The following is a 113,214-nucleotide window of genomic DNA, read 5'->3' on the forward strand; positions in this document are numbered from 1 at the left end:
TTACATCCAAAATCTGGGATGAAACCAGATCAAAGTTCCATTATGTCCGCACGCTATACGCTTCCACTCCATTTCATTTTAATCCGACTTTACCTGGGGCATTGAGAGACAGCATTACAAGAGACGGGCACAGCAGAGGCATGAGCACCATTTATATGAGCACAATAATCTGAGATCCTTTGAGCAACTGAGACTTTCTTTCGGGCTCCCCTCTGCACACTTTTTAAAATATCTACAAGTCAGAGATTTTATCAGGGTACAGCAAGGTGGGAAACTTAGCCCCTTGGAGGACTCTGTGATAGATAGTATGATGCGAGACAAGCATAACTCTAAAGGCTTTTTATCCTATGCTTACAACAGACTAAGGAGCCTGGCAGAAAATGAAGCTTCTAAAGCAAAACTTAAGTGGGAAACAGACACTAATTCTACCTTTGAGGACTTCCAATGGAAGGAAATATGTAGTAGCTCTCAATCGTTCTCATATAACAGCCGACACAAACTTTTACAGTTTAATCTTATACATAGGGTTTACATGACTCCACACCGTCTCCATAAGATAAGTAGCAACCATCCTGAATGCTGTCCTAGGTGTAAGACTGAAATAGGATCCCTTCTCCACATGTTTTGGACCTATCCTGGAAATTGTTAGAGGAATTGTGGGGGTGGAAATCCCAGCCAACCCACGGCTGACACTATTAGGGGACTTGTCGGTCTTGCCAATCAATATGAGAGTCAACACTCGCTTCATCAGACGAGCCCTAATTGCAGCTAACAAATGTATAGCCATTAAGTGGAAAAGCGAGGACTCCCCCAGTGTTTCTCTATGGCTTAAAGAGCTCTCGTCATACCGACCTTCAGAAAAGATCATGTTTAATCTTAAGAAAAAGCCATTAGTCTTTGATAAATGTTGGGGCGGATTTGTAACCTTTTTACACAATAGAGCTGCTCCTTTAGGTGACGTCCAGGCTCGGATTTGAAATAGGGCTCCATTCTGGAATTCATGTATGTATGTATAACTGTATGTGACTCCTGCTGTTATTTTATTGACTTATTTGTTTATTTATTCTCCTTTTTTTTTCTTTTTTTTTGTCCATTCTTGTCCATGGGGGAGGTTGGGGGGGGGGGGGTGTTATTAATACCCTATGTTCACTCTCAAATACTGTATTGTATTCTGTCTGAAATTTGAATAAATAAATTGTTCCAAAAAAAAAAAAGACTCCAAGGTTCCTTGCAGTTGTACTCGGGGTCAAGGTGATGCCATCTAGAGTAGAGATCTGATTAGAGAGGTGTCCCTGACGTGTTTAGGTCCAAACACGATGACCTCAGTTTGATCTGAATTTAGCAGTAAGAAGTTAGAAGACATCCAGGATTTAATGTCTTTCAGGCAGTCTTGCAGATTAGTAAACTGGCTTGTGTCGTCTGGCTCCATCGACCAGTAGAGTTGTGTGTCGTCCTCATAACAGTGGAAGTTGATCGAGTGTTTCCGTATTATGTCAGCTAATGGGAGCATGTAAAGAGTGAAGAGCATCGGTCCTAAAACTGAACCCTGTGGTCCACCATATGTAACTCTGCTGTCCTCTGAATAGTCATTATTAACATTAACAAACTGAAACCTATCTGATAAGTAGGACTTGAACCATTTTAGGGCAGTTCCTTTAATCCCAGTTTCATGGTCTAGTCTCTGTAGCAGGATGCTGTGGTCGATGGTGTCAGATGCAGCACTGAGGTCCAAAAGGACAAGGACAGAGATGAGACCTCTGTCTGAAGCTATGAGAAGATCATTAGAGACTCTGACCAGTGCTGTTTCAGTGCTATGGTGTTCCCTGAATCCAGACTGGAAGGCTTCAAAGAGCTCGTTGCTGTGCAGATGTTCATGTAGCTGCTCAAGGACAACCTTCTCAAGGATCTTGGAGATGCAGGGGAGGTTGGATAGTTGGCTAACACATCTGGGTCAAGAGAAGGTTTTTGAAGTGAAGGGTTGATGACAGCCACCTTAAAGGCCTGTGGCACATAACCTGTGACTAAGGAAAGATTAATTTGATTTAATATAGAAGTGTTGACTAGAGGGAAGGCATCCTTAAGGAGGCTTGTTGGGATGGGATCCAGCAGACAAGTGGCTGACTTGGAGGAACCGACTGCAGAAGTTAATTCTGACAGGTCGATGGGGGAGAAGCTGTCCAAGTGAGCACCAAGTCTGGGAGGTGCTTCTATGGGGACTGTAGTCTGTCCTCCATTACTGGCAATCTTTGTTCTAATATTCACAATCTTTTCAGTAAAGAAAGAAAGGAAGTTGTTACTGCTGAGAGTTGGGGGGATGCATGGCTCAACAGCACTATGGTTCTTGGTGAGCCTGCCCACAGTGCTGAAGAGGAACCTGGGGTTGTTCTTATTCTTTTCTATCAGGGACGAGTAGTAAGCGCTTCTAGCATTACGGAGTTCTTTTTTATATATTAATAAACTCTCCTTCCAGGCTTGGCGGACTTCCTCGTGCTGGCTGGAATGTGTCTTCCTTTCCAGTTGTCTGGTCTTCTGTTTTAAGGCACGCAGCTCTGGGCTGTACCAGGGAACTATTCTTTTCTGGTTGATAACCTTCTTCTTCAGGGGAGCTACGGCATCAAGTGTCCCAAGGAGTGCTGCTGCAGTGCTGTCCACAAGATAGTCCACCTGCGAGGGGGTGGAATCAGCATAACTGCCCATTATATCACTACAAGCTGTGGCAGCAAGCTCTGCTGGAATAAGCTCCTAAATCTAGAAACAGCAGTGTCAGATAGACTTCTACTGAAGCGGGACTTTTTCCCAGGTAGGATATAATTTGTTAAAGTAAATTCAAATGTAATTAAGGAGTGATCAGACAAGACGGGGTTCTGCGGAAGAACTGTAATGAGGTCAGCTTCTATTCCATCAATGAGTACTAAATCAAGGATGTGATTAAAAGTGTGAGTGGGTTTGTTTACCCTCTGACAGAAGCCAACAGAATCAAGAAGTGACTTAAACGCAGTGGTCAGACGATCATCATTGATGTCCACATGGATGTTAAAGTCACCCACTAGAATGACTTTGTCTGAGTTCAATGCCAAGTTAGACAGAAAGTCAGGGAGTTCTTCTGAGAACTCAGAATAAGGTGCAGGAGGACGGTACACCACAGCAAGTAAGAGTGGTTTCTCTGCTTTCCAGTCTGGGAGGGAAAAGCTGACAGTCAGGCTCTCAAATGAGTTAATGAACTGTTAGGTCGAGGGTTAAGCACCAAATTTGACTGATAGATTGCAGCTCCTCCTCCTCTGCCAGTGGTGCGAGGTACATGGTAGTTAATGTAGCCAGGAGGGGAAGATTCATTTAAACTAACAAACTCATCTTGCTGCACCCAGGTTTCAGTGAGTGCTAATACACCAATCTGATAATTAGTAATTAAATCGTTCACTAGGAGAGACTTGGATGGGAGAGATCGAATATTTAGCAAACCACATTTAATAGTTCTATTGTGTTGGTTTGCTGGAGCAGTGGTTTTAATTTGAACTAAGTTGCTATAAGTTACTCCTCCAGATTTGGGTGCAGGCTTATACAGCCTCGGGGCAGACACAGTTTCTATAGGCTGGGTGGGTGACAACACCAAGGAACCAGCAGAGGGGCGTGTTAAACTGCAGCTCTGCCTGCTGGTCTGAACTCTGGGTGCTTGTCAGGGATTAGTATGGCTAATAAATTGGCCTCTGTTCCTAGATAAGAGAGATGCACCATCCAAAGTAGGATGGACGCCATCTCTCCGAATCAGACCAGGCTTTCCCCAGAAGGAGCTCCAACTGTCTATGTAAGCCACGTTGTTATCTAAGCACCACCTGGACATCCAGCGATGGAATGAACGCATGCGGCTAAACATGTCGTCACTCGCTAAATTGGGCAGCGGGCCAGAGAAAACTACGGAGTTCGACATTGTTTTTGCGTAGCTGCACACCGAAGCCATGTTAACTTTAGTTAATTCCGACTGGCGAAGCCGGGTGTCATTAGCGCCGACATGTATTACAATCTTACTGTATTTAACCTTACGATTTTCCAGCAGCTTTAGATTTGCCTCAACGTCGCCCGCTCTGGCCCCTGGGATGCACTTTATGCTCGCTGGAGTCTCCACCTTCACGTTGCGGAGAACAGAACTGCCAATGACTGATGTCGGCTTCACAGCGGGGCTGCGAGCTACCGAGCCGACATGTAGAGTTTTACTCGCAGCGGGTGTGTCGCTGAGCGGGGAAAAGCGGTTGGAAACATGAAGGGGTTGGTGGGCAAACACGGGCTCACTGCGTCTAGGTTTCCCTCGTGATGTCACCCAGCGGGACTGGCTAGTTCCCGGCTGCTAGCGGTGGCTAGGCTAGGTGGCTCCGCACCCGCTAAGGTGGACTGAGAAGCTCCTGGAGGTAAAGGACGAGGACGCTAGCTTCCATGGTGCGGAGCCGAGTCTCTAACTTACTAAGCCTCGCCTCCAGGACTACAAACAAACTACACTTATTACACGTACCATTAACACTAAAAGAGGCAGAGGAAGCACTTTATTTTGATGCTATTTTCGCCCTCTAGTGGCTGAGTTTGGTTTAGCACTGCTTTCATTGTCACGAGCGACCTGGTAGTCATGGGAACAGCTAACATTTCTCACAGAGTTCATGTGTTGCCCAACTCCTGTGTTTATTGCTCATTTCTACATTTGTGCCTTGAGAAAGCATCGTCTTTCAGTTCATTTGTGACATTGTTGTAGTGATGAGGTAATGTTTCGAACTGGAACTTCATTTTTTTGTTTGACAATATGAAAATAGCAAAGTGCAGCGCTCATTTTTCTGACGGCTATTTAGCTAGCCAGCCAGGTTGGCTCTCAGTTGCTCGTTAGCTTCTAATGTCAGGTCTAGAAATGATGTCCTTGTGTATCCAGTAGAGGGCGCTCCGACTCTGACATGTCACGCTCCACAGCAACCCCACAGTGTGAGCGTGAAGGAGTGTACGGTGCTGGAAAGACAGCATCGCATACCAGACTGAAATCAAGCAGCTTGCCTCAGTGGTGAGTTTATAATAATTAGTTTCTGGAATACAAAAAAGTTTCCAATGACGTCCCTTGTTGCGTCTGTCACGTTTCACTGAGATTATCAGTCCAGCGTGACGTGATATGTTAGCAAGCTAAAGAAAGTTAGGATAACCTAGCTTAAATGTTAGCTACCTTGCTAAACTATTTCAGCGAGTGAGTCGCGGCGTCATGAAGGATGTAACAGTAACGTTCCAGTACTTCAAAGTAATATTCCGCTCACTCAGGCAGCTGCATGCTACCAGACGAGATAAGACCAGAGCAAATTAGCATGACGCTTCATCAAAAAAACAAAACACAAAACAAAGGTTGTGGCTGCTTTTATTTTCAGCAGCGCGGACTGTGTGTTTTTAACTTCTGAGGAGGAAAAAGCGTTTCTGGCTATTGCGGCTTCCTGCACGATCCTTTTAGCCGCTGAGAATGGGAGGTTGGGTCCTCATCTTAGTGGATTCATGACGCGCTCCCAGAGGCCAAGCTGACAGAAACGCTGAGATCCAAAGGCGTTTTGGTGCATTTATTATAAAACAACCAGCACAGAGCTATCACAGCGCATCAAGGATGGATTCATGAAAAAATGAAACCAGTGATTAATCAGGAAAAGGGTGATGAATGAATGAGTGGGTCGCGATCAACAAAAACTACGGCGACTACCCGACCCTGACTCTCTCTCCTCTGTGTTCCCGGCGAGTGCCCACCTTTACGCACATGCACCTCTGCACGCACACACGCCTACTCCCCCGTGAACCAACCCCTATGCAACACACACACACTCAAGCACACCACGCCCCTCCTTCTTAGCCTGTGTGTCTCCTACACAGACCGAAGTTAGAACTTCATGGAGGAAAGAAAATGAACACCGTTGAGAGGGCATGCGAATCCATACGACGCTGTTCATCCGCCTGCCTCTCACCTACAGAGACACACTGACCGACATCTTAATTAGACACTGAGCAATGTAATGCACAGCAATAACAGCCCTGCCATGAGTTCTGCTTCAATAAATCTGTTACTTTGTAAATGTTGACACTGTCAGAGAGACTTGTAAATGTTTACTGAGATGATAGTGGGTTGCCCTTCAAGGTGAAACTTGGTAACAAGTGTTTGGAATGATATTTAAGACAACAAAAGCAGGTATTTTGTCCTTTTTATATGAAGCATGTAAAAAAATAAACAAATAATCGGTCAATATATTGGTTATAATGTATTGGTTATTGGAATGTTTTATTCTCTGATATAGAAATCGGCCCCAAACATATCCTTATCGGTCAGGCCCTCACGTGATGCTTCAACTGCAAATATCTGTACAAATCTTTGTCAGTTTAACTTTCTTGATCCTTTATTTTTTGGGAGCTTTTGAGTTCTTCATTCCTCCTTCAATGCATCTTCGGTCCAACTTCCAACTTCTTTATCTCTGTATGTTCTATTTGGTTTGATCTCTGTGTCCTACACATCCGTTTTAGGAATCTCCTCTGTGCTACCAAGTTCTACTTTGTGACTGTTGTGAACCAGATCTTGAAAGATACGCCCAGCTCTGGATGAACCTGCTCCTGAAGGGTTTTCTCTATTTATCATCACCAATTATGGCCTGTATAGGAACCCTGTCTGTTATATTCATGCCAGTTTCTTCCACCACGCTGCACAGGAGGGCTCCCACGAGTTTAGCAGTGTTTCTCTCTCTCCCCGTCCCCATTCCAGCCAAGCATCTGGTTTTAGCAACTGTATCAGATTCATGTTTTTACAGATTTTGTCTTGGTGATCCTCGCCCCTGCAGATTTGTTTCAGAATTTCTTCTTTTTGCATTTAAAGAGGTTTGGACATTGACTTTTGTTACACAAAATCTAACAATTACAATGTAATTTGTACAACTCAAGTGGAGTTAAACAAGTCCCTCGGGCCTCTTGGGCTCCTGGCCATTGAACCTTTTTCTAGCATTGAACCAAAGAGCCAAGCTCATTAGAGGAGAGCTGCCGTGGCAGTGACCCAGCTCAGTGGATGTCCTCATTCCCAGCTTAAAAAGACGTCAGAAGTGGGCAACTAGTTCCTAGACATACATCCTTGTTGGAGACAGAGGAGACCTGGGAGAGGACAGATTCCCAGAGCCAGAGAGGACATGGGAGAGGACAGATTCCCAGAGCCAGAGAGGACATGGGAGAGGACAGATCCGCAGAGAGAGGAGACAGACAAGGAAGAGAAACTCCTACAGCTTGAGAAGATGTGGGGACAAAGACCAAAAAGGAGGTCAGAGAGAGAAAAACCTGTGAGACAGAACAACGGGTCCAACTGTGGAGGAACTGAGCAGGTCAGAGTGAACGTCACACTGGTGCGTACTTCAACATGGCGGCACATATCTGAAGATTCTAAAACAAGCCAACTCCTTCACGCCAATTTACACAGTTTGATTCATCAAAAACTCAAACTACGGTCAGAGATTTTCAACTCTCTCACCCACAAACAAGCCTCATCGATAAATCTGGAAGAAGAGACCCTGGAAAGTTTGCAGGGGTACGTCGACGAGTGCTCCCACCAAGTCGTCATGGGGAAGACCGACAACGCGGCGACTCCACTTCCTAAAAGAAGCCGACAGTCCAGCGCACCCTCATCACCCGATAAGGACTTCGGGGACATCCTGGAATCAATGGACAAGAAACTGACAAGTTTCGACGCAAGACTCTCTCTGGTGGAAATCCTCCACAGAGAGTTCCAGGCTCTCCGAGAGTCGCTGGAATTCAGCCCGCAACAGGTGGCTTCACTGGCCGCTGAAAATCAAGCCCTGAAAGCCTCCATGAAAACACTCACCGAGGGGCGACGGAGATGAGAACAAACGGATGAAAGAGGCCATCCTCGACATCCAAGCTAGGAGCATGCGGGACAGCCTGGTATTCTCCGGCATACCTGAGCAGACGGAGGAAGACCCCGAGCTGTCCCTCAAAGACTTCCTCCACAAACAACTGAAACTTCCGATGGAGACCGTGAAGAACATCACCTTCCACCGGGTGCATCGCCTTGGAGGGAAGAGGCCAGAGAACCGGCGGCCCAGACCCATCGTTGCGAAGTTGGAGCACTTCAAGCAGAAGGAGCTGGTGAAGAGCCGGGGCAGGGAGCTGAGAGGAACGGACTTCAGCGTGAACGATCACTTCCCTAAGGAGATGCTGGAGCGCCGCAAACGCCTGTTCCCTGTCAGGAAGACGTTCATCGACGGAGGATCCCGCGCTGTCATCGCGTGGACAAACTGTACGTTAACGGCCAGCTGTTCCGTGATCCGGAGATCACCCCTTGGCTCTGCTAAAGCGCGTCTCCTCTCTCCACCGGAACTCACCGGATTCAGCCGAGGATGGTGTGAGCATGGTGAAGGTCATGGATGAAGGTAACACCAGTTTCTCTCATTCGTAGTTTTTTCTTCTGTCTCTTTCAACACTGTGTTGAACCTAAAAACATAAAAACGCACGTGGTCGACTGCTACATGCCGAGTTCACTCTCGAGTGTGTATTTATGTGAGTGTTCATGTCCCCCTTTTGTCCTTCCTGTCGTTGTTCTGTGTTCCATGTCATTTTGAAATGTGATGTTTACATGGTTTGTAGTGCAGGGATATAATATTGTTACATTTGCCACACACATGCACTCTCATCCTCTCTGGCGCCACCACACACGCGCACAAAGACACAGGTACAGGTTCTCTTGCTCACTCACCTACTGATTACAACTTACACTCAGTAGATCAGTTTAGACACTAACAAACTAGGGTTTGTCACTTGGAATGTACGTGGAATCGGCTCACGTGAAGAACGGCTAAAAATCTTAACACACCGACACAAGCAGACATTGTCCTGTTACAGGAAACCCATCTACCTAAAACAGGTAATCGTGTGTTCAGCTCCCAGTCCCGCACGCAGGAGGAATGGACGATATTCTGTGAGATAAATGACCAGCCTGATGTCTCAGCTTGGGTGCTGGGGCAGGCGGCAAAAGCAGTCATGTGAGGCAAAATAATATCTTCCTCTTCACATCAGAAAAAACAGGAGAAAGCTCTCGAAACAGAATTGGATGAAAAAATTCAAGCCTTGGAGACATCTTATGCTGCCTCCCAAGAGGAACACCTACTGAGAGAATTGAGGGAATTAAAACCAAACGATTTACTCGACATCAAAACACAATTTCAGCTGCAGAGACGACGCTTGGAGAACTTTGAACAGAACAATAAATCCAGCAGATTTTTAGCAAACCAACTAAAACAGAACAAAGAAAGAGCAACAATGTCCTCCATTAAGGACTCCAATGGGGAAACAACCTGTGACCCAGAAGAAATCAATGACATTTTTAGGGAATTGTATAAAAACTTTACTCACCTGAGATGAACCCCTCCAAATCTGGCATTGAAACCTTTCTGAGCACAAGTGACTTGCCAAAATTAAATCAAGACCAAATAACGGCTCTGGAGTCACCGATTTCAATGGAGGAACTTCAAGAAGCCCTTAAACATTCGCCGAACAAGAAAGCCCCAAGACTGCAGAAGATTACAAAGAGTTTACAGTGTACAAGTACAAAGATTTAGTTGTTCATTTCCAGAACATCAGAATCTAGGAATGGAATCAGGAGGGTAGAGTGGAGCCGACCCCCCTCTACCCTCCCCTTGTCTTTGTGGGAGGCCACAGCGTACCAGGTGATGATGATGATGACGAAGGCTGGTGGAGTGCATCGTCATCATCACCATTGTCATCACCATCATCACCATCACCACCATCATCACCACCATCATCAGGTCGAACCCCCTCAGCTGCAGGAACTCCATGAGCCTTATAGGTCGCTTGTGTCCTGCTGTTATTGACTCATGAAATCAGAATCAGGGGAGTTCTCAGATCTGATCTCAGAGCCTCATTGGCTGTCAGGTTCCACTCCGCCCTCTCCTGTCTGTTCTACCCGTTCAAGGATTCATTCTTTTTTCCTCCACCTTTCACTTTTTTCAGCTCTTTGCAGCTTCACTGTCACCTTGCAGTTTCTGGAGGAAATGTTTCTGAGGGCCTGAACACGGAGGACTACATGTTCTCACACTCACTCCCTTCTCGATCCACGTGAAGGAGAACGTGGAGGGAGGGCGCACGCTGGCGTAGGGCCAGAGTTCTGATGTCAGTGGAGATGACAGACGCAGATCACAGCGTCCAGTCAAGATGACAACATCAGAGACACCATCGCTGACAGCAGCCAGTGATCCTAGGATGACAGATTCAAGGACACCGGAGTGTAAAGGAACACGTTTCCTACTCTCTGCAAACACAAACCAGTCTACCAGTCGACCAACAACTCAGAATGGTTCCCTATCAGGAACTGGTGAAGTTGGGACAGGGCGCATTCGGCCAAGTTTTCAGGGCCAAGGAAACGGAAACTGGCAGAGTGAGTAGCTTGAGCTGGGACGGGATTAGACGGACTGTTGTCATTGACTTAGTTTCCATGTGTCAGCATCTGCTCTCATGTGTCCCTCAGATCGTGGCTCTGAAGTTCATCGAAAAAGATGGTCGCTCATATCAGGAGATCCGACTCCTCAAGAGGGAAATGGCCGTTATGAGCAAAATCCGCCATCCCAACATTGTAGCGCTGCTGAGCAGCTTCCAAATGGAAAAATATGTAAGACAGCGATGAGTCTTCCCTCTGAATGCCTCCTGCTCTCAGGTGGATCCTTGATCCGCTGCACCATCGTCTCATTGTGTGACCAAATCTCTCCACTGTGTCAACAGCTTGTTTTTGTGATGGAGTACGCTGGAGGCTCCAACCTGCTCCAGGCCCTTCACAATGGTGGGACCTTCCCAGAGCACCAGGTACTCCTTCATTACACACAGTCACGCCGGACATGACACTCACTGAGACTTCACCCCATCAACATTTGCACTTCTCTCCCTCTTCCAAGGTCCAGAATTTTGCCTGCCAGCTGCTCTCAGCATTCCACTACTTGCACTCACGTCACATTATTCATCGGGACGTGAAGACGGCCAACGCTGTGCTGGGGGACGACGGCGTGGTCAAACTGTGCGACTTTGGGTAAGAAGATTTAGACGTTGAAGGAAAAGGTGGCTGTGAGCGTCATCATCTACAAGTGTGTTTATATTTGATGCCGTTCTGTCTCAGGTTTGCCAGGGCCTTGAGGAAGCCCACGTCCAAGCTGACGTACCAGATGGGAACCGTAGCCTTCATGTCCCCTGAGCGGATAAGGGGGGAGCCCTACAACCACACTGCTGATCTCTGGGCTCTGGGCTGCACCCTGTTTGAGCTCCACACTGGGGAGCTTCCCTTCTACTCAAAGTCCAGACGCCAAATGATGCAGCTCATCCTGGAAAGCTCGGTTGAGTGGCCCAACAACATGAGCCCCAGCTGCAAGGTACAACAGCTCCATCCTTATACTGCATCCTCAGCTGCTAACTAGCTAGCTAGCCACTGTGTTAGCATGCTCAAACACAAGCTAACGTTAACAGCCAAAAGATGCTTACTGCTGCTTATTAAGACAAAGAAAAGTGTAGCGTCCTGCTCACCGTGACCATGTGACGTCTCCTTTACAGAGTTTCCTGAGAGGTCTGTTGACCAGAGACCCTGAGGAGAGGCTGTCATGGCCTCTGATCCTGACTCATCCTTTTGTTGCTGGCGGTGTTCATCACTTGGATGAGGACGGTGACGAGGATGAAGATGAGGAGAGACCTGAGTTAGAGGACAGCAATGAGACGAGTGACAGTGATGAGACCAGTGACGAAGAAAGTGATGAAGATGATGATGAGATCAGTGAAGAAGACGAGGATGAGGACAGTGAAGAAGACGAGGATGAGGACAGTGAAGAAGACGAGGATGAGGACAGTGAAGAAGACGAGGATGAGGACACCGAGGATGAGGACAGCGGGGACACCAGCGATGAAGACAGCGAGGACACCAGCGATGAGGAGAGTGATGAAGACTCTGAGCATCTACAGCTAGAGAACCTGGTTGGAGAGCACGATGAGGGAAACAGAGACAGGAGGATGAAGCTTAAGAACCTCCGATGGATCCGTAAAAAGCTGGGTCTGAGGTCCACCACGGACAGAACCAGAGAGGACAGGCTCCAGGCCCTCTCCTTGAAGACAGACATGCAAATCCTCCATCTCAAGATGAATAAAGAGATCGAGGCAATGCGAGAAGACGCAGCTCAGAGAGAGCGTTCTCTTCGGAGGGAGAGGGAGAACCTGAAGGTGACACTCGAGGCCTGTGTGGGGAAACTGGCCGCTGACCTCCAGGCGGAGAGGCGGAAAAACGCTCTCCTGGAAAAGGAGCTGCAAGAGGTCCGCCTCCGTGAGGAGGTCAGGAAGAGAAGAGAGACTGCTCTTGAGGTGGCAGAGACCCACCAGGTGGAGCGTCACACAGAGGTGGGGCTTCAGCAAGATGAAGTCAGGGAGGAAAACCTGGACCTTGAGAGAATGCAGCAGTCGTTGGACCACGGGAGGACCTCCAGAGAGGGGGCAGAACCGGTTCCAACAGCCCCTGAACCTCTGGAGGACGCTGCTGTGCCAGAAGTGAAGAAAAGGTCCTTCTGGAAAACAGCTGGGATCTGTCTGGGTCTGACCCTGATCCCTGTGGCCGTAGCGGCCCTTATTGTCAGGCGCTGATGACCCAGCCGGGGTGGGGGCTGTACTGGTGGATCAAGAGTTCTGGTTCTCTGATGAGTCCTGTATTATAAAGCAGTGGTTCTGAGGGTCCAGGGTCTGAGGAGGCTCCCCAGCAAGGATGGCATAAATGATGAGGGCTCAATCACCGGCTGATCTTGAAATATAAGGAATTCAGGGGTGTGTAAAAGTAGCTCGACTGCGCCCCCTAGATACTTTCAAATTGTTCCCACTAGCTGCTTGTTTATGAACATGAAATTCAGCAGACGTGTGGAACAAGCTGGTCAGGGGCTGATGCTGCTGGGGCCTGGCAGGGCGGGTCTACTACCTGGATCCAGATCCTTCTCTCCTGGCAGACCTTCAGAGGACTCACTGCTGACTCATCATTTCATGTTGTTTTCATGCTTGATTCATTAAATGTTCTTTTGCTCAAAGTTGTTCTGACACAAGTTGAGTTCACTAAATAAACACTGAGTTGGTGAGTACATTTGTCAAGACCATGTTGGACTCTGTAGTGTCTCTGGACCCCTGCCCACTCCGACCAGCGACGACATGTTTAGCCGGACGTCATCGTTCAAGCGCAGGCCGTCGAGGTGGCGCCCAGCAAACCAAGGGGGCTTCCTCCTGATTTTCTCCTCAGTTTCCTTCAGGAACAGAGATTCCAGCGTCTGCTGGTCCAGCCTCAGTTGCCCCTCTTGGTCGTGGCTCCATGTGAACGCTGCTACTCTGTCCCTGACAGCTGAACTGAAACCTGGAACTCTGGTTTCTTTTGCTTTTAGCCCTACTGTCTTTTAACTCTTAATAAAAACATGGAATTCTAGAACCCCACGTATTCAAACAGCTCAGGATTTGTTTGGAACCCACATAAAAGAAGCATTTCATACAAAGATGCATCAAAAAATATTGAATTTTATGTTTTGTATTTTGTACCCCACAAAAAAATGACTTGAGTGAGGGGTAAACTTATTTGCAGTCTTTTGCGCGTGTGCAGTTACCATTGTTTTCCAGCAGAGGGAGGTAGTGGTGCTGTTTCCGGGAAAAGAAGCGCAGCGCAACGGCGTTTCCGGTTTCGGCGTCAAATTGACAAAGACAAAGGAACCATTTATTATCAACCTCATCGTTCTTTTGGCTCAGTTTCACAGTCACAAGTGTGAGTTCACCCATTAAAAAGACTTCCATCCAGGTGCTGATTCTCTGTGACTATCAGAATGGGTCCAGACCCTCCTGCCCCCAACCAACCCCCGCTGGTCCCTGAGTCTGAGGGAAGCTCTAAAAGCATGGTGGTGGTGCTGGAGAGGTGAAGGTGCGCGTGACCGAAGGAAGTGAGGAGCAACAGCTGATGTCTGAGAAGATGAAGCAGATTCTCTCATGGAGCTCCCCCAACCAGGAGAACCGAGCTGGCTCAATCCAGCCTCAGGGTCCCTGTCCTCGACCTGGTCTCCGGTGTCCAGCAGCAGCACGTCGCCCCTGAAGACCCGGCCCTTCTTGACCGCCGCGGCTCTTCGGACCACACGCTCCCCTCGCCACATGTCCCCGAGTGCTTCCTAGTGTCCTCCTGGTGGAAGAGGACATGAAGCAAGAATTTAAAGGAAAAATGGAACCTTCTGTCATTCATGAACAATTCTTTGCACCGATTGTCATTTATTTGACTCTTTTTGTTTTAGCATCAGTGAGACTTGTTTATTCTACTTTTCATTGTTTAGCCTCTAGTGATTTGGTATCGTGGAGAGTCCTCGTTTTCTAAGTTCTTGCGTGCTGCGGCTGGTGGGGCCTCCACCCGTCCAGTGGTCCGAGTTCAGTCACCTTGGATGTGACTTTGATTTGTGGCTGCACATCCTTGTTATTGAGGTGTTTCATGTTGAACTGCGTCTTTTATGAGAATCAGGCTTTTTGCTCGCTGCGTTTTAACAAGTGATTGAAATTCAGATGTCGGGGTACTTTGTTCCGGCTTTAGAGCAGTACTAAAGTCGGCCAGCAGAGGGCGCGCAGAGCTCGGGAGGAGCTTCATGCCAAATTGAGGTGAAGTGGAGAAGAAATCCTCCAGCCGAGCTACGCCGACGCTAAACGCTGCCCCTCTTGATTTGTCAACCCAGGTGGGCTACAATTCCTATGAAATACATAAATACGTGTTCCCGATTAAGGGATGATAGTATTGCGAATAAGTTGTGACTATCTTTAATGTTTGAAGTTGAAGACTTTGTCGTAATCTTTTAAATAGAGAAGTTTGCTACATGCTAAGCTAGTAGACCTGTTGCTAGGTAACACCGGAACACGGAAATGCTCTGAGGTGTTAATATTTGTTCTGTATCAAAGCCAAAAGACACAAAAGGTTCATGTAGTTGTGTGTGTGTGTAGATGTCATTTAGTTAAGAAATATAATTTAGAGCAACAAGGAAATTCTCTCCTTTTTCGGTGTGGGTTTGCTTGGTGTTCTCTAGTTGAACGTCTGTGTCCCCCTCCCTTATCTTATTATATTGTATTTTATTTCATATTGAGACTTCGATGGGCTTAAATTATTGTTTTGTGTTTCCTGCGTCAAAAAGCTGGAATCAATCCTCCAGTGCAGTCATGGAGAGAGCGGCCTGGAAGTGGGAAGGTGGGAGTCCCTTTCCTTCAGGATTCCTTCAAAATCCTTCTGCTGACTTATAAGGCTCTCAATGATAAAGCTCCATCCTATCTGAAAGAACTCATTAGTCCCTGCTGTCCCACCAGAGCACTCCACTCCCAGAATGCAGGTCTTTTAGTGATTCCCAGTATCTCTAAAACAGACTGGGAGGTAGAGCCTTTAGTTACTGGGTTCCTCTACTGTGGAACCAGCATCTCTCCATGGGTCAGAGAGGCAGACACTTTAACTACGTTTAAGTCCAGGCTTAAGACTTTCCTTTATGACAGAGCCTTCAGTTAGGACTGGTTCAGGTAGCTCTGAACCATTGATAGCTATGCTGCTATAGGCTGAGACTGCTGGGGGACACATCAGGTTACATGGAGCCCTTCCCTCCTCTCCTCTCTTCTCTCCCCCTCTCTCCTCCTCTCCTCCCTGCACATTTTTGGAACTGTCATTACCATTACTTGTTGCACTTTGTAGTTTGTCCTTGGTGTCTCTCAGTCTCTCTGTGTTTCCACAGATCCACCAGAGCTCCAACCGCTGCCTGCATCGCCCCCCCCCCCTTATTCCCCACTGTTACACCGGCCTGCGCTCCCCTCCCATGAACCAGTCTACCATCCAGTCCCCCATCAAGCTGGCTTGCTCTCCCTGCCTCCCCTCCCAGGAACCAGTCTACCATCCAGTCCCCCATCAAGCTGGCTTGCTCTCCCTGCCTCCCCTCCCAGGAACCAGTCTACCATCCAGTCCCCCATCAAGCTGGCTTGCTCTCCCTGCGCTCCCCTCCCATGAACCAGTCTACCATCCAGTCCCCCATCAAGCTGGCTTGCTCTCCCTGCCTCCCCTCCCATGAACCAGTCTGCCATCCAGTCCCCCATCAAGCTGGCTTGCTCTCCCTGCCTCCCCTTCCATGAACCAGTCTACCATACAGTCCCCCATCAAGCTGGCTTGCTCTCCCTGCGCTCCCCTCCCATGAACCAGTCTACCATCCAGTCCCCCATCAAGCTGGCTTGCTCTCCCTGCCTCCCCTTCCAGAAGCTTCCTTCTTCAACTGTTATTAACATTTCCATGTTTCCCACATTCTGCATTGTAAACTGTTTTCTTGTCTGTAACAACATCTCCTGCACGTCTGTCCGTCCTGGTGAGGGATCCTCCTCTGTTGCTCACCCTGAGGTTTCTCAGATTTTTCCCTGTTCAAAGGGTTTTCTATGGAGTTTCTCCTCAGTCGATGTGAGGGTCTGAGGGCAGAGGATGTTGTTATGATGCCATGAAGCCTGGAGACAAACTGGTGGTGAAAACGGCTCTACAAAGAAAATTACCTTGCCTTGCCTTCTCATATCTCGATCATGTAACATCACACACGTTAATAAGTCGCATGAGCAAAGACTCATTCCTAAAATACTGATTTTTAACCACATCAACCTCCCCTCTTACAGCTCCTACGTTCTTAATCTCTCACCCTCCCCACCGTCTCCCCCGACCTCCCATTCATGTAAAGCCAAGTCAATCAGCAAGACACCACAGGGAATCGAACCCCGTCCCAGTAAACCAGGAGTACCGTTACCAGTGTCTTTTACTTTTTGATGGAACATGAAAGGAAAAGCAAAACCTGCATTCCACCAGCATGTGAGTGCCAGGATCTCATCTTCTGGCATCATTATCCTACACTTGGGTCACCAAAGGTGACTGGAGCTCTCCTCACACAGGCCCAGTGGCAGCAGCAGACCTCATGTGCTTTACAAACGCCAGTGTTCATGGCGCATTAACAAGAAAACAACTCCAGTTGACCATCGCAACTGGTTTTCTATGAAAAATTAGAACAATGTTGTAAAAATTGAGAGTTCCTTTTATTTGTCCCAAAATAATTGCAAATAGCTTTCGTCAAAATCGTGCAGCCCCAGTTTAGGGACGTCACTATTTTCCAGATCATACACGACCTCCACAATGATTCCCCAGAGTTAAGGTAATACCACAGGTATTACTGCAAATACCAGCAGTACTGCTGTTGACACTGCCAGTGGTGGTCCTGTGGAGTAGAGCTGGATTCTGCAAAAACTGCAGGTCTGATTATTGGAGCCAATTGATCTTCTACCTCTAAATGCTGTTGGAATGCAGGAAACGAAACCTCTTATAAACCCCCACCCTACTGTGTCCCCACCGTTCCTACTTCCTCCCTCACCCCCTACTGTCTTGTCCCCCATCCCTCTTACTGTCCCTCACCTAGAGCCTGACTGTCTCTCACCCCTCCCACCTCCTGTCTCACTCCTCCACCACTTCACTTACGTGGGAGGACAGTTTTAAAGCGTTTCACTCTAACTGCCTTATTTCTGTTGGAGGCTTGGGCGATGGACTGGAGGCGTTTGTCTTTACGAAACGCCCAATAAATAGTCAGCCTCCATTCCCTCTCCTCCCTTGCAGTGAAAGCCCTGTCTGTCACTTTCAGTCTCTTCTCCCTGCGACCCTCCCAGATATTTTTCTGCCTCCATTCCCTCTCCTCCCTCTGTCTCCTTCTCTCTTCTTCCTGCAGCCTCTCCTTCCTCTTTGTTTCCTCTTGGTTGAGGATCACCTGTCTCAGTCTTGCCTGTTTTATTAAGGCACTTTTCCCCATGTCACCCCTCTGTCTAACCGATTCCTCCCTCATCTTCCTCCCTTTGTCTACGTCTTGGTCTAACCCCTCCCTCTCTAACCAGGCATCCCTCCTTTTTCTGTACCTTTCCTTTTCTCCTAGCCTCTGGTCTTCCTCCTCTGCCTTTCTTACCTTTTCTTCTTGTTCCCTCTCCAGCCTCTCAGTCTCCAACAGCTTAGCTCTGTCCCTTCTGGATCTTTCCAGCTTCCTCTGCCTCTCCTCCTCCTCCACTATTCTCCACCACTCCTTCCCCATCGTCTCTACTTACTATCCTGTCAAATTCAAACAACTTCACATGAATCAAAATACATGATGTGACTCCACCGACACATTCAAACAGACAAACAGCTAATGAATCCACCACCAGGAGTCAATATTAACTGTCACATCAGCAACAATGAATTCACAATCCCTAACAAGTCAGCTGAACTCTCTCCTGTCCGTCTCTCTTCTCTGACCTTACGTTTGCTGCCTCCTTCTGCTGCTCAGTCCTCCTCTACTTGTCAACTCTGGAAAGATGATAATAGAATCCAACATCAAATTGACTCAGCAGTTTATAGTTTTTACCATTGCATTTATATTGAAATTCTCCATTTTATGATCCCTGTCATTTAGAGAAAGCTCTACTCAAACATGTGGTGTGTAAAACTTGGTGTGAATATTAAATGAGGCTCAGTAGAAACTATGCTATTTTCTGGTTTTTGGTGAGTACAAGAAGCTTAAATTCACACTGTACCATCATTTATCAGCTCTGATAATAGACGGAGCCTTTAATACAGTGCCAGACCCAGGAACAGATCCATTAGAGTGACAAATACCAACCTGGAGCTGCACCAGCCTGATAAAACAGTACATGGATGAACTTGACCTCATTCACAAGTGAAATGAGACCAGCAAGTCAGTCCTCTTAATGTTGGACAAAGACATTTTGGACAAAATAATGCCTTTGTCTGCATCACCAAGCAAAAAAAGCCTTTTTCAAACTAAAGTCACAATACTTATGCTAAGCTAATTAGCTTAGCCTAATAATTTACACGGTTTACAGTGACGAACTGTAAAACTAACAGATTCCTGTACATTTCTGTCAATTATCAATCTCACTTCATTGTGGACTGCAGTCCGGGGCAGGAAGGCGAACTGAGCCCAGCCTCGCACGGTGGACCATGAGTGGATAAGAAGCGGGTGAATCGGGTCTTACCGCGCTGAAGCTCCCCGAGGGTCGCTGAAGGCCGCCGAAACTCCAAAAAAGCTGGGAGAAGCTCGTTCAAAGATGTCCCTGCAAGTTTTAGTGGCTCCTCAGAAAGTACGAGACTCTCCGAGCAGCTGGAGGTGAAATAACCGTTGATGATCTGCTTCCGTCTCCATATATCAGCTATATCGTGATGGGCGGGGCTACGTGATGACGTCTGCTGAAGCGCCTGGTTGCTAGGTGTCACTTTTTTAATTCTCCTCATCCTCTCAGGACTGCGCGCGCGCACGGACAAGAGTTTTTCAATATGTGTGTGTGTGTGTGTGTGTGTGTGTGTATCAGTATTACAGGTACATTTGTGATCACAATTTTCTTGATAATACTTAAATATATTTTGTCTTGGTTGTGATTGCGGGCAGCCGCATTTATTCGTGCCAGCAACATTTAGTGAATTCACAGTTTCCATCCTCTTCTGACAACTATCTTATTCATGGTCGTCTACTGAATGACCACTAGGTGGCAGCAGCAACGACGATTCTTTTGTTTTTCTTAACACACAAACTCAGAGAATAAGAGATTACATTTTTTTGGAAAGTATCAATAGATTCAGATGAAGCTGATTCTCTTCCAGCCATGTAGCTTCATGATACTTCTGTTTTCTACAATACCAATTAGCATTTCAAGTCGAGTGATGTTGTCAACATTGATCGTTGAATGTCTGAATCTGATTGTATTTATTTTCTTTATTTGACGACAGGGGCTTGTATCCGACGTCCCTACTGACACCTCCCATATTTTTACTCTCTCATTCCCAGCATCTTGAATTATATTCAGGATTAAAGTAGGGCCCGACCATTTATTGGCCAGCCGATTAAATCGACTGATTATAGCCGGTTTGAGAATAATCGGTAATCGGCCTAAACTGGCTTGTGAATATTTTAATTTGTTCTTATAATTCTTGCCCCACACAAAATACCTCATTCTTTTGCAGTTGTTTTTTCATTGTTTGTTTTCAAAGATGTGAGATGATGAACAAAATAGTTGGATGTTAGAATCACTGTTCTGCACATTATTATTGTTATTATGATGATTATTTTAAAAAGCTAATGGTTCATTGTTGTGGGCCTTATGTTAAGGATGGTTATTGTGTTAATATGCTGCTGGCTTCAGCAATAAAAAGGATTTGAAATTAATTTTCTGCCTCTAATTTACATCTTTGTGGAAGTCTGAAAGGCTCAAAAGCAGCCATATATATATACATATATATGTGTATATATATACATATATATGTATATATATATATATACATATATATGTGTATATATATACATATATATGTATATATATACACATATATGTATATACACATATATGTGTATATATATACATATATATGTGTATATATATACATATATATGTATATATACACATATATATGTATATATGTGTATATATACATATATACATATATACACATATATGTATATATATGTGTATATATACATATATATACATATATGTGTATATATATGTATATATATATGTATATATACACACATATATACATATATATGTATATATATGTGTATATATATGTGTATATATATATATATATATATATATATATATATATGTATATATATAATAACCGAAATCAACACAATTTTAAGATGTCTGTGTAGGTTCTCATTCATCCAGGTCATCGTAGATCGAAGCGAAGTAAAATCTGGTCAACTGGACGTAAGTTTATCTTGAAGACGTTTCACCTCTCATCCGAGAGGCTTCTTCAGTTCTAGTGAAGAGTGTGGAAGGAGTTTTGGAGATTTTACTTCGCTGCAATTTTAAAATCTAATTTCAAAAAAATTGGCAGATTAATCGGTTATCAGATTTTTTCCTCAAATAATCGGCATCGGCTTCAAAAATCGATATCAGTCAGGCCCTGGAGTAAACCAACGTGTGAACCAGTGATGGGCGGCACTGTCGCCTCACTGCCAGAAGGTTGAGGGGCCGAGTCCCAGCTGGGGCAGTGGGTCCTTCTGTGTGAGTCTGCATGTTCTCCCTGTTCCTGCTGGGTTCTCTCTGGTACTCCAGCTTCCTCCACAGTCCAAAGACATCAAGAGGGACCAGGTTAATCCAGACTCTAAACTGACCGTAGGCGTGGCTGTGAGAGCCAATGGTTGTCTGTCTCTATGTGTTGGCCCTGCCATGGACTGGTGACCTGCAGTAGAATATATCCATCCATCGTCATCTTTCGCTTATTCCTTACTATTAAGGGTCGCGGGGGGGCTGGAGCCTATCCCAGCATCTACGGGCGAGAGGCGGGGTTCACCCTGGACAGGTCACCAGTCCATCGCAGGGCCAACACATGGAGACAAACAACCATTCACACTCACATTCACACCTACAGTCAATTTCAATCAAGTCATTGGTCAATCAGCCTCATCAATCAGCCTCATCCCCAGTTGCATGTCTTTAGACAGTGGGAGGAAGCCGGAGTACCAGAGAGAACCCACACAGGAACAGGGAGAAAATGGAGACTCCACACAGAAAGATCCTGTACCCAAGGAGGGACTCAAACCCAGAACCTTCTTGCTGTGAGGCCACAGTGCTGACCACTGCACCACTGTGATGATCCTCACACCCAAGGGATGAAGGGTGGGAGGAGCAGTTTAACAGAGGTAATAATTTGACCTCTTGACATCACCCCACACAAGCATATTCTTTGTCCCACATTGGTTAGTTGGGGTCTGGTGACCCTAAAGGATGGATGAATTTGTTCTCAGCTTCAAGGAAATGTGACCTTTTAATCCATTAACATGAATCAGACTAAAAATTAAATTCTGCTTCTGTTATTTAATCATTTCCCTTAAATCCCCTCGATGGATTGAAGACTGTATCTAAACTTCAACGTGGTAAAATAAACTTATGTCATCTGCTGCAGGCTTGTCGACTAACTTTCCCCTGTGAGTGTTTTTTTCTGTTAATGCATCTTTCTGTGAATGCATTTCCTCACATTGACCACTGGAGGGTGTATTGACATGAGTCGTTCTTCAATGTGATTGTGTGTATTCCCAAGGTTGCTTTTTTGATCTTCATGACAACAACAAAAAAAATCTAAATTTAAAACTCACTACTGAAAAGAAAAGTTGATGAGGTTCTTTCAGTTTCACCTTGTACATAAAAATACAACAGCAATAAATATATTTTATTGAAACTGAAAATAAGAGTATTGAGGACCTGTGGGGTTTGTTATACAACAACGACACCACCATGCAGTCATCAGTGCTACACCATAACAATAATTACTGCTATCCTAGTAAAACTATTAACATCAACTGATATTTAACCAGCAAACATTTACATCAATCCTACTTAGTAAGGAGCAGTGGGCGGCCACACACCTGCCCCTGGGGAACTGACTACTCTGTGACATTGCAGTTACTAGTGCTTGTACAGTTGCTTGTCTCTGTGGCGGAGAAGGAAACATAAGCAATTCTTTGTGACAATGCTCCCCTATGACGTCAGTCACTATTGTCCCATAAAAAATATACACAGACATGGGAAGTACAGTCTCAAGATCCCTTCATCAGCCATTTCAATAAATACGAGTCAAAACAGACAAATCTGGTCGCCTCAAACACAATGATATGACATTTTGAATTTTATCATTGGGAAATTTGGGTTATTTGAGGAAAAGTAATACAAATTCAGGGTAAAAGAACAATACTCACGGTCTGGCTTTGTCAAATATCAAAACAGGTCATTTGACCTGTAAGATGAAGCCACCTTACCTGCTATCACCGACAAATAAGGAGCTGTGACAAAAACTTCATGGTATCATATCCAGTTTGTATATAATCACCCTCCCCGGTTTCCCCCTGTTCTCCTCATCCCTGGGGGGCTCGGTGTGGGCTTTGGGTGTGGGGCTGGGCTGGGGGCTTTGCTCACAGGTGGCATGAGGGTGGGTGTGCCAGGTCCCGTCCCTGTAGGTGCAGTAGCAGACTGTCCGTTGGTCAATGCTGACACGCTCCCCCGCTGGGATCACCCTATTCCCAGCAAAGCAGTTGGGACCTTGAGGGACAGGAGAGAGTCTGAGGGTGGACACTTCAGAACACGTGTTTGTTGGGGTAAACTGGAGTAAAGTGCAGACTACACATTGTAGCATTTATTCACTGACGAACACACATGCAGGACAAATTCATGGACGTGGCCTCAATTATTGATCCTTTGAAGTTGATGATGATGATGATGATGATGATGATGATGCAGCAAATACTTCTGTACTTGAGCTTCAGATTGTGTGGATTTACTGGCACTGCTATTTGATTCAGAGAGGTAGGATACTGCTCTACAACAGAGAAACTATATAACTACATACACACACGTATATATATGAACGCACACGCACCCCCCCACACACACACGCACACACACACACATAAATAGTCTTCTAACAGGCTGTTTTGTGCAGTCCTACAAGTGTAAACAGTGTAAAAAGGCTGCCTTTGACAGATGGAGGTTCCTTTATTTGGCAGCTACGTGCAAAACAATTATCAAGAGCAGTCAGCAGGAGGACAGGAAGTACACTTCACCTACTGCCAGATCTGACCGCGTTCTATAAAACCCAGCTGACATAAGAGAAAGTGGCAGCAATGGGAGAAAAAAACAAAACCTCAGTGACGCAACCAAGCGGTGGGCAGATGGGCTGGATGGATGCACCAGAGCTGTTCACCCGCTCTGTTGCATCACTGAGGTTTTGTTTTGTTTTTTTCTCCCATTGCTGCCACTTTCTCTTATGTCAGCTGGGTTTCTTAGAACGCGGTCAGATCTGGCAGTAGGTGAAGTGTACTTCCTGTCCTCCTGCTGACTGCTCTTGATAATTGTTTCGCACGTAGCTGCCAAATAAAGGAACCTCCATCTGTGACAGGGAACCTGCCTTTGACACATGGAACACCAGTATAATTATCATTATTAGTCGTGGTATTGTTATGTGGTTGCTGTAGTGATGATGACTGTGATTATCATGGTTAAAGTCATGTTTATCCATGATGCAACTTTCAGATGACATAAATATAATCTGTAAATGTCAGAGATCACCAGGTCATATGAACACATATGTTCATATGTATATGTACATACTACATATGTAAAAACATAAAATAAGATGGGATCAAGTCAAAGCAGTTATTCTTAAAAGGGAATAATAACAGTAATTTCTTAGATTAAAAAAAAGCTTGTGTGAAGATTTATATTTTTGATTTGCTTTTAAAAGATACAGAATAGTGCAGGTGCTGCCGCTTCAATCTGGATTTTACATCGTTAGATTGTGGCATATCCTCTTCTCCCTGCTCACAAAAAAGAACTCTGGGTTGCCCTCAGTGACTGGACTGGGATTCCTTTCGAGCAGGGGTGTCCAAACTGGTCCAGTAAGGGCCGTGTGGCTGCAGGTTTTCATTCCAACCGAGCAAAAGCAACACCTGATCCAACAAATGAGCAGTGTGGACACGGCTTAGATGATTTAAGTAGAATCAGGTGTTGCTTTTGCTCAGGTGGAATGAAAACCTGCAGCCACACGACCCTCTACTGGACCAGTTTGGACACCCCTGCATCAAGAGACGTTGCTGTTGAGTTTCAGGTGCATTTTTGGTCTACTTTATGTAGCTGCTCTGTAGTTTATTGCTATCAGACATATTTTTATTTACATTTTCATGGGACTATATATTGTATTGTCTATCTACTAGATCATTTTTTATTTGTATAGGTTGATATGATCGGCTCTATTCATTTCTCTGTCTGTCTGTTAGCAGGTTGACACAAAACATTATGGACAGATTTTTATTAAAATTTTGCCCCGGATGCGTCTGAGCAGAAGGGAAACGAAATTCTATTTTTAGAGTGATCGAGTTTTTATTTTTTTTCCACTGCCATGAAGAATTGCACGATCTTAACAAAACAAGGATATCAGAGGCAATCTTTCAGACATACTGCATCACTGTATCTCCAGGTGTGGTTTTTGCAGTTGTTGGCTTTGAAGAAGTCACTTCTATTTGTTACATAATACACTTGACAGTGTTCCACAGCCTAATCATTTCATGACAGGTGAAAGTACAGGCAGCAGCTACTGAAATCTGCTGAGCTGAGAGTTTCACAACAATAGTTTTCTTGCCGAATCACTGAGAGAGTTCTCAATGTGTTCACATCGCAGATGGAACAGATAGGAAACGGCTGACAACAATGAACACTCCCTCTCCTGCTCAGTGTGTCTTGTGTTTGTAAAGCCTTCAACCAGTGACGATGCATTAGCATCAGAATTTGATTATTTAAGCATGTCCACATTCAAGACGTGGCAAACATGTTGAAGTATTCAGATCGCACTTTTCTCCAAAGTGCTTTAATGTTGCCCGATTCGCCAATTTACACACACACACACACACACACACACACACACACACTAATGGTGGAGGCTGACATGCAAGGTCATCAGAAACTACGAGGGGTCCTGCATCTTACTCAATGAGACTTTGACTCAGTTTGAAACAGGGATCGAACCAGTAACTCTTCGATTACTCCAACTACCGTAAATGACCAATTAGAAGCCCGGGCGTTTATTTTGCAAAATCGATGTGGACCCTGGGTGTTTAAAAGAGACCAGGAGTCTATTGGTAACAGGCTTTTATTTATTTTGGCTCTGGCCATTATTTTTTCTTTTAGCAATAGGTATACAAAGTATAACAATATACTGTAGTACTTTAAAGAGCAGTAGTGCAAATATCAAGATTGTCCAGAGAGCACTTACGCAAGAACAGCACCTTTAATAAGCTGGATAATGAAAGGATTCTGAAATGTCAGGGTCGGGGGGGGGGGGGTGCTGCTGTCCCTCTCAAGCTGAAGACAGCTCCTGCTGAGAGTATAGGACAGTTTGACACCTGGCATTTAGAGCAGGTGCTTTTACATGACAGGCATGATTGCAGAAAAGACCGCCCTTGTTTGCTGTGAAGGAACGTCATGAGATGACAGCTCAGTCATACACAAATTACAGCTCTGTGCCTCACATGGCGCTACACTGACTTGTCTAAAGCACTGATCTGATACCAGCGATGCGCGTCTGCGTGTGTCTGTGTGTGTTTGTTTTTTTTTGTCAGTTCAGACATTTGTTTTTTTATACGTGCGAGATTGACAAAACGATCCTTAACTATCAAAAGAATTAAAGTTTTGAATGCACTGAAACTGAACAAAGGTCCAGTGGACAAGTTGTCAGGATTTTGGCAGGGAAACTGAATTTTGAAATTTTTCTTCCCTAGTTTGCCGACATTTACAGTCTCAGCTTGAAGAGTAAAGCAGAATAGCTTCAGTGGGATACTGAGCTGTTGGCTATGAACCAGAGGTCACTTTGAAGCAGACAAACCTGCTGCTTTGAAACAAGTCTTACACATCCAACAATTAGGACCTGTGGCTGTTCGGAAAGTGAGAACTGACAGAGCTGCAGTTAACGCACCGACTGGTGAGGTCACTGGGCACACAGACCACAGCATTACTGGGAAACTTGTTGTACTTGATGTATGTGAACTGGTGTTGTTTTAAACCACAACAATTAATGAGTACCGTTGTGATCGCATTTTAACTGAGGCACTAAGCTGGCGTAAATTCTGCTTAACACAGACACACAGTCTGTCCATGCAAACTAGTCCTCCACTTCCTGGTGCGCTGCTGTGGATACACACACTCTTTTTCACCTGATTCATAACAACACGCAGAAAGGAGCTCCAACCGTACACTTCATCCTCTGGCGTGCAACTGACATGTGAATACAAGCACGTAACCCTTCAAACACAATCGCAATGACACACATACCTTGCTGCTTCATTCTTCAACTGTTTTTTTGTTTTTTTTTCAATAGTCTACTTTGTGTTTGGGTTTTAATGCTGGACCGCTCACTCTCATGTTTAGAGTCAGTCTAAATCCCACAATGGGCTAATTTCTGTGGAGGACAAAAAAAGTTACATCTAAAAATAAATATATGAATAAATGAAAAAAATAAATAATTGTAAAATACAGGAATAAATGAAAGCTAAATGCAATCCAGTGATGTAAAATGACTCCGACTGTATTTATTTCTGTATTTCTGTGTCCGTATGTTGATGAGGTGGACAGTCCTTACATCAGTCTAAGCAGGATTGGTCAGCTGGGTGAACGAGACAACAACAAATGATTCCAATCAAATCCACAGGACACAAACTACAGGACGCCGCAGCAGGCGAGTGTTTCTTGGGGCTGGTTCATAGTGATTAAACTACAAAAACAAAACGTTTTTCCCTCTGATCTCCTTTTGCTCTCTTGTTGTGCAGGACAGAACACAGCCCCTGAGGCTTGAAGTCCTGGGCCAACAGCAACAGCAGGTCCAATAATACCAAGGTGGGTTACAGAGTTTGCTGATGTCAGATAACGGAGACGTACATTTGGTCTGCCTCTGACCACCAATGGTCCACTCTGGGAGACCTGCAATTTCATTACTGGTTGTGTCTGCTCAGTTCTGCGAGCAGTACCAGCTCGGCCGTCTCCAAGAAACTTTGTCAAACCTGACAGTGTTGACGACAGGGATGGCAGTAGTTTCCTGATGGTTAGATAGCGTTGCTTAATGGGTAACTTTAGCTGACGCAAGACCAGTAACTTATTTAGCTGTGCAGCTAACATTAGCAACCTTACTAGCCTATTCTGGGTGACTGGCGCTGCCGCTTGTCAAAGCCAATTTTGAGAATTGACTCGTACAACATTTTCCATGACTTCAACACCAGTAGCGCAGGGCTAGCATCTACAGACGTGTGCATATGTGTATGTTTGCATATATTTATGGTCAGTGTCAACTACGGGAGAGCTGCTAATGTTAGGACCGCCCACGTGATTAACGTACAGATACCAGAAAAAAGAAATATACAAAAAATACATGTAGAAATACAGTAATAAATAGAATTATTGACAATTTGATACATTTTATTAACAAAACAATCATATAAATATGGCTATGTGTCACAAATGAATGTGAAATTGTCATTATTTCAGCAACTCATTCTTAAAAATAATAAAGGACCATGCTGAAATATCATCAGACAGACAGGTGTACAAGAACCTGCTGGGGTTTGCTGGTACTTCTGCCAAAAAAGGATTTGAACACTTACATTGCATTTGGATAATTTAAGAGGTTAAGACTCCCTAAAATCATCAGAATTCACTTTGCAATCTTCAATTAACAGAAAGCTTTTAAACCATGAAGCATCCAAGCATCCATGTGTCACAACTTGAATCAGTCAAGCAATCAATCAATGAATCAATCAACTGCCTCAACTTACAACTGAGACTGGAAATAAAGAGTAAGTCAAGTAAATATGAAACTCGGGACATCCTGACAACAGTGTCGAGGTGACTGAGTGACTGAGTCTTACCAGCCTTACAGATGGGGCAGCAGTGGTTCGGTTCGTATGTGGGGTTGACACAGTGGGGGGCGGGGCAGTCTGAAATGGTGCAGTACACCTCCCTGTTGGCCTCGCAGCGACATCGCTCACACCTTGAAAGCTAAATCATAGAAACAGTTTGGATATCATTCACTTCAAACTTTTCCATGCAGGTTCAACGATTAAAATTGAGCTGCTGTTCAGAATTCACGCAGAAGGGTGTGGCTACAGCGGCACACCACACACACGTGTTTACATGTAGTGGCTGGCGGCACGTTTAGAAGGCGATGATTGGCCCCAAGGGTTTTCCTGAAATCTCTACTCCTACCACACATCAGCACTCAGCAGCAAAGCACTGGCAGGCTGGCAGTTTGCTGGGACGGCCTGTGAGAAAAAGGTTTGTGCTGTGAGAGGAAAAAGATGCTTCACTGAACTTTGCTTCCATGACAACAATATTTTTCGTCTCCTCCCTCTCAGCTTCTCTTGCCATGCTGTCCCTTGAGTATTACTTTTTGACTTGGCAACATTCACCCGTGATCTGATAAGTGACAATATGTATGTGCAACAGTTTAGCTAGGTAGCTAAGTTACAGCTACATTAACAGAGTTTACAACACAGATTACAACAAGCTCACCGTACAGAAAATTATTTCCCGAATCATCTTTATGAGCTGCAAAACAGAAAGTACCTTTCTCAAAACAATTTGTAACAACCGCAAAGGTAAGTGGTTGAGAACACACAAAAGCACCACTCTGAACATGGAAATAACATAGGACATCCTTCTTTTTTGAGCGATACTGTGCAGAACCCCACTGACTTGTCAAAAGCTTTCTCCTGTGTGTACAGTCGAGCTCTTCGCACTGATCCGAGGCGGATCTGCCCCATGGTTCAGGGATTCTTCATGGAATCGTGTGGTGCAGTGTCTGATGAGTGGGTTAATGACCTCACATGGGTGAGAAGATATAATTTGATTGGAGATCACCTGCAGGTGTGCAGGTACAGTGGAAGGAATTCCAAGCCATGAATGGCAGCTGGACAGACAGGAGAAGGGTGAAACTGAACCCTGGCTCAAAAACTGAGCTAGGCACCAAACCATTATTTGTGTGTACCATTACCTGGTAGTCTTTGGCTGGTGGTTTAATCTAGGTCACATAGAGGTATTGTACTGCCTTGACTTGGTTTCATGCCAGTAAAAGCCACCTGATCTTATGCTGGGCACATAATGGCACATGGCCCAGCACAGGTGTCGTTGCAGACCGACACAGTTGTCATTTCCTCGCCTAGCGCCCACACTGTTTACATCGCAAATGGACGTGTGCCAGTGGGTGTGTTGATCTAAAGCGTTATGGTCAGGCACAAGGTTGGCACAATCCTATGTTGAGGCATCCTAAAATGTGCATTTGCATTACTGACCAATGTGCAACAGTGGAAGCGTGCAAAAAGAGCTCAACAAAAACATGTTGGATTATTTCACCTTGGGGACTTTAGTGGATTCTCGCTGCAGCAGATTAGTGCATCTCCTCAGCAGAGAGATGCTATGAGCATTCAGGCGCAGGAGCAAAACTTCATTGATTTAAACATCTGACAGGATTACTGTGTCAGGAGCCTCAGGGTCTTTTCTCCATTTGTTGTATTGACATATTATTGTTTCTATGCTCATTTGCTTTAAGACTTAGAGCACATGGTTTCAGTGGGTGTAACCTTGACATGTGGGTAGAAATGTCTTTAGGTGCGGCAAACAACATGGGACATTTAACCAGCAAAACTAAAAACTTCATAACACCATGTTATGCAATGGTGTGACAGAGGTTTCAGCAGGAGAGAGGGCCGTGAGGACCACGTAGACAAAGACAAAGATGTTGTAGGATACAGAGTAGAGATTCCTACTTCACACCTGGTCAAGTCTTTGCCTCTGTTGACTGAAGACATCCTCTCCAACCTGGCCTCTGCCTGCAACACTCCAGGTAACCTGATGGCTGGGACAGTCTACATACAGCTGAACAAAGACATTGCAGACATCAGCTAACTGTGCATCAAAGTACTTCTCTGGAGACATGATCCTGGAGGACAACCAGAAAGACTCAGTTCCTCCGGAGTTTCACAACTGAACGGACAGAAAGACTCTGATCTCCTCCTGTTCCGTCATTCTGCTTAGGAGCCTCCAGGATGGCCCCCACTGCAGCCACAGGGGCGAAACCAGACTCAGTGGTGAATATGACGGGGAGGCCCAGACAGTGACACTTGAGCCCCCCCTGTCCCCTTGGGGGAGTGAAAAAAGTGGTCATGCATAGGAAGGGACTCTCCCCTGAGGTCCACTGTTGCATGCAGGTTCTGGGTAACAAGGTGGCACCCACCAACTGGCCCTTCATCTACATCCAGCTGCCTAAGGATGCAACAACCAGCCTACCAGTGGTTTACACCCACCCTCACAGACTTGGTCCAGTGGACGGAGTAATGAATGCTGGCACTTGAGAGGGTGCGGAGCCACCTGTCCACACACCAGACTTCTCTCTCACCCTTTTCTCCTGCAGAAGGACACATTACGATCATCTTGAACACCCATTTGCCTTCTGTTCAGACCACGCTCCTCTGTAGAGGCTCCATTTCACGATGGATACCAACAGCCAGATGGAGGCATGTGGAATGTGCATTGTTTTGGAGAAATGTGTGGGAGTTTTTTCAGGGGAACAGCTCAGATGAGGGGAATTGGTGCAGCTGCCTGTACTTTGCTAATTGTCTGTTCCCTTTTCTACACAGGAGAACAAAGAAATGTCACGAGGAAATGCAACTTTTAGTGGAAGAGGCATTCCAGTTTGCATATGAAGATTATAGAATGATGTCAAAAATGAAATAAAAACCTGTACAATGACTCACTGAATAACATTTGCTCCACAAAAGTCACTCAAATTATGACACCGTAGGTTGCATATGTGTTATGACAACTTTTGGAATTTGTTTGGCTGCTCCAGAAGAGGCTGGCTGTACAACGATGCAAGATGCCCTCAGTTTAGCACAGGGGACATTTCTCTCATCCACCTCCACTCCAAACTGCCATGTGACTTTAATCTGCAGGAATCCGATTGTTTATTGTTAGTCTGTTGTTAGTTTCCCTTGGATAGTAGGGGTGTGGTGCCATTCTGTTTTCTCCTGTTTAGGTAGGTAGGTGGGTAAGTATTTTGCATTTTGGTTTCTTTATGTCTTCAGTCTGAATGGTTGCTTTCAGAACTGCTCTGCTTCTTATGTTGGCCCTAGCCTACCCTGGAAATAAGTCCATGTTTTTCCTTTGATTTTGATGTGAATAAAACTACAAGTTTAGACGGAGATCTTTGTGTTGCTGTGGCTGCTTGGGAGTTGGGGAGGATGGGGGACCTTTTCATCTTATGTCTCTGACACCTCTAGACTGGGCAGAAAAGAAGCAACTTGAGCAAAACTCCGTTTGGCAGGGAGGCTCCATAACAGACAAACAGTAAATTAACTCGAAAAAACACTTCCTGCAGAAAATGCAAAGTAAATGTGCCCCCCCCCCCCAAAAAAATCTTTCCAACATTGATGGTGCAAAGCTGTGAGCTGAGGGGGCCAAAAATACCAAAGCACAAGTTTATTGATGCTCCATTCTCTTAACCTGTAAAAATCTGTTTAAAAAAAACAACAACAACAAATAAATGTTAGAAATCCAGAAAATACCCCACCCCCATTATGTTAACTGGATTTCTGAATGGTTTCTGTAGCTGAAAGTATGAGGGAGTTGAAAGAGAGCAAAATGGCTGCAGAAGAAAAATACTGAAGATCAGGATCTCATAAAATAAGAAAGTATTCTCACCCTGAACTCCTCCAGGAGCCGGTACGTCTTGCCCCCATAGACACAGAACCTGGCCATAGCCTCGCAGACTGGACAGCATCCCTTGAACCGGATCCGCGTACAGCGGGGATGGATTCGGGGACACTTGGGTTGGACGCAAACCGGGCCATCCACGGTGCACATGCATGGGCACGCCGTGGGACTCGGGTAATAAACCTCTCCGATGCTGTACACAAAGCCGTGGTCATCGATGCACCACTTCCCTCTGTAGTCCCCGAAATCGTAGTCCGAGTCGGTTTTGGAAGAGTGATCCTCCACGACTCGCCCGGAACTCTGTAGCAGCAGCGAGGCGAGGGCGAGGAGGAGGCGGCTGAGTGCGCGATGTCCCGGGATCATGGTGAGCAGGTTACCCGCTGTAGAAAGTGAAAAAACAAGCACAGTCTCAAAATAATGTGAAAAAGGGCAAAATTAAACCCTCAAAGTTGAACTTTAAAGCAAATAAAAGCGAGTATTGCCTATGCATGTTTTTGGAGACCAGGTCACACGCCCACACTCATCTGTGTGCGTGTGTGTGTGCGTGAGTGAGTGAGAGTGGTGCGCTCCGGTGAGTTTGTCCTCCAGCAGCGACGAGCGCCTGTTAAATGCCACCCATGACTTCATCCAAGCCCACCTGACGTCAGCCAGTGGTCGCACTTTCTTCAAGCCTGGAGAGGCCCCATAAAAACCACATCTACCCACAACTTCAAAGCTGGAGAAAAGCTTCGAGCCCTGAGGTGGACAGTGAGGACACTGACGTCATTTCGACACGGTCTTTATTTGCACTTGTCACTTCCTTTAATGCACTAAAATCATTTACCTGCTACTTTTTATAGATAAAACTGAGTTTCAAATGTATCCTTTGTAGACGAAGTTTATCCTAGAAATGTAAATGTTAATTGAACGGGAGTAATTATCTCCTACGAAGTTGCAAATGATGCAGCGGAAAATGGCACAAGGCCACAATCCATCACCAAAGCAGCTGAAACAAGATTTTCAAGCTTTTCTCAAGTGACTTGAATTTAAAAAAATAAAGCTTATTAAAAAAAAATATATAAGGTAGAATTCTGAAAGGATTTCAAGTGTGTGCTTCAAGAGCTTTTGATATTTCAGAGGTTTCTGTTTGAAGATACAGCAAACTGACTCCTACAAGCAGTCCAGAAGGACAAAAAAGCAGCAAGACAACAAGCAAGCACTGACAAATCCTCTTTATTTGGATTGATAAGTTCAGACAGTACAAAAGAAAGATTCAAAACCAGGCATATTAATAAAAACAGTCAGGGTAAAAAAAGTCATTCAAATGCATCAAGTGACCGAGGTTACGTTTGGATGAAGATGGACTTCATGACAACAGAAATCTGAAGTTGACAGTAGGAGCTTCACAAATTAGCTTCATCTTGAAGGAGTCAGTCCCACAGATGCATGGATACTGAGTGTGGATCCTCGTACGGCAGAAATAAAGACGTCTTTTTCATCATCTGAAGTTTTTTTTAAAGCACCTTTGAAACACGTCCTCCACCCCCCTTCCATTTCAGTCTTAGCACGATTGCTCGTGTCGTTCTGAAAATGATGCCAAAAAAAAGCGCGTTTTTTTTCCACATTCTTGATTAATTTAAGGTCTTGAACAATTGCTGAATACTCAATTGCAGTGTGAGTTGTCGTAGAGTTTAGTATGGCTTCCTCCCTGAAGCGGTCATTTCGCACAAGATGATCATCTGATTTGATGGGTTCAATAATAAGGGTTGAATGGGATTTTACTCACCTAAACACGTCTCTAAAAACACAAAGCAGAGTCAACGATGGGAGCTTTGTGACCTGATTAACCGTAAGGTTGGAGTGGGGAAAAGTTTGAGGTTCGTCGGACAAAGAGCGGAAGTCGCACTCTGAGAATCCAGTGTGTCAAGACCCAAGACTACAACTATGGACTGATGTCCACATTTGAATTAAGGTTTAATGAAAATCAACCACCAGTGAGTTTTCTCGTCATGAGCAACTAGTTTAATTTGGAACTGAAGTGGTCACTGTCCCCTGGTACCTGTCATGAACATGTTACTACCATTGAAACATTTGCAGCTGGGACTCAATGGCCACCTCACAGCAGCACTGGTGTTCAAAATATTCAGACTGTGAGAAAAGTCAAAGGAAAATGTCCTTAGGTTGGAACTGTGTTTATGTCTGGCCAGAACAGAACTGAACTCTGCCCTCAGCTACAACAATCATCAAGTTAGCATGATTAGAAAAGAGGAATGGCTTGTAGAAACGCCTGGTGCACCCACTCACTGGGGTCAAACTGGGCACACTTTTACAGATGAATTCACATCGTCAGTCCAGGCATGCTGAATACACCGGAGGCAAAGAGAATCAAAACTTGCTGTTTGGTCCAAATGGAGGAGGATGGATGAGTGAAACCCTTTATGCTCAGTCACTATTTATTGACCTGACTGACTGACAGACTCAGCCACTATACAATCCCAGCTCTGCCAAACTGCATGCTCAACTACGGTGCTGCAGCTACGTCCCAGAGGAACACAGCTGCAGCGCTCAGAGGTCTTCTACGGCTACTACTGTGAGACTATTACATATCATACTGCTGGCCACTCTGACTGATGGGCCCAAGTGGTGGTGGCGGCGGCGGAGGTGGTGGTGGTGGAGGAGGTGGTGGTGGTGCTTCTTCTGGGGCAGGGGGAGGTGCTGCAGCCATGTCTGGGATGTCTTCCTGGGCTGTTGGAGACTCCGGGGCAGCTGCTGAGGGGAGGCTCTCTGGAAGAGGGGGCTTGCTACTGTTGTTGCCCTCATCAGTGGCGGCGCTGCTGCTAGGAGCAGTGCTCTCTCTGGGATGTTCTGGAGGAGGAGTTGCTTTATCGGAAGCAGAGGAAGGGGGGTCAGATGTTGGAGGTGGAGCCGGTTGAGGGTCCAAGGAGGGTTCTGTTGGTGACTCTTCATCTGGAGAATGACAGAGCAATGTTACTTTTAAACTTGAATTACTACAAGCCCCCGGTCCCGACTGTAGGTGAGAAATCTTTAACAATGGCTCAAAGATCATTTCTCACTTCTGAAAGCATCGTTTCAGAAAACACAGTTTTAAGAACTACGATTGTTACTGGCACTAAATACACAAAAACGGGGTAGCCACTCCTACACTTCGTAGAATGAAGCATGACATTTGGTTGGCAATTACAATTTTTTCGTAACCAAGTTCAAAAACACTTGCAACTGCAGGCTTTTTGAAGACGAACTGCAGGACGATTATCGATTCGTTACTTTCTGCTGCAGCCAGTGGTCAACTACACCCCTCCACCAAATTGGATGAAGAATAAAAGAGGAGGAACAGGGAGGCTGCTGCTCTGGGGAAGCTGCGCAGGCACCTAAAACACTTGAGTTCATGAGAATCAGCACGTAACACTTTGGCTTGATTCGTAAAGGGTGGATCAACAGTGTCATGTGTCCTGGCACCTGTCTCCATGGGCGTGGACTTGTCTTCCTTGGTCCCTGAGGCAGTGTTGGTAGAGCTGTTAGTATTTGTGCTGCTCTGTGCTGCAGCCTTGTTTCCAGCAGCCTCCTGATGTTGCTGCTGTTGAGCCTGCTGAGCCGCTTTCTCTGCCTCTTCAGCTGCCTCGCGCTCCCTCTCCTCCACTCTGCGTCTGGCTGCCTCTTCAGCAACCGCCATCTCTGCCGCCAGCTTCTCCATGTCAACCTCAACCTTCTGACTGCACAGCTGGAGACAGAAATAATGATTACAGCAACACCTTCACCTCAACTCTACCTCTGATGTCATTGGTTTGAAGGTAAATGCATAAATGAATCTGTGGTCAAACACCAGTACAAAATGAAATGTCACACTGTCTGCAACTTCTGCTCCATCGAGAGTAAAGACACACCCGCTTGAGTTCAGTGTTGAATGAGTCCGTGGTCTCCAGAAAGCGTCTCTTCTTGTCTTGGTGGCGATCTTCAATCTGTAAAAGTTCAGCCTCCAACTTCCGCTACAAAAGACACGGGTGAAAGTTCAGTTTTTCCCTAAGGTTGATTAAAGGGCTGTGACATTACATCTCAACATTTAAGTGAGTAAGTCGGTAACATGTATTCATATAGCACCTTTCACAGATGCAAAATCACAAAATGCTTGACAGCAATAAACAAAAACACAAAATTAGAGACCAGTGTAAACACAATATTATGACTGCTGGCACTGGTCTGGCAGACAGCAGCAGGGAGAGTGCCATAATTAACAAGGAGCAGCTGTTTAGAAGGCTGTCTGAACCAAAGGCCTGTCTTAATAAGAATGTTTTGAGCTGCTTCATTAAAAAAAAAAAAAAACAAACACAAATCACAGGATTCCAAGGATCTTAGATGAAGGGAGAGCATTTGCAAGCTTAGGTGCGACTGCCTGAAAGAAGCAGTCCGTCCTGGACAGACGATTTGCTGTAAATGCAGGGAGGAGATCTGCACCATATTAAGGTGACTGACCAGGTGGGAGCAGTGACGAGGGATAAAATAGGAGTGATGCATGACCTCCTGTTAAAATCTGGGCAGCTGCATGTTGGATGGACTTAAAGTTCCTAAACAGAAGTTTGATTCAGACAGGTACTCAGAGCATTGCAGTAATACAGGAGTGGGAGGGCAAGAACGATCGGTTCCATCTCAACCTTTGTTACAACTGATCATACCTTACTGATGCTCCTAAGCTGGAAGAAACAGGAAGGGACAAGTTGCCTGACATGACTCTCAAGAGACAGAGACTGGTCTAGGAAGACACCTAAATTAAGAAGGCTGCACTGAATGTAATCAATGAAATGACAGTAACTACATTTCCCAAAGCAATAAGAAGAGCCTCTGTCTTATTTTCGTTCAACTGGGACAGTTTTCATCATCGAAAATTTAATGGAGTCCAGACATTCAAGTGAAGTGCTCAATTGATCATGCTCACCAGATTTAACAGCAGATCAGGATGTCTAAGTGTAAAATATCAAATGTAAATGTGTTCACTGATCGAGTCAGAACAGGACGTTCAGTAGGTAAGTGTGCAGTTTTGCACGCCACACACATCAAATACAAGCTTCATCATGAACGTATGGACAATCTGACAATTATGGAACATCCTCAATCCACAACATGACTGTAGCGATGGCCACTGCAGTCAATCATTTACATCTATATCTATACCCCCCCCGTAAATATCCTTTCAGCCTACCTGGTGCACCATAAGAGACTGGACCTGCCTCTTTAAGACCTGCATGCGAGCTGTTGTGACCACCGAGCGGACGTCAGGCACCACAATCTCACTGAGGATGTCACTGATGAGCCGGTGGTTTCTCTGAAAGCGAGCCGCTGCTGTGTGTTTCACTGAAAAACCATCATCGTAATCTACAGAAAACAAACAGACCGCTTTAACTTTTGAAGTTGTGTTTTGGACATTGATATTCTTTACTGAAAAACTAAATAATTCAGGAATATCTAGATGTAAAAGCTTGCCGTCTGGATCCTCAGCTGGCTGGATGCTCATGTATGGCTCTCCTTTGTCCATACGACTCTGCCGCTGCCTGCTCTCCTCCTCCATTGCAGCCTCAGCCCGGTTCTTGGCGTTCACATATGCCAGGTAGGCAGGGGAGTTGTGGTAGGCCTTCAAAGAGTCATTGTACTCAATCTAGGAGGGAGAGAAAATGGGAAATTAAGATGAAACTACATGTCTGGTCTAAGTTTACGGTGTCAATACCTTTACCAATTAATTGTGCAGGGATGCATCCCAGGACAGTTTGAGGGGACAAGATAATTGAAGAATACGCCACACTTAGGAATCACTTGCACTGTGTGATCCATGCCATGCAAAGTTAAGCTATTTTGACTAATTTGAAATTCTTTGTGTGCACTTTAAATATATAGGCTACCCACCTTCTCAGCTTCGTACTCGTTCAGGTAGTCCTGCTTCTCCTCATCTGTCAGGTCCCTCCACATCCCTCCAATAATCTTTCCAATTTCCCATAGCTTCAGGTCTGGGTTGGATGCCTTCACTTGGTCCCATACCTTGCATGTTCACACACAGGTAAGACACCAACGAACAGGCAAATGCATTAACAAAAAACACACAGATATCATATGGTCAATTGCATGGCCACTGCAGTTTAGTGAAAAAGAGCAAGACTGAATTAGAAGACAGAGCAGTGCAAAGATGAAAACCGTGCCAATGTCATGTAACTTTTAATCAAAACTGACTGACTGGCATAAAGGTCTTTCAAAGGGCTGGCAAGATATGAAAAACTTCAAGAATCAGCTGTTCAATGTTGTGATTTATTTTATTGTTTTTTCCTTTATGCAGAATTTAATATTCCAATTTCACTGCAAAAACTAGAGAAGCAGAGAAGAGATTAGCACATCGAAGCAGAAATGGAGGACAGAAGCAGTAGATCATGCTAGCATGAAGGAAACACAAGGAAATCTGTTTTTTATTATTCAACAATGACAAACAAAACAATGAAAAGAGTGGAGAGTCTCCAGTAGGTGGTTGAGGTGATGGTGAGGCGTCATGGCTTAGCTGTTTCCCACCCTCAAACCCCTGCAACCTTTCAGGGGATGGGAGGACAAGCAGTAAAAGCAGACACCGTGGATGGGTGTCTTACCTTCCTGCTTACCTTCCGGCTGTACCGCATGTAAGGCATCAGTGGCTTGTCTGGAGGTTTGGGAGGCTTTGGGACAGTGATACCTGAGGAGTTCTGTGGACGAAAGACAGAAGTGGGTAAGAGTGGGAATGAAGGGATAAAAATGAGGGGGAAAAACCCATCATCTGATTATGGTTGCATCATAATGACGCCTGGTTAAATCTGTGCTTGTAAACATGACAATACAGACAAAATCAAAGGCTCTTGAAAGCTTGCTTTTGACTGGGTTTATCAAACTTTGACATTTGGTAAAAACTTAATTCCTTCACTACTCGAATGTTAAAAGAGACACTAGTGTCGTCTTGTCATTCAATACCAGATTTAAACTCCACTCTGCAATTAATTTCGGATGTTGTAAAATTGTTTTGAGACAAAACGTAAACCAATTTTGCACTCAATTTTGCTCATTTTGTACTGCATCGAATCGAGTTGTAGGTGCGCTCAGCTGACACCACAGCTTGGGGCTGTGAGATTTGATGATACACACCAACAACAGACCAAAAAAAAAAAAAATGCTGGTTAGGCACGATTGTTTATCTCGGCGCTTTAGACTTGCTAGAGAGGTTCCTCTGTTATACAGACGTGGTTTGGGTATGAAAAGTCAAAGGACTAGAAAACTGTACTCGCCGAATATGCTGTAGAATGATGCCCACAGCTGAGAAGAAGGGGTTAATGTCAAACTGAAGACCTTCACAACAGTAGAGGAGAATATCCCCAAAGTATTAAGGAACCTTGGGGTCATTTTTGACCAGGACCTTTCCTTCAGCTCCCACATAAATCATGTGACTAGGACCGCCTTCTTCCATCTGCAGTATCGCTAAGATTAGGAACATCCTTTCCCAGAGTGATGCTGACAAACTGGTGCATGCATTTATCACTTCTAGGCTGGACCACTGCAACTCTCTCCTGTCAGGATGTCCTAAATTCTCTCTAAAGAGTCTCCAGCTGGTCCAGAACGCTGCAGCCAGGGTTTTGACGGGAGTTAAGAAGGGAGAACACATCTCTCCACTTTAGCTTCTCTCCTTCCTGTAGGATCTAGAATCCACTTCAAAATCCTTCTGCTGACTTATAAGGCTCTCAATGATAAAGCCCCATCCTATTTGAAAGAACTCATTAGTCCCTGCTGTCCCACCAGAGCACTCCACTCCCAGAATGCAGGTCTTTTAGTGACTCCCAGTATCTCTAAAACAGACTGGGAGGTAGAGCCTTTAGTTACTGGGTTCCTCTACTGTGGAACCAGCATCTCTCCATGGGTCAGAGAGGCAGACACTTTAACTACGTTTAAGTCCAGGCTTAAGACCTTCCTCTATGACAGAGCCTTCAGTTAGGACTGGTTCAGGTAGCTCTGAACCATTGATAGCTATGCTGCTATAGGCTGAGACTGCTGGGGGACACATCAGGTTACATGGAGCCCTCCTCTCCTCTCCTCTTCTCTCCTCTCCCCCTCTCTCCTCCTCTCCTCCCTGCACATTTTTGGAACTGTCACTACCATTACTTGTTGCACTTTGCAGTTTGTCCTTGGTGTCTCTCAGTCTCTCTGTGTTTCCACAGATCCACCAGAGCCCCAACCGCTGCCTGCATCGCCCCCCCCCCCCCTTATTCCCTACTGTTACACCTGCCTGCGCTCCCCTCCCATGAACCAGTCTACCATCCAGTCCCCCATCAAGCTGGCTTGCTCTCCCTGCCTCCCCTTCCATGAACCAGTCTACCATCCAGTCCCCCATCAAGCTGGCTTGCTCTCCCTGCCTCCCCTTCCATGAACCAGTCTACCATCCAGTCCCCCATCAAGCTGGCTTGCTCTCCCTGCCTCCCCTCCCATGAACCAGTCTACCATCCAGTCCCCCATCAAGCTGGCTTGCTCTCCCTGCCTCCCCTTCCATGAACCAGTCTACCATCCAGTCCCCCATCAAGCTGGCTTGCTCTCCCTGCCTCCCCTTCCAGAAGCTTCCTTCTTCAACTGTTATTAACATTTCCATGTTTCCCACATTCTGCATTGTAAACTGTTTTCTTGTCTGTAACAACATCGACTGCACGTCTGTCCCTCCTGGTGAGGGATCCTCCTCTGTTGCTCACCCTGAGGTTTCTCAGATTTTTCCCTGTTCAAAGGGTTTTCTATGGAGTTTCTCCTCAGTCGATGTGAGGGTCTAAGGACAGAGGATGTTGTTATGATGCCATGAAGCCTGGAGACAAACTGGTGGTGAAAACGGCTCTACAAATAAAATTGCCTTGCCTTGCCTATTATCGCTACAACAAATGCATTTGGTTGCGATAGCTTTAGTTCCTATACTTTAGGTATAGGATTATTTTTAGCGGCAACAAGCTGAGTACATATGTCTAAGCTGGTCACCTCACAAAAGCACATTTGGAAAAATCTTTAGTGTGGGAGATGAACTAGAGTGAAAAGGTATGTTAGCTGCAATCCATGTAAAAATGAATCTCACATGACACAGGAGCACCACAGTAATTCAAGAGCACCTGATATGAAAACAAGTTGGAGCCATGGATGAAGCAGGGGAAGCAAGGTAGGTGACTACAAAAGGCCATGCACATTGTGTTTTGAGGGAAAGACACAGCAGGTATTTAGAATTATCTTTCAAGTAGCTGTGCTCGCTGGCTGTCCACTTTAACTAGCACAAGACACCTACTATCCCACTAATCTCAGTGGTAACAACACCTCAGAGCTACAGTGCAGCCGCCAGGAGGTTGACTAGCCATCTGTTAACCATTTCCTACTACATACACAGGCTTCTTTAAACCCAGGTGAACTCAATAAAAGCCAATTTATCCTTTTCCCACTGTGAGGGGATGAGTTGCGTTTGTTTTTTCTTCTTGTGCATTGTGTTCGACATCACAAATGTAGTCACTACCTGTGTCTGTGTGTGTGAGTGACATTAGATTGCAACGCTGTATAAAGGGTCAACCAATATGTTTTTTTTCGGTGCCAATACAGATGACTAGTAATCAAGAAAACTGAAAGTATTAAGAAAAGATACACATTTGCAGAAAAAAATTGAGTGACAAAATTAAAGCAGCAGTCCAGAAACAGGTGTCACTCCGGCTGGCCAAGAATATGACGTGAGATTAACCACACTAAAATGAGCGGCTACGCCTTTTAGCATCCAATCTTACAAAACATCAACTTTAGGTTGCCACTCAAATGCTGTTCCTCACCCAGCAGACGTGAAAGAACAGACGGCAGTTTCAGCAAAGAATGTGATGGCTAATGCTGTTAAATTGTGGCACACATGCACTGTGAGGAGGTTACGAAGGAGGTGGAGAACAACTAGAGGCAAGTTGAGGAACGGAATTAGCTGCAAAATGTAGTAACTGTTGTACAATTGAGGGACAAGCTCTGTAGGAAATGTTGAAGTATTGCATTTGATATTTGCACATTTTTACAACTAAATTGTTAATCATATGTCAGTTTTACTGAATTTCTGCAGTGCTTTGGCAATTTACATTTCTAATATATCACGCCAATGAAGCTCTTCTGAATTGAACAGCTTGGGGACACACTTCATACATGTTCACGAGGGATTGTGTGATGTGACAGACTGCTGAGCTACTTTGTTTCGACTGGACCTGAATGCTTGGCTGTTAAGCTTGCACTAATGGGAGGGAGGAATTCAGTCAATTAACAATTTAAAGAAAGGTTTCGTTGCCTACTGGACCCTGTGTTCTGTACACAAGTACAGTCCTGCACCTAAATCAAATTCAGGACCACGAGATGGGAGGCAGACAGGGGAGGTACACCACTGGCCACGGTTGGCTTACATCTATGACAAGTAAAAACACCTATTCTTTGTGGGGATTAATGTTAGGTTTGATATATGGGAACTGAAATAGCTTCCAAGTTGCAATGTCACCATTGGTATCCCAATATGTAGACATATCACTACAAGAAGGTACTCAGGAATGTTCAGCAGTGTGACTAGGAAACACAGCATGGTCTTACCTTAGAGAGAAATTGTAATACTTATGGTTTTGGAACTTCAGTATGATGTTAAGGGTTAGGGTCTAATGTGCTATGGCTGTCTGTAGGGCACACTAACCCCCAGTGCTAGGCTCCCTGATGTGTAACCAGCTAGATGGTGCTATGTGGTGAGAAAGTCCCGAAACATTCTGTTTATCACTTTTCCCCAAACTCCAAGTCATACTTTTTCATGTTCTCTCACAACCCATCACTTTCTGCATCAACAGTTTGTCCTACCTCCCAAGCTTATTCACACCCCTACAATTCAATATATCGATATGCCTGCAAACCTAAGTTTCTTCTACCTTTCAGTTTACTTTAAAAACCCTCCATCAATTCATTACCCTGCTGGAGCCTCCGGAGCTCCCTCCCAGTCGGAGGTTGTTGTAGGCCAGATGGCTGTAAGGGTTGTAGCCCACAAACCCTGGGGTGGAAGGCATTTGCTAATGGAAGACAAATGAGACAAAACACAAATGAGAAATGGCTTACAAACAAGAGGAGGAAAAGGGATTAACATAAATAAGTGAAAAGGGGGGAAAAAACATGAATATATATGTATAGTTTTTGCTTTTTTTGTTTTCCAAGACATCATCATGCAGGGCAAAATAGGGCAAGTGATTGGCAGGCTAGCATTCAGAATGAGACCACATGTATGAATGTTGCATAATACAGGTAGGTAGGTATATCTATCTATCTATCTATCTATCCATCTATATGTATCTCAGGAGTTTTACCGGCATTGAATGATGTTGGATTTAACCTTGGTGCATCACCACAAACACTACACTGTGCTGAGCTTGTCGGTGCAGCAATACAAGTTTTGTTGTACACGCAGTTTCCGCCTGCAAACATTAGTTATCAACTCTGAAACCTGATTGAATTTAAAGCTTTTAAACACTGATTTACTGAATGCGTAAAAGCTCAAGAAAAAATTACCCCATCTGCCCACGATCTTTGATAAGACAAGAAAAAGCAGGTGTGAGAGCAATGACACTTAACTGAATGAGAACTACATAAATTATAATAAGAACTGTGGAGAAAGAGGGAATAAAGCAGTGAGAGAGAAGGATGAAAAACAACCCAGAAGTGTGTAAAGAGGTAAAGTTGTCTTTTGGCCACTTAATTTCAAATGGCAAGATGGAGGCAGAGTTAGACACTTACTGTGGTTGGGGGAGGGGGTGGAGGAGGGGCATATGATGGTCGTTCTACAAAGAAAAAGAAAAATTATTTGATTGGTCAGTGTGTGGAAATTTCTCAGTTCCAAGATGCAAAGTGATGTATACCAATATTAGTGGAATATTTTACACTGATGCTGTGACAGCACAATCAAATGTAGATTGTCGTGTTTCAGCCTCAGGTGAACTATTAAGTCGGAGAAAGTTGCAAATACATCTGGGAGCAACAGCGTTTAACTCTGGGAATCCGGCACATTCTGGATTGTTGCCGAGAAGCATTAACTGGACAAAACCCGTGCTGTGTGTAAAGTATGCAATCAGAACTTTCACCCACCCCCCTGATAACATGAAGGAGGACACAGGTAAAAACTTGCCCTTTTAAAAATGATGTGTAAAAGTAAAAATGTTCAAAATGAATGCTAATGAGCAAGTAGATTCATGTGTTAAATGGAAAGGTTCAGCCCACGGGCTGGGAGCTGATAATACAGACTCTGTGGGTAGTTAAAGTCGGTGATATTGTACCATTTCACTGATTCTCTACTGGAACTTTAACTAAGTACTGGTTTGACCGTTGACTAACACTAAATAAAAAAAAAAAGTCAGTCCACACTTCCAGAGTAGTTGCCATTTAGGAAATGTCTTAACAAATGACAGGATTAACACAATTCATATACAATCTTCGTCATCTGCACCATCAGTAATGTGTTTGCTTGCTTACTTGACATCGTGGCAGCAGACGAGCGAGATCAGACTAGCTCCATGGTAGTAAACCTGAGTAAGAAACAAAGAAAAACTGTACAATCACACAAATGAACAAAACTACTCCAAGCCCAATCATTCTGGCGTTCAAATTTTGTAGAAGCAAATGACCGATACCAGTAAACGATTACGAGTAGTAAGTAATTGCCGAAGACATAAATGACTTCGGAGGCTGACAGCGAGTCCTGGCCCACGAACGTTAGCCAAAACCGCTAACAATGACATAGCCAAAACTGCTACCAAGGAAACCATTTGCTGGATGATAATGTCGAGAGGTAACGTTGACATTCAATGCAGGCACCACCCATACCACCTAACAAAATATGAGCATTTACTCTGCGCGGTGCACCTGAATGTTTAGAGTGGTTACAGGATGTCGGAAATAACCCTGTTAGCTTAGTGAAGTTAGCACAACGGACGACACAAATTCAGCACAACCCTTCGCACATGCGGTAACCTGCTACCCTTGGTACCAACGTTAGCATGCCAAATACATTTTATATATCTTATATCAAAGTCAGAGGATAGCAAAGTGTAATAATTTCAACTAAACTACTCAAATCGATGTAAACATACTCAGTCCTTTGTTCCCTCACTAAGGCCGCTTATTCCGCCTTGAAGCTCTTCTTCTTCTTCTTCGTCGTCGTCGCTGTCGTCGACTTCTTCTTCTGTTTCCGGTAAACTATGCACCGCTCGATGAGTTGCTGCCTCCCACTGTTGCAGTTACGGTACCTCTACTGCCACCGTCTCGCATCTGTATCCTAAAATATAGACTCGTATGTTTGATGAGGCATATTTATATATGTCTCTAAACACTTGTGATTTTTGTGACACCTGATGGCAGCGTGTCTGCGGATAAATAAAATCCCAAATAACTGTCGTTCTTCTTGTTCCATTGCTTGGCGGAAGAACGTGTAGTCCCCCTCATCAATGAGGTGTGTGCCCCCCATGCAGCAGTGAATCACATAGTATTTTGCACTTGCAAGTTGTGTTTGGCCTGTGGTCATCCACAATCAAACCATTGCCCAGGGGCTGTCATATAAACATCTGGGTGTCTTTATTGCCAACTCGCTCACCTGGAGCACACATGTTAAAAGCTTCTGCTGCAGATTACAGCAACGGTTGCATTTTTTTTTTTTACAGCGTCTGAGAATTCATGGTGTTGATCAAAGATTTAGTTTGATTTTTATTTTAAAAGGCACTTTTAGAAAGTTGGATCAGGTACAGCATCACAGCTTGATTTGTTAACCTCTCTATGTAGAGCTAAAGAATAAACTATTTTGGCTTATTCATGCTGTTGGAAAAATTATTGGTATTAAAGAGCACTTCACCAGCCAGCGTATTAATGAACATGCCACTCTGCAACAAGCAATTAAGATTATCTACAGTCCATCACACATCCTGCATGGTGAGTATGAGCTGCTCCCGTCTGGTAGAAGGTTTAGAGTTCCTCACTGCAGACTGGACAGACTCAAAAACACATTTGTTCCCGTGTCAATTAAGCTGATAAACAAGGTCAGATAAGACCAGAGCTCAGATGACTTGCGTTTGTTTTGCACAGGTTGTTACTTTTATTTATTACAATTTTCAGCACTTTATTCCTTTTATTAGGTGTTATTTATTCATTTTTTAATTCTGAGGTTACTGCATTGAGTATGTTCTGAGCTTTGGGGGCACGTACTTATGTATGTATGCTCTGAGCTTCATGAGCATACACATCATGCATGCATTTATATGCTCTGAGCTTTGCGTGTGCACATATTTAGATATGTGCTCGTGTATTTGCACACGCATTCATGAATGAGCTCGAACTTCAAGGACGTATGCGGTACCATGCGTGGCAGCACCATGTTTTTGCACTCTTCTCTTCGGCACCTTGTATGATATGGATGGGCATGTCGACTGTAGGCTTGTTATTGTGTTGTATTGTTTGATGATATTTGCACTGGGAGGAACTTAAAAGCGCTCCAGCACCGACTGTTTTTTTCTCATCCCTTACTGTGACAAACACCTGAAGGCTCATCATGAATCTCTTGCCTTTGAAAAACACACACATGTTGAGCCCTCCAAGAGGCACAAGGAGAACATGTGTCTTTGTTTTGAAGAGAAAAATCAAAATGGTCGATGCTCCTGACCGTCCAGGTTGATGAATGAATCCAAGGTAAAAGAAAATATGTTGAGGAGCTTCAAAAGGATATGAAGGCCATCCGTCTCTCTGCTGCAACTATAAATAGTATCATTTGTCTATAAAATTGTTAAAGTACATCTCTGTAAAACTTGGTAGCCTTATTAACATTGAGGAAAACAAAAAAAGAGGTATAGATCAACTTACAACAAAGAATAAAGTTCTTTATTATCCTTGTTTTTAGTGTGTAAAAAAGATTTAAAGTGCATCAATTTGCCTGAAATTAAAAAAACCTAGTTTTCTAGTATTTAACCTATAAATATTTTTGACCAACTTACAACACAGAATAACTTTATTCTCCGTCTCTCTCCGCCTTTCCTTTCATTCCTTTTCCATGGAGTCTCTTGAGGGTTTTCTGCGCTGTGTTTGCGCATGCTCGGTCCCACAAAAAACCTCACACTTTATTCTAGTAAGGCAAAAAAAAAGAAGAAGAAAGAAGCAGACCACTGTTTGAGAAGGACTGGTCTAAACACAGCAAGATCTGAGGGCAACAGAAGAACAACATGAACAGCGGAAGAAGAATAATCTTGTACTCTCATCATCCAGCCAGATTCAGTGATTGGCCTCGGATCTTGGGTAGAGAAAATCTGACTGAATGTTGTCACTGGGAGGGGGAGTGGATGGAGCAGCAAGGTTACAGCAGTCACACATCAGGGATATCATCATGGCCCAGAGCCTTTGTGATCCAGAATAGGAGTGTACCTGGATGAGCACACAGGCCAGCTGGGCTCCTGCGGCGTTGCTGAGGATCAAACCATAATTTTCCTGTGTGGAATCCAGCTTCACTCAGCCTCTACATGCTGGAATCCATCTTAAACAGGCTGCACACCAGTTGAGTTCATTGAGCCAAAGGGCCAGATAGATGAGATGAGTTGATTTATTGATTTAAGATTTATTTCATTAACGTTTTGACGTCAAACTCATTTTTCCTGATTTTTTTTGTTTTTTTTTCTTTTATAAATAATACTTGTAAAACCTATAGGTGGCACGGTGGTGCGGTGGTCAGCACTGTCGCCTCACAGCAAGAAGGTTCCGTATTCGACAACCATTGGCTCTCCCAGCCACGCCTACGGTCAATTTAGAGTCTGGATTAACCTGGTCCCCTCTTGATGTCTTTGGACTGTGGAGGAAGCTGGAGTACCAGAGAGAACCCAGCAGGAACAGGGAGAACATGGAGACTCACACAGAAAGATCCTGTGCACCAGCCCAGAACCTTCCTGCTGTGAGGTGACTACTGCACCACCGTGCCACCCTAGAATGTTATGATTAAAATCACTTTTTTGTCTCATTGTGTGTTGTATTATTTACTGATGTACGAGGTCCCGTGCAATTCCTTTTTTCTAACTTCAAAAATATATGTGTGTTTATCTGGGCCTCTTTTAACAAAAGTCTAAGAGTAGTTAGTGCTGATCCAGAGTCAGTGCTTATGAGATTAGCGTCTCCACTCCTGCAAAGAGCCATAAATCCACTCGGAAGTTGGGAATCCCACGTTCCAACCAATTATCTGTCTGTTAGAGTAGAAACATTCTAGTTCTCAGGGGGAAATTCTTCTTTTGCAACAATACAATGTATGCCACAGAATGCACTACTTATACATATAAATCATCAAGAAATTCTAGAACTGGGAAGCCAAAAGGGCCCATTCATGTATTATAGGTACATAGTCAGCAATATACTCTACAAAGTCTGCGATGAAGCTGTATGCTAAGCTGTCACGTCAAATCAGGAGTATGCCATGTTAGTGAAACTGGTTAGTAAACAGTATACAAACATGATTGTTCTCTATAAATTCCCCTCTGAAGCTGAAGTCAGTATCGTGACAGGAGAGCATATTTTGGATGAGCACATGAAGCAGAAATGTTGCATGCATTCATATATTAAGGACCTATGAATGTTCGAGTTGTTTTGTACAGTGTTTAAATTTCACATCATGTTAACACATTTTTCACCGCTCAAACATGGGGTCTGCAAATTTTTCTGATTAGACTGAGGGAGGATATGAAGACAAGATATTTCTAGGGCGTTTATGATCAGGGCCACGCGTGGTTCATGTACAGGACAGTCAGCTTTTCTGTGTAAATGCTTGGTCATCTTGTCGTCTACAGCTGAAAGTTGAGCCTGAGCACGTCTCTTCTGTTGTTTCTTCTCCGACTTCTGCGTTTTTGATTTAGTTCGGGGTTGGACATATCCCTCGGACCTCACCATCTTTCGAGCAACACGATGGGAGACTGGTTGCATCAACACAAGATTATGTCACGGCAGCTCAGCAGACAAAAACTAAGGTCTGTCTTCCATAGCTGACGCAAATGTCGCTGTGCCCTGATGAAACCCAGAGACCCAGAGGAAGCTCTGAGGAGGACCTGCCTAGTCCCTGACCTTCAGGCTCTGTTGAACAGCAAGGAGGCAGACCAGCGTTTTTGATGACATCCTGCTGTCAATGCACATTTTTTAAGATGACACCGAGTACAACAGAGATGCAACACTAACACAAAGCTTCTGGATCAGCAAACATTGTTTGGAGGATGTCACTCTCAACAGTTGTGGAAAATAAGTAATTGATGAGCAGTGAGTTGAGGAAGTATGTTCTGATTTATTTGAAATATAATACTTGTTGTGAAAAATAAAAGTAATTGTGTTAAAGCCTGAGCCACAGCCACCTGAAAAGGGCACAAGAGCAACAAGAATGAAACCCCTCTGCAACTTCATGCTTGCACCTACGTAGCAGGTTTTTAAGTCACCATGGTTTTAATTCTTCTCAATAGACATGAACCCCCCCCCACACACACACACACACCCCTGTGTGTCAGCCTGAAATGCCAGCAATGATGGTGTTATGTTGATATAAAATTTTATCTCAGAAAGTTTATGACATTCAATTTAATTCAGTTGTTCATTTCAAACTCGTCCAAAACATGAAAACAAAATAAAATATACAAGTAAGTACTAACAACACAAAAAAGTCTGCAAATCGACAAAGATGAGCGTCAGAGTGGCTTACAGCACCACCACCTGTGGTCCAGCTGAGTTGAAAAGGTGCCCACACAATCTCAGACCTGACATGAGACCACACTGTGGCCTTCGCTCACATCCATATTGATGAATGTAGAGACATTTTTTGATTGAACACCAGTGTAAGCCCATTTCCTGTCATACATTTGTTCGATAAATGATCATGAATATATAAAAATGTTGGTAAATTCACCACAATATGAATATCATTAACTGGGAGGGGACATAATCGAGTCCCTTTATTGCTGCTGTTGTCAGTCAGTGATTCTATTCAGCTGATTTGTTTGATTTGAATTAGAAAGTTCTTGTGTAATATTTAGTTTCTTTATTTGATGAAGTAATACATATACAGTATAAATCCCCCGGATACACAAACAAATGGTCAAATCAAATGTAAAATATCAATCTTTGAAATGGAGTGGAAGTCATGCATTTTCAAATAGAGGAATTCTTAAGTACAGCTACTGGAAAAATGTACAGTACTCTTGGAACGTCAGATATAACTGAGTCATTCTCTGCAGCATTTATCAAACACAACATGAAGACACCATCTTCTACTAGCAGCCTTTTCTTCACTCTGCTGATTGGCAGGTACCTGCCTCAGCTGCTGTCTCCGGTCAGAGGGATGGTGTGCATTGCCAAGGCATAACCAATCTATTGATTCAATCCATTAAATTTGATTTGTACAGCATTTTTTTTAAATAAATTGACAACTATGTCCTCACCCTGACCCAGGCTATGTTATATCTAACAGACACAACAACAACAAAACTGATGAAATTTTGTCTGCAATGAGGAAAAAACCAGAGGCAGTATACAAAAAGAAAATACCAAGGAGGGATTTATTTGATTGATTAAAACTTTAAACTGCAGGTAAACTAAAAGGAAAAGAATGGCTAAGGTAAAAGAAGGGACATGCATTGCAATGGAGGTTGGAACCCTCTCAGTTCCCTCTTGTTCATGAACGCACCATCACTGGTCATGTATGAAATAACCGTGGCCTGGTGTCTCAGTGTGCTTGCCCCTATTTTCATGCCACAGCTTAACTTTGTCACAACCTGACAAACTGAGACATGAAAAGGACAACCAAAACATAAACAGACAAAGAAAACAATCAGTTTCTAAATTTCCATCTGCAAACTCTGATATTCCATTTTTGCATGTTGAGAGGGCTTGACAGACCCGCTGTATCCAGGTACCTGCTAAAGTTTGTTGGGTTTCAGGCTGTGACTTTTACGACAGCTTATGTTTGACCTGTTTGTTTTTGAGGCGGGTCTTCAGGGCTAGAAGGTCAATGTAGAGGATTTGATTGAGGACAGCTGAGGCGCACAGCAGTCCACCATGCAGAGCCCCGGCCATGCCGTTACAGAACACATCCTGACCTGCACACAAACAACAAATATTTACCTACATTGTTAGTCTTGCTGTCAAATGGACCAGTGGAGACTGCTGGTTAGTCAGGTTCACCTGTTAAGTAGAGTCCACTGACTGGCGTCTGTGGTCGTGTCCTTGCCACTGTTTCTGGCATGAAGCGTTCTAGGTTGTGTTCAGCACCGTACATTTCACCTCTTGGTGCTCCCAAATAGTGGACATTAGTCAGAGGGGTGGCAGCGTCCATCATAACCACCTGAAAATGAACACACACACACACACACACACACACACACACACACACACACACACACACACAGACAGATGTATCTGATACAAGAACATCAACAATAAATTGCATTGGTTAAAGCATACACCGATATTTATAGAACAAAATGGTCTGTTTCAGTTTTTCAGTGTGAAAGTAGCACATATTAGACACACAATCCTAGATGGGGAAGCTACAAGGCAGCTAGATATGTCTCAATAAATGGAAATCTTACCAGTCCAAACAGAACAATTTTGTAACGATGAAATGTCAACTTGTTGAAATATAATCTTATTTTATAAACTTCTAAATTTCTTATTAAATACTGGCCAGAAAAGGGATTTTGGAGAACTCTATGTAGTAACATTGACATTAGCCAAGAACCTTTCAATGGCCTCATCGATTCGTACCATTAGACATTTGTGTGAAAGTACACACAGGTATTAATCAGCTAAGCTCAGACTGCCATCGATGGGAACACAAAACCCAGGTGAATGTGGTAAAATGCAGCTGGCGTCCGTCTCTAAACATGTTGAACACACGGTGAGCGGTCAGAGCTCTGCTATCAACAACACACAGAGGAATGAATTGGTGTCCAGTTTGAAAGACACACTGGAACTAAAAACACATGGGACACTCCACCACTTTCCTCCATGCTGCTTGTGCGACAGCTGCCAAGATAGTAGCCAAGCCCCAGATGCTACACTGCAAAGGAATCCTTTAAATGAACATAAAAATCAAAAGGAAAGTGTCTGAGTGCAGTGGATGGATCTGAACCACACACCAAGTTGATGTGAAGGATAAGCAGGGCCCTACATTCACAGCGATTTGAGGGAAAAAAGTGAAGTTATTGAATCCCTCCAGTACTGAGTGAGAGTGCTGTAAGAGCAGTACAGTAACTTAATCCCTCTGGCATTTTTTTTAGCATCAATGTCTTTTTTCTGAAGTTTCACATTTTAATCTGCTCTGTCTATTCCTTGTCACATACCTTGTCTTGCAACTGAGGGAAGATGATCAGGGCCCAATCCAGCAGTTCTTTGGCCATACTGTTTTTCAGATCCAAGTAGTCCTGTCCCCTCTTACCAAGCTTTGTTCCCTCCCATTCCTCAAACCACTCATAGCGAGCCATGGTCAGCAACGTCATGCAAGACTTACCTGCAGAGATGTCAGCAGTAAATAATAACAATCAAGAAAAATATAGTTATACAGTTGTACATACTTTGGTACAGCAACATACTGTATATGAATACGTATAAACCGGTAAGAATAACTTCCATTGTGTTGACGATTGTGCCACCATACTCAAACGTTGAGGAAAATTAACAAAAATTCTCACTGGGTTGAATTTGAAGTTACATACCTGCCATACGCGGCCCAGTGTCTGGTACAAGGCCACAAACAGTCCAATGTTGCTATGAGTGCTTAGGAATGATTATGAAGTTTAAATTTGATAAATGTAAGCATACTACCCAACTAGAAATCATTTATAGTAATATTATTTACAATGGAAAGGCTTTTGGCCGATCTTTTCAGAGGTTTTGTGTCAAATTGCAATAGCACATGGTCAGTGCAGGAACATGTATCCCATCTGAGGGACGCATCTGAATTCAAACAGACAACAGACGCTCTGTCCTGGTGAAGCCTGCACTCAAGCCAGTCTTGTAGTTCTGTACGGTCAGACCATTTCATTGGTCGAATCTCATCCTCAAAGCCTTCTTTACTTCTAGCAATGGGAAAGCTGTTCATAAAATACATTTTGCATTTCAAATACTTGAAAAACATGGAAACATTAAATGTCAGCTCGAGACAGTGTTTTGACAAACATTTTGTTGCTCGGGCACTCAGTGGATGTCGTTATTATACAGCTTAACAAATTTATTAGACCACCAGCCAGTGTGAGGTTTATGCCACAGCTGCCCTAAATTAACAGCATTGTAATTACCATAATCATATTTTATGTTACTGTAATGGTTAATATACCAGTATGTAGAAGCTCCATAATCAAATTCTATTTTTAATGCTAAAATATTGTTATTATTGTTATCCACAAATGTACAGTTTTACAAAAAAACAAAAATTGTAAAGCACATTATTATTTTTTAAATAAGATGTCAAATTATATCTATTTACTTGCATTCCTGAACAGAAAAGTTAGTTCTAGTGGTTGAATGTGATGCAGGGTGAACCCTGCCTCTCGCCCAATGTCAGCTGGGATAGGCTCCGGTGGAAACGGCATGGGCAAATTAGAGAAAAATAATAATATTTTTGATTATTCTTAGATTTCAAAAATATTAATGTTTCTCATTTTCATGACAGGTGGTCTAATAATTTTTTTAAGAACTGTGTATATATATATACTGTATATATAGCTATTTTAGAATTATTGCTGCTGTTTCCAACTCAAACTTTCCCTGTCTTGCTCTCTGTCCCTGTTAGTGAGCTTCTTTGTTTGTCAGTCTCTCTCCCCTTCTGTCTCGCTCTTTGTCACTTTCCTCATCTGTCTCTGTCTCTGTCCTTGTCCTTGTCTGTCTTTGTCTCCATCTCTATTTCCTGTTGTCTTTTTCATCAACAGGTCTGCACATCCCCATTGAGCCTGGGTCTGCTTGATGTTCCTGACTGTTAAAAGGAAGTGCTTTCTCATGGAAAATTGTTGGATGTAAATTATTTGAAAGAATGTGGTCCTAGACCCGCTCCAGTTGAAAAGTGTCCTGAGATACCTTTCGTTGTGATTTAGCGCCATACAAATAGAAATGACTTGTAATTTGTATTGATGGACAGGGGGTTTTACCTGGGTGCCTGATATTGGCTGTTGAATCTTTGGCAGATGGAAAGGTGATGAACATCATAGGAATGTTCCCCAAAACTTCCTCTCTGCTCAGGGAGGCGTATCGCTCCATTCTTCACAAATAGTCATGTGTACACAAACAGGCACATGCATCACTAATTCAACTGGAATCAAAAGAAAATCCTCAAAAATCAATGTAAGTCAATTAAATTTGAGAGGGACTGAACTTTGGGCGTTAAATCAATCCCCACAGGGGAAAACAAGAACATAAAGAGATAAAAATAAATCCAGTAAACCTACAGTGAATCCAAGTCATTGTCTTTATACATCCAGAAGTTGGTGGAAACGATGCCCAGCTCCTCCTTCGTTCCGTCCAGACCAACAAAGACCAGGAAGGAACCCATACCATGGCGCACCATACCCAGCAGTGACTGGATCTCTACACACACAAAGAGAGTCAAAAGAAGGGTAACAAACCAGGGAGTTTGCATTTTTCTTATTTGTGGTCAGGCGGTGTGCAGCCATAGCGGTCACCAAGGTAAAAACTCGGGCATGGGAGGAGTTCGGTGAGGCCATGGAGAACGACTATCGGTCCACTCTGAAAAGATTCTGGCAAACCGTCCGTCGCCTTAGGCGGCAACTTGCCCACACTCTTTACAGTGGGGACAGGAGGCTGCTGATGTCAACTGCGGAGATAATTGGGCGGTGGAAAGAATACTTTGAGGAACTCCTCAATCCCATCAACACGTACTCCATGGAGGAGACAAAGTTTGGGGAGTGCTTGGGGGTGGGGTGGGGGGTGGAGGGGGGTGCCTTTGGGGTGGCAGACTAGGGTGGTGGTCCCCATCTTTAAGAAAGGGGACCAGAGGGTGTGTTCCAACTATCAGGGGATCACACCGCTCAATCTCCCTGGAAAGGTCTATGCCAGGGTACTGGAGAGGAGGGTCAGGGTGTAGTCGAACCTCAGATTGAGAGGGAACAGTGTGGTTTTCGTCCCGGGTCATGGAATCGTGGATCAGCTCTTCACCCTCGCTAGGGTGCTGGAGGGGGCATGGGAGTTTGCCCAACCAGTCCACATGTGTTTTGTGGATCTGAAGAAGGCTTATGACCGTGTTCCCAGGGGCACCCTGTGGGGGGTACTGTGGGGGAGTATGGGGTGGATAGCCCCTTACAAAGGGCCGTTCAGTCTTTCTACCGGAGAAGTGAGAGTCGGGTCCGCGTTGCCGTCAGTAAGTCGGACTTGTTCCTGGTGAGGGTTGGACTCCCCCAAGGCAGCCCTTTGTCACCGGTTCTGTTCATAACCTTTATGGACAGAATTTCTAGGCGCAGCCGGGTGGTGGAGGGGGTCGAGTTTGGTGGCGGGAGGATGTCGTCTCTGCTGTTTGCGGATGATGCTGTCGTCTTAGCGCCATCAGGCCATTTCCTCCAGCTCTTGCTGGGACAGTTCACAGCCGATTGTGACAGCTGGGATGAGAATCAGCACCTCCAAATCTGAGGCCATGGTCCTCAGCCAGAAAAGGATGGTTTGCCCACTCTGGGTTGGGGGGGGGGGGGGTCCTACCTCAGGTGGAGGAGTTTAAGTATCTCGGGGTCTTGTTCACGAGTGAGGGTAGGATGGAGTGGGAGATTGACAGGCGGATTGGGGCAGCATCCGCAGTGATGCAGGTGCTAAACCAATCTGTTGTGGGGAAGAGGGAGCTTAGCCAAAAGGCAAGGCTCTCGATTTACCCATCAATCTACGTTCCAACCCTCACCTGTGGTCATGAGCTTTGGATAATGACCGAAAGAATGAGATCACGAATACAAGCGGCCGAAATAAATTTCCTCCGCAGGGTGGCTGGGCTCTCCCTTAGAGACAGGGTGAGAAGCTCAGTCATTCTGGAGGGACTCAGAGTAGAGCTGCTGCTCCTCCATGCTGAGAGGAGTCAGTTGAGGAGGTTCGGGCATCTGGTGAGGATGCCTCGAGGCCTCCTTCCTCGGGAGGTGTTCCAGGCATGCCCAAGTGGGAGGAGGCCTAGAGGCCGACCCAGGACGCGCTGGAGGGATTATATCTCTCAGCTGGCCTGGGAACGCCTCGGGATTCCCCCAGAAGAGCTGGTGGACGTGGCTGGGGAGAGGATAGACTGGGCTTCCTTGCTGAGGCTGCTTCCCCCGCGACCCGGACTAAGCGGATAAGCGGAGGAGGAGGAGGACGATAAGATAAGATAGAACTGTATTCATCCCAGAAAAGAAATTCAGAATATCCAGTAGCTTACAAAGACACAACGACAACACTTTCACTCATTGTCATTCATACACTAAGTATGAAAATAGAAATGGAATAGATAAAAAATTTAAGTGCATAAATAGAGAATTAAAAATTGGCTTAAAAAAATCCTATCACAGCACAGTCCTGTCAGATTGCTTAGTCAGATATTACGGGTACAAGTTGGATTGAGACGGAGACTCAGGAGGTGTTGAGCAGTCTTACTGCAGTGGGAACAAAGGATTTCAGTTCTGTTCTGCAGCACAGTTGGTGCAGCCCACTGCTGTAGCTGCGACTTTCCCCCTCCAAACGATTGTTGAGGGTGTGCCTGTTGTTGGCCATAAAGGCATTCAGTCTGCTTAATGTACCCCTCTCCACCACAGTTTTCAGTGGATCTAGTCTCCTTGCCTAGCACTGGGCCAGCTTTCTTAACAAGCTTGTCCAGCCACTTGGCATCTCTGTTGGTCAAGGCCCCCCCCCTCATTACACAGCCACATTGACAAGAACACACACACGCCCCCACAGTGTCATAAAACATGGTGAACATTTCCACACACGCACATCAAAAGACCTCAGTGTCCGCAAGAAAAACAGACTGTTCTGCCCCTTCCTGTAGCGGGCATCTGTATTAGAGGCCCAGTCGAGTATCAGTAATATAGTATTACAATCAAAGTGAGGATAAAAATATTGAATTCATAAAAGAAACCAATAAAGGATGGAAGGAGGGACACGTGAAAATAATAAAGAATAAATATATACAATGCAAAAAGGGAAGATGAATTGATAACCAAAGTAATGAAGGTATCAGTTGAATTTACTTCTCTTAACATAGTACCTGCTATATACAGTTCAGTGGTTACCGTCAACATATGGTACCTGATTTGTTCTGTATGTGTTGAGGCAGAAACTTTTGGAAGGTGTTGAAGATGCCAGCATTGGAAATGACGGCAGGGGCATGGATCTCAATCTCCTCTTGTCCTTTAAGCACTGTCACACCTGTCACACATCATAGTTAAATCAATACAAATGTCTTCTCTTTAATATTCCTAGGAGTGTTCCTCGCATTGTTTCTTAAAAAACAAGCATATATTTAAGCCACACCTACAATCAAACAGGCATGTACTGTATGTCGATGGATGGTGTGTATCATAAAGCCCCTCAATGAACTGTCTTCAGATCGTTTTATTGGTGTTTTTCCTCACACAGGAGGGCCCACCTGACATTTTGCACATGACTATGACCCAGCCCTGCTCAACACACATTCATGCATGTTTTGGAAGTCAGTGAGTCAGTAGCCCAGATGTGAAGGGCTCCTTGAAAGTTCACAAAACAGATGGAAATGTGTCTAATTATTATTATTTTTTTCTATCAGGCAGTTGGGACAGATGAACCACACTAGTTCTGTCAGAAGATGGCAGTAGAGGGAGTGTATGCAAACATGGCTGCAATTAAATGTAGAGGACGTGCCGTTTTCAAACAGGAAACAAAACAGCAGTCACACTGGTGACACACACATTATAGTCTTATTTTTTCATGGATAAGACTAAGGAATATTTTGGTCTCCACATTGGTCACAAGCCATGTTGCATGAATTCTTTTCCACAATTTTCCCTTAACTGATGTGATACATCAAAATGCAAATAAAGACAGGACGATGGAAGCCCAGCTGGGCGTCGATCACACTGTTTCTCGAACGAATGGCTCCACCCATCATGTGGTGGTTCCTTGCATGACATGGGGAATTCAAAGCCAAACACACTGATACATTAAATTTGAAGGCTCTTTTTTTTTTAAATACTTCAAGGCTTACTGTGTGATATTAAGTACCTCTATTTACTCCGTCAGAAATTGGCTTATTTGTGATTTTATGACACGATTGTAAATCTTGTTGGTCTGGACTATTGAATTGCCTTAAAGTAGTGAAGAGTGGGTCAGGGTTTTCTAACCCCCCCTCCTGCCAGGCCCCCTATGAGAGCCAGTCTGCCTTACCTAACCTGGAGAATACAGGATAATTAACAACCCCAGCATGCCACTTGCAAAATCCCGAATGCATTTTTTTTAATGCTTTATTGATCAGTCTTATAATTGTTGGGAACTGTTTCTGTTACCAGAAACTGGTAAATGCCGTTAAGTCTCATCATAGATAAAAGGCTTATTCACCAGGAAAAAGGCTTAAAATGTCTGCATTCTGGCTCCTGGGTCAAAGTTTAGAGGGTTGAATTTTACTGCTTTTTGGTAGGTGTTCATAAGAACAGTGAATGAGAACAGCAGGAGAAGAGGAGAAGAACTTACTGCTCTTGGCAGTGCTGATGCTTATTTTCAATGGACTATTTGTCCCTGCTGATTTTGTTGTTGTTGTTGATTTAGTAAAACAAAGTTACTCTTCATTAAAGACATAAAAACTGTCTTTGTTTCTCTCTCTTTCTCTCTCGAGTCTTTTATAAAACAGCCTCATCCATTGACATAGAACTGAAGGACTGACCAACTTGCAGTTTCTTGCTTCTGTATTGACTTGCTGCCTTTAGATGATTGAGAGTTAACACTGATAAAAGACAGTCTCACCGTCAAATAATTCATCCTTGCATGTAAAGACCTTCTCATCTCAGAATCAGTGTCCCCCTCCTTTTCTTACCGCAGGCCTTCCCTTCGGCGTCGAGCAGTACACGATGCACCGGTGCCCTGACCAGCACAGCGCCGCCTGCCTGCTGAATGACGGGAATGATGTGGAAGGCAAACTCACTCGCACCCCCCCGGGGGTAGTAAGCACCACGCTTGTAGTGGTGAAGAAGGAGAGCATTGATGAGAAAGCTGGACTCTTTAGGAGGGACACCTAAAAGAAAAAGACATGGAACAAAACGATAAAGATGGTGTACAGAAGATGCGTCATCGCCATGATGCATACTGTAGGTGTGTGTGTGTGTTCAGCACCATAGAACAGGTAAGCAGATAGTGTCTGCAGGTCCTTGTTCTGGGTGATGCGGGACATCATTTCTGAATGGTTGGTTGTTGCGAGACGGAACACCGAGGAAATACGATGTATCAGGCCAGTCCAAATCAGGAAGTTAACCAGCCAATACGGTATGATCTTCAAGATGGCAATAAGTGGTGTCCGCCGTGAGGCCAGCTGCAAGAGATTCATATCAGTCCACGGTCATGAATCATAATAACTATACTAATATATTTCCTAAACATATACAATGTTTTACAACGACATCTTCAACATGATGAAAATCAGTGATTGAAACATTTAAAGCTACAACCTATGTACATAAACAATTGTTAGCTGAACCACAGGCTAAAGCACTGCTGTTTTTTTAATGAGATTTTTAATTAATTCTTGAGGGAGGTGGTTTAACAACTGCGGGGGGGGGGGGGGAGCGAGAGAGAGCGAGAGAGAGCGAGACTAGCCCTTCCACTTTATTCAGTCTGGAGGCAAAACACTGGAATTAGCTTGAGCCTCTTTTTCCCTTTGCAGTACAGATCTGTGTGGGGGGCTGCTGTCACATGTGAACCACCATAGTTTTATTTCAGACCGAAGCTGGAAGCTCATCTGTGCTTGAGTTCCAGAGATGCTCCCCATCGCACAGGCACTCTCATGAACTCTCTCGCTAGTGTTTGAGCAACTACTCAAGTAACTGCTGTAGTACCCCAGTGAAACCCTCCATGATTTCAGTGTGTTTTAATCTGCACGAATCCACAAGCAGACCCGTTGTTGCACCAGCTGCTGTCATTCTCTGTGACACTAATGTCCTTTGTCTCAAACACTCTTTGTAAGCATACCGAAGACAATCAAGCAGTCACATTTTCAGAATTTAAGCATCAACTCTGTGCTGAAGTATCAGTTCTAATGACTCCCTAGACAAAAGTAATCCTGTAATTTTGATATTCCACTGAAACACCAAAGCAGTGGTGTATGTATGTATATATATTCTCTCCAGTTCAACAATCTTTATAGATATTTTTTTATTAGCAGCTCAACCAGATGCCCTATATGTTATCAGGGACTATGCTGTCATGTCAAACTGTTGGTGAATGAGCTCAATGAACTATTTTGTGGCCAAAAGTGTGAAACTCTTTCCAGCTCATCAGTACTGGCTCTCCCTACCAGAATAGATTCAACATGTTAACTGTCTTTATTACCATTGTACAAGATTACAACTGAATTCATCCTCTGCATTTAATCCATCGTCTACATAGCAGGTAGTAGGAGGGGACCAGGGAAAAGCAAAATGTCACACATGGGGGAAACACGTTAGCAGAGGCTACAGGTGCTTCATGTAAATGACGCATCATGACATTTGCTTCACGCCATTCCTGAGGGGAAAAGACCTCCTCCTAAAAATGATCCACTATGGAGAAAGAATTGCAATTTGACTTGCAGAACATCCCACAAACCCCTCGCTACCACACTCCTATCACCTCCTGATCCTTGCACTTCACCTTCATCAATCTCATGAACTCATCAATGGCCTCCTCCTCCCCAGGGAACTGCTTCTTCAGGCTATCTGCCATTTCAGTCTTCCCTGCATGGATGTGATATTCCCTGATGATGAAATAAAAACAAAAAAAAGGAGGGTTATTGCTGTGTTGATGTTTCTCCTGCATCAAAATTCTGTCAGACATTATTTATAAAGCACTTTTCATGCAAAATTGCAATACAGGGTGCTTAACAATACAATCAATGCTAACAATGTCAAAAAAAATACAGCAATATAGTCGGAATTAACAGTTATGTAAGAAAACAGGTGATAAAGGATAGGGTAGAACGGAGACCAGTTGGACAGAAGTTAATTAAAATAAACTGATTTAAGAGAAGGCTAAGTCAAAAAGGTATGTTTTCACATTCAAAAGTGTTGATAATCAGCACATCTGGCAGGCTGTTCCAGATGTGGGGATCATACTTAGCTGTCTCTCCACTAAATGGTTGGTAGTATCAGTAGACCTGAGCGAGTGTGTCTGAGAAGTATTCAGGTGCTAGTCAGTTGAGGGATTGAGCAAAAATAATACCAAAAATAAAAAAATAAAATCAATACTCAAATTGATAGGCAACCAGTGTAGGACACATCTGTTCTCTTTTTTTCTGATCTTTGTCCGTATGTATCCATGCTGCTGCGTTCTGGGTGACCTGCAGCGTATTACTCTCTTGTTTAGACGGACCATAGCAGTCACTGAGCATGCTAATTACAAATGCAATACAATGTAACACAATGACGGAGTGCTGTTCATGAAACAAAACTTGAATGACCATAATCAGGGCCGTTCAAGCCCCCAAACTGTGGAAGATCTCAGGCAGGCAAACTCACTTTTATCATATAACTCTCTCTTAATATCCTGCATTGTTGCCTATTATTCTATTTTGATTTTTTCTATTTTACTTTTTTTTTATATTTCAGATCTTTCATTCGTTTTGTTGTACTTCAATTTTACTGTAAATCCCTTTGTAACTTTTTTTTTGGAAAGTGCTGTTCACATAAAACTTATTATAACTGGGAAAATTAATGCCCTGTTCTAGAATGCCATTACCCAGGGGCAGCATGGAAACAGGACAGAAGAGGAGGAATCCCTGACTGTTATGCTGGAGTTGGTGCCGTTATCTAGTGAGGTGAAAAGGTCTCTGCTGGACTGATAAGGTATAAACTAACATAAAGGTAAACCAGAGAGGCTCATGAGACACTACAACACTGGTATCAAGGTCAAGCAAAAAGAACAAAAACAAATCAAAGAATCAGACTAAATATTAAAGCATGAGCCCTACCGGTGCTGCCCAGGCTGACCCAGGACCAGTGTATCAAAATGCTGCTCCAGCCGTGTGAACTGCAGCTGGCCCTCCGTGATCTGATCCAGAGCAACCTTCAGCAGGCTGTTCTCGTGAAGCTGTCCAAGATAATGGATGCCTGGTGGTAGGGATGGATATTTCAAACATGCAGATTTAAACAACGTTTTTCCACCCATCAACTAACTATTTCTTTATAAAGGGACAGAGTTCTTGTTCATTTTATTTGTTTGAGTCGGTACATTAATGTTCTTTAATGAACACTTGTGGGTGGCATGGCTCAGTGTGTGTGGCCGTCTAGCAACCGAAGGGTTCGATCCTCGACCCCGGTGACCATGTCGAAGTGTCCTTGAGCAAGATAGTCCAAAGCAAGAGCAATATGCAAATCCCATAAGGTGCAATAATTTTGATTAATTGTCCAACCCTAGCATGCATTGTATGCATGCATGAGGTGATCAAAGCAGTGAGAGACTTAAGTCTGAACCCAAACATGAAGGTTAGACATCAAATCTGATGAGTTGGATGGATTCTGTGATATCACACAGCCGATGGACCCTCAGACAACATCTTTAATCAATCATGATTGGATGGCTTTCATGTTTAAAGTCACAAAACCAATTGCCATGTGCCTCGGATAAGTACGAGTAACACTGGTCTACCAATAAATGCAAAAGAACTACGTCTTTTACTATGTTATCTCAGAAGCCATTCATCCAGTCAATATCAAACTCCATGTGCACATTGAAAGGGAGTGCTGAGCCTAGTTTCAAATGTGGGGTCCAACCACTTTTGACCTGTGGTGTGCATAAGACGTTGCCTTGGTCTGGACTCATAACCTACAATGAATTATTTAGAATTTTTACATTTCATCTCTTACACAATTTGGCACAGCTTTTTTGGCATTCATAGCAATATGAATACCAAGTATACCAAGAGACAGAATGCTTGGTAAATCATTTCATGCGATGCTACTCAGCCAATCAAAGCTCCCCATTTTGGTAAACACTGCAACTGGAGCTGCCAAACGACAAAAGGAGGGTCAGTGAGACAACTGAATGAAAGGCAACAATGAGAACAATAATCAAGTCAATAATAATCGAGTCAAAGAAAAATTGTTTTCACATTTGAGCTCGTTGATGTCATACAGACGCTGATGAATCTATGAGGCCATGTGTCAACATCTTGTGCTGCTTTTGACACAACTGACCATCAAATCCTGTTAGAGAGACTTGAACACTCAACTGGCATTAAGGAAACTGCATTAAACTGGTTTGAATCCTATTTATCAGACTGATTTCAGTTTGTACACGTTAATGATGAATCTTATAAACAAAAGTTAAGCACGGTGTCCCCCAGGGTTCAGTGCTTGGGCCGATTATTTTCACTTTATATATCTGCTTTCTTTAGGCAATATTACTGGGAAAAACTCCATAAATTTGCATTGTTATGCAGACGATATTTATATTTATCAAAAAAGCCAGATGAAGGCCAGCAGTTGTCTAAACTACAAGCATGCTTTACAGACATAAAGGCCTGGATGAATTATAACCTTTTACTGTTAAACTCTTGTCAGACAGAAGTTCTTGTGCTTGACCCCAAACACCTTAAAGACACATTATCTAGTGATGTCACTGCTTTGGATGGCATCACTACGGCCTCCAGCAGCACTGGTAAGAACCTAGGAGTTCTATTTGATTTAGATTTGTCCTTCAATTCCCACATTGAACAAATTTCAAGGACCGCCTTTTTCATCGACACAATATTTCAATAATTAGAAACATTCTGTCTCCAAGTGGCTGGACTGTTGTAACTCTTTATTATCAGGCTGCACCAGCAAGTGGTTAAAGACTCTGCAGCTGTCCGGAACGCAGCTGCAGGCGTACTGACGGGAACTAGGAGGAGAGACCGTATCACCCCTGTCTTAGCTTCGCTGCACTTGCTTCCAGTAAAATCCAGAATAGAGTTTAAAATCCTTCTCCTTTTTAAAGCTCTGAATGGTCAGGCTCCATCCTATCTGAAAGAGCTCCTAGTTCCTTATGAACCGACCAGAGCACTATGCTCCCCGCATGCAGGTCTACTTGTGGTTCCTAGTGTCTTTAAAGTAGAATGGGAGGCAGAGCCTTCAGTTATCAGGCTCCACTCCAGTTTCGGTCTGGGGGCAGACACCCTATCTACATTTAAGAGAAGGCTTAAAACCTCGCTTTTTGATAAAGTTTATAGTTGGGGCCGCTTATCCTGGACCAGCTCCAGGACTCCCACGATGCACTGAGCTTTCTCCTCTCTGTTCCTATCCTCTTTATCCATCACATTCACATTTGTCCATGCATCCATTAACCAAAACTTCTTCCCCAGAGTCGTCTGTGCTCTCGCGCCCTGCAGGTCACCTGGGGCTGTCGATGTTGGGTTGATCACTTCCTGTCCCGGACCAACTACTCGCTCGCCCTAGCCCTGTGTTTCTCTCTCCCCTCCACCCCTCCCTCTCTCTGTCCTCTAAACCCCCTGCCCCACCATCTCTCAGGCTGCGTCCGAATTGCCAAGTAGGTCGGATCGTAGGTCTCAGAGCAGGTCGTAGGCTGTCCAAACCACAACTGCCGTGAGTAGCAACCTATATTCCAGCCTAAACACACCCACAATGTAGGTCGGTTCAGGTGCATCCCACGGAGCAACCTATGGCCCACAATGCACTGCGGACTTCTTCTTCGTCCCCTAAAAACTTGTGGACCCGCAAGCCAAGTTTGCGCCACCAACAGTCTCCCATTCTCATGCAACATGAACATTTATAGTCGTTGTTGATGACTAAAGGTGCGTTCACACCAAACGTGACGCGTGTGAACACACCTTTACAGGTGCGTGAATGTGCTAAATTATAGAGAATGAATGAAGGGTGCGCTCAATGTGGCGTGCAGTATGACAGTCAGGCCAGCAGGTGGGGCTTTCGTTGGTGCCATCTACCCAATTGCGGTATCTGTGCTCTGCCAGCAGAGGTTGGGCTTCACCACCAATCTTCTAGGGTGTCTGAATTGTGCTGCCGTGTTTAGGTTGTAGGAGTAGGCTGTAGCGGTAGGTGATAGCAGTAGGACGGAGGTTGCCACTTGGCAATTCGGACGCAGCCTCACTCTCTCCTCTCCACCTCCATCCCCATCTCTCTCCTTCTCCCTCTCCACCCAAGCCAGTCGAGGCAGATGGCCGCCCACTCTGAGCCTGGTTCTACCTGAGGTTTCTTTCTGTTAAAAAGGGATTTTTTTTTAATGTTGGGTCTCTTTCATTTGAATTAAAGACTAAGGTTCCACACCTGCTCTTTCCTTGTGTTTGAGATCATGCACTTTACAAGGCAACTGCTGCTAACCCCGGGAGGTAGAGACTTCCTTACCTTATGTATGTTGTTGTGTAACCAACTGTGCTACACTCTGCTCCTTTAATTGCCCCCCAAGGGTACAGAAAGTTTTCTGAATCTGAATGGCTTTTGCTGTAATTTGGCACTATATAAACAAAGATTGATTGATATATACGACGGTAACTAATAATGCAAGGTAAACGTGATGATGAGCAGGCAGTCAGAGATCACAGCCAGAGATCACAGTCGAGGAGGGTTTCGGATGTCTTACCCACATCAAACTCAAATCCCTTGTTCTGGAAGGTGTGTGTGCAGCCTCCAGCCAGATCATGTTGCTCCAGAACAAGAACCCTCTTCCCAGCTTTGGACAAAAGTGCTGCAGCTGTCAAACCCCCTACACCGCTGCCAATCACCACAGCATCCAGTTCAAGAGGAATGCGGTCCACACGAAACCCTGCAGGGACGCACAGGTTTGGTGGTTTGTGAGGTGGCTTGCATCAACACTTTCTTGACATGCTGTACAAACACAGGTTAGTTTTGTTCTTTTCACTTGTATTGCAACTCTGAAACGTTATACCTACTGTATGTCTGGGGTCAAAACCTAGCATATGACAGTTTATGAGTACATGATGGTCAGCTGTCAGAAATGCGGCGGGGAAAATGAATGGCAATCTGCAATTTGTCGTATAGACTACCAGGTCAATATTTTTTCCTTTCTCATTTGACTTCTTGAATAACGACAACCAGCAAAACCTCACCACGACGTTGTGAAGAGCAGCTCCGTGTTATGCAGCCTGCCTGCAGAGAAAAGCAGCACCTTGCGGGAAATCGTAAAACTCACAGATGATAGATTTCTTACGGTTAGAAAGAGGAACGTTTCCCGGTGTAGTTAATGATCTAAAGGCTATACAGGGTGGAGTCAATAACGTTGAATTAGATTCAGAAGATGCAACATGTCTTTGATGGACTTTAGGCAAATTTACAGTGTTCCCTTGATTCATTTCTCAGTGTAATTTAGGGCAGACTCTCAGGTGTTCATCATATAAGTGTTTTTTTCCCCTTCAACTAAAAAAACTGGTTAATATCAAAACTTTGATTGAAATGGTTATCTGGAGTTGATGTACTTATTTAACAGATGTTCCATCACCTGCCAAGAACTTCAATCTTAGACCAGGTGAGTGTTACAAGTTGAACCTTTTGATTAACAGATGTCCAGATACAAATTTATAGTCTGCATGCATTATTTTATTGAGGTGTTTTTACCTCATTGTGAACTGCTTCTTAAAATGTTCTGGCCTGCACACAGCACAGGCAGTGCTTGTTTTGGTTTGAGAAGTGCACAAATAGTTTAAAAAAATTATTTTGGTATAAATATTTGGAAAACTGTCTATTTGGGAGAAATGAAAAAGAGTCAGATGGACAGGTTTCCTCCCAACTGTGAGGGTTTGTGGTTTCATGAAAACCACAACACAATATCAGTTCGTCAATATTGAATCATTAGTTTCACTCTGATATCAAACACACATTAACAATTTATTACGTTTCAAATACAAACATAAGGGAAAACTAAATTGGCAAGCAAGTATTCGTAGGGTCCAAGCTCTCTATAAGCAAATACCTGGAGGCAACCAGGTATGATGCAAGTTGGACTTTGTTCCAGATATTTCATAAAGACTCATTAGGACATCAGAAATGACTGAACCTCTAACAGGACTGATTGTTACACAACATCTCCTGTTTCTATTGCAATGTGCAGGGAGTAGAAACTGGGGACCCAACCAGTCAAAGCAGAAGGCCGTCCCCACTGATCCTGGGTCTGCTCGACGTTCCTGCCTGTTCGAAGGAAGGTTTGTGTTGCCGCTGTTGCAGGATGTGCTGCTGATGGAGAACTGTTGGGTGGAGGTTCATTGAAGGAGTGAGGTACTAGACCTGCTCTACTTGGACAGAGTCAGGAGAGAACTTTTGTTGGGATTTGGCGCTAAATAAATAAAACTGACTTGACTAGTTTTGTTATAACTTTACCATTGTCAGTGATATCAGAACTCATTTGATAGAGTGTTTGCAGATCACATATGCAAAGTTTCATGCACATTGGAAGCAAACCCCAGGAGGAGTTTGAAAAGTAGTGTTTTCCATTTCTTTTTTTTGTAATTGTGTGACACATCTGTCCATCCATCCATTGTCTACCGCTTATCCTGTTAGGGTTCTTGGGAGGGGGGTGGGGGGTCACCCTGGACGAGTCACCAGTCCATGGCAGGGCCAACACATAGAGACAGACAACCATTGGCTCTCCCAGCCACGCCTACGGTCAATTTAGAGTCTGGATTAACCTGGTCCCTCTTGATGTCTTTGGACTGTGGAGGAAGCTGGAGTACCAGAGAGAACCCAGCAGGAACAGGGAGAACATGGAGACTCACACAGAAAGACCCCGTGCTCCAGCCGGGGGTGGCCCACATGCCTAGATTCAGCTCACATCAGGGAGTATGGTAATATAAGGTTTTAGATCGTGTGATGCTCCTTGTGGGCTTCATGGGCCCAAAAATTTTGAACTTGGCTGAAATGTGTTATTTTTGGTCATTGATAAACAATTTTACTATCCTACTGCAAGTTTCATTGACTGAGTAAATTTTGTGATATAAATGATGATATATTTTTGCACCTTCACACTGGGGGTGAACTAATGTACCACATTTGGTATTGATTTGACTTATTGTTCCTGAGAGAATGTACTTTTGGTTTTGCCACCATCTCGTTGCCAAATTAAGTACAGAGGTTCAGTGGGGCATGGAGATTTAGAATTCAGAGATTAGTAGGTTATTGCACCACTTCCTGCATTTTGATATTATCAACATCTGTTTTAAATTATTGTCATGAACATTATTGAACACTCCATGCAAAGTACAGTTTTGATCAGAGATATTGTCCGGGACTTGGAGAAAGTACATTTTTGGATTTTTGTGATTCTACAGAAAAAAAAAAAAGGATTATGGGTGGAAATTATCTAAAATTTTGTCACAGTGAACGCAGGAAGTTCAAACCTAAATGCGGCTAATTTTTTTTACCCTGCTTATTGTACCACCTAGTAACCAGCAGCCTTTTTTTGCTCCTCAGGTACATGCAGTCTGAACCAGTCCTGAAAATTTCTCTTCCACAGCTTTTACTGTTTATGATACAGTATCTCATTCACCAACTTAATAATAATCAGAATAACAATAATAATACAAATCTGACTGCTCACAATCGGGTTCCCAGCACTCCTGGAACTGGGAACGACTTTGTGTACAACAATCCCAGCCCACTCAGGGTTCTACCTCTAAAAAGAAAATTTCAGCAAAACTTGCTCAAGATTTCCACTTTGAGCGTGAACTAACTGTGGCACACTGAGACCAACCTTGTGATATTCTGACATTATAGTGAATCTGCTCATGTGCTTCAACACAGGAAAACCTTCAGTGGAGAAAAATCCCAAATCGCATGATTAGAAATGAAGGTCTAAAAAAAAAAAAAAAAAAAATCCTTTTCTTTCCAATGATTTTAAAGTTAATTTACCAATGCTGTTCCAGTAAAATCTGAGAATGAAACAGATTTGAAATGACAAACCAGAGAAGCCTAAATGTGGGTATGTTGGAAATAATGACTTTCTATTGTAACCATGCTTCCACACTGAGGATGAAATGCTCCTTACCTTGAGTAGCTGTAGCTGAAGAGAAGTTCAAATCTTATATTCTAAGACTTCAGAGCTGCAACTTCTCATCACTTATTAGTCTTTTTAAAACCCATCAAACATGGTCGCGTGGACATTACTAACTCCAAAATGGATTCGTGCATTAGTAAATCCTTGAGAAACAAGGCTTTCTTACCTCTCTTCAGCCTGTCATCCCTTATTTTGCTGTCATTGACCAAGGGTCCTGGGGGCCTCAGGCACTTCTCACTGAACACCTTGTGGCGTTGGCCGGTAGTCAGAAAGAAGACGACAATGGCTGCCAACAGCACCATGCTAAATACGCCAAGCAGCCACCACCACATGGCAATAAGTGAGTTTTACCCACTATAATTAGGAGGAAACAAATGTGAGAGGAGAAGCAACAGGCAGCGTGGAAAAGACAACAAGATGTTGAGCTCTTGAGAATGGGGAAGGATCTAGAACAAGAGGTGATGAGAGGAGGCAGGAGTGAGTAATGCAGATGTGAGAGGAGGAAGAGGGCTATCCTCCAAGGCATTCATTTAAGAAGAGAGCCAGAGGAGAGGGGTGAAGTGAGGAGCGAAGTGATGAAAAAAAGGCGGATAGATGCTTATTAATGTAATGAGGAAAAATTAAAGGCCATATAACACATGACATTTTGGAAAATATGACTCCACAAAGGGGAGAGCAGATAGCTCATTCTCCACGCCAGGGACATGAGACTGCCAGAGAAGAGGGAGCTAGTTGTTTCTCACTGCGTCTGACTGATGGGCATGCCCAACACTAGTTTGTTGCACATGATTGAAGTGCCGCAAGAGGTTGTTTTTTTCTTTAAGATATAATAAAACTACATGCTTGTGAACAAAGATGCTTTCAGAGCTAAGATGCCACAGCGTACAGGATAACTTTAGTGCCACTTGGCTATGATAGTATTGCTAAACTTTAATTCAGTCTCCCCTGAACCCATGAGGGCAGATATTGAACCCAGCAAAAAACTGTTTTAAAGAAGGTCCTGAAATGGGTTTGGATTCAGATTTCTGGATTCTGTAAAACTCGCTAACTTGCTCCTACAGTAAAATATAGACAAATGTCACAATACAAACACAAGATAAATGCATTGAAAAGGTTCCAGAGCTTTATAGGGTAATAATGCCAAATATGAATTCCAACAGAAGTGAAAAAAAAAGTTTGTGCGCAGTATCTTGAGAAAATATGATACAATTGGAGGGAAAAGTAGCATAAAAAAAACTTTGGATGAATTCTAAATTGTGCACAGCTGAGACATTGAAAAGGGACTCCTTCTCCACCTCCTCCTGTCACTTTTATGACAGCTGTTCCTCCTCCCATCACCGAGAGTGATTATTTCAGAACATAAATAGAAAGTAACAATTATCTAAGTGAAAATGTGCCATAGCCTTTAATAACACTGTAAGCAGGGTGTGAGCTTCATGTAAGGTTGTTCAAGATTAGTAAAATTTTAAATTCAATTCTACATAATTGTAGGTGGAGATGAGATAAAATAGCGTGGATAAGGAAGGAAAAGGAAACAAAGAATAACTTTTAGGGCCATGGACAGGAATTTCTTTGATTAGGCAAACAAGGGGAAATCTCATAATTATCTAAAACTAAATCTACATTCAGTACCACTTATTTTCATACTGATATTTTTTGTTCCAACACACCCATTCTCCTATTTGAACCACAGTACGTTACTATTAAATTTCATCCCACATTTATGCACAAACAAAATAACTGTGATGCTAAGCACCAACGCGGTCAGCAAAGTGAAGCTATCTATCAATATCAATTCTAAACAGAAGGAGCCATAACTCTGCATTCAGAGGTTTGGGAACAACATTTCCAACTCTGGGCCTGCTGCGGTGGATCCGGAAACATGGTTAAGTAAGCATGGTTCCTCTCAGATGTGGGTGGTGAGCAATGTGAAGGCAATAGAGAAGTTAGCTGATGGCTGGAGGCTGTTTGAAATGGCAGGAAAACCAAAGGGCAGAGCAGCTGAGAGCCTGCTGCCCAGCTTGGGATGTTACAGAAAGTGACTGAATGGCACAAAGCTACCCACCTAAAACTTTCACCAGCTGATACTCAGCACCTCAGCCCATGAAGACAGACACAAGCAGCATCTTGATATCTCACGCGTTAACCCAAAGACATTTTGTTGTCCTGTTCGTTTCCCTGCAGCGTCTTAGCCTGTGGTCTGAGGATGCTGAGTGCCCTGCTGTTTCAGTGTTTTCTACACACCTGCTGCTCTGCATGACCTACATCATACCAGGGGTCAGCAAGCTTTAACACTCCAAGAGCCATTTGGACCTGATTACCTTTAGGGAAAAAAACAACAAAAAAAATCATCATGAGAAGCCGTGAAACTCTTGACATCTAAAAATTACATTGTCAGGTACTGAGGGCGGGGAATACGACCCAAATGCAGACAGAGGCAAGGAGTGTTCAGCAAAAAGGGGAATTTAATGAAACAAAGGCAAAGTACAACAAAGGAACTCAAAGTACCAACTGAAGCGCAAATACAAAGTAACAAAATAAACCAAAACTTACACTGCAGCTTGGAACGCAACAGTGAGAACATGAACGACAATGATCCGACACAGACAAAGGGAAACACAGAGGTTCAATCCACTGGGGAAACAAGACTCAGGTGGTGCAATCATCACAGGTGAGACACATGAGGTAATCACAGGAAGGAGCACAGGAAGACAGGACATGACTACAAAATAAAACAGGAACACGAGGCAGGGATCGTGACAGAATATAACACTGCATATATTGTTTTTTTTTCTGTAATGAAATCAATAAACTGCCACGAAGAAAACAAAATTTTATTACAAGCAACACGTTTCTTCAGAAACTCTTTTCTCTGATTTATTCACGTTTGGGCTACCGGGGTTCGAAAAGTTCAATAAATTGCGTGCCGGCAGGTGTTGGACATCCACGAACGCGTTTTGTTTTGATGCTACATTGACGCCACACCAGTGGTTCCAAACCTTTTCCAACTCAGAGCCCACTTTTAAGTCTCAGAAATTTTCGTGACCCGCCTCTGACTCCATAAATACGGAGGCAAAACTATGCGTTCCCAATGCGCTTTTTTATTGAAGATGGAACATCAAGGACTGAACTAATAATAAGATAAATATTTGAACATCTATAATATCCTTTTAAATGTAACTGATTTTTAACATTAAGGACATTATTTTGTTTATTTATTTTTACATAGGCCTAATTACACTCCTACCACCCCCATACAAAAACCACAATATTTTGGAAATGATTTGGCGGCCCACTTGCAATACCTTCGCGGCCGTGGGGCCCATAGGTTGGGAATCACTGCGCCACACATAACCTTCAAATTCAGAATTTCATCACAAAACTGACAAATAAAGTAAATTAAAATCAAATACTCATTATTTACTTTCCAAAGGCACAGGGAGCCGCAGCAGAGGGATGAAAGAGCCACATGGGGCGCCGCATCTACACTGGTACAAGATCCTTGATAGACGTCACTGTCGTTGATGTATTTTAATGTAGGAAAAAAGAACAACATGCAGTGTTGTTCTGCTGTCTTAATGAGGGGATCATTTTGTGTTAGTTCTTTTTTTCCCCATTCATAATTGTGCGGAATTTCTGTCATTACAGCAGAAGGGCCGTCCACAGAACTTCCTCAATTCATGCCGTGAGGTGTGCAGGGCAAACAAAGCTGGTGATGCCAGTAAATGAATGAATAAATACGTGAACTTTTGTTCCACTTTCTCTTTATGACGTGTCATACATGGGCCCAGTCGAGCCTCCGGTTTGGGATCTAGTTTGTGGCACAGACACATAGGTTTTAGTGAGGCTGCCCCTTCCTGTTTTCTCCCTGATATTTGCTTCCTCTAACAATGTATGCATTCCAGTGTGTTTAAAGTACATTTATTTTTTCCCCTTTCTTTCATTTTCTTAAAGAAAAAAACTTTTCTGTTTTGTTTTAGATTGAGCGAAATAAAGTATATTGTTTCAAAATGTGGCCTAAAGATCAGTCGCTTGATCACCTGGGGCGCATCAGTCTAAATGTGCATGTCTAACACCTATCGAGTCGACGTTCACGGTCGACGTCATTTGAGCGACCAATTATCCGTATCGAATATCAGAACTCTGAGCAGGATTTTTCCATCTTAAGAGGGACATTGAGGGTTATTGTTCTCTAACTCTGTCCTGCTTTACATCCTCGCCGAAGGGAGGAGACATGTCACCGATTTGGAAGCGTGGAGGCTGAAACCCCACCCCCCCAAAAAACAGACAAGTATCCCAGATAATTAAGGTTGTGATATTGACTAAGAGCAAGCATCCTGAATGAAGGTCAGTGGTGCTGTTTGGGTTTTTGGTGAATCTTTGATGCCCTGAGTCTTTTCCTTTTTTTTTGCAGTTTCATGGAAAGAGACACTGCAAAAAGGAAACCGTTGTAGAAACTGATAAGATTTAGAGCAACACTTTCAATGATCCTGACTGGAATGCAGGGAGGGAGCCTGAGTCACAAGAGCACAACCAGCAGGGAGTGGGTGTCCTTTTTCTCCAAAGTGCTTTTCATTAATGTCTTCTGAAGTTGAACGTGTGGTTCAGAGGAAAGGTCAGCGTTTTGTGGGATGGGAGTCAATTTCACCATTCATTATGTGATTGGGATCAGACCTGCTGTGTCTTCCTCTTACCCCGGAGCCAGCTGATCTCACATCTCCATGTTCTGGATGTAATGAGAAATTTTTCATGCTGCTATATAAATGTTTATTTCTCTTGACTTGATGTAGAGGGAAACCCAGCAAAAATGTTATGTTGAAACAGCACGACTTTGGACTACAGAAAGGCATCACTCGTGTCTTTAGCTTCACGAAATTTGACAGTTAACATAAAAAAAGAATCTCCTCATTTTTAGAATACGTTTTTATTTTGTGGTGTTTCAAAGTCATAGAAAACGAGAGCGCAAACATATAAATAACATCTCCATACCTTAACATTCAGACACAGACACACAGATGCCCACACTCCTCTTCCACAGCGGACCACAAGATGTGCTGCCGTTGACCCACAGCTATGTTCTCTAAAAAGACCTGCCTATTGTTTCTCATGTGGTCTTTATCATCCTGAACCATCTCCATTAAAAAAAATCAAAAAATCCCCCCACTGATGTGTGTGTGGTTGGGTCGCATCGCCAGCAGAGATTTTCTTCAAGGTTTTTCTTGTTTTTGTGTGTGTGTTTTTTTTACAGCTTTGTCAAACAGCAAGTAGAGTATAGAGTGTTTTTGTACTTCATTCTAATCTGTCTCCTTAAAAAAAAAAAAAGCTCCACGCCACAGTCCAAGTTCTGTAGGCTACTGCCACAGCGAACCTGAACAGGGTGTAAAGAGCCGACATGATCTGTTCCCAGATAGTAGACAGGAAGTGGGTGTGACCTTTGGAGGGTTTTTTTTTTTAACCAAACAAACCATTTTAATCAACTGGAAACAGTCTCTCTCTGTTGTCAGTTGAACACAGATTTAAACCAGCAAGGTTCAAGTAATTGTAATCATTCTAACTAGAAAACTACACCAGTAGAAAAACAGCACAGCTCCCTTCTTTATGCCCTCCTCTGGCAGTGCTGTGCTCATTGTTCATTCAGCACTAGAGTGCAGTGGGCAGGCCATCGATATTTATAAGGCCCGGACTCACGTGAGTGAAGAGTTTTGCTTTTGCTGTTGGAATAATTGTGACTTTTGTTAAGACTTAAGTTGTTAGAAAGATAAATGTGTGTTTGTGGTTGAGAAATGCTCAACTTGGATTTGCATTGTGTCACCATGACTGAGATGGCTTGACTGTCAGTGACACAACCTTTGGAGTGGAATTACATGAACTACATTCACCATAATTAGCTTGAAGCTACTGATATACTCCAGCTAAACCAGTCAGCTATTACGTCAAACTCTTGTGCTACTAAAAATGTACTTAGGACTGATATTAATCTACTATGTATCTTCTAAAACTATGGAGAGAAACTTTATGGTAAAAAAAATCCAAGGAAGTTGAATGTCTTCTTGTCATTTGAACTAAACTGACTGCCCCTGTTACAGACCAGCATCCTTGCAGTAAAAATCCACGTTTGGCCTTGCGTCAACTTTGTGAGGATAATCACTTTCTTCCTAAACGAGGGCACTGACGAATTTGGAGTTTGGAAAGTTGTCCCTTTCCCTACCTGACGTATAACATTCGTCCCTCCAGGGACATTCTTTTATGACCTGGTATGACGAATGCTCCTCAGTATCATGGATTGTTTTGGAAAAGAACTTTGTGCACTGCAGGGGATACTCTGTTCTTTAGTTTTAGAGACTAGGACTGCATGCTTCACGATGTTCCCACTGTTATTTATTTAGAGAAACATTCAGAGAACCTAGAGGGGCATTATGTCGCCCCCCTGTGGCATAACATGAATATTGGGGTCACAAATAAACCAAGGAAATTCGTAGGACTGGTGAGTTTTACAGTGATGAGTATGCTTAGCCTCCAAAAACAGTGTACCAATGATTTGTCAAGTCCCCCCCTTGTTTTTCTTCTCAAACCATGTGGCCCTCAAGTTTCCCCTCACCCATGCATTGGTGGAGAGGATAACCTCTCTCCCTACAGGGGGTTTCCTGTCTGCAATACATTCCAGACTTTCTGACTGCTGGTATGACCTGTTGGGAGAAGAGACCAAATGATCTGACTGTTTCTTAACACCACAGTACCTCCAGAAGTGTTTTTTTTTTTTTAAGCAATAGGTCAGTTTTAAAAAGCTTGGGTCAATTAAATATTAGCACAACTTCAAAATAAAATGGTTGTATTGTTTAGAATTATGTCTCCCTGCCTGTTGTACTCAAATACAACCTATGCTTCCCCCTGTCATTTCCCGGGGTGCGATTCCCCAGGAGGCATTGTTGGAATTTAACAGTGTAAAATCAGAAATGAACCTTTTCCTCACTCTGACTCTATGTCTATGATTTAACATGAAACTGTTTCAGAACAGACAAGGGCCTTGTGGACACACAAGAATGTTACAAACACATTATATAGGCGTGTCCCTCTGATTTGAAACATTTACTATTCTGTCTAAACTGATAGGTGGGACAAGACCATGCCGTCCAGCTCCACCTCCTTAGCCCTGGATGGAAGAGCACAAGTTGTTCCTGAGGGGATTCAGAGTAGCGCCCCCCCAAGCACCAGGATGTGACTAACATATTTCCATGATATCCTGTTGTGGAGATGTCCATCGAATCCAGAATCCCAGGACTGACACTCAGATGTGTGCTGACAAATTTCACGTAGCCTTAAGGTCTTTAATTCACACAACACAGTGCCTGATTGGGAATTAATCTCTTTATTCTACAATCCCCACAGGATGTCATCAGAAATTTGACTTGAGAATGAAAGTCAACATTTACTACAAAATTTAAAAAACAAACAAACAGCAATTATCAATAAAACTGACATCATTTAGAGATGCACATGCATCCTCGGAGAGAGGAGCGCAGGACGAACGCGTGAGGATTCATAGCGACCACATTAAGCACGCTGCATGAAGTGTGCGTTCCTGATTATGAGACACATGCGCTGCCTGCTGAACCAAATTTTCAAATGAGTGTCAAAAACTCTTGTTAGCAAGAAATATTCGGACAAAGTAAGCGTTCCATCGTTCGGTAGCTGCCACAATAAAAGATAGACATAAACGAGCCGCTCAGAAGGTTTTGCGGCAATCATTTGTTATTTAGCCCAAAAAAAGGGAACAAAACATCATCTTGTCACTCAGTTTCAGAGGTTCTGGTGTCCTGCATTTTATTCTGTTATTTATCTGAGCATTTTCCCAAGGGCTCTGTTGTGTGGATCACTTGTAGGCTACTACAAGTACTACTAGTTGAACTAATGGCATTCACTTAAGCGTCACATACTGTACTCTAAATACTAGCAAAAATCTCATACAATACTAGATCAGAATATATTATATCACTGTGTATCTACATGCTATCTACAAAATGTTTAAAAATGAGCTGACAGGCAATGTAGTTGTAAATGACAAATACTTCAAATTAAAAGTACTTATCCAAATGAAAGTATGTGTTTTGAACTTGTATATAATAATAATACAAGAAATGGTGCGCAAAGTCTGTGATTTGAAATGATGAGGGCTTTCAAACTTAGCCTCACATAGTGGGGGTCCTCAAATTTTGGGCTGCCTTAATGACCAAAGGCACAAAGTCCATTTAATCTGATTGAATTTTTCCTTTTAATCTGATTGACAATGCATTAAGCATTGTAAATTTATATGCTGCTACATAATCTCAGAATGTTCTGTTTCACACCCGACCTGAGGTAGTTTTGTTTCAACGCATTGTTTGATGACAGCCAATGTGTCGGTTAGACAACGGAGTGAAGAAACAGGTCCTTCCTTCCTTCCTTCAGTATCCATGGCTGCACGGTCCTGGGACAATAAACCTAAATTCCAACTTCAAAATCACCAAAAAAACACCAACTAAGACACACGTGATGTGTGTGTGTGACTGATTCACCTATCAGCAGGGTAGAAGTAGTGACATGAAAATAAGTAGGCAGCACGGTGGTGCAGTGGTCAGCACTGTAGCCTCACAGTAAGAAGGTTCTGGGTTCGAGTCCCAGCTGGACCACAGGATCTTTCTGGGTGAGTCTCCATGTTCTCCCTGTTCCTGCTGGGTTCTCTCTGGTACTCCAGCTTCCTCCACAGTCCAAAGACATCAAGAGGGACCAGGTTAATCCAGACTCTAAATTGACCGTAGGCGTGGCTGGGAGAGCCAATGGTTGTCTGTCTCTATGTGTTGGTGCTACCATGGACTGGTGACCCGTCCAGGGGGAAGGCTGCTGGGATAGGCTCCACCCCCCCGTGACCCTTAACAGGAATAAGTGGAAGAAAATGGATGGATAAAAAATAATCAGATGGGAAAAATTGAATAGTTAGCAACCTGCATACTTGTTGTAGCTTGTTAGCACAGTAGTGAGACGAGACCAAGATGAGAAATTCCACCTGCACTCACACAGAACAAAAACATGTCCTTTGTGCGGTGAGAGCCAGTGTTCTAATAATTCTTGTGTGAACTAAACATGCTTTGCATTTAAAGAAGAAAGCTTATTTCCAACAATTTACAGGTAAAATATTTTGGTCAGTTACACTGAATAATTTTCAGCAGTCTTGAATTTCAGCCCCTGGTCCAGGTTGTGCTTATGAATCTTACAACCGCTCACAGCTTGCTGATGAAGTGTAACCAGTAATCAATCACTCCTGGTCGATCAATTGAAATGTTTAAAAAAGGCATGATCTGCTGATGACCACCAGTAGTAATTTAGAAATATACAAAGTCTTTGTACTAAAATCAACTCACCTATGCACGCGTGCACACACACACACACACACACACACACACACACACCCTACTTTTCCTTTTCATTAGTGTTTATCAGTACTACCTCTTTCCAGTAGTTTCTCCCATGAAAGATCAAGTATAATCCTGTTTAAATAATGCATGTCTCTTACCCAGCTCTTGAGGAAAGTGCTTACTTAAGCAAGAAAATTGTTTTCTGATGCTAAGGTACTTCTAAGAGGAAACGTATCATCTGAAAAAGAACATCCATTATTTACACAGCGGTTTAGTTTTGAGTGCCTCTGTTTCTCTCTTGCTCTTGACGTTCTCCTCCTCCTTTGCTATGCAGTGTCTTTCTAGAAAACCCAAGTGACAGGGACCCACTGGGGGTTTTTTGAAACCGTTTCCAGGGCGGCTTTAACGGTGCAGTAGGTCTCGTCCAGGTTGTTGTTGACAATGCAGAGATCGAAGTAGTGACCGTAGGACGCCTGGATTTTATTGCTCTCTTCGCATGTTCTCTGCAGCTCTTCATCCTGAGACACAAAGCACACAACTTCACTTTTTCTAGCCACCACAGGGAGCCTACTGGTGTATTTGAGGTGATAGTTCTTTTTCTAAAAAATAAATAAATTTATTAATTAATTAAAAGTTTCTTACCGTAAGTGTCTTAGTAACTACTTCTGCCTCCACAGCTGAGCGATTCATTGCCTTGAGCACCTCAAAGTCTGGAGACTGAAGGAACACCACATAGGGCAAGAACTCGGAGGTTCTCAGTACTTTGAGTGTCTGAAATGAATACACGTATTAAACACGATTAGATTTGAAAGAATGTTTTAGAGAGGTTTAGACACGAGCGGGTTTAGCACCAACTGGCTGATGAAGATATTTATACTCTTACTGTTAAGACCAGTGTAATGAGTAGGGTTGTAATCTCCCAGTCGACTGGTCGATTTATTAGTCAATAAGTTCTGGTTCGACCAAAATTCTGATTGGACGATATTTTGCCACGTTAATTTCATCAGGAGGAAAGTACCAAGTGCTAATGGGGGTGTTTTCAAAGCACCCCCGTTTCACAGATAACACTCCATCTTTGAACACCCCCTTGTTTTGCTATTTTGGACTCGCCCGACCCGCTGGAGACAGACAGACTGAAGAGGACTAGAAGGCCAACGTCTGGTGGTTTGATGAATGTCTATTTAATTTTGACGGTTTCATTTAAAGTCAGTCCTCGTCCACCACGTCAAAGACGTCTGCAGCGTGGCAGCATTTCATGAAAACAGACCATGGAAAAAAGTCGAATGCAAAGTTTGCCAACAACAGTTTTCATGTCACAGCTCCACTACAAACCTGGCCTATCACCTAGAAACGGTGAGCTAACGTGTCCACCTGAGGTTGCCCCGTCAGTTTTGAGTATATGAACAAATCAGAATTGACATTTCCATGTTTTAGTCCAATAATTGTTTTGTTTTAATTATAAAAATTCTTACAGTGGACTTGCCTTTTGTGTTTGAGAGAAAAGTTTTAAGTTAAAAGTCTATTTGTGTCTCAGCGATGCTGAGCTCCTGTGTTCAGTCTCGCTCTGTCAGGACCAATGATAGTGTAGGTCAGTTATTATAACCTGACAAAAACAATTGTCTAAATGTTCCTCAACAGGTTTTGTGCTGGTAGTTGACGCAGTAGAGTTTTCATACATAAAATTAGTCGATTTTTAGTCGAAATTTGAGGGCTTCAGTCGACCAAGAATTTCTTTGGTTGATTACAGCCCTAGTAATGAGGGGCCACACCATTGATCCAGAACAGTGCCAGTTGTTTGAGGGGCGGGCCATGGGCCGTATGACTTCAAATTACCTACCTGACCATCTCTGACTTTGATCTCTCTGATCTCTGACTTCTTTGATCATCACATTAATACAGCGCATACATTCAGACGGTACCAAAGTCCCCCAAAATTCGGACTGATCTTAATCACCCTGACCATTAGCTCAGACTCTCAGATTCCAGATTAAAACGAAGCAATGCACTTCCATGAGAAACCAACAATGCATGCCTAGTCTGATGATCGGATGAACAGCCAGAGGAGTTCATGGAGTCACAGAAAAACAGGTTTGTTGCTTTTAGATTTTCCCGGCGCAGTGCCCATTGTTTGAGAGGAAAAGATGTCACAAAACATCAAAGCTATCCAAGCATAATGTGACGCCATTTCTACGACGTGTCCCACCACTTTATCTGGTGTGGTTACTATGGTTGGAGGGGCAGGAACACAGGTTGTGCAACGACACAAAATCTCTCTGAATTTGATCTCTGCTTTGATCACCGCAGACAGACAACACTGAAGCTGTCCAGTCCTGTCCATCATCTCAGACCTTACACACTCAGTTCCCAGCCACCTAACTTTGACAATGCACTTCCTCCAAACACATGCCAATTTTGACCTTAACAGAATAAATGGTTGTTAAGATAATGGAGTTTCAGACTTAGAAATTTCAATAGTGCCACTTGTTTAGTGCCTAACCATGATAGTCTTTGTTTGGGCCCCCCAGGCCTATGCCACTGCATCTGTCCTGTACTATGAAACCATTGACGACTGGACAACTGTCCTCTTTGCTTATCCAGCGCACCACTGAGAGGTACTTTACTCACGGAAGGAAACTTGCCAAACATCTTTTCGTGACAGTTAGCTTTGGTTAGCTGTTCTTGCATTAGCTTCTCTGGGATTTTGCGCGTGAAAGAAGAGAAAAGAAGAATGTCAAGCAACGCTTAACAGACACATGATGAGAAGGGACACTCAAATTCAATGTGTCCAGTGTCTCGGACAGGGACACACTGAAGCAGCCTTGTCTGGGCCCTTCTTCTGCAGGAAGTCACACAAGGCTGTGGGACCAGCTGCTGCTCTGTTCTTGCTGCAAGCACATCAAGCTAACCTCCTGTGCGAGCTGGAGAGAAATGCCACTCAAGAGATGACGTGATAACTTTTTTTTTTTTACTTTCGATAGCAGTCAATCTCAATAACTGTTAATTTAAAAAAAATGCTTTTGTCATCTCTCAATGGGCACTGCACTCCTAAAGGGCACAGGGCAGGGAGAAGTATCTGCAAAATTGGTATCAGAATGACTGCTGTGTTCTACTTATTCAATAATTAACAAAAATTATCTATCAATGAATTACTTTAGTGGGTTATGATGGTGTGTGTTTTCTGTGTGAGTACCTGGGGGTTGGCATCCAGTATGCAGATTCGTCCAGCTTCCACAACCTCATGTATGGAGTCTATCTTTATCCCGTACAGACTGCCATCATATTCTCCATGTTCAAGGTAACGCCCGTTCTTGATATCAGCTTCCATTTTGCTGCGGCTGGTGAACGCGTACATCCGAGTCTCACGCTCTCCCTTTTTAGGCTTTCTGGAAGTATCTGGACAGTCCCCCCGCCCCCCCCCCCCCAAATAATTAAAACAACTGGATTGAAAAGTAGGAATGGTAAATGGACTCAATTTATATAGCGCTTTTCTACCTTAGCGGCACTCAAAGCTCTTTACAGTGTCATCTCATTCACCCATACACGGGTTCAGTATCTTGCTCAAGGACACTTCGACATGGTCACCGGGATCGGGGATCGAACCAGCAACCCTTCGGTTGCTAGACGGCCACTCCACCCCTGAGCCATGCCGCCCACTAGGAGTGCCTTAAATTAGCATTCTTTCTAATGCCAGCAGAGGGCTGCTCCCATGGATGAAAACAAGTGACGTTGCATCCACGTCAATAAAGAAGCTCCTTCTTGTGAACATGTTCTGACTGAATTCATGGTCTCGATCACAAGTTTCAGGTCTTGATCAGCGCAACTGTAATCCGTACAATTGAGTCAAATTGTTTTTATTTTTCTCCTGGTGTTTTACAGTTAATTCAACCGCCTGCCTTTGTTTAGGTTTCCACCATTTGTTTCCACACCTGTGTTCAGTTGGATCCACCTCTTTACACACACCTCCCTCTGTCCTCTGCAGGACTGTCATCGTCTCCTCTCTTTCCAGCCCTCTCCAAGTTTGCCCTCCATCGTGTTTTACTTACTATGCCTGTTTTTAATTTTTTTCTTTGATCCCACCTGATTTTGTCCACCTCTGTCGACCAGCTTTTTGCGTAGGATTGCTTTTGCCTGTAAATTCAACTTATGCCTTAGCAAAGTCAAGACCTGAACTTAAATCAGACCTTCAGCTGCTCAGTTCTCCCCTTGCCCCTGCTTATGCCACCCATGCTGCCAATGTTCTTTCCTCTCTCTTTGTTCTTGCAAACTACGGCACTCTTAAGAAACCGCCATTATTACTCAAATCCCAAGAAGGGCACGAGTGGGTGACGGTGGAACAAGACAGGCAGTCGTTAGTTTTTCGGTCCTCACCTATCAGCCACCACCCAGTTTGCTCCATCATTTTCTTTTTTCTTCTGCAACTCTGATCTCACTTATGAGTGGCCTTTATTGGTTTGGCTTCCCTCAGAAGGTAACACAGTTATTCTTAACATGAGTTATCATTTTTCTAAGATGACGGAGAGAAGCTTGGCAAGAGGAACAAATTGTGCTAAGGTGACAGAGGGGCACTGCTCGGCTGCCCGGTTATAACGTAACCCTTCAGAATGGAGCGCGCACCCAGTTTGGATTGAAGACTGGGTTGACTTGTCACATTCTCTTATTTCATTATTTTTGTATATCCAGTTTAATCTTGTTACGTTTGCTCTCTACTATGTTTTACTTCCTACTTATTTTAGCTTTGCATTCTATTGCTGCACACACATTATGTGCATCAGCTTGTGCTGAACTGAAGCTGTGGGATGTTTGCAGGCAGAGATTTTGAAATCCATTTTAATAGTTGTATAATTCAAAGAACTGGACCATCTGGATGACTTCTGCTTTTTACTACACACCAATTTTTCATGTTTAAATGTTTCATGTTTAAATGTTTACATAACAGTTTGATTATCAACTTGATCTTTGTAGTTTTGGGGTTTGTGAGAAAGGAAGTAATAGTCGCTGTATCTAAATTGTTTGATTGTTAATATATATAATATACTGTACACTGTGACTGCGTCCTAGCTGTTATGTGTGTGAGAGATGCTGCCAAACAGAATTTCGTTGCACACCTGTGTATAATGACAATAAAGCTTCTTAATCTTACTTTCGGGTTTTACTGAAATGCTGATTTCAATTCACATCTGTTTTTATCACCTCAATGTTGAGCTATTCTTAGCTACTACACACATTTCTTACAGCACTAACTGTCCAAAGAGTAACAAAACAGATATTTTGTTCATTCTAACTAAAGAAATCTTACTTTAAAACCATGAAGCAAGCGATGGAATATTTAGATTTCATACATGGAATGGTGGTGCCAAAAAGATGCGGATCCCTCAGGAGAAGCTTGTTCTTCAGTCTCCGCCTCCCGACACCCTGGGCACCAATTAAGATCAGAGTTTTCCTCTTGAAAGGCGGGACCTTGGCCACCTCTTCATATAGCAGTATTTCATGTCTGTCAAACTCTTAAGAGAGCGAGAGAGAGAAAGAAAGGAGGGTTTAAAGAGAGGAATGGGTCTTTGAGCGAACCGAATGAACAAGGAAGGAAAGCAAAGACACGTTCCACTGTGTCAGAACAGAGAAATCTACTGACAACGACTGAAAGCAATGGTGACCATTTCTAATACAGGACACACAAGCGGTTTTACTACCTGCATTTTTGGTGGTCACGTACATCATTTTCTTCTTCTTCTTCCCTCCAACACCAGTACACAGATTTCCTATCAGAAAAACAGAAATTCATGCAAAGCAGTACTCAACACAGGTGTACCAGACTAGAACTGGTAATAGAGGATAGTAGTAGCAGACCAACTCCTGCATGAAAAAGACTAACATGAAATCCATACTGGACACTACATGCTCTGAAGGATTTGACCAGTCACAGGGCCTACACTGAAACTTACGTTCCAAAATGAAATTTACATGTTGAAATGAAAACATTTATTACGCCAGTCAGCTGACCTTAATTCTGAATAAGACATAAACTTGAAATAATGTCACAGTGCTGTGTCCGTATTTGGGATCGGATGGTAATTAAAGTTTATTTAGCACCTTTTCATGATTTAAAATGAACAAAACAAAGTTCTTAGCGAACGTGACAAATATGCAGGTAATGAAATAAAAACTGAAATCCCAACAAAACAGAGACGTTAAAGTCTCATGAGTAACGAACAGGTGTATACGGAAGGTGGCGGTCAGCAGTATGATGGGTGTTTGAACAGGCAAGGCTCTAAAAGTTCACACCAGTACTTTAAAATGTATGTGGAATTTATGAGGGAGCCAGTGAGGAGAGAACAGATCGGTGCCATAAATGATCTTTAGTTGTATCTGGTTACAAGCTGGGGCTGCGCGGTGGTGCAGTGGTTTGCACTGTGGCCTCACAGCAAGAAGGTTCTGGGTTCGAGTCCCGGCTCCTCCCACAGTCCAAAGACATGCAACTGGGGACGAGGCTGATTGATACTCTAAATCAGGGGTGTCCAAACTGGTCCAGTAAGGGCCGGTGTGGCTGCAGGTTTTCATTCCACCTGAGCAAAAGCAACACCTGATTCTACTTAAATCAACTAAGCTGTGTCCACACTGCTCATTTGTTGGATCAGGTGTTGCTTTTGCTCGGTTGGAATGAAAACCTGCAGCCACACCGGCCCTTACTGGACCAGTTTGGACACCCCTGCTCTAAATTGACCGTAGGTATGAATGTGAGTGAGAATGGTTGTCTGTCTCTATGTGTTGGCCCTGCAATGGACTGGCGACCTGTCCAGGGTGAACCCCGCCTCTCACCCGTAGATGCTGGGATAGGCTCCAGACCCCCCGCGACCCCTACTAGTAAGGAATAAGTGGAAGATGACGACGGATGGTTACAAGCTGGGCAGCGGGTTTCTGGGAAGTTTGGAGACGATCCAGAGAAGTTTGATTTAAACAAGAAGAAATAAAAGCATGGGTAATCATCTCCATATCAACTTTGGTCAGAACAGATGTTAATTTACCAATATTTCTGAATTAGAAAAAAATAGTGCACAAGCTGGGAGACGTGATGGTGGAGAGCCAAGTTCTGTTCACTGGAGCACTGGATTCAACCACCCCTCGCAAATGAATTCAGATAAATGCTTTAGCATAGACACCTGTAGTTTAAATCACACTACTAGATAGTTTATCATTATACCTGTATTGAGCAATTTGAAGAAAGCTGGTGTTGTTGATTGAGAATCCCATACTTAGATGGGTAGGGAGATCAATAAACTACTCATAAACAGATATCCACTGTCATCAGTTCAGCATCCAAATGAGACTATATCTTAAAAACTAGCCACCCATTTTACTGGTTTACCTCATTGATATGCCTCTATTGATAAACCAGAAAGCCAATCTGGAAATTTTGAGGTGTCAGTGGGCTTGAAGTTTAAATCAGGCACATTGAATCAGTACTAATTGGCCCATGTTCTAAATCAACCACTCACACCAAAATAACCCACATCTGAGAGACTTAGCCTGTCTCCATACCCATATTCTGGATTAGGCACTCACTAATTTGGCATTTCATTCACCTTATAATCTAAATCAGCTGCCTGTATCAAAGCAATTTTATATCAGACATCTGTAGTAAGTGATCTGGCATATCTAAACTAAACACACAGATGGAATGATTTGGCACATCAGTACAGCAATATTTAAATCAAACACCCACATGAGACGGTTTGGCACATCAATAAACTTACTTTAAATACTGCTATTTATGCAGATATAAATCCATATTCAAAGTCAAATTCCCATATTTGAATAGTTTGGTGTGTCAACAAATCCTTATTCTGGGTCAGACACCCACAATCGTTGGCATACTGATACCTTTGGACTCTACATCGAGGGAGCTTGCATGGTGAATTAAACAAAACACAATGAATCCTGACACAGCTCAACATTTAAGCAAGCTCAGGCTTCAGTTTTGGCTCACCTTCACATTGCTGTAGTGACCATTAATATAATAAAGAGGGTACTATAGTCCGGTAGCCATATTGTGTCCGTTTCCACTAGAGGTACAGAGTTTCTTATCAGTCAATAACGAGTGAGGGCGTGCAGCCTTGTCGTTAGTGCACTCAGCTTATGTAACAGATTCTTCCGGTTGTGTTATGTTTGATGATGTATTCCTTTACTTTGGGTGATTTTTTTGAAGCACTTCTGTACTCTGTTAGGAGGTGTGATTTTGAGTGTTGAAGGGAAGAGGTGGTCAGAGGCTGGTGTTTGGGCAAGTGATCAGCATCTCTCTCGCTTCAAAAATGCTTCGGCTTGAGAAATGAAAAGAAGTATTTCTGGCGCCATCATTTGTTCCCTTGTTAAAAGTAAATGTAGGTCACCTGTCATCGGATCTCTTTCGCTCTCTCTGCCCCAAACTGAGTGTCATGACATTTGTGAATACGGCGACTTAGATGCTTCAGTATCTATGTTCCTTCGTTTCTTTGAACTCCAAGTACAGTTTCTGTAGAGCTATTAAATGCAGTTATACAAATACCAGCATGTTTCTTTTCTTCTGTTACCTGCAGGCGCCAGTTCCACATCTCTCTTGACAAAAGCTTTTCTCTTCTCCTCCAGCATTTGACTGGGAATCAGCCCTGCACTTCCACCCTCCACATGACGAGCCTGAAGAGAAGAACACACACACGTTTCTATGTGATTTGAGTGTGAACTTGAGCATGTTTTTGCTGAGCGCAGGGTCAGCTGGGCAACACAGAACTACACTTACGTTTCTGTACTCACCTGCCACCAGTTGACATCGTCCTGGTTGACTATCTGCAGGATATCCCCTGTCTGAAACCTTAAACCCGCCTCCTTACAGGGAATCAAGTTGTCATTGGCTGGGTCGTAGTCATAGTGACACTTAAAGAACACCTGGACAAACACATAAATACAGACACAGGCCTTTAACTCAAATGGCACTCTAAAAATGTATGTTTCATTTCTATAACATTTTTGGAAACTTTCTATAATCCACAGAACATAAAACATGTCCAACTAACAACAACTTGGTATCAAAATATACGTGCCCACTTTATTACACAAGATTACACACGGCAGAGAAAAAAGACTGGAGATACACAAGACACAGTTTATGACTGGGAACCTGTCTTGGTGGAATAGGTTCATGGTAACTCGGCAGGATCTTCAGAACTACACTTCCACTGGCCGCTTGTAGCTCCTCCTGCAGCACCCTGGGGTCCTGGCCAACCTCTCGTCCATTCACCTGCCAGCATGGAGGACAAAAGTATATTTCTGAATTGACACACAATATCCAGCACCAGACTGGGGGAAAAAAAAAGTCACTTGAGAGATTAAAAATGTCAGGAAGGACCCAGGAGAGACTTGAGTTATTCCAGAGATGGCAAAAGGTGAATAATCACATAGTTTTCTTTCGTCTTTGGACAGACAGACAAGCTGCCTCCCTCTGTGCAGAAAAGAGCTGTACTACTAAGCAGCCTTCCACCTACTTCAATACCATGGAACCACCCACCTGATCTCACTTGATACTGATGAAACCAGTCTATAAATCTTACCCGCGAGCAGCAACTGAACGTGAGCCTCTGACCCTGTGACTTGGATAATACCTGTAGCTGTGTGAGGAAAAGTATTTTTTTTCTTCATATGTTGTTGCACTTACATGGACACGGTTATTTTTTAGACTAACTGGGCTTTCAGCACGATGTGCTTACATGTGCAGAAGCACGGGCAAAAAGAGCAGTCATACACCCCCGGCTGCAGATACAGTGAGTCTCCAGCAGATGGAGAAATAATGTCCAGACATATGAGGAGCAATGCTGCAGCCAGGTGAGACCAGGAGAAGATGCCACTTGTCTGTCACCTGCCATTGCTCAGTGTAGTCCAGTGGTCCAGACCTGGTGTGCAAACAGATTCTGACATGGGAGTGAATTTCCCATATAGCATGTTAGCATATGTTTGCAAGTCTGTATTTGTTATAAAAGTGGCCTTCACATCAGTCTATCCTCAATCCATCATCAAAGATTTGTAACCTCTGAACCCTCGAGGAACTACTTAAACTTGGAGGCTATGACTCGGATGTGGGAGGAGACATGAATCGGGTCTACAACGACAGGACAACTCAGCAAACACATTTACACACAGCCAAAATATTCTGCATTAGTAGCATTGAGTGCAACGACAGGCAACTTGGACCTTCAAGGATCAATTATTTCTTATCTTGTGGTTTGTAGGACATCTGTGTGACACTTGACCTACCACACTTGCTCATTACCTACCAACCCTCATTACCTTCTAACACTCAGCTCTGATTTAAGTTTCCAAAGTAAAAAGTCACAGCCAGAGTTTTGATCCTTTGTTTTTGTCTGCCTTTCATTCTGAGTTTAGGACCAGTGGCAGATGTCAGGTGAGTGTGGATCATGTCAGAAGGCTTCATCTGCAGTTTCACATCACAAACCGAACATTATCTTTTACAAAGCGAAATGTTTCTGTTTGAAATAAGAAATTATATTCCAACGCCGTGAGAGATGAAATTCAGTTCAAGAAACAAGACTGAAATGACCTGATTCATCATACAGAGAATGAGGCAGAACTGTTATTGCAGTCGCAGTAAACCCAGCAGGCCTCTCGTTCTCAAGCTGACACAGTGTGAATCCGAGAGACACCCCACGAAGGGTCCAGTTTCAGAGTGGAAGGAAATAAAGCATACTCCTTCACCTCTCTCCATCCTTCAAAACTACTTTCCACCACACTGCATCTTTTCCTAATCACATCAAACTCTACCATCAAACCTTGAGTTGTGTTCTGGGTTCAACACATGCACCTCAAACTCATGGATACCTTTGGAAGCCTTTACTTTTAGAATGTCTCCTAATCTCCTTGAGGGTGATTGGGGGGAGGTTCTGTTCTATGATATTAAAAATAAGCCCTAAACACTTCACTAATGTCCCCTTGTAATATCATTGATGGGAATGGCCCACTTGGAGAGACACCATAGGAAAAGAACCGTACGTAAGCGCCATGATGACGCCCCCCGTGGCATAAAATTAATACTCAGGTTGCAGGTAAATCAGTGGAATTCAAACCGTGGGCCTCCAGTGGGTTTAGAAAAATGATGTGTATCATGATACAGGTTAGTTTTCAGTAAAGGCAAAACAATTATTTCAAAATGGAGGAAGACAAGGCCGAACAAGTAGCGGACGGTCCTTCATCAAACAAATCGGTTGCGTGGACGTATTTGGGCTTCCCATGTAAAAGACAAGGCAGCGGTGAGACGATGGAGGATAAAACAAAGACCGTGGTCCAACGATGAGGGTCCACAACTCCGTAGACTGCAGCGAGCACTGCTAGCATGATAGGAGGATATGAACCTGTTGAAGGCTCAATTCTCCAGCTCCTTGAGGTCAGACATTCTAGATCGAGACGAGACTGCAGCCCTGAGCCTTATTTAATAGTTGTTTTCCTTTTCATTCAAGAATGTAGTTGTCCTCACTGTTTACAACAACAAAGCACTTTTTATTGTTTTTCAAGCAAAGAGCATTTTATTTTGTACTGACGCAGCGATAACGTGTACCGTATTTTTCGGACTATAAGGCGCACTTAAAATCCTTTCATTTTCACAAACATCGACAGTGCACCTTATGATCCAGCGTGCCTTATGTATTAATTCTGGTTGTGCTTACTGACCTCGAACAGATTTTATGTGGTACACGGCGCTCAAAAATCTGTCAAAAAGTTTTCGTATGACATTGGTAAGGCAAGGCAAGGCAAGGCAGTTTTCTTTGTAGAGCCGTTTTCACCACCAGTTTGTCTCAAAGGGCCTCACATGGCATCATAACAACATCCTCTGTCCTCAGACCCTCACATCGACTGAGGAGAAACTCCATAGAAAACCCTTTGAACAGGGAAAAATCTGAGAAACCTCAGGGTGAGCAACAGAGGAGGATCCCTCACCAGGAGGGACAGACGTGCAGTCGATGTTGTTACAGACAAGAAAACAGTTTACAATGCAGAATGGAGGAAACATGGAAATGTTAATAAGCCGCACTGCTACGAAGCTGCACTGCTTGATGGATTGTCAGAGCATTGCGGCTACCGTAGTCAGGAGCCTCGTGGAGTAATACGTACTGTGCTCAGACAATGACGAGAGGGATCCGGGCATGCTTGATGCCCAAATCGCCCAACTGTTGAACCCAGACACTGAAGATGAAGAATTTGATGGATTTGTGGAAGAATGAACTGAAAAAGTGAGTGTACTGTTTTGTATTTTATGTGTTACAACTGAACAATGCTGTTATTGTGAATGAGTTGAATAAAGTTTGACTTATCTGACTGTTTTGTTTCGCTTAATGAGCCTTATAATCCGGTGCTCCTTATGTATGAAAATAGACAGTTGGGAAAGTTCATTTTCTACATGAACTAGTTCAAAGTTCAGTTGACAGATTTTAAAATGAACTAGTTCAGTTTAAGGTTAATAATTCAAAATTCTGAACGAAGTTCACAGTTCTAAAAATGAACTCGTTCAGTTCTTTTTCCCCATATGTTGCTTTGAGCTATTGTTTTTAAAAATGATTGCTCCAGTCCATGTAGTTCCACAGACAGCAGTTATTTCATCAGGTCTCACAATGAAACAATGTGTCAGATTGCTTCTTTATTTTCACTTTTGTATTCTTCTACATCATTTATTTGTTTGCACATACCTTGAAAGGCTGCCCGGGTGCTTCACTTCAATTTGCTGTTTCAGGTTTGCGGTGAATGCGACTGAAGTGCGTATTTTCTTTTTGAAACCCAGCAGGCAAAGTTTGCACAGAAATGGAAGATTTTCCCATCTTCCTCCACTTTGTCATAAAACTTGTTTAAATGACCGTACGACGCATCCTTGCTGGTTTGTTGAGTCCAGTTTTGTCTTGTCCGTGGGCTGGTACTACATGCTGCTACTGTCGCCTCCTCCATGCTGCTTTCTGTTTTGATGATGCGTGCGGCGGCGCTACACTGGTGGCTGGCGTTGCCAGATTGGGTGTTTTTCCATGCTATATTGAGAGGTGTTTACAGAGTTTTTTCAGCAGGATTTTCACCTGAAGCGAACCGTTCACAGACACCAGATGGAACGCGTTCACAGTAGCGTTCACTAGGCAGCAGTCCTGTACGTTCATTTCACGTTCCTCCAAAATATGAATGCGTTAATGAGCTATCGTTCAATGAACGTGTTCAGGCACAACACTGAAAATAGACCTGTTCATTGATACTACGCCTTATAATCCCGAACGCTTTATAGTCCGAAAAATACGGTTTGTCTGTATATAAAGGAAGAAATTAAGAATATTTGATTTTTGCATTTCTGATTTTTGATTTTCTTTAATCTTTATTTCGTATCGTGAGTATTTTGTATCGTTTCGTGAGTTGCCTATTAAGTTGCACCCCTAATATGAGACATGTCTTCATCCTGCAGGCCCCAGTCCCAGTGATGGTTCTCACCTCTTTGATGATGTCACCGATGTGCAGGAGTCCTTGCTGATCAATCATCCCTCCGTGAAGAATGCGCGCTATAACTAACTCTCCCCCCTCCACCTTGAATGTCACACCCTGAAACACATGAATGAAGCCTGAATGAAGAGCTGGGACTCAGTTGTTTGGTTACAGTGTAAAAATTCAGAGAGTGAATGAAGGAGATGTGCAGCTGTTCCCCTTCATGCTGAAGCTGAAGACCTCTGAAGCTTTCACAATCAACCGCCACTACAGACTACCTCCACTAAAATGAGTGCAAATTCCTTTTCTGCACGTGAGTCCACTGCAGTTCATTTACTGCTGACAAACATTGCATATTTCACTCAGTTCCTCTTTACATTGAAGTGTTCATTTACTGCTGAATCACTGTTAATCTAATTTGGACATTTCCATGCTTGCACTGTTTTCGATACTACGATTTGATCTTTCACATCACCTTTTCATATTTTTCTACTCTCTAACTTTGTGATGATGATGATTACTGATTTAAAGCAGTGTTTACTTTTTTCTGAATCATTTTATTCACTGAGTTGTGTTTTAGGGACTCTTCGCTAATTTAATTCTACTTATTTCAACATCTTTCATTGTTTCACTGCAGAGCAGGCAAGTCACCATGTGTGGTTTCATTCTGGTTTCCTGACTGTGTTGACCAAGCAGAACAAAGCAATATCCCTCCAGGCGTCGACAAAGCTATTCTGATGCTGATTATACTGTACTTTAGAAACCTACATGGAGTTCAACTAAGCAGAGTCCCTGGATCTCATAAAACGTTCTTCCACACAAGCATTTTTGAAAGAGGCCCATTCATGTTGAATGCAAACAGATAGTCAGTGACCCCAGATACATACCAGATGTTCACCTGCCACTTTGCGTATCCCGACCATGCGGATCGCATCAGCTGGAGGGTGTAGGTTGTTAATCTGTCCATCTTGATCTGGATCATGATTCACAAAGTCACATGGGCTCTGGGGAGGGCTTTCACCTGCCTGAGACGCCACTGAATCATGAGTCTCCAGTAAAGACTAACCAACCAAAAGGAAAATGATATGATTTAGAAAAGACCAGACACTGGGCCTCAGACATGAGTTGTGCATAGTTCAAACGTTAGCTCAGTCATTCATAGTTTTCTCAATAAAATAACATGTACAAAAGCATGGCATACTGAAGTCTGTTTGATTTACCTTCCACATCACACAAATGTAGCTAAGCAAGCTTTCATATGTGCATGTATATGCGTGAACACATGCATGCCTGTGTGTGTGTGTGTGTGTGTTTACCTGGAAATGGGGCTGCGTGAGGATGTGGGCGAGCTCAGCTGCAGTATCAGAGCTCTTTGTGAAGGGGTCCAGGTCTTTGAGGATCTCCTGCAGGAGCTCCACATTGTTCTCCCTCACTGGAGACAGATGTGGCTGCTTCAGGCTTTCCTCTTGCTCCTAAAACACAAACACACAATTTTATACATAAGAAGATCCACACAGAGACACAAGTACACGACTTTGCATTGAGTGCGAGTGTGTACCACACCAAAGGGCTTTCCATGATGCCTTTGAGGTAGATGAGGTCTAGGTCATTGGCCATTGTGGAGCTGGTGGTGCTGTCACTCATGACATCCAACACCTGGGGCACTGTAACACACAAACAAACACACACACACACACACACACACACACACACACACACACACAAACATTATATCATATGACATTTATATGTCATACAAACATGAAAACATTCTGTCGTGCTGTTTCATAAGAAAGATCAACAAAGTTTAAGAAAGATCAACAACTGTTCTCACGTGACATCTTCAGTCCTTTCATACATGCACACTTGTGCACTAATAAGGCAACAAAGTTCTGCAACGATACATCAACTCAATTTGCCTCCTCACTCCTTTTACTCAACGTGTTCTTCAAGCATCATTACAAGCAAACAACATTAGCACAGTGTCGCGCTCATGACAACGAAGGCATCAGATCTCACCAGGCTCTGTCCTGGTGGAGGCCACAGGCATGGCAGTGCTTCAGTCAATCTGGGAGGGAGAGAGACACAGAGGGAGATTCATGCAACGCATCCTACAGCGTGAAGTCACACAACTTCCATCCCATCTGTTAAATCAAATGGAAAGAAGAGCTCAGAGTGATTCAATTCAGCATAGAAGTTTGATTTGACTGATATGTTTCTGTGTGTGTTTCAGGTTTTGTATTCTTTGTATTATTGTTCTTTGTATTCTTTGACAAAAGACTGCTGCGATTACGACCACCAACAACAGAACCATTTCGTTCATTTAATTATTAACTGCAGTTCAAACAAGAAGAGATTCTTGAATTTCTTTTTAATTATTATTTTTATCCAAATTCAGAGAGGGAGGAAGTAAACCTTCAAAACTAGGGGTAGGAAAAATATCTGTATGACAATATGTAGTTAACCCCCCCCCCCCCCCAAAAAACAATGTCTTCATACCAAATTTTAAAAAAATAATCATTTTTCAGACCGACTGTAAACACTACATGACTTCCACGCCCCTGCTCCAGTAAGTGTTGCAGTACAGCTCCAACACTGATCAGCATTTCCTGTCGTAGGTGGACGTCTGGTATTGGATGTACATAAAGACAGCAACTTGTCTTTTCATCTCTAATATGAGTTTATGGTTGAAATATGTCGATTTCTGCAATATATCGGGATATCTTGGTACATCTCATACTGTGAGGTCCTCGTCAAGACCAAATACAAACATCTTCCATCTTACGCGTCTGTCGTCTATCGATTAGGGGGAGGGGCCGTGGACATGAACTATTTTGGGGAGCCACCCTGAAGTCCCCGTCTTCATCCATCCATCACTCCTTGCTTGTCAAGATTTCACTTTACTACAATGCGGTATAACTTTATAATGTGACAAAGAACACGCGTTTGAAGTTTTTCCTGCACAAACTACCAGAGGCGCTGTCCATCTCTTGTCTCAGTTGGCAGTTACTGTTTGTGATTGCAAATGACCAGCAATTGAACATTGCCAAAGATGTTTTTGTTTTGTTGTTGTTGTTGTTTTTTTAATAAGCAAGAAAAAAAACCCGTTTGGTTAAAGTTCAGATCAAGTCATTGTAATAATGGTTCCGAAGCAACTGCAAATCAGCTAGAATTATTCTAGAGGAGAGAAAATCTGCTTGGAGAGGGTTTTGCCAGTGACTCTACTTATGTTATCACAGATGTTAGAGCACCAGTATCATCCCACCCATTTTCTTTGTTCCCCATTAAAAACCCAGTCCTAACAATCAGTATAAATTCCATCCATCCATCCCTTTTCTATACCGCTTGTCCATTGAAGGTGGGGTGGGGCTGGTGCCTAACTTACTTCAACATGGTCGCCGGGGGAAGTGAGGATGGAACCAGCGACCGTTTGGTTGCTAGACTGCCACTCTACCTCTGAGCCACGCTGCCCCTCGCAGTATAAATGATTTAATGATTATCAAATCATTAATATGCATTGTGAGATGAGACAGATTCTTAGTTTATTTGCGCAGTGCTTTAGAATGACAGTTACATTTTTTTGCAAAGGTGCCAGTGAGTGTCCATCGGTTTTGTGCGCCACAATATGTGATCTTATTTCTTTAGTCACGTTGATCAGTTCATCCACTTCCGTCCGTTGTCAGTTATTTCTACCTCCTCTCCACATCTTATTAGATTCAATCAGGATTCTCATCAGACTTTTCTGACAAAGCTTGCCTGGCTGATGTTACCGTCTGAGCGCAACACAAGAACGCGTCAGCTCCATGATGGTCTGCTGCTACTCGAAGACTTCGGTCTGCTTTCAGAGTTGGTTCCAATGCAACGGCCTGACGGTGGCTCAATTCGAGTGAGGACAAGTCTGAGCTTCTCAACTATGAGAATAAGAGTCACTTCAAAGGGTTCTCGATTGGATAGTTCAAACTCATCAGGGGGCAGCTCGACTAACACGACCGATCCAAGCAAACGTCTCTCTCCAGAAATAAAACTTGTTTGGCTGGACCCTGGAACGGGGACAGCCCTGCCAACATGAACGTCACTTCGGGACCGTTTTTGCTGCTCAGTGACTATTTTTGAGGCACTGATCAGCAGCTGCACCCCATACGAACACCAACAGGATCACTTTTTGACCCAGTTACGCTCCATGTGGTTAGGTGGCTCTTGGTTTTAGCCCAATAATTTTGAGCATGGCCCGTAATTTACAAACAACTCACATGTTACAGCTAAACAGTTCACTAAAGTCAATATGTATCCTAAGGATAGTGCCGGAAAAATCCCTGAGACCAAAAATCTTGCGTTCATCAACTAACATGTCACAAAAAAAGAGCCCCTCTTCACAAATGAACCCCATTTTCAGCAGCTGGACGCAGGACTGGAGCTGCATCCTTAGACGTGGCTGCTAGCAGCCACCGGTTTTATTGAAAAAAACGTATTGTTCAATCCTAGACTGAGACTGAGACTCAGAATAGAGATGTTTCATATATTGCTCAACTATTTTCTTCATGAAAATAATTGAGATGTTAAAAGTACTCAGCCCTTTGTCATATAAGCTTTTAATTTCCATGAAACAAAAATGTAGTCATAGAAATTTATGAAAACATTGAATGGTAATACACACACACACACACACACACACACACACACAGCAAGGGTTGGCGGATATTCAGGAATTGTTCAGGGAATGTGCATCCACACTGGAAATGCAGAAAGAAGCTAATAGATCCCAAAAAGCAAAGATAGATAGATAGAGAAAGAGAGAGAGAGAGAGAGAAAAGAAAGAGAGGGAGAAGACGGGAGGGGAAATTAGCTGTAACTAATCTATGCATCACCATGACAACAGACACAATATGACGGCAATTTGGAGCAGCAGAGAACAAAGAGTTGGGAGTGTGAATTCTCTTTTCTTCAGCTCCATCTATCTATCTATCGTTCCATCTACCTATCTATCGTTCCATCTACCTATCTATCGTTCCATCTACCTATCTATCGTTCCATCTACCTATCTATCGTTCCATCTATCCGTCTATCTATCTATTTAGCTCGTGGCTGCCATGGAAACCTACCCTCACACACATTACATACTTAACATTGACACGTATGCTCGAGTCTGGATTACACAACACAGGGCCTACACACACACACACACACACACACACACACACACACACACACACACACACACACATACAGTCCATTTCAGCTATTTATGTATTTTTCAGATGTGGGACACGTCAGATGTCAATGTGTCTTACCAGATTAAAATTAAGTTTGGATTTGGAGATGAAGGAAACTCGCTATTGGTAAAAGATGCACCACCACCACAGAGGAACAAAGCCGCAGTCACAGTTAAAAGACATCTTTAAAATATTAGACGATGTCAAAATCTACGCAGAACGTAGGGAGCGTTCGCTCATCTTAGATTTGTTATGGACACAAAAATCTCACCATGTGGCTTCATCTGGTTACTGTATAGAAGCGCCTTATTATTTATATGATTCTACAACACTGTTGTGGCCCTTAAAGGCACAGTAACCCATTCGTCATCGAGCCTAACAGAACCAGCAGAGCTGAGCATGATATACAACACATGCAGACATAACGAGAACACTCCCCGCATAAAGGAAAGGAGAGGATTGGATTTATGACACAATGATATCAGAGCATCGTGGCAAAATGGAACTCATCATTTTATCCTGGTTACTCTGTTTTTTTGATTGTTGAAGCCAAAAACTACAATTGGAAAACAATCATTTGAATAAAAGCAGAGGGAGACAGAAAGCTCCCGGGCAGGCTGAGCTGTCGCACACCTAAACGACAAGCACAGCCATCACAGACTCTAATTAAAGATATCACACTGCCGGGATGTCCATCTGTTCCCCTCTTCCTCCCTCCTCCTCCCACACCTCCCTCTAGCCCTCCTCACCCCTTTATTTTCTCTCCTCCCTCTCTGTTTTGTTTGCTTTCTCCCCTCTCATTTTCTTACCCTTAACTGCCCCAGTGCCCTATTCTCTCTCTCTCACCTGCCCCTCAGCTGTATCTCACTTTCAGCCCCCCCCCCTATTTTCCCTGTTTCATCTGTTCTTCACACCCTCCCCTCTATTATTCCATTTTAATTCCCCCCTCCTCCATCTCTGCTGCCCTGCCTCCCTCTGTCTCCCACCATCTTCCATCTGCTCTATTGGACCAGTATGTAAAGAAACTAATGTTAACAGATGCGGTTTAAAACACACACACACACACACACACACACACACACACACACACACACACACGTGTTCTTCTGTCATACAAACATGAAAACGGTGTGTATACAGTGCTGCTTTGTGTTAAAAAAAAAAAGATCGACAAAGTTTTTTTGTTGTTTTTTTGGAAGATGCAACATCTTCACCGTTTTCCCACCGATATTTGTTCTCACGTGACATCCAAAATCATTTCACACGTGCACACTTGCACACTAACACAGCCTAAACGATGTCGAGGTGGACTGAAGTGGGAGGAGGGTATGAACGAGGAGCAATAATAGTCACTTCAGTGGCACAACGTTATAATAACAGCGTGATAGCGCGCGCACAAGCAGATAGAGGGTGCGCGCAACAACAACAACAACAACAACAACAACAACAACAAACACACACACTAAACGACTGGAAAAGTAACAACGCGTTTCCCAGTCAGCTTTTATCCAGTACACGCGATTTAAACACACGTGCACACGCACCTTTGTCGAGCGGCTCTCTGACCACGCAACAACCTCAGTGAGGCGGCAGGAGGCACACAAAGGCTCCGGGCAGCCTACCTGCTCTTCGTGCTGCTGCGATTAACGGGGTTTCCCGCTGTCCGTGGTGTCTCGCGCGCGTCTCGTTATCGTCTGGTTTTCCTCAGCCGTCATCCACGAAATCAAGTCAAATGAAGCCGTAAAATACCGACGACTTCCGAAGACCTTTCAGAATAAAAGCATTTCATCAGCCATGTAAAATCCTGTGCTCTGCCCTCTGTCCGTGGTACACAATAACAACGAAATACTGATTCTTGTACTTATCCACTGAGGAAGACCCCTTCCCTCTCGAAGACGAAGTAGTTAAGATTATTCTGGGTTTCCGACTGTGGGCCCTGTGCCCATGGCAGCTGGTTGCGCCACGGCCCCCTGCAGGCAGGGATCCAACGGGTTGATACTACGTGCCCAATCTCGTCACATCTCCAATCCCCTCACCCCAGCGTGTGTATGTGTGTGTGTGTGTGTGTGTGGGGGGGGGGGGGGGGTGAGTGGTTGGGCGTGAATGTATACAAATTAAAGACTTTTTCTGTCTTTTACCTTTTTTCTTCTCTCGCTTTTATGTATTCATTCAATTATTGAACTAATTATTCTTTTTTTTTTCACTTTCCCCTGCTAAGGGTGGGGGGGGGGGGGGGGGGGGGACCAGAACCTCACGACACAGGACCACTGTCATCAATACAGCTGTGTCTCCAAGTCAGAGCCCAGCTCAACCCAACAACATAGTAGCACATTAACAAACACACATTAATTGGATCATCGTCCATCCATTCATCCATCCATCCATTTTCTACTGTTTATCCTGTAAAGGGTGGTGCAGTGTGGAGCCTATCCCAGCAGGCTTCAGGAGAGAGGCAGGGTTCACCCTGGACGGGTCACCAGTCCATGGTGGGGCCAACACATAGAGACAGACAACCATTGGCTCTCCCAGCCACGCCTACGGTCAATTTAGAGTCTGGATTAACCTGGTCCCCTCTTGATGTCTTTGGACTGTGGAGGAAGCTGGAGTACCAGAGAGAACCCAGCAGGAACAGGGAGAACATGGAGACTCACACAGAAAGACCCTGTGCCCGAGCTGGGACTAGAACCTAGAACCTTCTTGCTGTGAGGCAACAGTGCTGACCACTGCACCACCATGACACCCTATTATTACTATTATTATTACAAATTCTCTCTCTCTCTCTCTCTCTCTCTCTCTCTCTCTATATATATATATATATATATATATGTATGTATATACATATATATATATATATATATATATATGTATGTATATACATATGTGTGTGTGTGTGTGTGTGTATACATATGTATGTATGCACATTACAGGTTGCTACAGAATGCTGTGGTGGCCCTGCTAGTCCACCTTGAATTTTGGACCAGCAGTTTAACATTTTAACCAGCTTAGCACCCCCCCCCCCCCCCACTACCACCCCCGACCATCACTCCTCCACCTCCATACTTCGCAGTGGGACACACGTGCAAAAAACATCCACTCACCTTCTCTGCGTCTCACAAAAACAACCAGTCTTAAACTTGGACTCATCTACTGTCCATTCCTTGATTTCTTGGCCACAGCAGTTCTCTTCCTCTTCTTGTTCCTCCTCTGTAGTGGCTTCTTTGCAGCAATTCAACCATGAAGGCCTGATTCATGTAGACTCCTCTGAAGTCTTAATGTTGAAATGTGTCTTCTTCTTGAACTCTGCGAAGAACTTTTGTGGGCTCTAATCTGAGGTTCTGTTTGTTGGTGGTTCGAGAGGCTGGTAACCGTGATGAACTCGTCCTCTGCAGCAGATGTAACATTTTGTCTTCATTTCCTCGTGTGGTCAAGTCAAGTCAAATCAATTTTATTTGTATCGTGCCAAACCCCAACAAAATTTATCTCATGCCAGTTTACAAATGGGTCTAGCAGCCCTCAGCTAATTTACACCCAACAATTCTCTGTGAGCAAGCACATCCTGACCCTTGCTGCTCTAATGCTTCTTTTTTTCTTGTGTTTTCTCAGCTTTCAGTCCCTCAGAGGTCCAGCGGCTGGCCAGCCTCCTGTCACCACCCCTGGGTGTTTGTGTTTTTGAACAAATTCTGGGATTTGCTCCCATGTTTGTGAAATCATTCTAAAGTGCTTCCCAGAGCCAGTCTGCTTCTGCTGCCATTAGGCTACACAACATCCAGACCTTAACAGAATTATCTGGCCAAGGTGAATCCAATGGAAACATTTAAAGAGGTTTCTTCCAAGGCTTTTTTGGTCAGACAACATGAGACAATTCTCAAAATTGTCATGGACATCGCCATGACAACCAACCAGCATGACCCAGCTCAGTGGACAGATTGTATTTAGCTCTTTGTGCTAATAATTCTCCCATACGTGCGGATTTTCTGGCTTTTTCTTGTGCAAACAAAAAGGTGTTAGACAATGCCAAAAGATGCCAAAATCCACCTGATGACAGAACGGTCTCAGATTGTATATCAGCGTGTCTGGCTGGTATCTCCACATGGATGAAGGAACGCCACCTTCAACTGAATCTCTCTAAGACTGAACTTATGGTCTTTCCAGCTTGTCCATCTGTTCAGCCTCAGGTCACTGTCCAACTTGACTCGAGCCTACTTGTGCCCACAAACTCAGCCAGAAACCTGGGTGTCATGATTGATGACCAGCTGACCTTTAAGGTTCATGTGGCCTCAGTTTCTCGGTCTTGCCGTTATGCCCTTTACAACATCAGGAAGATCAGACCCTTCCTGACCCAACAGACCACACAGATTCTGGTTCAGGCTCTTGTCATCTCACGCATTGACTACTGCAACTCTCTTCTGGCAGGCCTCCCTGCAGGCTCATTCAAGCCTCTGCAGATGATCCAGAATGCAGCAGCACGTCTGGTCTTCAACCAGCCCAAAAGGGCACATGTCACCCCGCTGCTGGTTTCTCTTCACTGGCTTCCAGTGGCAGCCAGGATCAAATTCAAGGCACTTCTCTTGGCTTACAAAACAATCACAAGAACGGCTCCAGCCTACCTGGAATCCCTGATCCAGGTCTACTCTCCTTCTCGCCCACTACGCTCTGCATGCCAAAGACGCCTGGTGCTTCCAGCCCAGCGCTGCTCCAAATCTCTAGCCAGACTCTTCTCTTCTGTTGTTCCCAAATGGTGGAACGAACTACCGAACTCTGTGCGTTCTGCTGAGTCCCTTTCTACTTTTAAGAGACAATTGAAGACTCAATTGTTCAGAGAGCACCGAGGCACTGAACCTGACTCTTCTCCTCTTTGGGGTAGAATCAGTCAGAGGGTCCAAGACCCAGCACTAAGTGATTATGTAGCACTAACTGTGTTGTGTCATGTTGTATGTCTGTCAAAAATTAAAAAAAAAAAAAAAGGGAGGGGGGGGCGACACTTCTTCTGCCACTAGATGGCAGTACCTGTGACCAAATCACAACTGAAGCACTTTTGCACTTCCTATGGACTTTTCCTTAATTAGGTCTAAATTCTTGCTTGTGTTGTACGTTGCTTTGGACAAAAGCGTCTGCTAAATGAAATTGTACAATTGTAGAATTGTAGAATTAAACCCATCAGCTTGCTGGGGGGCACTGGTGAGCTGCTTCCCCCACCCCCACCCCCTCTGATCATGTCCAGATCAAAGGTTTGCTACACTCGTCACAAGAAACTCTTCCCACACGTGTTGGTGGTCAGGTTTCTGTCATGAGTTGATGAATGTGAATAGCCACTTTTATTCTGACCATTGTCACTCACCACATATTGTTTGCTCCATGTCTGGGCTCTAGACTTTTTTCAGTATCATGGTTTAAACCATATGAATGCCTTAGATGTTACTGTCGATGTTAACGATTCAACTTGGTTGGCTGTGAGTCTATAAATGTGAGTATGACAGAGCAGTTGTGTATCAAATTGCTCTGTTTGTAGTGGTTGCTTTCATAGTTTCATTCAGAGGATCACTGTGTGGCAGACTGGGTCTCTCTCACTCCCAACCACTCCCAGGTGCCTGCATACTTCACTTCCATCCTAATTAATGGTTGGTGTGGTGCAGAGGCTCTGTCGGTGCGTTAGCAGCTGCGCAGAAGCACTACCACCAAGACAAGGTAGGCAGAAAGGCACCCTCTTGAACTCTGTTGCGTAAAAAGTATGAATATACAAACAACCTGATTTAATGTGAAGACGTTTGTGAGTGTTTTAAGGTTTTAACAGAAATTCTACGTAAAAGTATGAATGACTTGGAGGAGTATCAAAATGTTTGAAGAAATGGGAATTCCTGGACTGGTCTGTCTGGCCTTGGTGATAGGACTCAGTGTACAGCGTCTTGGTCGTTTCTACTTGAACTGTACTAATCATAAACTGAAGAGCTGAATGAGATGCGCCTCAAGAAAGAAACACATTCTGGCTGATCCAACATATTTTAATCACACTTGATAGTTTTTTTTAATTTCAATAATTATGTTACCATGTAGAATTGCAATGGCAAATCTAGAATTTTCCCTCTAAACACTTGACAAACACACCCTACCTTTTGATTAGAGGCTCTAATGTCATATATATCTCTTTATTTCAATAATACATTATGTACAGTTTTGTTTTAATGAGAGCGAGATGAGACAGCAAGAGAGGAAGAGGTCTTGTGGTCCAGTCAGTGTTGGCCATCAATGGGGGGCAAGTTCAGGGGTGAGAGGGTATTCCTGGTGCACTGTGGGACACTTAGATGGAATGCCTGATGGGGAAAGAGAATGTTGGTGGAGTCACCACGTGTAGATGTCATCATATCTGTGAAAAGACACAAAAAAATGTGTAACAGAGTGCAGGAACAACTAAAAAACAAGACAAGCCCACACATTTTATGTGCCTTTAGGTGCAGTTTTTTGATCGAGCCCGATGCTCTTCTGCAGATGACTTCAATTGTGGCTCATGTGGCTGTACCAATGAACTGCTTGTAAAGGCAGCAACAGGGTGGGAACTTTTCTTGTCCTCCAGTTGTTCTATCAGCATGTCTGGTCCAGCACCTGCTGCAAGTCGTTTTTGGATGTACACACCTGTTATGTTTTGATATATTGGCTCCTCCTGTGGCTGTATGTCAATGTATTTACCTTGGCCTTTGGTCTCTCATGCTGTCACCACCAAATAGCAGCTCTGCAACCACATTCTCCTGGGCTGAGCGCTTTCCATACCTGTGAGAGCAATAAAGACAGCCATTTTTCTATGTATGTTAGATCCCGTCTTGCCTCCTTTACAAACTGTATATAATATTCCAACATACACCCAGTGCAAAAGATTCCTCTGCTCCGTGTTGCCTCAGGGTCAATGCTAACCAACTTACCCTAGTTTTGACTGGGGAAATCCTTGAGGGCACATAGGTCCTAGGGATAAAGGGACCTTTTGTTTAAGGGGAAAACCAAAAGGCTGAGAGCACATAGGGATGACCAATTTTCTACCCCCATTTTTTCTTTTAAATTTACCCTGAAGAAAAAGAGCAAAACAGCAAATAGAGATGTGATGATTTCCACCTCTGGTCCGGTCTACGACATTAAACCAGGGGGATTTCATGTGACTTGTGCTGCTGGCAAAAAGAGAAGGGAATGTGCAGGAGCAGCATCCAGCAACTGTTTGTTTACTAGCAACTCAGGGGTGCTGGGGCATGACCATCAAACTACAGCGTCAGCAGGGAAAATGGGAGAACCTGGATTCATGTGACACTAGGATTTCAACATTTTTTTGTAGAGACTGAGAAATAAGACCTTCCACTTTTTAGAGCATCACTTTACCAGTGTAGTGGGCGGTTTATTACTTGTTTCTCTCACTACTTTTCACTTTTTACCACAATGACAACCATCCATTGTTATCACTGTTTCTTTCTCTGACTTTACTTTCTTGGAGGCAGCTTGTGTGCTATGCTGAGAAAATCATGAACTATTTTGATGAGTAGACAACACCTCTTGAAATTAGTTATTACAAAATTAGCCCCAAAAGGCCTTTACACAGCCAAGCTCCAAGTTCTGCTTTTTGATAATGTGATAAAAAACACTCCTTATTTGAGCACCCCTACATGGCAAATGCCCACCAAACATGTTCATGTGCTCTCACCTCAGACACGTGTCTCATGGGTTCATTTCAGATCCTGATATTGCCTTTGTAAGTGTGTTTGCGAATGTCCGAGTTGGGATGAGCCTTTCTCTGAGCCTTTGCTCTTGATGAGGAAATCGGTGGACCAAGAGAACTGCACGGTATAGATTTTCAGATGAATTTAGCAAAAAGTTTACTTGGCTCTGTGTGTGTGTGTGTGTGTGTGCACATGAGAGAGAGAGAGAGAGAGAGAGAGAGAGAGAGAGAGAGAGAGAGAGAGGGAGAGAGGGAGAGAGGGAGGCAACAACAACATACAATGCAAGTCGAGCGATGGGACCTATAGTTCCTCTTGTTTTCCCATCAAGCATGGGTTCCGTCTCCTCCCTGGACCCCAGCACTCAATCTTGTGCTTGGTTACTTCTCTGTCAGGGGTTTGCAGTAAAGCAATCAAGCAGCTCCAACACTCTGTCGGTCTCAGCTGTGCCACAGTGTGACACATTAGGATGTACAATTTTTCATCCTCTGGTAACGTCTCTGTCTTCTGTCTGTCTGTCACATTTTGCCTTGTCTTTTAAGGTTCTGGAGGGTTTTTTTTAATTTGTTTTTTCCATCTGATAATCTTTCTTTTACTCTCATATTTTCCATTCAGGGGTCTGCTGAAACTCTAATCCAGACTTTCATCATCTTCACGCAAAAGCAGTGTATTTGGTTCATCTTTAAAATGTTCAGTCTTCAAACATCTGAGTATCTGAGCGTATCCAGGCAGTCATTCAAGGCAGCTTAGTAACAGAAAGCAACTTCAGTCTACCTTTCTTGCTTTCTCTGCACGATGTCATGCAGCCACCGCCACCCCAAATCCCTTTTACATGTTGTCTGACTTTATCAATGTCTCGTCTTCCCTGTAAATTATTATTCTGTGGTCATGTAGATGTAGTCATTAGTTAAGTACAATATATATTTTAGAAATTGCAAATGTAAAATATATAATAAAATGTATTTATTGTTAAAACACACTCTCTCTCTCTCTCTCTCTCTCTCTCTCTCTCTCTCTCTCTCAGTATTTCCAAAGTGGGAAATACATTTGGCAGTAACGTTTGTTGCTGGTTAACTAAGGCAAGTTTGTTTTTTTGTTTGGATTTGTTCCTTAAAGTTTTTTTCATGTCAACTTACCAGCTTTATTTAGATGTGTAACATATTTTAAATGAAGTTTAAGTTGAAAATAGCCAGTCCAACTGTAGGTTGTGACAAAACAAATGTCCTATTCTATAAAGATCTTCCATTATGAGTTACTAATTAAATGTAAAAAAAAAGAAAGAAAATCCAAAAGAGCCTGCCGGAAGAACATTTTCATTTCCTCATCCTAAATTTCTCTTACTTGCATGAGGTGAAGCTGTACAGGTTTACAGTATCAGATTCACCACACACTTGAATTGCCTGAAAACACTTATAACTGAGCTTCATAGCCATGATGTGATCCCACCTCTTCAGCATGAAGGCACTGTCCAGAATTGCAGATTAGTATTATCGACACCCTCAAAATGAACATGTAAGGTCAGCTGTCCATCATAAAAATGGCACCCAAAACAAAGTCAGACTTTACGAGCTCTGAGATTACGGTCACAAAAGATCAGTGGGCATGCATATTATGTAGTAGTGCAGGTCAAAGTGAGGCTTGAAGGAACAATTACCTGTGCTTTGTGCAGGAAGTCTGCAACTCTCTTAGCTCACTTAGACACTCTCGAGCCTTAACCCTATTTCCAGCCCTCCATGCCCACATTAGAGTATATTCCACAAACACAGGGGCCAAATCACTAATCTTTACTTCTGTGAGTGAAAAGATTACCAGCAGTCATTGAAGTACCCAGCAGTTAAGATGTTTTTTTTCCTTTGTTGGCCCTGTATACACCGAGTAATTTCACATTCTCAAATTTTATTTTTAATGTGTCTTTGGTAAAAAACAAAACAAAAAAAGAACCAAAAAACAACAATTTGATGTTGAACTTATCAGTCAGTGTGTGTGTGTGGTGTGTGTGTGTGGTGTGTGTGTGTGTGTGTGTGTGTGTGTGTGTGTGTGTGTGTGTTGCGTGTGGGTCTCTACCTCTGCCGAGTGATCAGATTGATGTAGTGTCTGAGCGCCGTGTAGTACTTGGCCAGCTCTTCAGGTGGAGCATCTTCGCCGGGGTTCTCGGGTTTTGGGGGGTAGGCATCCACCAGCATTCCCAGACACACCAGTACACACAGCACTGCAGCCACCATCACTGTCCATGGCTTCAGCATCATGACTGCCTGTAAGATACAAGGTGTGACTGATGCTAAGGGTCCAATGTGTCAGATGAACCACCATAAAGTAATAAAAATAATGAGTTTGGATTTCTTAAATACAAAAATCAGGAAAGTTGTTTTCTCCTGTTAGTGGTTGAGTAACTCTTATCCTGCCAGTGATTGGAGGATGTCAAAGTACTGCTGAGCAGCGCGTTATCATTTTTCCAGGACATTTCTGCTCAGTTGATCAGTGGCCGATGATCAAGCTGTGTGACACAGCAATCAATCCCACTCATTCTCACTCATTTATCCTGTATTGGGTCGCTGGGAGCCAGCCCTCACTGACTGGTCTCCAGTAAACCACGGTTGACACACCTACAGGAATTACAGAACCTAACTTGTTAATTTTCGTCTGGAGGAAGCTGTAACACCTGCAGGCCCTCTGATTATCAGCCTGGTTGGGTTGAAACGCACACACCCAATCGTCACTCCACAATGCAAGAAAGTCCTAATATTCTGTTGGCCAGCGACACAATTATCTCATCAAATGATCATCTGATGGACATCAAGAAAGCCAGCTTTTCTTGCTATCAAAAAAGTCAGGATATAATGTCACTGATGACAACAGCCACTCGGACGTCTCCATCAAAGTGACTGAATTGACAGGCCGACAGACTGAGATGGCGGATAGGACCTGATGCTGTCTGTCTGTAGGTCACATTGTGATTGGACGTGTTTTGAGATGACAGCCAGCCTGTGAACCAAGTTGAAAGTGACAGCCACCCAGATGATGTCTCAGAGATCAAGTCCAGATCTCTCTGCAAGTGTCTTGGTCTGAGGATCAGTGAGAGCGAGCAATTAGCTGAACATACTGTACACGTCTTTGATTGGCGGGTGAAACTGGAGCAGCTGGCACCAACACAGAAGCAGGGAGGGGAGAGGGTGACAACAGGAGAGAGACAATAAGACATGTTGAACCTATATTTAAATGATCTGGACTGTTGAAAATGAGACTGTCATTTGTTTTGAAAAATAATTAATTTTACATTCATGAGCCTGGTTTTCCTAAAGAGCCCCCGTGATAGTGAACTTCCGGCCATAAAAACACTTTCTGCTGTCTAAATTGAGTGCATAGCGTCCTGGCCTTGTGTCAAACTGGACTCAGTGTTACATGCAGTCTGTCAGGCACATGTCTAAATGCACAGTCCTCAGCTCACTGAAGCACACACATTATCATCATTTCTACATGTTTCAAAAGTTTCTATCAGCTATAAATAGTCAAGTCCTTCTTAGCACCATCAAACCTCTGAGGATTGAACATTTCGGTGAGAATGAATCCTTTTAGTGACCAAACAAACGAATCACCCAAATGCGTTTGAGTATATACATAGAGTATGCAGTCGAGTCCATCCAGCTGATGACAAAGCGTTTTCAAAGTAATGGTATGTCAGTTTTTCCCCTCGCAACTGAGCATGAGCAGAGATTCTCTTGCTTCATTGGTTTGATTAATTAAATAAGAGCTTTGCATCATTTGATGATATTTGCTCTCCTCCTGTTTTTAACAACTTCACTGCATTTTCAGTAGAGATTTCTTAGTTTACAGGGTCGCAGGACTAAACCCTAAGGTCTCACACACTGACAGCGATGTCGATTTCAGAGTTTATGAAGGTCCACAAGGAAGCTTCTTTGTTTTACAGCCTTTGTTGGGCATTTTAAAAAGTGATGTAAATACGCTTTCAATCAACAGACAGAAAATCAGCCGGCTGCAGGTTTTACTGTAGCATGCTGCCACCAATGAATAAATGCATGGTGAACTCTGAAGTCATCTGTCTCAAGTCCTTAAATTTGTGATTTGAGGACTTGAGACAAGTCCTCAGGCTCGTCCTTCACCTCTGCTTACTAAGAAAATATTTGTTTTCCAAATGATGTTATTTTCTTCAGCCCAGAATAATTAATCAATGAGTTAAGCAAGTCACTTTGCAAATCCTGAATCCTCCAGGTATCATGTAATCATATTCTAACGATTGTATGACTGAAGATATAATATAGGACATTATGCAGTTTCTCTTATGTGCAAAAGATGATGGGTAAAAAGAAATCAAATCCTATCAAAATTCTGTGTCATTAGAAATTTGCAACAAGTGCAAGAGGGTTTAAAATAAGAAGGGGTTGCCACATAAGAGTGGAAAATTGCTTGAACCAACAAATAAACATAACAAAAATATATCAAATGCAACTAAACCCAAACAAATAGTCATAGGATTCCCTTCTAATGTGGTTTATCTTTCAGGGGCTATGAGCTCTCTTCTGAAATGAGTACTAGAGTGAACAACCATCCAGTGAATACCATCTTCTCTCACTAAAACTGTGCCAATATTAATCAACAACCAAACACAGTAAACCAGACTTACTTTGAGAAGACTTTTCAGGTTGCTGCTGGGAGTTGGAAACACAAGTCGTCTCTCTTACAGAGTCCAAGTCTGCTTTCGGCTGTAGAGGATTCTGACGTCTGTCTTCTTCAACCAGCGTTTACTCTGCAGGTCTCTGTGCTTCTTTGAAATCCAGACTGAGGTGACTTATATATTTAACCAGCACCAGAACCAGGAGGGGCTAGTGCCCACACCCACAGGTCCTACATGTGTGGGTCTGTGATTGGAGGACAAAGAATGGGTGATGAGGCTGAATGTATCAGCTGGTTGACTGGGATTGAGACATTTCTTAGGTGTCAGTCACACAACTGCTCTTCTGCGAACGCTGCATCTTATCTCATGATAAATGCACAAAATGTATCTATGACTCTGACTCATAAGTCAACAATTGTTCTCTGGATTAATGTCAACGTGGTGTGCAGGCACTGCTGGGACATCACTTTGCAGTGCTGAGTGTGGAGTCTGGAGTCAGACATGATCGTCACAATGACAGAACTTATTTATATTGATGTTTGTTGTAGTGATCAAACAACTGAAAGAATGACAGGATGATGGACAGAAACCTGAAGTCAAAGTCAGCAATGAGTCAGAGATTGTCAGGGAGGTTTTGACATCACACAACCCATGGCTACGCCCCTCAAACCAGCACTGCATAGATAAAGGGCACATGGTAGTTATGATATCACATTATGATATGACATTAAGATAGATTTAATGTTTTGTGACACTACACTGCTCATAGCCTTGCCACCCGAGCGGACACTACACCAGTCAATAAAAAAGACTATTTGCTGGGGATTGTCATCAGTTAAACCAACAAAGAGCCCAAGCTACATTCTGACCATTGTCTAAAAACAGACTTGGACTCTCTCTCCTGCCCTTCTAGTGTAGTCATGTCGGATTTTCTCACTGCTAAGAAAACACAAGGCAGAGCAAGAACAAATATGTGCTGCTATGGGCTGGGTTAATGGGCTGGAAATTTCAAACAAGCTAATTGGAAGCAAGATTCACGTTAGGCTGTAAAATGTCCCTTGTGTGAGTTTTGAAGTTTTTTCAAAGGAGAATTTTACCATTTGGATGATTGATATGGGGTTGATTAATCCAAGTTCAAGCCCTGGCTCAGGCACAGGGTCCTTCTGTGTGAGTCTCCATGTTCTCCCTGTTCCTGCTGGGTTCTCTCTGGTACTCCAGCTTCCTCCACAGTCCAAAGACATCAAGAGGGACCAGGTTAATCCAGACTCTAAACTGACCGTAGGCGTGGCTGGGAGAGCCAATGGTTGTCTGTCTCTATGTGTTGGCCCTGCCATGGACTGGTGACCTGTCCAGGGTGAACCCCACCTCTCACCTGAAGGCTGCTGGGATAGGCTCCAGCCCCCACGACCCTTAACAGGATAAGAGGTAGAAAATGGATGGATGGATGAATGGATGGATGACTTGGAGACACAGCTGTATTGATGACAGTGGTCCTGTGTCGTGAGGTTCTGGTCATATTAGACCAGAGCCACTTGCTGGGGGAGGGGGGGGGGGGGGGGGGCAAGTGTTCTGAAGCTCTTGAATGGACTGTGGAGTCCTGGAGGTCCTGAGGGGACTAAACTAAACTAAATTCCCCTCTACACACACATAAATTCCCCTTGACACCACCGCTGTAACATGATGCCGCCAACCAATCAGAGCTGATTCCGGATTCAGCACGTTGGGTGTTAGGAGTGATGGTCGATAGAGTTTGGTTGGTAATTTGAATGTTTTCACAAGTAGAATTTCCTTTATTGATCCCTCAGATGTTACCACAACATGTATTTACACGTGCCAGAGGAAAAAGAAAGAAACAGAATGAAATATTACACTGATTGTCCATTTTTAATTGTTTTTACATTTGGTATTTCCTGTTTCTCTTCATCACTTCGTAAATCTGAAAATACCTTCGGGTAGAACAGTCTTGAAGAACGCAACTATACTCGCCTTTGGCAGATCCAGATATGTACAAGTGGGAATATGTGTTTTAAAGTTTTGAATTTCAGTGAAAAAATGTTTAGTTTAAGAGATTTTTACTTCCAAAAAGAGGTTTTTCAGCTTTTTGGTGATTTACTTTTTGTATTTTGATTATCTATCATAAATAAAAGGGTTTTTGGATCAAGAAAATGAGTTAAACTGCCCTGAAAATGAGGGAAGCTGAACTTGACAATTTAGAAAAATCATTTCAATCAATGTCCATTTGATGCTCAACCAGAGTAGATCGTCTGATAAGATCTGAAAATGGCTGGATGTTATATTAGATTGAATCAGGCATCACATATCAGCGTGAAGACAATCTGATAAGTGATATCAATTGTTAAACTATCTATTACTAAACTAATAAGGACATTAATACTCAGCGTTTATCAATTAGCATTATTAGAGACTAATTCTTCCTCAGTCTCATTACTCCACATCCCCTGGGTCTATAAAAGCAGAGAGAGAGTGAACGTGCAGACTCGACAGATGAAACACGAAACCAGTTCAGCATCAGGGCCAAGAAATCTGATAATGTAAATGTCATTATCCTGACTGTGATATGCTGTGGAAATAAACAAGGGAATAAGAATGACTCAAAAAAATCTGGCTTTTATTTTCCTGTGTGTGTGTGTGTGTGTGCACGCGTGTGCATAATATAGTGGTGTTTAGATAAGTAAGATGACCATAGTTCCTTTCAAATAAAACCTGCAATAATTCCATGAACTGAGATGGCAACTATCAGTGGTGTATCTGTGCGTGCGTGCGTGACTTCTCAGGATGCCAGTGACTTTTACAATAATCCAGCAATCCCGCAATATCTCAAAAAACCTACACTGAATAGGATCAAATTAAAAACTGCAACACAAAGAAAACATACAGAGGCACATACTGAAAGACAGCAAAGCCTACAATATATATTGAGTTTAACGTTGCGCCTGATGGACCTGCCCATTAAACCAAAATTACCTTTTAATTAGATGACTGCTTCATAATCCTACTTGTGACTGTTGGGCAGGGGTAAATTAATCAAGTTAAAGATGGCTTGATAATGATTACACCCGTGTTTTCCGGTAAAATAATAGTCTTAATATTTTTCAATGATACATAACAGCAACATAAACCTCATAGGCTTCTAATCTAATGAAACTCTGAAATGTGAGCAGCGTGCCTGACATAATTCTGAGCAAATTTATCTTAAGAATAACCAAACAGCC

General features: G+C 43.5%; 6 protein-coding genes and 1 long non-coding RNA gene across 13 annotated transcripts; 2 read left to right on the forward strand and 5 right to left on the reverse strand.

Moving 5' to 3' along the window:
* Nucleotides 1-8,359: 8,359 nt before the first annotated feature.
* On the forward strand, nt 8,360-13,097 carry LOC147245821 (uncharacterized). 2 transcript variants are annotated; one of them, XM_086185612.1, is made up of 6 exons: nt 8,360-8,417; nt 10,015-10,669; nt 10,780-10,860; nt 10,950-11,080; nt 11,168-11,417; nt 11,596-13,097. In XM_086185612.1, the coding sequence occupies exons 2-6, from the start codon at nt 10,355-10,357 to the stop codon at nt 12,664-12,666; spliced, it is 1,848 nt and encodes a 615-aa protein (XP_086041738.1). In that variant the 5' UTR covers nt 8,360-8,417; nt 10,015-10,354; the 3' UTR covers nt 12,667-13,097. The 2 variants fall into 2 exon arrangements, with proteins under 2 accessions (XP_086041738.1, XP_086041739.1); XM_086185613.1 differs by lacking the exon at nt 8,360-8,417 and having other exon boundaries at nt 9,803-10,438; nt 10,529-10,669.
* Nucleotides 13,098-22,315: 9,218 nt separating this feature from the next.
* Nucleotides 22,316-33,085, reverse strand: LOC147245822 (von Willebrand factor C domain-containing protein 2-like). 2 transcript variants are annotated; one of them, XM_086185003.1, is made up of 4 exons: nt 32,347-33,085; nt 30,421-30,522; nt 28,518-28,647; nt 22,316-23,151 (listed from the first exon to the last, which is right to left on the reverse strand). In XM_086185003.1, exons 1-4 carry the CDS (start codon nt 32,719-32,721, stop codon nt 22,910-22,912), a joined length of 849 nt encoding a protein of 282 aa, XP_086041129.1. In that variant the 5' UTR covers nt 32,722-33,085; the 3' UTR covers nt 22,316-22,909. The 2 variants fall into 2 exon arrangements, with proteins under 2 accessions (XP_086041129.1, XP_086041131.1); XM_086185005.1 differs by lacking the exon at nt 30,421-30,522 and having other exon boundaries at nt 32,347-33,075.
* Nucleotides 24,608-31,443, forward strand: LOC147245823 (uncharacterized). Of its 3 annotated transcripts, none has more exons than XR_015110037.1 (5): nt 24,615-24,715; nt 26,382-26,586; nt 27,224-27,334; nt 27,426-27,492; nt 31,284-31,443. It is a non-coding gene; the product is annotated as an uncharacterized LOC147245823 (long non-coding RNA). The 3 variants fall into 3 exon arrangements; XR_015110036.1 differs by having other exon boundaries at nt 26,382-26,581; XR_015110038.1 differs by lacking the exon at nt 26,382-26,586 and having other exon boundaries at nt 24,608-24,715.
* Nucleotides 33,086-33,550: 465 nt separating the features above from the next.
* On the reverse strand, nt 33,551-45,622 carry LOC147245824 (SWI/SNF-related matrix-associated actin-dependent regulator of chromatin subfamily E member 1-like). Of its 2 annotated transcripts, none has more exons than XM_086185001.1 (11): nt 45,495-45,622; nt 44,878-44,930; nt 44,146-44,189; nt 43,329-43,427; nt 38,973-39,065; nt 38,248-38,379; nt 37,831-38,002; nt 37,550-37,722; nt 36,240-36,341; nt 35,815-36,076; nt 33,551-35,304 (listed from the first exon to the last, which is right to left on the reverse strand). In XM_086185001.1, exons 2-11 carry the CDS (start codon nt 44,882-44,884, stop codon nt 34,937-34,939), a joined length of 1,452 nt encoding a protein of 483 aa, XP_086041127.1. In that variant the 5' UTR covers nt 44,885-44,930; nt 45,495-45,622; the 3' UTR covers nt 33,551-34,936. The 2 variants fall into 2 exon arrangements, with proteins under 2 accessions (XP_086041127.1, XP_086041128.1); XM_086185002.1 differs by having other exon boundaries at nt 38,985-39,065; nt 45,495-45,621.
* A 4,069-nt stretch (nt 45,623-49,691) lies between these two features.
* On the reverse strand, nt 49,692-70,111 carry LOC147245825 (all-trans-retinol 13,14-reductase-like). The gene is made up of 12 exons (XM_086184319.1): nt 69,749-70,111; nt 66,160-66,342; nt 62,537-62,675; nt 61,222-61,324; nt 59,710-59,905; nt 59,414-59,611; nt 57,658-57,777; nt 54,837-54,975; nt 54,540-54,649; nt 52,740-52,906; nt 51,580-51,739; nt 49,692-51,494 (listed from the first exon to the last, which is right to left on the reverse strand). The coding sequence occupies exons 1-12, from the start codon at nt 69,912-69,914 to the stop codon at nt 51,346-51,348; spliced, it is 1,830 nt and encodes a 609-aa protein (XP_086040445.1). The 5' UTR covers nt 69,915-70,111; the 3' UTR covers nt 49,692-51,345.
* Nucleotides 70,112-76,932: 6,821 nt separating this feature from the next.
* Nucleotides 76,933-99,406, reverse strand: LOC147245826 (MAGUK p55 subfamily member 2-like). 2 transcript variants are annotated; one of them, XM_086185261.1, is made up of 14 exons: nt 99,286-99,406; nt 94,473-94,521; nt 94,017-94,117; nt 93,770-93,925; nt 93,341-93,514; nt 92,463-92,570; nt 88,117-88,236; nt 87,753-87,884; nt 87,533-87,635; nt 84,659-84,727; nt 84,311-84,472; nt 82,162-82,364; nt 79,614-79,742; nt 76,933-79,489 (listed from the first exon to the last, which is right to left on the reverse strand). In XM_086185261.1, the coding sequence occupies exons 2-14, from the start codon at nt 94,501-94,503 to the stop codon at nt 79,313-79,315; spliced, it is 1,665 nt and encodes a 554-aa protein (XP_086041387.1). In that variant the 5' UTR covers nt 94,504-94,521; nt 99,286-99,406; the 3' UTR covers nt 76,933-79,312. The 2 variants fall into 2 exon arrangements, with proteins under 2 accessions (XP_086041387.1, XP_086041389.1); XM_086185263.1 differs by having other exon boundaries at nt 99,208-99,334.
* Nucleotides 99,407-103,951: 4,545 nt separating this feature from the next.
* On the reverse strand, nt 103,952-110,113 carry pyya (peptide YYa). The gene is made up of 4 exons (XM_086183968.1): nt 109,991-110,113; nt 107,416-107,603; nt 104,345-104,425; nt 103,952-104,024 (listed from the first exon to the last, which is right to left on the reverse strand). Exons 2-4 carry the CDS (start codon nt 107,595-107,597, stop codon nt 104,000-104,002), a joined length of 288 nt encoding a protein of 95 aa, XP_086040094.1. The 5' UTR covers nt 107,598-107,603; nt 109,991-110,113; the 3' UTR covers nt 103,952-103,999.
* Between the last annotated feature and the right edge of the window lie 3,101 nt (nt 110,114-113,214).

This window comes from Aulostomus chinensis, chromosome 18 (assembly GCF_037954235.1).
Source record: "Aulostomus chinensis isolate RoL2024-O1b breed Wild chromosome 18, RoL_Achi_v1.0, whole genome shotgun sequence".
Taxonomy (NCBI): Eukaryota; Metazoa; Chordata; class Actinopteri; order Syngnathiformes; family Aulostomidae; genus Aulostomus; species Aulostomus chinensis.

What these genes read in the sequence shown, in the direction of transcription:
- LOC147245822 (XM_086185003.1), bottom strand. Translation starts at nt 32,721, where the DNA reads ATGATCCCGGGACATCGCGCACTCAGCCGCCTCCTCCTCGCCCTCGCC. An exon ending in GGCTCCTGGAGGAGTTCAGG is followed by an intron (nt 30,523 to 32,346) that starts GTGAGAATACTT and finishes GTCTTTGTTCAG; the next exon opens with CTGTATGTAGACTGTCCCAG. An exon ending in CTGCCCCATCTGTAAGGCTG is followed by an intron (nt 23,152 to 28,517) that starts GTAAGACTCAGT and finishes CTGTCCCTCAAG; the next exon opens with GTCCCAACTGCTTTGCTGGG.
- pyya (XM_086183968.1), bottom strand. Translation starts at nt 107,597, where the DNA reads ATGATGCTGAAGCCATGGACAGTGATGGTGGCTGCAGTGCTGTGTGTA. An exon ending in AATCTGATCACTCGGCAGAG is followed by an intron (nt 104,426 to 107,415) that starts GTAGAGACCCAC and finishes TTGCTCTCACAG; the next exon opens with GTATGGAAAGCGCTCAGCCC. An exon ending in ATGAGAGACCAAAGGCCAAG is followed by an intron (nt 104,025 to 104,344) that starts GTAAATACATTG and finishes GTCTTTTCACAG; the next exon opens with ATATGATGACATCTACACGT.
- LOC147245824 (XM_086185001.1), bottom strand. An exon ending in CACCCCCTCCCCCAACCACA is followed by an intron (nt 43,428 to 44,145) that starts GTAAGTGTCTAA and finishes GTCTTCCATTAG; the next exon opens with CAAATGCCTTCCACCCCAGG. An exon ending in GTCCACGCCCATGGAGACAG is followed by an intron (nt 35,305 to 35,814) that starts GTGCCAGGACAC and finishes GTCATTCTCCAG; the next exon opens with ATGAAGAGTCACCAACAGAA.
- LOC147245821 (XM_086185612.1), top strand. Translation starts at nt 10,355, where the DNA reads ATGGTTCCCTATCAGGAACTGGTGAAGTTGGGACAGGGCGCATTCGGC. An exon ending in GGACCTTCCCAGAGCACCAG is followed by an intron (nt 10,861 to 10,949) that starts GTACTCCTTCAT and finishes CCCTCTTCCAAG; the next exon opens with GTCCAGAATTTTGCCTGCCA. An exon ending in ACATGAGCCCCAGCTGCAAG is followed by an intron (nt 11,418 to 11,595) that starts GTACAACAGCTC and finishes TCTCCTTTACAG; the next exon opens with AGTTTCCTGAGAGGTCTGTT.
- LOC147245826 (XM_086185261.1), bottom strand. Translation starts at nt 94,503, where the DNA reads ATGCCTGTGGCCTCCACCAGGACAGAGCCTG. An exon ending in CTCCACCAGGACAGAGCCTG is followed by an intron (nt 94,118 to 94,472) that starts GTGAGATCTGAT and finishes TGTGTGTTACAG; the next exon opens with TGCCCCAGGTGTTGGATGTC. An exon ending in AAGTGGCAGGTGAACATCTG is followed by an intron (nt 92,571 to 93,340) that starts GTATGTATCTGG and finishes CATGTGTTTCAG; the next exon opens with GGTGTGACATTCAAGGTGGA.
- LOC147245825 (XM_086184319.1), bottom strand. Translation starts at nt 69,914, where the DNA reads ATGTGGTGGTGGCTGCTTGGCGTATTTAGCATGGTGCTGTTGGCAGCC. An exon ending in ACACATACAGAACAAATCAG is followed by an intron (nt 54,976 to 57,657) that starts GTACCATATGTT and finishes TTGTGTGTGTAG; the next exon opens with AGATCCAGTCACTGCTGGGT. An exon ending in CAGTGGACTCTACTTAACAG is followed by an intron (nt 51,495 to 51,579) that starts GTGAACCTGACT and finishes GTTTGTGTGCAG; the next exon opens with GTCAGGATGTGTTCTGTAAC.